Source organism: Oncorhynchus nerka, linkage group LG28 (assembly GCF_034236695.1).
Source record: "Oncorhynchus nerka isolate Pitt River linkage group LG28, Oner_Uvic_2.0, whole genome shotgun sequence".
Classification (NCBI taxonomy): domain Eukaryota; kingdom Metazoa; phylum Chordata; class Actinopteri; order Salmoniformes; family Salmonidae; genus Oncorhynchus; species Oncorhynchus nerka.
Genome location: NC_088423.1, coordinates 222,206 through 365,325, shown reverse-complemented (window position 1 = coordinate 365,325; position 143,120 = coordinate 222,206). Strand labels below are relative to the sequence as shown.

Genomic DNA, 143,120 nt, shown 5'->3' with positions numbered 1-143,120 from the left:
TGGCTACCTCTATCCTGTTTCCTAAATGTTTTCCTTTCCTCTTCAACCATGTTAGTCTGTCAGATGGTCATTTCAGATGCCAGAGATAACAGGTGTTTCAGCCTTGGAAACAATGGCACCAAGGAAGCAAGGAAGTGTGTGACTGATCTTGTGTGTGTGTGTGTGGGTGTGTGTGTGTGGGTGATGGATGAATCAATGTTGGGCCAGACAGATACAAAAAGGCTGTTAAACGCAACTCTCCCTTGAGCAATCCGGCACGGATGGATGAGGGACATTGAGAGATTTAGACTTTTGTTCCATTCAGACACACACAGATACACACACACACAAACACACACACACACACACACACACACACACACACACACACACACACACACACACACACACACACACACACACACAAACTAACAGCTGGAGAACAGACAATGGTATAATTGCATTGTTAAGTTTCAGATGAAGAAACAGGACTGTCATGTGTTATCTCCATGTATTTGAATTCTCGTAGCTCATATAGAAAATATAGAAAATATCATTGAGGCGATGACTTGAAAAAGACTTGAATCAAAATGTGAATCATGGAGGATTTACAAACTCAATTTATATGCAAGAATAATTTTTAGAACTTCGTGATGATATAGTCAATATAATCTAAGTTACCGTAAAAAGTATTAGTCAAGTGATTTCCAGCTCAGTAACTGGACTGGCTCCATTTTAACATTGTGAATATTGAAATGTACAATGAAGAGTTCTAAAAGAAACTGTAAGTAGATTGTTTCAGACATTCATGCAAGTGTTGAGTTGAGAGAGAGAGTCATATCGTATTCATATCTTAGAAAGTAAGTAAGAAGCCTTGTACCAGCCAGAACAGCTCACATTTGCAGGAGCCTATAACCTGTTTCTGTAGTGTGAGGCAGCTTGATATACAAGTACAATCCCTGGCCAGGATGTTAGTCTATTGCAGGACCTGAGAAAGTACACTCCAAATCAACATAAAAGTCCACAATGAGACAAGAGACTCTTTTTAGTTCACATGAAACCTCCTTTAGTTGGACGTGCACAGTGAAGGAGCAAGGAAAACCACAAAATCAAATCAAATCAAATCAAATCCAATTTGATTTGTCACATACACATGGTTAGCAGATGTTAATGCGAGTGTAGCGAAATGCTTGTGCTTCTAGTTCCGACAATGCAGTGATAACCAACAAGTAATCTAACTAACAATTCCAAAACTACTGTCTTATACACAGTGTAAGGGGATAAGGAATATGTACATAAGGATATATGAATGAGTGATGGTACAGAGCAGCATACAGTAGATGGTATCGAGTACAGTATATACATATGAGATGAGTATGTAGACAAAGTAAACAAAGTGGCATAGTTAAAGTGGCTAGTGACATAAGAATGCAGTCGATGATCTAGAGTACAGTATATACATATGCATATGAGATGAATAATGTAGGGTAAGTAACATTATATAAGGTAGCATTGTTTAAAGTGGCTAGTGATATATTTACATCATTTCCCATCAATTCCCATTATTAAAGTGGCTGGAGTTGGGTCAGTGTCAATGACAGTGTGTTGGCAGCAGCCACTCAATGTTAGTGATTGCTGTTTAACAGTCTGATGGCCTTGAGATAGAAGCTGTTTTTCAGTCTCTCGGTCCCAGCTTTGATGCACCTGTACTGACCTCGCCTTCTGGATGATAGCGGGGTGAACAGGCAGTGGTTCGGGTGGTTGATGTCCTTGATGATCTTTATGGCCTTCCTGTAACATCGGGTGGTGTAGGTGTCCTGGAGGGCAGGTAGTTTGCCCCCGGTGATGCGTTGTGCAGACCTCACTACCCTCTGGAGAGCCTTACGGTTGAGGGCGGAGCAGTTGCCGTACCAGGCGGTGATACAGCCCGCCAGGATGCTCTCGATTGTGCATCTGTAGAAGTTTGTGAGTGCTTTTGGTGACAAGCCGAATTTCTTCAGCCTCCTGAGGTTGAAGAGGCGCTGCTGCGCCTTCTTCACGACGCTGTCAGTGTGAGTGGACCAATTCAGTTTGTCTGTGATGTGTATGCCGAGGAACTTAAAACTTGCTACCCTCTCCACTACTGATCCATCGATGTGGATAGGGGGTGTTCCCTCTGCTGTTTCCTGAAGTCCACAATCATCTCCTTAGTTTTGTTGACGTTGAGTGTGAGGTTATTTTCCTGACACCACACTCCGAGGGCCCTCACCTCCTCCCTGTAGGCCGTCTCGTCGTTGTTGGTAATCAAGCCTACCACTGTTGTGTCGTCCGCAAACTTGATGATTGAGTTGGAGGCGTGCATGGCCACGCAGTCGTGGGTGAACAGGGAGTACAGGAGAGGGCTCAGAACGCACCCTTGTGGGGCCCTCGTGTTGAGGATCAGGGGGGAGGAGATGTTGTTGCCTACCCTCACCACCTGTGGGCGGCCCGTCAGGAAGTCCAGTACCCAGTTGCACAGGGCGGGGTCGAGACCCAGGGTCTCGAGCTTGATGACGAGCTTGGAGGGTACTATGGTATTGAATGCCGAGCTGTAGTCGATGAACAGCATTCTCACATAGGTATTCCTCTTGTCCAGGTGGGTTAGGGCAGTGTGCAGTGTGGTTGAGATTGCATCGTCTGTGGACCTATTTGGGCGGTAAGCAAATTGGAGTGGGTCTAGGGTGTCAGGTAGGGTGGAGGTGATATGGTCCTTGACTAGTCTCTCAAAGCACTTCATGATGACGGAAGTGAGTGCTACGGGGCGGTAGTCGTTTAGCTCAGTTACCTTAGCTTTCTTGGGAACAGGAACAATGGTGGCCCTCTTGAAGCATGTGGGAACAGCAGACTGGTATAGGGATTGATTGAATATGTCCGTAAACACACCGGCCAGCTGGTCTGCGCATGCTCTGAGGGCGCGGCTGGGGATGCCGTCTGGGCCTGCAGCCTTGCGAGGGTTAACACGTTTAAATGTCTTACTCACCTCGGCTGCAGTGAAGGAGAGACCGCATGTTTTCGTTGCAGGCCGTGTCAGTGGCACTGTATTGTCCTCAAAGCGGGCAAAAAGTGATTTAGTCTGCCTGGGAGCAAGACATCCTGGTCCGTGACTGGGCTGGGTTTCTTCTTGTAGTCCGTGATTGACTGTAGACCCTGCCACATGCCTCTTGTATCTGAGCCATTGAATTGAGATTCCACTTTGTCTCTGTACTGACGCTTAGCTTGTTTAATAGCCTGGAGGGAATAGCTGCATTGTTTATATTCGGACATATTACCAGACACCTTGCCCTGATTAAAAGCAGTGGTTCGCGCTTTCAGTTTCACGCGAATGCTGCCATCAATCCACGGTTTCTGGTTTGGGAATATTTTTATCGTTGCTATGGGAACGACATCTTGACGCACGTTCTAATGAACTCGCACACCGAATCAGCGTATTGTTCAATATTTCCATCTGACGTTACTGAAACATGTCCCAGTCCACGTGATGGAAGCAGTCTTGGAGTGTGGAGTCAGCTTGGTCTGACCAGCGTTGGACAGACCTCAGCGTGGGAGCCTCTTGTTTTAGTTTCTGCCTGTAGGCAGGGATCAGCAAAATGGAGTCGTGGTCAGCTTTTCCGAAGGGGGCGGGGCAGGGCCTTATATGCGTCTGCGGAAGTTAGAGTAACAATGATCCAAGGTTTTACCACCCCTGGTTGCTGCAATCGATATGCTGATAAAATTTAGGGAGTCTTGTTTTCAGATTAGCTTTGTTAAAATCCCCAGCTACAATGAATGCAGCCTCCGGATAAATGGTTTCCAGTTTGCAAAGAGTTAAATAAAGTTCGTTCAGAGCCATCGATGTGTCTGCTTGGGGGGGGATATATACGGCTGTGATTATAATCGAGGAGAATTCTCTTGGAAGATAATGCGGTCTACATTTGATTGTGAGGAATTCTAAATCAGGTGAACAGAAAGATTTGAGTTCCTGTATGTTTCCTTCATCACACCATGTCTCGTTAGTCATGACGAGACATACGCCCCACAAACAGTGCATGCACCAGACGTGTGTATGTGAGTGTAGTGTCCTAATTGGATTCAGCTGTGGCTCTGAAAATGCTCCCACCAATATCGTGTGTAAGTCCAGACACTTGGAACCCAGGCCTGGAAGAATAAAAACACTGACACAGAAGTCAGCAGGAGGACTAATTTATGCATGCTGAAGTAACACTAGACTATTCCTCCCCACTGATTAAATAGCTTCTAGTCCACTTCTGATTTATTCATATAGTATACAGTATATTCTACTGGACCTCCACTGATTTATTCATATAGTATACAGTATATTCTACTGAACCTCCACTGGTAGTGAACCTGATATTGGTTAATAGCTATATGTGAGGCCATGGTGGAAGACTCTAGGAGAGGACCACACTTCCAGAATCCAGGACCACACTTCCAGAACCCAGGATCACACTTTCTTCTAGAACCCAGGACCACACTTTCTAGAACCCAGGACCACACTTCCAGAACCCAGGACCTTCCAGAACCCAGGACCACACTTCTAGAAACCAAGACCACACTTCCTTCCAGACCACAGGACTTTCTAAAACCCAGGACAACACATCCAAAACCCAGGACCATACTTCCAGAATCCAGGACCACACTTCCTTCCAGACCACAGGACTTTCTAAAACCCAGGACCACACTTCCATCCCTTGTCCCCCTCTTCTCCCCCCTCCATTCCACTGGCATGGTCTTACAAGCTTTCCACTGCCTGTGACAGTTACTGGTATATAGAAACCTATCCTCTCCTTCCCTCTGCCTGTGACAGTTACTGGTATATAGAAACCTATCCTCTTGTTCCCTCTGCCTGTGACAGTTACTGGTATATAGAAACCTATCCTCTCCTTCCCTCTGCCTGTGACAGTTACTGGTATATAGAAACCTATCCTCTTGTTCCCTCTGCCTGTGACAGTTACTGGTATATAGAAACCTATCCTCTCCTTCCCTCTGCCTGTGACAGTTACTGGTATATAGAAACCTATCCTCTCCTTCCCTCTGCCTGTGACAGTTACTGGTATATAGAAACCTATCCTCTTGTTCCCTCTGCCTGTGACAGTTACTGGTATATAGAAACCTATCCTCTCCTTCCCTCTGCCTGTGACAGTTACTGGTATATAGAAACCTATCCTCTCCTTCCCTCTGCCTGTGACAGTTACTGGTATATAGAAACCTATCCTCTCCTTCCCTCTGCCTGTGACAGTTACTGGTATATAGAAACCTATCCTCTCCTTCCCTCTGCCTGTGACAGTTACTGGTATATAGAAACCTATCCTCTCCTTCCCTCTGCCTGTGACAGTTACTGGTATATAGAAACCTATCCTCTCCTTCCCTCTGCCTGTGACAGTTACTGGTATATAGAAACCTATCCTCTCCTTCCCTCTGCCTGTGACAGTTACTGGTATATAGAAACCTATCCTCTCCTTCCCTCTGCCTGTGACAGTTACTGGTATATAGAAACCTATCCTCTCCTTCCCTCTGCCTGTGACAGTTACTGGTATATAGAAACCTATCCTCTCCTTCAGACTGCCTGTGACAGTTACTGGTATATAGAAACCTATCCTCTCCTTCCCTCTGCCTGTGACAGTTACTGGTATATAGAAACCTATCCTCTCCTTCCCTCTGCCTGTGACAGTTACTGGTATATAGAAACCTATCCTCTCCTTCCCTCTGCCTGTGACAGTTGCTGGTATATAGAAACCTATCCTCTCCTTCAGACTGCCTGTGACAGTTACTGGTATATAGAAACCTATCCTCTCCTTCCCTCTGCCTGTGACAGTTACTGGTATATAGAAACCTATCCTCTCCTTCCCTCTGCCTGTGACAGTTACTGGTATATAGAAACCTATCCTCTCCTTCCCTCTGCCTGTGACAGTTACTGGTATATAGAAACCTATCCTCTCCTTCCCTCTGCCTGTGACAGTTACTGGTATATAGAAACCTATCCTCTCCTTCCCTCTGCCTGTGACAGTTACTGGTATATAGAAACCTATCCTCTCCTTCCCTCTGCCTGTGACAGTTACTGGTATATAGAAACCTATCCTCTCCTTCAGACTGCCTGTGACAGTTACTGGTATATAGAAACCTATCCTCTCCTTCCCTCTGCCTGTGACAGTTACTGGTATATAGAAACCTATCCTCTTGTTCCCTCTGCCTGTGACAGTTACTGGTATATAGAAACCTATCCTCTCCTTCCCTCTGCCTGTGACAGTTACTGGTATATAGAAACCTATCCTCTCCTTCCCTCTGCCTGTGACAGTTACTGGTATATAGAAACCTATCCTCTTGTTCCCTCTGCCTGTGACAGTTACTGGTATATAGAAACATATCCTCTCCTTCCCTCTGCCTGTGACAGTTACTGGTATATAGAAACCTATCCTCTCCTTCAGACTGCCTGTGACAGTTACTGGTATATAGAAACCTATCCTCTCCTTCCCTCTGCCTGTGACAGTTACTGGTATATAGAAACCTATCCTCTCCTTCCCTCTGCCTGTGACAGTTGCTGGTATATAGAAACCTATCCTCTCCTTCCCTCTGCCTGTGACAGTTACTGGTATATAGAAACCTATCCTCTCCTTCCCTCTGCCTGTGACAGTTACTGGTATATAGAAACCTATCCTCTCCCTTCCCTCTGCCTGTGACAGTTACTGGTATATAGAAACCTATCCTCTCCTTCCTCTGCCTGTGACAGTTACTGGTATATAGAAACCTATCCTCTCCTTCCCTCTGCCTGTGACAGTTACTGGTATATAGAAACCTATCCTCTTGTTCCCTCTGCCTGTGACAGTTACTGGTATATAGAAACCTATCCTCTCCTTCCCTCTGCCTGTGACAGTTGCTGGTATATAGAAACCTATCCTCTCCTTCAGACTGCCTGTGACAGTTACTGGTATATAGAAACCTATCCTCTCCTTCAGACTGCCTGTGACAGTTACTGGTATATAGAAACCTATCCTCTCCTTCCCTCTGCCTGTGACAGTTACTGGTATATAGAAACCTATCCTCTCCTTCCCTCTGCCTGTGACAGTTACTGGTATATAGAAACCTATCCTCTCCTTCCCTCTGCCTGTGACAGTTACTGGTATATAGAAACCTATCCTCTCCTTCCCTCTGCCTGTGACAGTTGCTGGTATATAGAAACCTATCCTCTCCTTCCCTCTGCCTGTGACAGTTACTGGTATATAGAAACCTATCCTCTTGTTCCCTCTGCCTGTGACAGTTACTGGTATATAGAAACCTATCCTCTCCTTCCCTCTGCCTGTGACAGTTACTGGTATATAGAAACCTATCCTCTCCTTCCCTCTGCCTGTGACAGTTGCTGGTATATAGAAACCTATCCTCTCCTTCAGACTGCCTGTGACAGTTACTGGTATATAGAAACCTATCCTCTCCTTCCCTCTGCCTGTGACAGTTACTGGTATATAGAAACCTATCCTCTCCTTCCCTCTGCCTGTGACAGTTACTGGTATATAGAAACCTATCCTCTCCTTCAGACTGCCTGTGACAGTTACTGGTATATAGAAACCTATCCTCTCCTTCAGACTGCCTGTGACAGTTACTGGTATATAGAAACCTATCCTCTCCTTCCCTCTGCCTGTGACAGTTACTGGTATATAGAAACCTATCCTCTCCTTCCCTCTGCCTGTGACAGTTACTGGTATATAGAAACCTATCCTCTTGTTCCCTCTGCCTGTGACAGTTACTGGTATATAGAAACCTATCCTCTCCTTCCCTCTGCCTGTGACAGTTGCTGGTATATAGAAACCTATCCTCTCCTTCCCTCTGCCTGTGACAGTTACTGGTATATAGAAACCTATCCTCTCCTTCAGACTCTGCCTGTGACAGTTACTGGTATATAGAAACCTATCCTCTCCTTCCCTCTGCCTGTGACAGTTACTGGTATATAGAAACCTATCCTCTCCTTCCCTCTGCCTGTGACAGTTGCTGGTATATAGAAACCTATCCTCTCCTTCCCTCTGCCTGTGACAGTTACTGGTATATAGAAACCTATCCTCTCCTTCCCTCTGCCTGTGACAGTTACTGGTATATAGAAACCTATCCTCTTGTTCCCTCTGCCTGTGACAGTTACTGGTATATAGAAACCTATCCTCTCCTTCCCTCTGCCTGTGACAGTTGCTGGTATATAGAAACCTATCCTCTCCTTCCCTCTGCCTGTGACAGTTACTGGTATATAGAAACCTATCCTCTCCTTCAGACTGCCTGTGACAGTTACTGGTATATAGAAACCTATCCTCTCCTTCCCTCTGCCTGTGACAGTTACTGGTATATAGAAACCTATCCTCTCCTTCCCTCTGCCTGTGACAGTTACTGGTATATAGAAACCTATCCTCTCCTTCCCTCTGCCTGTGACAGTTACTGGTATATAGAAACCTATCCTCTCCTTCCCTCTGCCTGTGACAGTTACTGGTATATAGAAACCTATCCTCTCCTTCAGACTGCCTGTGACAGTTACTGGTATATAGAAACCTATCCTCTCCTTCCCACTGCCTGTGACAGTTACTGGTATATAGAAACCTATCCTCTCCTTCCCTCTGCCTGTGACAGTTACTGGTATATAGAAACCTATCCTCTCCTTCCCTCTGCCTGTGACAGTTACTGGTATATAGAAACCTATCCTCTCCTTCCCTCTGCCTGTGACAGTTACTGGTATATAGAAACCTATCCTCTCCTTCCCTCTGCCTGTGACAGTTACTGGTATATAGAAACCTATCCTCTCCTTCCCTCTGCCTGTGACAGTTACTGGTATATAGAAACCTATCCTCTCCTTCCCTCTGCCTGTGACAGTTACTGGTATATAGAAACCTATCCTCTCCTTCCCTCTGCCTGTGACAGTTACTGGTATATAGAAACCTATCCTCTCCTACCCTCTGCCTGTGACAGTTACTGGTATATAGAAACCTATCCTCTTGTTCCCTCTGCCTGTGACAGTTACTGGTATATAGAAACCTATCCTCTCCTTCCCTCTGCCTGTGACAGTTACTGGTATATAGAAACCTATCCTCTCCTTCAGACTGCCTGTGACAGTTACTGGTATATAGAAACCTATCCTCTCCTTCCCTCTGCCTGTGACAGTTACTGGTATATAGAAACCTATCCTCTCCTTCCCTCTGCCTGTGACAGTTACTGGTATATAGAAACCTATCCTCTCCTTCAGACTGCCTGTGACAGTTACTGGTATATAGAAACCTATCCTCTTGTTCCCTCTGCCTGTGACAGTTACTGGTATATAGAAACCTATCCTCTCCTTCCCTCTGCCTGTGACAGTTACTGGTATATAGAAACCTATCCTCTTGTTCCCTCTGCCTGTGACAGTTACTGGTATATAGAAACCTATCCTCTCCTTCCCTCTGCCTGTGACAGTTACTGGTATATAGAAACCTATCCTCTCCTTCCCTCTGCCTGTGACAGTTACTGGTATATAGAAACCTATCCTCTCCTTCCCTCTGCCTGTGACAGTTACTGGTATATAGAAACCTATCCTCTTGTTCCCTCTGCCTGTGACAGTTACTGGTATATAGAAACCTATCCTCTCCTTCCCTCTGCCTGTGACAGTTACTGGTATATAGAAACCTATCCTCTCCTTCCCTCTGCCTGTGACAGTTACTGGTATATAGAAACCTATCCTCTCCTTCCCTCTGCCTGTGACAGTTGCTGGTATATAGAAACCTATCCTCTCCTTCCCTCTGCCTGTGACAGTTACTGGTATATAGAAACCTATCCTCTCCTTCAGACTGCCTGTGACAGTTACTGGTATATAGAAACCTATCCTCTCCTTCCCTCTGCCTGTGACAGTTACTGGTATATAGAAACCTATCCTCTCCTTCCCTCTGCCTGTGACAGTTACTGGTATATAGAAACCTATCCTCTCCTTCCCTCTGCCTGTGACAGTTACTGGTATATAGAAACCTATCCTCTCCTTCCCTCTGCCTGTGACAGTTACTGGTATATAGAAACCTATCCTCTCCTTCCCTCTGCCTGTGACAGTTACTGGTATATAGAAACCTATCCTCTCCTTCCCTCTGCCTGTGACAGTTACTGGTATATAGAAACCTATCCTCTCCTTCCCTCTGCCTGTGACAGTTACTGGTATATAGAAACCTATCCTCTCCTTCAGACTGCCTGTGACAGTTACTGGTATATAGAAACCTATCCTCTCCTTCCCTCTGCCTGTGACAGTTACTGGTATATAGAAACCTATCCTCTTGTTCCCTCTGCCTGTGACAGTTACTGGTATATAGAAACCTATCCTCTCCTTCCCTCTGCCTGTGACAGTTACTGGTATATAGAAACCTATCCTCTCCTTCCCTCTGCCTGTGACAGTTACTGGTATATAGAAACCTATCCTCTCCTTCCCTCTGCCTGTGACAGTTACTGGTATATAGAAACCTATCCTCTCCTTCCCTCTGCCTGTGACAGTTGCTGGTATATAGAAACCTATCCTCTCCTTCCCTCTGCCTGTGACAGTTACTGGTATATAGAAACCTATCCTCTCCTTCCCTCTGCCTGTGACAGTTACTGGTATATAGAAACCTATCCTCTCCTTCCCTCTGCCTGTGACAGTTACTGGTATATAGAAACCTATCCTCTTGTTCCCTCTGCCTGTGACAGTTACTGGTATATAGAAACCTATCCTCTCCTTCCCTCTGCCTGTGACAGTTACTGGTATATAGAAACCTATCCTCTCCTTCCCTCTGCCTGTGACAGTTACTGGTATATAGAAACCTATCCTCTCCTTCCCTCTGCCTGTGACAGTTACTGGTATATAGAAACCTATCCTCTTGTTCCCTCTGCCTGTGACAGTTACTGGTATATAGAAACCTATCCTCTCCTTCCCTCTGCCTGTGACAGTTACTGGTATATAGAAACCTATCCTCTCCTTCCTCTGCCTGTGACAGTTACTGGTATATAGAAACCTATCCTCTCCTTCCCTCTGCCTGTGACAGTTACTGGTATATAGAAACCTATCCTCTCCTTCCCTCTGCCTGTGACAGTTACTGGTATATAGAAACCTATCCTCTTGTTCCCTCTGCCTGTGACAGTTACTGGTATATAGAAACCTATCCTCTCCTTCAGACTGCCTGTGACAGTTACTGGTATATAGAAACCTATCCTCTCCTTCCCTCTGCCTGTGACAGTTACTGGTATATAGAAACCTATCCTCTCCTTCCCTCTGCCTGTGACAGTTACTGGTATATAGAAACCTATCCTCTCCTTCCCTCTGCCTGTGACAGTTACTGGTATATAGAAACCTATCCTCTCCTTCAGACTGCCTGTGACAGTTACTGGTATATAGAAACCTATCCTCTCCTTCCCTCTGCCTGTGACAGTTACTGGTATATAGAAACCTATCCTCTCCTTCCCTCTGCCTGTGACAGTTACTGGTATATAGAAACCTATCCTCTCCTTCAGACTGCCTGTGACAGTTACTGGTATATAGAAACCTATCCTCTCCTTCAGACTGCCTGTGACAGTTACTGGTATATAGAAACCTATCCTCTCCTTCAGACTGCCTGTGACAGTTACTGGTATATAGAAACCTATCCTCTCCTTCCCTCTGCCTGTGACAGTTACTGGTATAAAGAAACCTATCCTCTCCTTCCCTCTGCCTGTGACAGTTACTGGTATATAGAAACCTATCCTCTCCTTCCCTCTGCCTGTGACAGTTACTGGTATATAGAAACCTATCCTCTCCTTCCCTCTGCCTGTGACAGTTACTGGTATATAGAAACCTATCCTCTCCTTCAGACTGCCTGTGACAGTTACTGGTATATAGAAACCTATCCTCTCCTTCAGACTGCCTGTGACAGTTACTGGTATATAGAAACCTATCCTCTCCTTCAGACTGCCTGTGACAGTTACTGGTATATAGAAACCTATCCTCTCCTTCCCTCTGCCTGTGACAGTTACTGGTATATAGAAACCTATCCTCTCCTTCCCTCTGCCTGTGACAGTTACTGGTATATAGAAACCTATCCTCTCCTTCAGACTGCCTGTGACAGTTACTGGTATATAGAAACCTATCCTCTCCTTCAGACTGCCTGTGACAGTTACTGGTATATAGAAACCTATCCTCTCCTTCCCAGACTGCCTGTGACAGTTACTGGTATATAGAAACCTATCCTCTCCTTCAGACTGCCTGTGACAGTTACTGGTATATAGAAACCTATCCTCTCCTTCAGACTGCCTGTGACAGTTACTGGTATATAGAAACCTATCCTCTCCTTCCCTCTGCCTGTGACAGTTACTGGTATATAGAAACCTATCCTCTCCTTCCCTCTGCCTGTGACAGTTACTGGTATATAGAAACCTATCCTCTCCTTCAGACTGCCTGTGACAGTTACTGGTATATAGAAACCTATCCTCTCCTTCCCTCTGCCTGTGACAGTTACTGGTATATAGAAACCTATCCTCTTGTTCCCTCTGCCTGTGACAGTTACTGGTATATAGAAACCTATCCTCTCCTTCCCTCTGCCTGTGACAGTTACTGGTATATAGAAACCTATCCTCTCCTTCCCTCTGCCTGTGACAGTTACTGGTATATAGAAACCTATCCTCTCCTTCCCTCTGCCTGTGACAGTTACTGGTATATAGAAACCTATCCTCTCCTTCCCTCTGCCTGTGACAGTTGCTGGTATATAGAAACCTATCCTCTCCTTCCCTCTGCCTGTGACAGTTACTGGTATATAGAAACCTATCCTCTCCTTCCCTCTGCCTGTGACAGTTACTGGTATATAGAAACCTATCCTCTCCTTCCCTCTGCCTGTGACAGTTACTGGTATATAGAAACCTATCCTCTTGTTCCCTCTGCCTGTGACAGTTACTGGTATATAGAAACCTATCCTCTCCTTCCCTCTGCCTGTGACAGTTACTGGTATATAGAAACCTATCCTCTCCTTCCCTCTGCCTGTGACAGTTACTGGTATATAGAAACCTATCCTCTCCTTCCCTCTGCCTGTGACAGTTACTGGTATATAGAAACCTATCCTCTTGTTCCCTCTGCCTGTGACAGTTACTGGTATATAGAAACCTATCCTCTCCTTCCCTCTGCCTGTGACAGTTACTGGTATATAGAAACCTATCCTCTCCTTCCCTCTGCCTGTGACAGTTACTGGTATATAGAAACCTATCCTCTCCTTCCCTCTGCCTGTGACAGTTACTGGTATATAGAAACCTATCCTCTCCTTCCCTCTGCCTGTGACAGTTACTGGTATATAGAAACCTATCCTCTCCTTCCCTCTGCCTGTGACAGTTACTGGTATATAGAAACCTATCCTCTCCTTCAGACTGCCTGTGACAGTTACTGGTATATAGAAACCTATCCTCTCCTTCCCTCTGCCTGTGACAGTTACTGGTATATAGAAACCTATCCTCTCCTTCCCTCTGCCTGTGACAGTTACTGGTATATAGAAACCTATCCTCTCCTTCCCTCTGCCTGTGACAGTTACTGGTATATAGAAACCTATCCTCTCCTTCCCTCTGCCTGTGACAGTTACTGGTATATAGAAACCTATCCCTCTCCTTCAGACTGCTGCCTGTGACAGTTACTGGTATATAGAAACCTATCCTCTCCTTCCCACTGCCTGTGACAGTTACTGGTATATAGAAACCTATCCTCTCCTTCCCTCTGCCTGTGACAGTTACTGGTATATAGAAACCTATCCTCTCCTTCCCTCTGCCTGTGACAGTTACTGGTATATAGAAACCTATCCTCTCCTTCCCTCTGCCTGTGACAGTTACTGGTATATAGAAACCTATCCTCTCCTTCAGACTGCCTGTGACAGTTACTGGTATATAGAAACCTATCCTCTCCTTCCCTCTGCCTGTGACAGTTACTGGTATATAGAAACCTATCCTCTCCTTCCCTCTGCCTGTGACAGTTACTGGTATATAGAAACCTATCCTCTCCTTCAGACTGCCTGTGACAGTTACTGGTATATAGAAACCTATCCTCTTGTTCCCTCTGCCTGTGACAGTTGCTGGTATATAGAAACCTATCCTCTCCTTCCCTCTGCCTGTGACAGTTACTGGTATATAGAAACCTATCCTCTCCTTCCCTCTGCCTGTGACAGTTACTGGTATATAGAAACCTATCCTCTCCTTCCCTCTGCCTGTGACAGTTACTGGTATATAGAAACCTATCCTCTCCTTCCCTCTGCCTGTGACAGTTACTGGTATATAGAAACCTATCCTCTCCTTCCCTCTGCCTGTGACAGTTGCTGGTATATAGAAACCTATCCTCTCCTTCCCTCTGCCTGTGACAGTTACTGGTATATAGAAACCTATCCTCTCCTTCAGACTGCCTGTGACAGTTACTGGTATATAGAAACCTATCCTCTTGTTCCCTCTGCCTGTGACAGTTGCTGGTATATAGAAACCTATCCTCTCCTTCCCTCTGCCTGTGACAGTTACTGGTATATAGAAACCTATCCTCTCCTTCCCTCTGCCTGTGACAGTTACTGGTATATAGAAACCTATCCTCTCCTTCCCTCTGCCTGTGACAGTTACTGGTATATAGAAACCTATCCTCTCCTTCCCTCTGCCTGTGACAGTTACTGGTATATAGAAACCTATCCTCTTGTTCCCTCTGCCTGTGACAGTTACTGGTATATAGAAACCTATCCTCTCCTTCCCTCTGCCTGTGACAGTTACTGGTATATAGAAACCTATCCTCTTGTTCCCTCTGCCTGTGACAGTTACTGGTATATAGAAACCTATCCTCTCCTTCCCTCTGCCTGTGACAGTTACTGGTATATAGAAACCTATCCTCTCCTTCCCTCTGCCTGTGACAGTTACTGGTATATAGAAACCTATCCTCTCCTTCCCTCTGCCTGTGACAGTTACTGGTATATAGAAACCTATCCTCTCCTTCAGACTGCCTGTATCACTGTCTGTCTGTGCGTCTCACAGGAGCCCAAGCCAAGACAACAAGATATTTATCACAACAAACTGACACTTGACAAACACAGTGCAATGTAAAGTCCTGATGCTGGCTGCTCTGCTCTACTACCCAACAAGAAGGACGGATCTACTAACGTTGTGAGGAGGATCGTGTCCTCGATTAAATTATGTTTCTGATTAGTTTTTGATTAGAGACTGTTGGTAATCATGCATAATTATTACAATGTTTGTCTGGTGAGAAAGAATCATATGGTTATATTCGATTTTCATTTGTCATGGTTTCAAAACAAATGATTGAATTGATTAATTAAAAAACTTCTTCAGGCTAGGGTCCTTTTTTCTCAATTTCAGCCTGACTGACGTGCCCAAAGTAAACTGCTTGTTGCTCAGGCCCTGAAGTCAAGATATGCTTATAATTGGTACCATTGGAAAGAAGACACTTTGAAGTTTGTAGAAATGTTAAAATAATGTAGGAGACTATAACACAATAGATATGGTAGGAGAAAATCCAAAGAAAAACCAACTGGAATATATTTTATCTAGCTCCCAGTATACAATTCCTATGGCTTCCACTGGGTGTCAGTCGTCTTTGTTCAAGGTTCCAGGGTTGTTTCTTCCAAAACTAGTACGAATTATGTTTTAGTTCAAGGACACCTGCTTGGAAATTTGTGTGTGCACACGCCATGAAGACAAAACGCACCTGCTAAAATCAGATTCCTATTGAACATACTTCTTTCCATATGAAATATTATAGTTTGATTAAGTTTGAGGATTACACAGAAACATATTTTGACTTGTTGAAACAAAGTTTAGGGGTAGATTTTCGGATTCCTATCTTGGCATGTTGAATGAGTGGATTACTCAAATCAATGGCGCCAACTAAACAGACTTTTTGGGATATAAAGAAGGATTTTATCTAACAAAACAACCATGCATGTTGTAGCTGGAACCCTTTGGATGACAAATCAGAGGAAGATTTTCAAAAAGTAAGTGAATATTTAATCGCTATTTGTGAATGTATGAAACCTGTGCCGGTGGAAAACTATTTTGATGTGGGGCGCCGTCCTCAAACAATCACATTTCATGCATTCGCTGGAAAGTCTACTGTAAATCGGACAGTGCAGTTAGATTAACAATCATTTAAACTTTCAACCGATATGTACCTAAATGTTTAATATTCATAATTTTTATGATTATTTATTTGAATTGCTGCCCTCCAGTTTTACCGGAAGTTGTCCCGCTATCCAGAGAGGTTTTAATCATAATCTCATCCTCTGACTCAAGAGTCTGCTGCTATTCACTAAGGAACGTAAACATACTTACAATATCAGAGAGGAGAAGAAGAAGAAGAAGACAGGATCCATGAAAACAGAAGCAATTATATATTTTTTTCACACAAAGAAAGAGGATAGTCACAAGTTTTCAGACATGACTGTGTCTATCTAGGGACCATGCCATTCTGGTCCAGATGGTTTTTTTGTACAAAATGAAAAAGACCAGGAGTCTTATAATGGTTTCCATACTGTTTGAATTGAGATGTTGCAGGTGAGTTCAGAACAGCCCAGAACCAGAACCAGAACCATGGGCCTAGACTACTGCTCACTGACTGACATCAACAAACTACCATCCTCTCTGTAAACATTAATGCACACAAATGAATGCCGATTTTAGACTCCTTCTTCTATTCCAGTATAAACTGAAACCTCCAATCATGTAACCATGGGAATAAATGGACAACAAGAAACCGGACAGGATCAATCAAGCACAGATAAAGTATTTGAAAGACAACACATACAATTTGGACCCAGGACTGGCAGAAACAGTAGGACTGCTCTGTTTCAAGCTTCATGGAAGCAGAAGTATTTACCGAACAGAAAACAGAGGACCGTTTCCAGTCAACCACGCCACTGCTTCGCAATTCATTATTCATATTGGCAACAATCTGTTCTCTCACTGGGCAAGTTTAGGTATTAGACCTTAGTGAAACCTCCCCATTTCACTTTGTTTAAAAACATTTTATCTCTACTGAACCAAACCCTGGTAGCAATTCTGAGATAGGGGGATAGGGTTGATTGGGTTCCTCTGTTTGACTCACTGTGGAGAAGTTGGTTTGTGGAGTTCAAATGAGGTCGCTGGATGGGAAGGGAAGGGAAGGGTGTTTCACAGTAAATACACTGTGGGGGCGCGTCACTGCAGGAACTAGCCCCGCTCCTGTTAATGTCAGGTTTCATAAATTAGTTATATGTTTGGATGAACACAGCCCTGCCAAACCAGACCAGAGGACTCAAATGTAATAACGTCAGCTGACATGCTACTCTGACTTGTGAGAACATTGGCCATCTGAAATGCCACGGCCCTATACTGCTCCCTTCTTATCCTTATCCCAAATCTCTCACCCTGTTGTCAGTGGGGAATGATTAGTGATGTAGGTCACTGATGGTTGTTCCCATTACATTACCGGTATGTTATTGAGGGGGGTAAAACAGTGGCTGATGTTTCTGGGTCAGGATTCAATTCAGTTGGTAAAGAATGCAGTGCAAAAGCATGTTTGGGCCCAAAAACCCTTCAATCATGAAAGAAGTTGGGACTGTTGATCTGGTAACACATAGATGATTTGGATGACAACACTATAAATAACATACATTGGATTAATAAGTGTATTAGAGAGAATAATAGACCTGTCTTCTTCAACAGACCATGACCGACTTCCACTCCTCAGTCACCCCAATTAGATCTTATTCAACACACGCATACACTTAAAGTCGGAAGTTTACACACAGTCATTAAAACTCACATGACACAAGTCATTTTTCCAACAATTGCTTACAGACAGATTATTTCACTTATAATTCACTGTATGGCCTCCCGGGTGGCACAGTGGTTAAGGGCGCTGTACTGCAGTGCTAGCTGTGCCACCAGAGACTCTGGGTTCGTGCCCAGGCTCTGTCGCAACCGGCCGCGACCGGGAGGTCCATGGGGCGACGCACAATTGGCCTAGCGTCGTCCGGGTTAGGGAGGGTTTGGCCGGTAGGTATATCCTTGTCTCATCGCGCACCAGCGACTCCTGTGGCGGGCCAGGCGCAGTGCACGCTAACCAAGGTCGCCAGGTGCACTTAAATGTAATGTAAATGTGCACAGTGTTTCCCCCGACACATTGGTGCGGCTGGCTTCCTCGTTGGATGCGCGCTGTGTTAAGAAGCAGTACGGCTTGGTTGGGTTGTGTTTCGGAGGACACATGACTTTCGACCTTCGTCTCTCCCGAGCCTGTACGGGAGTTGTAGAGATGAGACAAGATAGTAGCTACTAACAATTGAATACCACGAAATTGGCGAGAAAAAGGGGGTAAAAAATAATAATAATATTAAAAAATATATATAATTCACTGTATCACAATTCCAGTGGGTCAGAAGATTACATACACTAAATTGACTGTGCCTTTAATCAGCTTGGAAAATTCCAGAAAATGATGTCATGGCTTTAGAAGCTTCTTATAGGCTAATCATTTGAGTCAATTGGAGGTGTACCTGTGGATGTATTTCAAGGCCTACCTTCAAACTCAGTGCCTCTTTGCTTAACATCATGGGAAAATCAAAAGAAATCAGCCAAGACCTCAGAAAACAATTGTAGACCTCCACAAATCTGGTTCATCATTGGGAGCAATTTCCAAACACCTGAAGGTACCACGTTCATCTGTACAAACGATAGTACGCAAGTATAAACACCATGGGACCACGCCGCCATCATACCGCTAAGGAAGGAGACACGGTCTGTCTCTTAGAGATTAACGTACTTTGGTGCGAAAAGGGGCAAGTCAATCCCAGAACAACAGCAAAGGATCTTGTGAAGATTCTGGAAGAAACAGGTACAAAAGTATCTATATCCACAGTAAAACAAGTCCTACATCGACATAGCCTGAAAGGCCGTTCAGCAAGGAAGAAGCCACTGCTCCAAAACCGTCATTAAAAAAAACAGACTACGGTTTGCAACTGCACATGGGGACAAAGATTGTACTTTTTGGAGAAATGTCCTCTTGTCTGATGAAACAAAAATAGAACTGTTTGGCCATAATGATCATCGTTATGTTTGGAGTAAAATGGGGCAGGCTTGCAAGCAGAAGAAGACCATCCCCATGACGCACGGGGGTGGAATGTATCATGTTGTGGGGGTGATTTTCTGTAGGAGGGACTGGTGCACTTCACAAAATAGATGGCATGATTAGGAAGAAAAATTAGATGGATATATTGAACATCTCAAGACATCAGTCAGGAAGTTAAAGCTTCGTCGCAAATGGGTCTTCCAAATGGACAATGACCCCAAGCATACTTCCAAAGTTGTGACAAAATGGCTTCAGGGCAACAAAGTCAAGTTATTGGAGTGGCCATCATAAAGCCGTAACCTCAATCCTATAGAACATTTGTGGGCAGAACTGAAAAAGCGTGCGCGAGCAAGGAGGCCTACAAACCTGACTCAGTTACACCAGCTCTGTCAGGAGGAATGGGCCAAAATTCACCCAACTTATTGTGGGAAACTTGTGGAAGGCTACCCGAAACGATTGACCGAAGTTAAACAATTTAAAGGCAATGCTACCAAATACTAATTGAGTGTATGTAAACTTCTGACCCACTGGGAATGTGATGAAAGAAATACAAGCTGAAATAAATAATTCTCTCTACTATTATTCTGACATTTCACATTCTTAAAATAAACTGGTGATCCTAACTGATCTAAGACAGGACATTTTTACTGGGATTAAATGTCAGGAATTGTGAAAAACTGAGTTTAAATGTATGTAAACTTCCGACTTCAACTGTATATAGCGTTGTTGTTAGTATTTTATTGTTTTACAAATATTTCCTTTATTATTTAGCATATATTTGTCTTATCTTTTTAACTTTTTAAAGTTGGGAATGAGTTTGTAAGTAAGCATTTCACAGTAAAGTCTACACCTGTTGTATTCTGCACATGTGACCAATACAATTTAATTTGTTTATTTTTTATATTTTTTATTTGATGCCTGTACATGACCACATGGAAGGGCTGGCGTGGTAAGACAGCATGTGAATCTGTCTCTGTGACTCCATCATGTGCCTCGTAACCCACCCTGAGACAGGGGCCCACTGACACATATAGTCTGCAGTACAACAGTGGAAGCCACTATTCCAGGGGATATCCCAGAGTGATATACTACGAAGCAAGCTAGAGTTACTCAAGGTTTTCTAAAGCCAGCTTCAGGTAGCTTCACATTGCAGCTCAGACTTCATCACTACAGCCGTACTGGATATTGCTCGTCCACCTGCCACTAATGCTAGCAGACTAGTAGCTGCGTGTACATGTCACACAAGGCTAGTCGAATGCCGAACTCTGCATTGAGACAATGCTGAAACATCAATCCATGGGCGAGTCAGAACTCTGCATTGAGACAATGCTGAAACATCTATCCATGGGCGAGTCAGAACTCTGCATTGAAACAAGGCTGAAACATCTATCCATGTGTGAGTCAGAACTCTGCATTGAGACAAGGCTGAAACATCTATCCATGGACGAGTCAGAACTCTGCATTGAGACAATGCTGAAACATCAATCCATGGGCGAGTCAGAACTCTGCATTGAGACAAGGCTGAAACATCTATCCATGGGCGAGTCAGAACTCTGCATTGAGACAATGCTGAAACATCTATCCATGTGTGAGTCAGAACTCTGCATTGAGACAAGGCTGAAACATCTATCCATGTGCGAGTCAGAACTCTGCATTGAGACAAGGCTGAAACATCTATCCATGTGCGAGTCAGAACTCTTCATTGAGACAATGCTGAAACATCTATCCATGGGCGAGTCAGAACTCTGCATTGAGACAATGCTGAAACATCTATCCATGTGTGAGTCAGAACTCTGCATTGAGACAATGCTGAAACATCAATCCATGTGTCAGTAAGAACTCTGCATTGAGACAATGCTGAAACATCTATCCATGGAACTCTGCATTGAGACAATGCTGAAACATCTATCCAGAACTCTGCATTGAGACAATGCTGAAACATCAATCCATGGGCGAGTCAGAACTCTGCATTGAGACAATGCTGAAACATCAATCCATGTGTCAGTAAGAACTCTGCATTGAGACAAGGCTGAAACATCTATCCATGGGCATTGAGACACTGCTGTCAGAACTCTGCATTGAGACACTGCTGAAACATCTATCCATGGGCGAGTCAGAACTCTGCATTGAGACAATGCTGAAACATCTATCCATGTGTCAGTAAGAACTCTGCATTGAGACAATGCTGAAGCATCTATCCATGGGCGAGTCAGAACTCTGCATTGAGACAATGCTGAAACATCTATCCATGTGTCAGTAAGACCTCTGCATTGAGACAATGCTGAAACATCTATCCATGGGCGAGTCAGAACTCTGCATTGAGACAATGCTGAAACATCAATCCATGTGTCAGTAAGAACTCTGCATTGAGACAATGCCGAAACATCTATCCATGGGCAAGTCAGAACTCTGCATTGAGACAATGCTGAAACATCTATCCATGTGTCAGTAAGAACTCTGCATTGAGACAATGCTGAAACATCTATCCATGGGCGAGTCAGAACTCTGCATTGAGACAATGCTGAAACATCTATCCATGGGCGAGTCAGAACTCTGCATTGAGACAATGCTGAAACATCTCCATCCATGAACTCTGCATTGAGTCAGAACTCTGCATTGAGACAAGGCTGAAACATCAATCCATGTGTGAGTCAGAACTCTGCATTGAGAGCTGAAACAATGCTGAAACATCTATCCATCCATGCGTGAGTCAGAACTCTGCATTGAGACAAGGCTGAAACATCAATCCATGTGTGAGTCAGAACTCTGCATTGAGACAAGGCTGAAACATCTATCCATGGGCGAGTCAGAACTCTGCATTGAGACAATGCTGAAACATCTATCCATGTGTCAGTAAGAACTCTGCATTGAGACAATGCTGAAGCATCTATCCATGGGCGAGTCAGAACTCTGCATTGAGACAATGCTGAAACATCTATCCATGTGTCAGTAAGAACTCTGCATTGAGACAATGCTGAAACATCTATCCATGGGCGAGTCAGAACTCTGCATTGAGACAATGCTGAAACATCAATCCATGTGTCAGTAAGAACTCTGCATTGAGACAAGGCTGAAACATCTATCCATGGGCGAGTCAGAACTCTGCATTGAGACACTGCTGAAACATCTATCCATGGGCGAGTCAGAACTCTGCATTGAGACAATGCTGAAACATCTATCCATGTGTCAGTAAGAACTCTGCATTGAGACAATGCCGAAACATCTATCCATGGGCAAGTCAGAACTCTGCATTGAGACAATGCTGAAACATCTATCCATGGGCGAGTCAGAACTCTGCATTGAGACAATGCTGAAACATCTATCCATGTGTCAGTAAGAACTCTGCATTGAGACAATGCTGAAACATCTATCCATGGGCAGAACTCTGTCAGAACTCTGCATTGAGACAATGCTGAAACATCTATCCATGCGAGTCAGAACTCTGCATTGAGACAGAACTCTGCATTGAGACAATGCTGAAACATCTATCCATGGGAACTCTGCATTGAGACACTGCTGAGTCAGAACTCTGCATTGAGACAAGGCTGAAACATCAATCCATGTGTGAGTCAGAACTCTGCATTGAGACAATGCTGAAACATCTATCCATGTGCGAGTCAGAACTCTGCATTGAGACAAGGCTGAAACATCAATCCATGTGTGAGTCAGAACTCTGCATTGAGACAAGGCTGAAACATCTATCCATGGGCGAGTCAGAACTCTGCATTGAGACAATGCTGAAACATCCATCCATGGGCAAGTCAGAACTCTGCATTGATACAATGCTGAAACATCTATCCATGTGTGAGTCAGAACTCTGCATTGAGACAAGGCTGAAACATCTATCCATGTGCGAGTCAGAACTCTGCATTGAGACAATGCTGAAACATCAATCCATGGGCGAGTCAGAACTCTGCATTGAGACAAGGCTGAAACATCTATCCATGGGCGAGTCAGAACTCTGCATTGAGACACTGCTGAAACATCTATCCATGGGCGAGTCAGAACTCTGCATTGAGACAATGCTGATACATCTATCCATGTGTCAGTAAGAACTCTGCATTGAGACAATGCCGAAACATCTATCCATGGGCTGAAACATCTATCCATGGGCTTGAGTCAGAACTCTGCATTGAGACAAGAAACTCTGCATTGAGACAATGCTGAAACATCTATCCATGGGCGAGTCAGAACTCTGCATTGAGACAATGCTGAAACATCTATCCATGTGTCAGTAAGAACTCTGCATTGAGACAATGCTGAAACATCTATCCATGGGCGAGTCAGAACTCTGCATTGAGACAATGCTGAAACATCTATCCATGGGCGAGTCAGAACTCTGCATTGAGACAATGCTGAAACATCTATCCATGGGCGAGTCAGAACTCTGCATTGAGACAAGGCTGAAACATCAATCCATGTGTGAGTCAGAACTCTGCATTGAGACAATGCTGAAACATCTATCCATGTGCGAGTCAGAACTCTGCATTGAGACAAGGCTGAAACATCAATCCATGTGTGAGTCAGAACTCTGCATTGAGACAAGGCTGAAACATCTATCCATGGGCGAGTCAGAACTCTGCATTGAGACAATGCTGAAACATCCATCCATGGAACTCTGCATTGAGACAATGCTGAAGCATCTATCCAAGTCAGAACTCTGCATTGAGACAATGCTGAAACATCTATCCATGTGTGAGTCAGAACTCTGCATTGAGACAAGGCTGAAACATCTATCCATGACAATGCTGAAGCATCTATCCATGGGCGAGTCAGAACTCTGCATTGAGACAATGCTGAAACATCAATCCATGTGTCAGTCAGAACTCTGCATTGAGACAATGCTGAAACATCAATCCATGGTCAGAACTCTGAGTCAGAACTCTGCATTGAGACAAGGCTGAAACATCTATCCATGGGCGAGTCAGAACTCTGCATTGAGACACTGCTGAAACATCTATTCATGGGCGAGTCAGAACTCTGCATTGAGACAATGCTGAAACATCTATCCATGTGTCAGTAAGAACTCTGCATTGAGACAAGAAACAACATCTCAGAACTCCATTGAGACAATGCTGAAACATCAATCCATGTGTCAGTAAGAACTCTGCATTGAGACAATGCTGAAACATCTATCCATGGGACACTGCTGAAACATCTAGTCAGAACTCTGCATTGAGACAATGCTGAAACATCTATCCATGTGTCAGTAAGAACTCTGCATTGAGACAATGCTGAATCATCTATCCATGGGCGAAACATCTATCCAGTCAGAACTCTGCATTGAGACAATGCTGAAACATCTATCCATGGGCGAGTCAGAACTCTGCATTGAGACAATGCTGAAACATCTATCCATGGGCGAGTCAGAACTCTGCATTGAGACAAGGCTGAAACATCAATCCATGTGTGAGTCAGAACTCTGCATTGAGACAATGCTGAAACATCTATCCATGTGCGAGTCAGAACTCTGCATTGAGACAAGGCTGAAACATCAATCCATGTGTGAGTCAGAACTCTGCATTGAGACAAGGCTGAAACATCTATCCATGGGCGAGTCAGAACTCTGCATTGAGACAATGCTGAAACATCCATCCATGGGCAAGTCAGAACTCTGCATTGATACAATGCTGAAACATCTATCCATGTGTGAGTCAGAACTCTGCATTGAGACAAGGCTGAAACATCTATCCATGTGCGAGTCAGAACTCTGCATTGAGACAAGGCTGAAACATCTATCCATGGGCGAGTCAGAACTCTGCATTGAGACAATGCTGAAACATCTATCCATGTGTCAGTAAGAACTCTGCATTGAGACAATGCTGAAGCATCTATCCATGGGCGAGTCAGAACTCTGCATTGAGACAATGCTGAAACATCTATCCATGTGTCAGTAAGAACTCTGCATTGAGACAATGCTGAAACATCTATCCATGGGCGATTCAGAACTCTGCATTGAGACAATGCTGAAACATCAATCCATGTGTCAGTAAGAACTCTGCATTGAGACAAGGCTGAAACATCTATCCATGGGCGAGTCAGAACTCTGCATTGAGACACTGCTGAAACATCTATCCATGGGCAGTAAGCATTGAGACAATCAGAACTCTGCATTGAGACAATGCTGAAACATCTATCCATGGGCGAGTCAGAACTCTGCATTGAGACAATGCTGAAACATCAATCCATGTGTCATGTGTCAGTAAGAACTCTGCATTGAGACAATGCTGAAACATCAATCCATGGGCGAGTCAGAACTCTGCATTGAGACAATGCTGAAACATCAATCCATGTGTCAGTAAGAACTCTGCATTGAGACAAGGCTGAAACATCTATCCATGGGCGAGTCAGAACTCTGCATTGAGACACTGCTGAAACATCTATTCATGGGCGAGTCAGAACTCTGCATTGAGACAATGCTGAAACATCTATCCATGTGTCAGTAAGAACTCTGCATTGAGACAATGCTGAAGCATCTATCCATGGGCGAGTCAGAACTCTGCATTGAGACAATGCTGAAACATCTATCCATGTGTCAGTAAGAACTCTGCATTGAGACAATGCTGAAACATCTATCCATGGGCGAGTCAGAACTCTGCATTGAGACAATGCTGAAACATCTATCCATGGGCGAGTCAGAACTCTGCATTGAGACAATGCTGAAACATCAATCCATGTGTCAGTAAGAACTCTGCATTGAGACAAGGCTGAAACATTTATCCATGGGCGGGTCAGAACTCTGCATTGATACAATGCTGAAACATCTATCCATGTGTGAGTCAGAACTCTGCATTGAGACAAGGCTGAAACATCTATCCATGTGCGAGTCAGAACTCTGCATTGAGACAAGGCTGAAACATCTATCCATGGGCGAGTCAGAACTCTGCATTGAGACAATGCTGAAACATCTATCCATGTGTCAGTAAGAACTCTGCATTGAGACAATGCTGAAGCATCTATCCATGGGCGAGTCAGAACTCTGCATTGAGACAATGCTGAAACATCTATCCATGTGTCAGTAAGAACTCTGCATTGAGACAATGCTGAAACATCTATCCATGGGCGATTCAGAACTCTGCATTGAGACAATGCTGAAACATCAATCCATGTGTCAGTAAGAACTCTGCATTGAGACAAGGCTGAAACATCTATCCATGGGCGAGTCAGAACTCTGCATTGAGACACTGCTGAAACATCTATCCATGGGCGCGTCAGAACTCTGCATTGAGACAATGCTGAAACATCTATCCATGGGCGAGTCAGAACTCTGCATTGAGACAATGCTGAAACATCAATCCATGTGTCAGTAAGAACTCTGCATTGAGACAATGCTGAAACATCAATCCATGGGCGAGTCAGAACTCTGCATTGAGACAATGCTGAAACATCAATCCATGTGTCAGTAAGAACTCTGCATTGAGACAAGGCTGAAACATCTATCCATGGGCGAGTCAGAACTCTGCATTGAGACACTGCTGAAACATCTATTCATGGGCGAGTCAGAACTCTGCATTGAGACAATGCTGAAACATCTATCCATGTGTCAGTAAGAACTCTGCATTGAGACAATGCTGAAGCATCTATCCATGGGCGAGTCAGAACTCTGCATTGAGACAATGCTGAAACATCTATCCATGTGTCAGTAAGAACTCTGCATTGAGACAATGCTGAAACATCTATCCATGGGCGAGTCAGAACTCTGCATTGAGACAATGCTGAAACATCTATCCATGGGCGAGTCAGAACTCTGCATTGAGACAATGCTGAAACATCAATCCATGTGTCAGTAAGAACTCTGCATTGAGACAAGGCTGAAACATTTATCCATGGGCGAGTCAGAATTCTGCATTGAGACACTGCTGAAACATCTATCCATGGGCGAGTCAAAACTCTGCATTGAGACAATGCTGAAACATCTATCCATGTGTCAGTAAGAACTCTGCATTGAGACAATGCTGAAACATCTATCCATGGGCGAGTCAGAACTCTGCATTGAGACAATGCTGAAACATCTATCCATGGGCGAGTCAGAACTCTGCATTGAGACAATGCTGAAACATCTATCCATGGGCGAGTCAGAACTCTGCATTGAGACAAGGCTGAAACATTTATCCATGGGCGAGTCAGAACTCTGCATTGAGACAATGCTGAAACATCAATCCATGTGTGAGTCAGAACTCTGCATTGAGACAAGGCTGAAACATCTATCCATGGGCGAGTCAGAACTCTGCATTGAGACACTGCTGAAACATCTATTCATGGGCGAGTCAGAACTCTGCATTGAGACAATGCTGAAACATCTATCCATGTGTCAGTAAGAACTCTGCATTGAGACAATGCTGAAGCATCTATCCATGGGCGAGTCAGAACTCTGCATTGAGACAATGCTGAAACATCTATCCATGTGTCAGTAAGAACTCTGCATTGAGACAATGCTGAAACATCTATCCATGGGCGAGTCAGAACTCTGCATTGAGACAATGCTGAAACATCTATCCATGGGCGAGTCAGAACTCTGCATTGAGACAATGCTGAAACATCTATCCATGGGCGAGTCAGAACTCTGCATTGAGACAAGGCTGAAACATTTATCCATGGGCGAGTCAGAACTCTGCATTGAGACAAGGCTGAAACATTTATCCATGGGCGAGTCAGAACTCTGCATTGAGACAAGGCTGAAACATTTATCCATGGGCGAGTCAGAACTCTGCATTGAGACAATGCTGAAACATCTATCCATGTGTGAGTCAGAACTCTGCATTGAGACAAGGCTGAAACATCTATCCATGGGCGAGTCAGTGCCACATATTTATTTGTGGCAAAATTAAAATGAAGTAAAAGTTATCTTGCAAATTCAGAAGGCTGTGGTGTGAAACAAGCTTTTAGAAGTGACGTTTTTATTTGATTGCATATCGATAATTACATCTTAGGTGTGCTTATCAATACACAAGCATCTTTTTACAGAGCGTGAAGTTTCAAAAGCAATCGGACATTACTAAATGTGTAATGTAATAGGTATTTTAACTTTACTATTTTTCTTACAAGCAATAAAACCTTTGATTAATAAAAATATTTACTCAGTTGTCTTCCTCAAATGGATGATGATGCAATCTTTGTGAGAGGGAGAGAATCTGATTTCCTTGGTCCTCAACCTGGGGTGGCAGGTAGCCTAGTAGTTAGAGTGTTTGGCCTGTGACTGAAAGGTTGCTGGATCAAATCTCTGAACTGGGAAGGTAAAAATGGGTTGTTCTGAACAAGGCAGTTAACTTATTGTTCATTGTAAATAAGAATTTGCTTTTTGCCTGGTAAAATACATTAAAAAACACAGTTTGGACACAAAGTTAGCCCTTTGGTAGCCTGCCCTGGAGCAGGTGAGTTCTGAAGGATTCATTGCCTTTGCCTAATTACCTGGCTAAAAGTTGAGCCACTTGACCAGTTATCTCAAGTTGAACTCAGAGTTGACCAAAGTTACCTCGCTAACTTCTGAAACCTCATTGGTAGGATACCCTTCTGGTACTGTATCCAGTGCTACAACAACATAGTTAACTTATTGAGTCGAAAGGTGCCGAACAACAACCCAGTCCAGAGGGAGATTAACAACCAGACACACACACATCCAAAGGTTATCTATATACTATACGTGGTTTCATGCTTTAACGTTGTGGCCCTCACAACATCTATTCAACATTCTACTAACAACATTTCTAGCATGCCAACTTTGTTCACATATTTCTAGAAATATGTGAAATCTCAAAGTGGGTGCCTTGACAATCTACAAAGATAGGCAGACAGAGCATTTCAAAGCCTTTTCAACATTCAGGAAGCGTTTTGGTGCATGGCACATGTAGCTGTCAGTATGGTGGTGACATGAAGGTTACAAAGACACACGCACATTAGGTAGCACGTGTAGCTGTGGGAGGTGCAGGGGGCATGGAAGGTAATCTCTACCACATGGTAAATATCTGCTCTTTAAAGGAGGAGTGTGCCAATTGGATGAGCAGAGCCAACTACATTTGGACTCACTGACTGACTGGATACAACATATAGCTTTGTTTTGAAATGACAGAATCCACCATGAAACAAAAACATGGACTAGATTTAGCTCCAACAAAAGCCAGTGAACCTTCAAACTGATCCAAGGTGTCTGTAGACTGTAGACTGTAGACTGTCTGTAGATGTTATGTTATTATATTTCACAAAGTCACACTTCTTGATATCAATCAATTTATCAATTAAGTATTTTTTAAAAACTTTTCACACCAGCAAGATGTCACAAAGTGCTTTACAGATACCCAGCCTAAAACCCTAAAGAGCAAGCAATGAGGTAGTGTGGTGTCAAATGAGATGGCTGCCAGTTTTACGATCCCATAACCAATTGTGATATTGTGTATGTTTTTTGGCGGTTTTTGTAAGTTATGTTGTACATAATATTTCTGCCACTGTGTCTTATGACCAAAAATAGCTTCTAGTGTAGATATCAGGACAGCGATTACTCACCCCGTACTGGAGGTATTCTTCTTCAACGAGTCGAATGGGAAGGATTTACTTCAGACGCCCGACAAGGCCCTCATCCCCGTCATTCGCAGGAGAAAGAGACATCGGGGATGAAGGTTCGGGTACCTTGTAAGGATCCGACGCCGAGAGGGTAATCTACCTTAACCATCGGTCCTATTAGCCAACATCCAATCGATCGATAATAAAATAGACAAACTATGATCACGTATATCCTACCAACGGGACATTAAAAACTGTAATATCTTATGTTTCACCGAGTCTTGGCTGAACAATGAAATGATTAACACACCGCTGACAGGCTTTAAGCTTGTTCGGCAGGATAGAACAGCAGCCTCTGGTAAGACAAGGGGTGGCGGTCTATATATATTTGTAAAAAACAGCTGTATTTTTCATCGGTATTTTTCGTAGCTGTCTATATACCACCACAAAGCGATGCTGGCACTAAAACCGCACTCAATGAGCTGTATACGGCCATAAGCAAACAGGAAAATGCTCATCCAGAGGTGGCGCTCCTAGTGGCCAGAGACTTTAATGCAGGGAATCTCAAATCCGTTTTATCTCATTTTACCTCAAATCCGTTAAACCAGCATGTTAAATGTGCAACCAGAGGGAAAAAAACTCTAGACCACCTTTACCCCACACACAGAGACACATACAAAGCTCTCCCTCACCCTCCACTTTGCAAATCTGACCATAATTATATCCTTCTGATTCCTGCTTATAAGCTAAAACTAAAGCAGAAAGCCCCAGTGACTAAATCAATAAAAAAGTGGTCAGATGAAGCAGATGCTAAGCTACATGACTGGTTTGCTAGCACAGACTGGAACATGTTCCGGGATTCTTCCGATGGCACTGAGGAGTACACCACATCTGTCACTGGCTTTATCAATAAGTGCATGGATGACGTCATCCCCACGGTGATCATACATACAAACCCCAACCAGAAGCCATGGATTACAGGCAACATCTGCACTGAGCTCAAGAGTAGAGCTGCCGCTTTCAAGGCGCTGGACTCTAACATTACGCCATCCGACAAACCATCAAGCAGGCAAAGCATCAATATAGGAATAAGATTGAATTGTACTACACCTGCTCTGATGCTCGTCGGACGTGGCAGGACTTGCAAACTATTACAGACTACAAAGGGAAGCACAGCCGCGAGCTGCCCAGTGACACAAGCCTACCGGATGAGCTAAATTACTTCTATGCTCGCTTTGAGGCAAGTAACCCTGAAGCGGTAGGCCTGATCACCAACAACGATGAGAGGAGGAGGGAGGAGACAGAGACCTGGCGTGTGGTGCCAGGACAACAACCTATCCCTCAACGTGCTCAAGACAAAGGAGATAATTGTGGACTACAGGAAAAGGAGGACCGAGCACGCCCCCATTCTCATCGATGGGGCTGTAGTGGAGCAGGTTGAGAGAGGGCACGACAAAGCCTATTCCCCCTCTCTCTCCCTCTCCTTCCTCTCCCTTCCTCTCTCTTTCTCCCTCTTTCTCCCTCTTTCTCCCTCCCTCTACCTCCCTGTCTATCTCTCTCTCCCTCTCTCTCATTATATCTATCTATCTATCTATCTATCTATCTATCTATCTATCTATCTATCTATCTATCTAGCTCCCTCTCTCTGTTTCTTTCTCCCTCTCCCTCTCCATCTTCCTTCCTGTATCTCTCTCTCCCTCTACTCCTCCCCCTCTCTCCCCTCTTTCTCTAGCTCTCTCTCTCTCTGTCTCTCTCTCTCTCCCTCCCTCCCTCTCTCTTCCCCCTCCACCTTTCTCTCTCTCTCGCTCTTCTTCCCTCCCCCCTCGCCAGCTCTCACTCTTTCTCTCTCCCTCTCTTCCTCTCTCTCTCTCCCACTCTGTCTCCCTCTCCCCCTCTTCCCTCCTTCTCTCCTTCTCCCACTCTCTTTCTCTCTCCCTCTCCTTGTATCTCTCTCCTCACACTACCAGAGACACAGACTATCCTGTAATCATTCATCACCACCCACCCAGCGCCAGCCACTCTTAACCCACTCTTGTTTCAGGTGCAGGTTCTGTGCAACATGTGGTGCCTGTCTGGACTATGTTGAGGGTGTTTATGTGAGCCAAAAGCTTCCCTCTCTCCCATATCCTACCTCTCACACACACCTGCTAGGTGCTAGGAGTAAGTTTCCATACTACAGTATCTATTTCTATAGAGGTCCAGCAGCTTCATTCAGGTATTTAAGGGCTACCTCTATAGAGGTCCATCAGCTTCATTCAGGTATTTAAGGGCTACCTCTATAGAGGTCCATCAGCTTCATTCAGGTATTTAAGGGCTACCTCTATAGAGGTCCATCAGCTTCATTCAGGTATTTAAGGGCTACCTCTATAGAGGTCCATCAGCTTCATTCAGGTATTTAAGGGCTACCTCTATAGAGGTCTTCATTCAGGTATTTAAGGGCTTCATTCATTCAGGTATTTAAGGGTTCCTTCAGCTTCATTCAGGTATTTAAGGGCTACCTCTATAGAGGTCCATCAGCTTCATTCAGGTATTTAAGGGCTACCTCTATAGAGGTCCATCAGCTTCATTCAGGTATTTAAGGGCTACCTCTATAGAGGTCCATCAGCTTCATTCAGGTATTTAAGGGTTACTTCTATAGAGGTCCATCAGCTTCATTCAGGTATTTAAGGGCTACCTCTATAGAGGTCCATCAGCTTCATTCAGGTATTTATAGAGGTCCTTCAGCTTCATTCAGGTAGAGGGTCCTATAGAGGTCCATCAGCTTCATTCAGGTATTTAAGGGCTACCTCTATAGAGGTCCATCAGCTTCATTCAGGTATTTAAGGGCTACCTCTATAGAGGTCCATCAGCTTCATTCAGGTATTTAAGGGCTACCTCTATAGAGGTCCATCAGCTTCATTCAGGTATTTAAGGGCTACCTCTATAGAGGTCCATCAGCTTCATTCAGGTATTTAAGGGCTACCTCTATAGAGGTCCATCAGCTTCATTCAGGTATTTAAGGGTTACTTCTATAGAGGTCCATCAGCTTCATTCAGGTATTTAAGGGTTACTTCTATAGAGGTCCATCAGCTTCATTCAGGTATTTTTATAGAGGTCCATCAGCTCATTCAGGTATTTAAGGGCTCTATAGAGGTCCATCAGCTTCATTCAGGTATTTAAGGGCTACCTCTATAGAGGTCCATCAGCTTCATTCAGGTATTTAAGGGCTACCTCTATAGAGGTCCATCAGCTTCATTCAGGTATTTAAGGGGTCAGCTTCATTAGGGCTTTATAGATCCATCAGCTTCATTCAGGGCTACCTCTATAGAGGTCCTTCAGCTTCATTCAGGAGGGTCTATAGAGGTCCATCAGCTTCATTCAGGTATTTAAGGGCTACCTCTATAGAGGTCCATCAGCTTCATTCAGGTATTTAAGGGCTACCTCTATAGAGGTCCATCAGCTTCATTCAGGTATTTAAGGGCTACATTCTATTTAGACCGCTATAGTCCATCAGCTTCATTCAGGTATTTAAGGGCTACCTCTATAGAGGTCCTTCAGCTTCATTCAGGTATTTAAGGGCTACCTCTATAGAGGTCCATCAGCTTCATTCAGGTATTTAAGGGCTACCTCTATAGAGGTCCATCAGCTTCATTCAGGTATTTATTTAAGGGTTCAGCTTCATTCAGGTATTTAAGGGCTACTCTATAGAGGTCCATCAGCTTCATTCAGGTATTTTCAGGTATTTCAGGTATTTAAGGGCTACCTCTATAGAGGTCCATCAGCCATTCAGCTTCTATAGAGGTCCATCAGCTTCATTCAGGTATTTAAGGGTTACCTCTATAGAGGTCCATTCAGCTTCATTCAGGTATTTAAGGGCATTCAGGTATTTAAGGGCTACCTCTATAGAGGTCCATCAGCTTCATTCAGGTATTTAAGGGCTATCTCTATAGAGGTCCATCAGCTTCATTCAGGTATTTAAGGGCTACCTCTATAGAGGTCCTTCAGCTTCATTCATTCAGGTCCTTCAGCTTCATTTATTTAAGGGCTACCTCTATAGAGGTCCATCAGCTTCATTCAGGTATTTAAGGGCTACCTCTATAGAGGTCATTCAGCTTCATTCAGGTATTTAAGGGCTACCTCTATAGAGGTCCATCAGCTTAATTCAGGTATTTAAGGGTTACTTCTTAGAGGTCCATCAGCTTCATTCAGGTATTTAGGGCTACCTATAGAGGTCCATCAGCTTCATTCAGGTATTTCAGCTTCATTCAGGGGTTACTTCTCTATTTAGGGGTCCATCAGCTTCATTCAGGTATTTAAGGGCTACCTCTATAGAGGTCCATCAGCTTCATTCAGGTATTTAAGGGTTACTTCTATAGAGGTCCATCAGCTTCATTCAGGTATTTAAGGGCTACCTCTATAGAGGTCCATCAGCTTCATTCAGGTATTTATTTATAGAGGTCCATCAGCTTCATTCAGGTATTTAAGGGTTACTTCTATAGAGGTCCATCAGCTTCATTCAGGTATTTAAGGGCTACTTCTATAGAGGTCCATCAGCTTCATTCAGGTATTTAAGGGCTACCTCTATAGAGGTCCATCAGCTTCATTCAGGTATTTAAGGGTTACTTCTATAGGGACTTCTATAGAGGTCCATCAGCTTCATTCAGGTATTTAAGGGCTACCTCTATAGAGGTCCATCAGCTTCATTCAGGTATTTAAGGGTTACTTCTATAGAGGTCCATCAGCTTCATTCAGGTATTTAAGGGTTACTTCTATAGAGGTCCATCAGCTTCATTCAGGTATTTAAGGGCTACCTCTATAGAGGTCCATCAGCTTCATTCAGGTATTTAAGGGTTACCTCTATAGAGGTCCATCAGCTTCATTCAGGTATTTAAGGGCTACCTCTATAGAGGTCCTAGCTTCATTCAGGAGGTCTACCTTTATAGATCCATCAGCTTCATTCAGGTATTTAAGGGCTACCTCTATAGAGGTCCATCAGCTTCATTCAGGTATTTAAGGGTTACTTCTATAGAGGTCCATCAGCTTCATTCAGGTATTTAAGGGCTACCTCTATAGAGGTCCATCAGCTTCATTCAGGTATTTAAGGGCTACCTCTATAGAGGTCCATCAGCTTCATTCAGGTATTGAAGGGTTACTTCTATAGAGGTCCATCAGCTTCATTCAGGTATTTAAGGGTTACTTCTATAGAGGTCCATCAGCTTCATTCAGGTATTTAAGGGCTACCTCTATAGAGGTCCATCAGCTTCATTCAGGTATTTAAGGGCTACCTCTATAGAGGTCCATCAGCTTCATTCAGGTATTTAAGGGTTACCTCTATAGAGGTCCATCAGCTTCATTCAGGTATTTAAGGGCTACCTCTATAGAGGTCCATCAGCTTCATTCAGGTATTTAAGGGTTACCTCTATAGATCCATCAGCTTCATTCAGGTATTTAAGGGCTACCTCTATAGAGGTCCATCAGCTTCATTCAGGTATTTAAGGGCTACCTCTATAGAGGTCCTTCAGCTTCATTCAGGTATTTAAGGGCTACCTCTATAGAGGTCCATCAGCTTCATTCAGGTATTTAAGGGTTACCTCTATAGATCCATCAGCTTCAATGAGGGCTTGGGGGGCTGCCTTTTAAATTGGCCTGAGTCAAAATAACACACATACGCATGCCCAGTCTCACACACACACACACGCACACACCTATACACACACACACGCATGCACCTACACACACACACGCATGCACCTACACACACACACACACACACACACACACACACACACACACACACACACACACACACACACACACACACACACACACACACACACACACACACACACACACACACACACAGGCATCAAGATGCATCAAGATGAAACAGTCACCAGACTCCTTGATTTCAAGAAGCATATTTTGGTCCACACCCATACAGTGTTTTAGAATAGGAATCTAGGATCAGGTTATTCATTATGATTCAAAAGGCAAAACTGATCCTAGAATACAGGCCTTAGTCTCCTAGGCGACGGTGAAACAAAAACACCCCAATAACTCCTGAAGTTGACAGATTCCTCAGCACAACATGTATTTTCTGGAAAGGGGCCCCGTTCAAATATCATGTGTATCCTTGCTTCCTTCCTTCATTGAAGTGATCATGATTGGAAAGGTGAAGTAAAGGAAGAAGGAGGGATGCACTTTTAAAGAAATAGAAAGGGGCTGAGGATACCTCTAGGAACCTCTGTGAACTGGGGCTGAGGATACCTCTAGGAACCTCTGTGAACTGGGGCTGGGGAGACCTCTAGGAACCTCTGTGAACTGGGGCTGAGGAGACCTCTAGGGATCTCTGTGAACTGGGGCTGAGGAGACCTCTAGGAACCTCTGTGAACTGGGGCTGAGGATACCTCTAGGAATCTCTGTGAACTGGGGCTGAAGATACCTCTAGGAACCTCTGTGAACTGGGGCTGAGGATACCTCTAGGAATCTCTGTGAACTGGGGCTGAAGATACCTCTAGGAACCTCTGTGAACTGGGGCTGAGGATACCTCTAGGAACCTCTGTGAACTGGGGCTGAGGATACCTCTAGGAACCTCTGTGAACTGGGGCTGAGGATTCCTCTAGGAACCTCTGTGAACTGGGGCTGAGGAGACCTCTAGGAACCTCTGTGAACTGGGGCTGAGGAGACCTCTAGGAACCTCTGTAAACTGGGGCTGAGGATACCTCCAGGAACCTCTGTGAACTGGGGCTGAGGATACCTCTAGGAATCTCTGTGAACTGGGGCTGAAGATACCTCCAGGAACCTCTGTGAACTGGGGCTGAGGATACCTCTAGGAACCTCTGTGAACTGGGGCTGAGGATACCTCTAGGAATCTCTGTGAACTGGGGCTGAAGATACCTCTAGGAACCTCTGTGAACTGGGGCTGAGGATACCTCTAGGAACCTCTGTGAACTGGGGCTGGGGAGACCTCTAGGAACCTCTGTGAACTGGGGCTGAGGAGACCTCTAGGGATCTCTGTGAACTGGGGCTGAGGAGACCTCTAGGAACCTCTGTGAACTGGGGCTGAGGATACCTCTAGGAATCTCTGTGAACTGGGGCTGAAGATACCTCTAGGAACCTCTGTGAACTGGGGCTGAGGATACCTCTAGGAATCTCTGTGAACTGGGGCTGAAGATACCTCTAGGAACCTCTGTGAACTGGGGCTGAGGATACCTCTAGGAACCTCTGTGAACTGGGGCTGAGGATACCTCTAGGAACCTCTGTGAACTGGGGCTGAGGATTCCTCTAGGAACCTCTGTGAACTGGGGCTGAGGAGACCTCTAGGAACCTCTGTGAACTGGGGCTGAGGAGACCTCTAGGAACCTCTGTAAACTGGGGCTGAGGATACCTCCAGGAACCTCTGTGAACTGGGGCTGAGGATACCTCTAGGAATCTCTGTGAACTGGGGCTGAAGATACCTCCAGGAACCTCTGTGAACTGGGGCTGAGGATACCTCTAGGAACCTCTGTGAACTGGGGCTGAGGATACCTCTAGGAATCTCTGTGAACTGGGGCTGAAGATACCTCTAGGAACCTCTGTGAACTGGGGCTGAGGGTACCTCTAGGAACCTCTGTGAACTGGGGCTGAGGATACCTCTAGGAACCTCTGTGAACTGGGGCTGAGGATACCTCCAGGAACCTCTGTGAACTGGGGCTGAGGAGACCTCTAGGAACCTCTGTAAACTGGGGCTGAGGATACCTCCAGGAACCTCTGTGAACTGGGGCTGAGGATACCTCTAGGAACCTCTGTGAACTGGGGCTGAGGAGACCTCTAGGAACCTCTGTAAACTGGGGCTGAGGATACCTCTAGGAACCTCTGTAAACTGGGACTGAGGATACCTCCAGGAACCTCTGTGAACTGGGGCAGAGGATACCTCTAGGAACCTCTGTGAACTGGGGCTGAGGAGACCTCTAGGAACCTCTGTAAACTGGGGCTGAGGATACCTCTAGGAATTTCTGTGAACTGGGGCTGAGGATACCTCTAGGAACCTCTGTGAACTGGGGCAGAGGATACCTCTAGGAACCTCTGTGAACTGGGGCTGAGGATACCTCTAGGAATTTCTGTTTAATAAATATCTAGTACCCTCTACTGGCTCTCATGAGGATGTTTTTTGATTCCAAGGCCATGGCATCGAGCCTTCTCTCTTCACGCTCTCTCTCAGATTCCACTATTAGATGCCTTGTATGAGACCGTTGCTTCTACTTTTGGAACAATGAGAGAGAAATAACCTAGGTTCACTAAATGTAGATATCTTCATTCAAGGAAATAACTATGGAGGGAGAGGCTGTAGGCATACCATCACTCTGCTGTCAGCCACTGTTCTAGAAGATTTTCTAAATAAGTCCAACAGTAATATAACATGTGAATGCTACATAGAGAAGCAGTCAACTAACACACTATTACTAAATATCATAGGCTGATCAAATACTGTAGAAGCCTAGCCCTAGTACACACAGCTCTGTAGGAAACGCTTCATTAATGCAATACACTTAATCAGCCAGTAGATGGAGCTACAGGCCGAATAATGAAATAGAAAGTTGAGACAGAAAGTTCAGCAGTGGCGCTACATTGTTTGGGTTGTCATTATCTGGGCAAGTGGCAAAGTTATATAAACCCCGCCTATTGTTTCCGCACGAGAAGTTTCTACTTTCTACACTTTTTACACACAGCAGCGAGCACATGCAAGAGGGATTTCCTCACATCAGCTGTAATAAACACGTAGGGTAGGCGAACCCAATGCAACCCCCCCGAATGACGAGAATCATTTTGAATTTTCTCGATTACTCGCGTCCTCTCCTCCGTCCTCTCCTCGCCTCCTTTTGAAACGGGAGAGGGTGAACTTTGACCAATTGAGAAAATGCCAAAATTAAAGTGGCGTGTTGTCAGGTGGGTGTTCTGGCGGCGGGTGTTCCTATAATTAGATTGAAGGAGTTAGTTTGGGGACATAAGGACATCTCTCAATGCTTATTCTGATCAACCCTACAGACAGGCAGTTTGGAGACAACATTTCCGTCAGTGTCTGGACAGCTTTATCGCTGACAGAAAGGAACCAAAGCCAGGGACAACGGACAAGGTAGGTAAACAAACTTTTATTATGGTTCTCAAAATGTGTTTTTTCCCCCACTCTGTCATATTAGGCTACTCCTGTATTGTTATTATAATACAACTAGACTACTTGGAAGAGTCCTTGGTAAGATTATTGTTACACCCATAACAATTATTGATTACAATTAAATCCATAGTCTGGAAGATTTCAATCATTGAAATATACTTTGACTTTGAAGTATATGATTTACGAGATTAATGTTATCACCACCAAAATAACCTGCTGAGGAGATAAATAATTTGGGCTCTAGTTTGAAATCAATGTATTTTATTTTTTAAAGTAATTTTGCTCTAATTAAATGTCATTGCCCTGCAGATACAAACCAATTCAATTTGTCAGGGCATGGGCTCTACAAGGGCTCTACAAGGTTTCAAGTGTTCCACAGGGATGCTGGCCCATGTTGACTCCAATGCTTCCCACATCCATTTCTCAAGGTTTAAAAATCCTTCTTTAACCCGTTTCCTCCCCTTCATCTACACTGATTGAAATGGATTTAACAAGTGACATCAATAAGGGATCATAGCTTTTACCTGGATTCACCTGGTCAGTCTATGACATGGAAAGAGCAGGTGTTCTTCATGTTTTGTACACTCAGTGTCTAACTCTATGAGACTGAATTGTATACATGTATTGCTTATAAGCATGCAAAACTATTTCTCTCCCTTCCTGATACTTCCTAAAAGCATAGGTGAGATTTGCAGTGGTGATTTTAGCATGTAAATCTTGGTGGGCAAAAAAAACATGTGGGATGCATGCCAGCAAAGCCACAATACATGAATTGCACTATAACGGTGACAAACTGTGACCACAAACTGTTAGGGCCTACATAAAGCTGTCCCAACAGCAGTCTCAACATCTTACCACTGCTACACCTGGCTATCAGTGGAGCCTTATCTGACAGCGAAACAGTTCATTCGGCCTCGTTTACTGCCTTTCGAAAAACAGCTGACATGGCTGACTTGCTTAAACAAATGTGGTTTCTACTGACAATTGAGATGTACAAACTATGGCATAAGGGGACGACAAGCGGATAAGAGGCAATCCGTAATTTAGATTAAGACATTATTAATGAGGGAGCTAGGACAGATGTAGTCAATATAATTATTTGTTCAGCACTTTTGAAATTTACAGCGACAGAAATCAGAACATTGGTCGTTCTTACAGTGTTCTCCCTGTACACCAAGTCAGAACCGTAGAAAAATAAAGGGGGCATATAAGCAGACAATAAGCTCTTACAATATTTGCTAATTACATTTATCAAAAACAGGTTAAAGGCTACATGTGCACTAGTAAGTCGGAACAGTAGGTGGAATTTAAGAGATGGAAATATGGGCTCCCAAGTGGCGCAGCGGTCTAAGGCACTGCATCCGTGCTAGAGGCATCACTACACTAGAACTGCCAAAGGGGGCGGAGTTAGCCTGCAGAATTCTGTCTTACTATCCAGGTCTGTGCCCAAACAATTTAAGCTTCTATTTTTAAAAATCCACCTTTCCAGAAACAAGTCCGTTACTTTTGCCGCTTGCTATAGACCACCTTCTGCCCCAAGCTGTGCCCTGGACACCATATGTGAATTGATTGCCCCCCATCTATCTTCAGCGCTCGTGCTGTTTGGTGACCTAAACTGGGACATGCTTAACACCCCGGCCATCCTACAATCTAAGCTTGATGCCCTCAATCTCACACAAATTATCAATGAACCTACCCGGTACAACCCCAAATCCGTAAACACGGGCACCCTCATAGATATCATCCTAACCAACCTGCCCTCCAAATACACCTCTGCTGTCTTCAACCAGGATCTCGGCAATCACTGCCTCATTGCCTGCATCGGTAATGGGTCTGCGGTGAAACGACCACCACTCAACACTGTCAAACGCTCCCTAAAACACTTCAGTGAGCAGGCCTTTCTAATCAACCTAATCGATCGGATAATTATCTCATTCCGTCAGTAGAGGATGCCTGTTTATTCTTTAAAAGTGCTTTCCTCACAATCTTCAATAAGCATGCCCCATTCAAAAATGTAGAACCAGGAACAGATATAGCCCTTGGTTCACTCCAGACCTGACTGCCCTTGACCAGCACAAAAACATCCTGTGGTGTAATGCATTAGCATTGAATAGCCCCCCGCGATATGCAACTTTTCAGGGAAGTTAGGAACCAATATACACAGGCAGTTAGGAAAGCAAAGGCTATCTTTTTCAAACAGAAAATTGCGTCCTGTAGCATAAACTCCAAGAAGTTCTGGGACACTGTAAAGTCCATGGAGAATAAGAGAACCTCCTCCCAGCTGCCCACTGCACTAAGGCTAGGAAACACTCTCACCACCGATAAATCCATGATAAATAAGCATTCTTCTACGGCTGGCCATGCTTTCCACCTGGCTACCCCTACCCCGGTGCTTTCGTTGGCTGGCCCTCGGTTCATATTGGTCGCCAAACCCACTGGCTCCAGGTCATCTACAAGTCTTTGCTAGGTAAAGCCCCACCTTATCTCAGCTCACCATAGCAGCACCCACCCATAGCACACGCTCCAGCAGGTATATTTCACTGGTCACCCCCAAAGCAAATTCCTCATTCGGCCACCTTTCCTTCCAGTTCTCTGCTGCCAATGACTGGAACAAACTGCAAAAATCAATTAAGCTGGAGACTCATATCTACCTCACTAGCTTTAAGCATCTGCTGTCAGAGCAGCTCACAGATCACTGCACCTGTACATAGTGTTCGAGTTGTGTAAATTCGAATCTGGTATCAGGATAAATATAACAATGAGTCACCGATTGTATACTATGTATTTTTTATTAGCTAAGTAATAAATGGCAAATGCAACTTTCGTATATACAGGCTCACTGTAATACCACACAGGGCAGAACAGGGAACTGACAGGATGTATGTAAACCGTTGTTCTTATACTGTGATGGACATAGTTCCAACCCGTCTGTTGGCCTATCACAGTAGAGGCTGGGCGTGGTTTAGACTTGCTCAGCCTATTGCAGGCGTTCAGGCGGGTCCCCGCCTCTTGGCGCTTCTTGGTGTCCTCCCTCCGTCGATGTATAGATTCTTACTGTTCTGGTATCGCAGCCTAGTTATAACAGTTGCTCAGTTCCTGCTATTGTGGTGTTCAGTATTTTTCCATCTCAGTTAAATCTCATGATGACCACCCCTCCCTATCACAACTTTGTAAGATACAGCAAGTCACACCATGTGCTCAATATTGTTACATACAAACACAAGGACAAAGCATCTACAGTTTTGCAACATGCAGGTCACACCATGTTACTCAGTTCTTGTCACACACACAAACAGGCAAGCAGTTGTTTAATCTCATGATGATGCTCAAGTGCACAAATGCAGATACTTCACACAGCCAACATCAGATAATATTTAAATATATATATATATATGAGTAATGGCTATAATGTAAAATACAGAATCCCACAATACCCATTTGTAAATAGCCCATCCAACTACCTCATCCCCATACTGTTATTTATCTTGCTCCTTTGCACCCCAGTATCTCTACTTGCACACTAATCTTCTGCACATCAATCTCTCCAGTGTTTAATTGCTATATTGTAATTATTTCGCCACTATGGCCTATTTATTGCCTTGCCTCCCTTATCCTACCTCATTTGTTCACACTGTATATAGACTTTTTGTATTGTATGTTTGTTTATTCCATGTGTAACTCTGTTTGTCGCTTTGCTTTATCTTGGCCAGGTCGCAGTTGTAAATTAGAACTTGGTCTCAAATAGCTTACCTGGTTAAATAAAGGTGAAATAAATAAAAGATTGACTTGATTCATGATGACTGCTAGTGAAGATTTTGAAAGTATGATATTGACATCAGTCCAATCAAAGCTACTGTTGACCTAGTGGTTAGTATTGGACTAGTAACCAAAAGGTTGCAAGATCGAATCCCCGAGCTGACAAGGTAAAAATCTGTCATTCTGCCCCTGAACAAGGCAGTTAACCCACTGTTCCTAGGCTGTCATTGAAAATAAGAATTTGTTCTTAACTGACTTGCCTTGTTAAATATAGGTAAAAAATATATATTTCTAATTACCTTGAGCGTTCTTGGATAGGGACTTCTAATGTAACTCTATGGCAGCACCCAAGGGGCTTGACTTTTCTAGCTCTACCCTTCGACTTGGTGGTGACAGTGTCCCCATGAGTGACAGAACACTGAGCCAAACACGGCGCAACGCTCTGTATTTTCTGCTGGCTTGCCCTACCATCACAGAAAGCACTGAGCTGAAACGCCTGCATTTTGAAGCTGCCTTACAAACATGGTCCCTTTTGTTTTCTTGAGTATGTGGCTTTATTAACTCAATATATTTTTTACATTATTTGCAAACTGATGTGACACGTATTAATGCCAAAATAACATGCAAAACAGGCAAGCCCCCACCAAAAAACAACATTTTATATGCATGTGAATGCTAAAAATGTGGGGCTCTGCCCTGAATGACAGGTCGCCACTGGAGGTTTGATATGCTACTGTACACAGCCACTCCCCTGAGGTAAATTCCTCCATAGATTGTATTGTGGTGCAGTAGTGCCAGTCTGCTATTGGTATATACTGTAGTAGTTCCCAGAGTGTAACCTAGCAGGGTGTGTCATCAAATAAAATGTTATTTTTCACATGCTGAGTACAACTTTACAGTGAAATGCTTGCTTCAAATCAAATCAAATTGTATTTGTCACATGGTTAGCAGATGTTAATGCGAGTGTAGCGAAATTCTTGTGCTTCTAGTTCCGACAATGCAGTAATAACCAAGTAATCTAGCTAACAATTCCAAAACTACTACCTTATAGACACAAGTGTAAGGGGATAAAGAATATGTACATAAAGATATATGAATGAGTGATGGTACAGAGCGGCATAGGCAAGATACAGTAGATGGTATTGAGTGCAGTATATACATATGAGATGAGTATTTAAACAAAGTGGCATAGTTAAAGTGGCTAGTGATACATGTATTACATAAAGATGCAGTAGATGATATAGAGTACAGTATATACATATGAGATGAATAATGTAGGGTATGTAAACATTATATTAGGTAGCATTGTTTAAAGTGGCTAGTGATATATTTCCCATCAATTCCCATTATTAAAGTGGCTGGAGTTGAGTCAGTGTGTTGGCAGCAGCCACTCAATGTTAGTGGTGGCTGTTTAACAGTCTGATGGCCTTGAGATAGAAGCTGTTTTTCAGTCTCTCTGTCCCAGCTTTGATGCACCTGTACTGACCTCGCCTTCTGGATGATAGCGGGGTGAACAGGCAGTGGCTCGGGTGGTTGTTGTCCTTGATGATCTTTATGGCCTTCCTGTAACATCGGGTGGTGTAGGTGTCCTGGAGGGCAGGTAGTTTGCCCCCGGTGATGCGTTGTGCAGACCTCACTACCCTCTGGAGAGCCTTACGGTTGTGGGCGGAGCAGTTGCCGTACCAGGCGGTGATACAGCCCGACAGGATGCTCTCGATTGTGCATCTGTAGAAGTTTGTGAGTGCTTTTGGTGACAAGCCGAATTTCTTCAGGCTCCTAAGGTTGAAGAGGCGCTGCTGCGCCGCCTTCACGATGCTGTCTGTGTGGGTGGACCAATTCAGTTTGTCTGTGATGTGTATGCCGAGGAACTTAACTTACTACCCTCTCCACTACTGTTCCATCGATGTGGATAGGGGGGTGTTCCCTCTGCTGTTTCCTGAAGTCCACAATCATCTCCTTAGTTTTGTTGACGTTGAGTGTGAGGTTATTTTCCTGACACCACACTCCGAGGGCCCTCACCTCCTCCCTGTAGGCCGTCTCGTCGTTGTTGGTAATCAAGCCTACCACTGTTGTGTCGTCCGCAAACTTGATGATTGAGTTGGAGGCGTGCGTGGCCACGCAGTCGTGGGTGAACAGGGAGTACAGGAGAGGGCTCAGAACGCACCCTTGTGGGGCCCCAGTGTTGAGGCTCAGCGGGGTGGAAATGTTGTTGCCTACCCTCACCACCTGGGGGCGGCCCATCAGGAAGTCCAGTACCCAGTTGCACAGGGCGGGGTCGAGACCCAGGGTCTCGAGCTTGATGACGAGCTTGGAGGGCACTATGGTGTTAAATGCCGAGCTGTAGTCGATGAACAGCATTCTCACATAGGTATTCCTCTTGTCCAGATGGGTTAGGGCAGTGTGGTTGAGATTGCATCGTCTGTGGACCTATTTGGGCGGTAAGCAAATTGGAGTGGGTCTAGGGTGTCAGGTAGGGTGGAGGTGATATGGTCCTTGACTAGTCTCTCAAAGCACTTCATGATGACTGAAGTGAGTGCTACGGGGCGGTAGTCGTTTAGCTCAGTTACCTTAGCTTTCTTGGGAACAGGAACAATGGTGGCCCTCTTGAAGCATGTGGGAACAACAGACTGGGATAGGGATTGATTTAATATGTCCGTAAACACACCAGCCAGCTGGTCTGCGCATGCTCTGAGGGCGCGGCTGGGGATGCCGTCTGGGCCTGCAGCCTTGCGAGGGTTGACACGTTTAAATGTTTTCCTCACGTCGGCTGCAGTGAAGGAGAGACCGCATGTTTTAGTTGCGGGCCGTGTCAGTGGCACTGTATTGTCCTCAAAGCGGGCAAAAAAGTTATTTAGTCTGCCTGGGAGCAAGACATCCTGGTCTGTGACTGGGCTGTTTTTTTTTTTTTTTTTTGTAATCCGTGATTGACTGTAGACCCTGCCACATCTTGTGTCTGAGCCGTTGAATTGAGATTCTACTTTGTCTCTATACTGACGCTTAGCTTGTTTGATTGCCTTGCGGAGGGAATAGTTACACTGTTTGTATTCGGTCATGTTTCCGGTCACCTTGCCCTGATTAAAAGCAGTGGTTCGGGCTTTCAGTTTCACGCGAATGCTGCCATCAATCCACGGTTTCTGGTTTGGGAATGTTTTAATCGTTGCTATGAGAACGACATCTTCAACGCACGTTCTAATGAACTCGCTCACCGAATCAGCGTATTCGTCAATGTTGTTGTCTGACGCAATACGAAACATATCCCAGTCCACGTGATGGAAGCAGTCTTGGAGTGTGGAATCAGATTGGTCGGACCAGCGTTGAACAGACCTCAGCGCGGGAGCTTCTTGTTTTAGTTTCTGTCTGTAGGCAGGGATCAACAAAATGGAGTCGTGGTCAGCTTTTCCAAAAGGAGGGCGGGGCAGGACCTTATATGCGTCGCGGAAGTTAGAATAGCAGTGATCCAAGGTTTTTCCAGCCCTGGTTGCGCAATCGATATGCTGATAAAATTTAGGGAGTCTTGTTTTCAGATTAGCCTTGTTAAAATCCCCAGCTACAATGAATGCAGCCTCCGGATAAATGGATTCCAGTTTGCAAAGAGTCAAATAAAGTTCGTTCAGAGCCATCGATGTGTCTGCTTGGGGGGGAATATATACGGCTGTGATTTATAATCGAAGAGAATTCCCTTGGTAGATAATGCGGTCGACATTTGATTGTGAGGAATTCTAAATCGCGTGAACAGAAGGACTTGAGTACCTGTATGTTGTTATGATCACACCACGTCACGTTAACCATGAAGCATACGCCCCCGCCCCTCTTCTTACCAGAAAGACATTTGTTTCTGTCTGCGCGGTGCGTGGAGAAACCAGCTGGCTGCACCGACTCCGATAGAGTCTCTCCAGTGAGCCATGTTTCCGTGAAGCAAAGAACGTTAGTGTCTGATGTCCCTCTGGAATGCTACCCTTGCTCGGATTTCATCAACCTTGTTGTCAAGAGACTGGACATTGGCGAGAAGAATGCTAGGGAGTGGTGCACGATGTGCCCGTCTCCGGAGTCTGACCAGAAGACCGCTCCGTTTCCCCCTTTTACGAAGTTGTTTTTTTGGGTCGCCGGCTGGGATCCATTACGTTGTCCTGGGTGAAAGGCAGAACACAGGATCCGCTTCGCGAAAGTCATCTTCTTGGTCGTACTGATGGTGAGTTGACGCTGCTCTTATGTTCAGTAGTTCTTCTCGACTGTATGTAATGAAACGTAAGATGACCTGGGGTACCAATGTAAGAAATAACACGTAAAAAAAATAAAAAACTGCATAGTTTCCTAGGAACAGCCAGCAAAGTTAGAGCAGCATAACATTAGTGAAGCTTACAAGCCCTTAACCAACAATGCAGTTTTAAGAAAAAATATGTGTTAAGTAATAAAAAAAAACAGTAACAAAGTTAGAGCAGCATAACATTAGTGAGGCTAAAGACTGGGGGGGGGGGGGGTACAGAGTCAATGTGGGGGCACCAGTTGAGGTAATATGTACACAACTCTGTATAGTCAGACTGCTATCTCATGACCATGTGTACGTGCAAAAACACGTGCCTTGTTGAGCAGCTAGGAGGTGAAACCGAGTGAGTTCTGCGGACTATCAACTATTTCCAATGCTACCACACATTATACAGGGAATTGTTACCTTTTCTATAGGAAGATTCCTATTCACAGTTCTTATGTAGTGAACATGTTTGACACCGTGATCATTCTACATGAACAAGAAGTTCCTATCAAACAAGACTGTTTCTGTCCTGATTCTTGTATGAGTATGTTGTCAACTGTTATGGATCGTAGTGGGAGGCCTACACGATCCTTTTAGTCTTTACTTAGTTAACCTCAATGACTTCTATACAGCCGGAACGGCAGGAGAGCGAGAGAAGAAAAAGTGTAATTGAAGAGTGGCTGAATTTCTTCTTGAACAGCCAGCTCTTTGGAGTGCAGAGAGCGCTTCACTTTGTCAGCCTCGGTCAGGAGAGCGAGAGATGAGTCATAAGGGTAGTTCCCACTGTTCTGGAGCAAGGGTGGGGTGAACTTTGCCCGATTGTGTTTTTTTAAAATTAGCTTTCGCAATTCACGTCTAATATATATTGCAGTTCAACTATTTGGAAATGTCCATTTCAGGACTAATCCAAGACAGAATGTTGAATAAAATAATATTTTAACTTACTCCACCACAGGGATCATCAACTAGATTCAGCCGTGTGTTGATTTATATATCTGTGTGTGTGTGTGTATATATATTCTTGAGCGGATGGTTGTGGGGCCGGAACATAATTACAAATCATTTGTAGACTGCATATCGGTCTGTGGCGGCGGTCTGTGGCGGCGGTTAAGAGTGTTGAGTCAATAACCAAAAGGTCACTGGTTTAAATCCCAGCGCCAACTAGGTGAAATCTGTCTGTGCTTAATCCTAATTGGTCCTGTAAATCGCTCTGGATAAGAGCATCTGCTAAATGACTAAAATGTCTGGCGCTGTCTCAAAGATCTGTCCTCTGATCTGAAAGAACTGGCCAGCTGAATGATGAGCTGATTTTCACCAAGTCATTTTCCAATCAGCGCAGAAGAAGGTGTGGTCAGATTTCTGTTTTCATACCAACAGGGTCTAGCTTCCAATGGAAAGATGGGTCTGGTGCAGTGGTTCCTATGTCACCTGCTGTGCATCAACTATATCTTTATTATGCCTAATAAACATCTCATTTCCTCCCCTGTAGATGGGTCTGGTACAGTGGTTCCTATGTCACCTGCTGTGCATCAACTATATCTTTATTATGCCTAATAAACATCTCATTTCCTCCCCTGTAGATGGGTCTGGTACAGTGGTTCCTATGTCACCTGCTGTGCATCAACTATATCTTTATTATGCCTAATAAACATCTCATTTCCTCCCCTGTAGATGGGTCTGGTACAGTGGTTCCTATGTCACCTGCTGTGCATCAACTATATCTTTATTATGCCTAATAAACATCTCATTTCCTCCCCTGTAGATGGGTCTGGTACAGTGGTTGAAGGGCCAGTTTTTGTGTCACCTGATCATCTGCTATGGGTTCTTGGTCAGCGGTCTCCTGGTCAACCTATTACAGATCTGCACTCTGCCCCTCTGGCCAATCAACAAGCAGCTGGCCCGGCGGATCAACTGTAAACTGGGATATTCCCTCACCAGCCGTGCGTAGGATATCGCTCTCTTTCACTATTGTTTCACTTAACTGATGCTGCAGGGGCTATACTCTAACTTTTGTGCAATAACTGAAATATAAAGTTACTGTAGCTGCTGACACAGTGGTCTCTTATTTACGCTCTGCTAGGCTAGGTTGTGCTGTGTTATGTTAATATCATGTTGTGTGTGTTCCCCAGAGTCTGTGGCTCTCCTAGAGTGGTGGTCTGGCACTGAAGTAACTTTCTACACAGACCCAGCGGACTACCAATTCTACGGCAAAGAGAACGCCATCGTCGTCCTTAACCACAACTTTGAAATAGACTTTCTGTGTGGCTGGACCTTATGTGACAGATTCGGGGTCCTTGGGGTAAGAGAACAGGGATTTTTCTCAATTCATCGGTCTTAGATTCCTAGTATCCTCTCTCTCATTATCTCCTTCTCAAAATGCATTGGAGAAGAACGTTCAATGGCAGAGACCTTGGAAATTGTCCTCCAACACCGTCGAAGGTGGGAAGCAAGGAATTGTATAAAGACTGAGAAGAGACTAAGATTTTCAGACGTTGTTTGATGCCCTTTGTGTTAATGTGTTTGAATAATCTTTCCCTTTCCAGGCCTCCAAATGTTTAGCCAAGAAAGAGTTGTCGTACCTGCCTGTGATTGGCTGGATGTGGTACTTCCTGGAAATGGTGTTTATTAAGAGGAAGTGGGAGGAGGATAAGAGGAGCTTTGTCCAGAGTCTTCAGAACCTACGGGATTACCCCGAGAACTTCTGGGTGAGCCATGAACACAATCAATAATGACACTTAATAGTCAAAAGTTGACTGGGCATTTTATAGTTCAAGAGGATATAACAGGTCTTATCAAACTCCTTATTCCAAACTTTCTTTGCAACTATGTAAACATGCATATGCAGTATGGTTGTTCAGTTATAAGATTGTGTTGATCGACACAATCAATATTGTCACAAGTCTAGGAAGGATAACGTGAGAATATAATGATACTCACCTTGTAAACCTGAGTATGCAGGTTGGTTGGTCAGTCAAAACACAGCGGTGACACTACAGTGACTCTCTGTGTGCCAGTTCCTGCTCCACTGTGAGGGAACACGCTTCACAGAGGAGAAGCATCAGATCAGTATGGAGGTGGCAGAGAAGAAAGGCCTGCCTAAACTCAAACACCACCTCCTGCCCAGGACCAAGGGCTTCTGGGTAGCCGTCCAGAACCTCCGAGGGACAGGTACAGAACCCCTGGGAGCCCCAGAATGACCAAATGCTACACATGTCATGACTCATGATTGTATATCCCCATTATTTTGGATAAAGACTGATGCCAATGATCTTTTGACAACTTAATGTTTTTGTGTCTGTTACCCCTTCAGTTGCTGCGGTCTACTGTTGTACACTAAATTTCAGAAACAACGAAACACCAACCTTGCTGGGAGTTATCAACGGGAAAAAATATCATCCAGATTTATACATAAGGTATATAATAATTAATTTCAGCCTGCATCTTCTATCGCAAGCTTGGCTGAGTGGAACCTGGGATGGTCATTAGTTAGAGGCTAAACTCACTGATCTCAAGCCCCTTATATTGGTTTATTGGACTAATACTGAACAAAAATATAAACATAACATTCAACAATTTCAAAGATTTTGCTGACTTGAAGTTTATATGAGGAAATCAGTCAGTCAATAAATTCATTAGGCCCTAATCTGGATTTCATGACTGGGAACACGGATATGAAACTGTTGGTCACAGATACCTTAAAGGTGGGGGCATGGTTCAGAAACCCAGTCAGTATCTGGTGTGCCCACCATTTGCCTCATGCAGCCAGACACATCTCCTTTGCATAGAGTTGATCTGGCTGTTGATTGTGGAATGTTGTTCCATTCTTGTTCAATGGCTGTGCGAAGTTGCTGCATATTGGCGGGAACTGGAATATGATGTCATACATGTAGATCCAGAGCATCCCAAACATGCTCAATATGTGACATGTTTGGTGAGTATGCAGGCCATGGAAGAATTGGGACATTTTCAGTTTCCAGGAATTGTGTACAGATACTTACGCATGAACCCGTGCTTTGGGGCGGCAGGTAGCCTAGTTGCTAGATCGAATCTCCGAGCTGACAAGGTAAAAAAATCTATCGTTCTACCCTTGAACAAGGCATTTAACCCACTGTTCCTAGGCTGTCATTATAAATAAGAATTTGGTCTTAACTGATTGCCTAGTTAAATAAAGGTAATACATTTTTTTTTAAAGTATCCTGCTGAAACATGAGGGGATGGTGGCAGAGGAATGGCACGACAATGGGCCTCAGGATCTCATCACGGTAGCTTATGCCTGCCCATGCCATAACCCCACCGTCACCATGGGGCACTCCGTTCACAACGTTGACATCAGCAAACCGCTTGCCCACACAACACCATACATGTGGTCTGGGGTTGTGAGGCCGGTTGGACGTACTGCCAAATTATCTAAAATGACATTGCAGTCGGCTTATGGTAGAGAAATAAACATTACATTCTCTGGCAACAGCTTTGGTGGACATAACCGCAGCAATCATGCCAATTGCACTCTCCATCTTCAGATCTGTTGAATTGTGTGTACGTGCACATTTTAGTGGACTTTTATTGTCCCCGGTACAAGGTGCAACTGTGTAATAATGATGCTGTTAATCAGCTTCTTGATATGCAACACCTGTCAAGTGGATGGATTATCTTGGCAAAGGAGAAATGGTCACTAACAGGGATGTAAACAAATGTGTTCAACATTTTAGAGAAACTAGCTTTTTGAGCGTATGGAACATTTCTGGGATCTTTTATTTCAGCTCATGAAACATGGGAACAACACTTGTTATTTTTTCAGTGTATTTTAATGGACCCTAAAGTTCTATAGAATTGAATTGGACAGCTGATATCCTGAAAGCCTCCCTGTCTCTTCTGCTCTCTTCTGCCTCCCCCGTCTCTCTCTCTTCTGCCTCCCCGTCTCTCTCTTCTGCCTCCCCCGTCTCTCTCTTCTGCCTCCCCCGTCTCTAGGAGAATCCCTCTGGAGTCCGTACCAGAAGATGAGGCTGAATGTTCTTCCTGGCTTCACAAACTCTACCAGGAGAAGGTAGTGTTATAATTGAGGAGAGAGCTCACACTATGGACCAGATTTACCAACTAAGCATTTGCACAAGGTGCAGAGTTTGCATCTATTTGTTCACTATTAAACGAATAAAAACAAGGACAAAGCTAAAACTCTCCATTTAAATTAGTTTAATGTCAATACCTACTCTTCACATTATAACTTTGTTCTGTCCCCAATGTTTAATTCACAAACATTGCACCAAACTCTTTCTGATAAACTGGCCCCTGTTAGTTTGATTCATTTTATTCTTATAGTGTCATGCATCTGGATTAGATTAGATAGAGCTTTATTTTTTGAACAGCCAGCTCTTTGGAGCGCAGTAAACACCAAGGACTAAGCTCAAACTCTTAATTTACACTTTTTTATATGATGTAAATTGCCAGGTCATTCTACAAGTCCCTTTGATATTTTAAGTGGAAATTGTGCACGAGTATTGGATTTTAAAAGCATGTTTTATTAAATTAAGTTCCCTTTTAATATAGACCACATGGCGAATTCAGTAAATATGATTTTTTTATATGAATAAAGGCTTGCTAAAGTGCCAAAATTCAGCATTTATGTCTGTCCTTCATTTTCTGGTCAACCCTGTTAAGTGACCTAAACTCTCGCTTTAATATGGTGAAACTATTCCTTAAAAAAAATGTTTTCCATTGAATAGTGAGATCATAGTGTAAAAGCTGATTCTACTCTTTTTGGCCATTTTTTGGTGTGAAACTGAGCCAGTTGAGTATAACACGTTAACCCTGTTACCCATAGATAGACAGGCTAGAAATGTTTTAGCTTCACAAAATGGTTTTAATTGTTTTCATTCAATTGCCACTCCGTTGCACAGAAGTTTCCATTCCCCGTCCCAGGGGGATTTATGGCTGATTTGAACCCTGTTACTTTATTTGGCACTTTGGCACACCATATAAAACATTTTATTTAACCTCCTGAGATGGGAACTTGTTTTTTTTAATCAATTTGAGCATGTGCTCTTGGAGACAATGTTAAAATGGTCCATTTAAAAAATAAACTATTTAACCAAGTTACGACCCACCAAACACTTTAAACAATGTATTATTATTATATTTAACTAGGCAAGTCCGTTAAGAACACATTCTTATTTACAATGACGGCCTGGCAAAAGGCCTCCTGCGGGGACGGGGGCCTGGGATTAAAAAAAATAATAAATAGAATATAAATGTAGGACAAAACCCTCCTCACAACAACACTACATAAAGAGAGACCTAAAAACCACAACATAGCAAGGCAGCAACACAACATGGGAGCAGCACATGCACAATCTGGAACATGTACCTTTGGCCCATTTAGATTAGTACTAAATTGCACTGCATTAAAGAGATTCACAAAAAGACATGATATTGACATACTATATCAGACATACAAAAAGACAGCTTTAAGGACTTTGAACCCCTCCCTTCCCACTTCCTTGTGGTTATGGCAGTGAAGCCAATGGACTATGCTCCTGTTTGTTAGGTTAGGTTATGATGTGCTCATGTATTGTGCTTCTAGGACCAGTTCCAGGAGGACTACAGCCACACCGGATGTTTCCCTGGCCCTGTAGTCACCCCTCTGCGTGGACCCTGGGCCCTGATCAACTGGATAGGCTGGACCTGCCTTCTCCTATACCCCCTCTACCTCCTCCTGGTCCAGCTGGTCCTCTCTGGGTCTATTCTCACCATACTGGCCACTGTGGCCTTCTGCTCTGCAGGTTGGTCTTATGGGTATATATTTCAGAGGTCATCAACTAGTGGCCCCCGAGCCAAATCTGTCCCTTGAGACCAAAATTATTCAAGTTCACTATAGAGGGCTTGCAGTTGCGTCACAAATCACCTAGCAACCACACCAAGCGCCATGTTGGAATTCCTTCAGTCGTCCACACGGCTAGCTGCGTTTTGCTACCACCAAAAACTTCGGGAAGATTGCCCATTATTTAGTTTTTCTAAGGACCCAGAAAATGGAGGCAGTGGGAGAACTTATTCAAGTAAGTAAATATATTTTGAAAATGATCAAAAACTGTGTTATTAGCTAGCTAGTTTGCTACAGAAACTTAGTGTGCAGGCTAACATAATGTTAGCTACACAGTATGTAATGCTAGCTATCTACGTGAATTAAACCAGTTTGCTAGCTAACAGCCATAGAGTGTGAAAGGATTAGCTAGCTGTTCCAGCTGTCAGAGAAGGGAGAGTAGGCTACTCTGGATAGGGCAAGGACCTTTGTGGGAAGACCTCATGAAACTATTCTCCAGTTCGAGTCCCTAGCAAGAAACTGAGGACAGAGATATTTCAGCATAATATTCAGTGCTGTCTAATTCGAGTACAATGAAGCCTGTTTCTTTGATGTTTTCTGTCCTCAGCTACAGAGCGCTATGGATCCGTCTGCAGATGAATGTCCCAAGAGAGTACCGGTACATCCTTGTATGCCATGGATTATGTATACCTACAGTATGTTAGCAAAAATAGTTTAAAAGTGACACATGTATAAACATTTTACAACTGGAGCAGGGCAACCCTGCTGGGGGTGCAGGCTTCTGTTCCAGTACTAACACCTGCTTCAATGTGTCAAACCTAAGTAGTTAATAATCAAGTGTGCTCCCCACTGTAGATCAGGGAGCAAGTGGAGGGGAGAACCGCTCATAATAATGCCTGGAACTAAGCGAATGGAATGGCATCAAACACATGGAAACCATGTACTTGATACCATTCCACTCCAGCTGTTACCATGAGCCTGTTCTCCCCATTTAAAGTGCCACCAACCTCCATTGCAGTGGAGATGGACATTTATTTTTTAAATTGTAAAGAAATAAAATAGTTGGCTATAAGAAATACTTTTATTCAATGGTGCTCATCTCTGCAGAGATGAGACTATTAATTTCACCCAGACAACAATATCAACAAGTCTTTTACATGTTGCACATTACATTTGATATATTCATATGGTTTAAGGGGGCACTTTTGTCATGACGGCGAGGTGAAGATGCTCTACTCAAATGGCACAACAGAATCATTCAGGTTAACCACAGCATATGACAACCATCTCGTATAATTGAGGGTTGTCTCCTTTTCATATCTGGAAAGTGACCAAGTAGTAGAAACTGATGCTGCAGCATTTCATCTTCAGTGGGAATCCCATCCACATGGGTGTCTTGAGGTCAGCTGGTGAACCTACAGTACATAAACTATTTAGTCATTGTTAGCCACTGCTAACTGTTTCTAACCTGGATAACACTCGCCAGTCCAGCTTCCCTGCCCCATCCACCGCTGCCCCCCTGGACACTGATCACTTGGCTACTTGGCTGATGCATGCTAGACTGTCCATTAATCACGGTACTCCATTCTGCTGGATGCAGTTTATCACAGTGCCATCCGTTTTGTCACTAAAGCACCTTATACCACCCACCACTGCGACTTGTACGCTCTAGTCGGCTGGCCCTCGCTACATATTCGTCGCCAGACCCACTGGATCCAGGTCATCTACAAGTCCATGCTAGGTAAAGCTCCGCCTTATCTCAGTTCACTGGTCACGATGGCAACACCCATCCGTAGCACGCGCTCCAGCAGGTGTATCTCACTGATCATCCCTAAAGCCAACACCTCATTTGGCCGCCTAACTTTCCAGTTCTCTGCTGCCTGTGACTGGAACGAATTGCAAAAATCGCTGAAGTTGGAGACTTATCTCCCTCACCAACTTCAAACATCTGCTAACCGATCGCTGCAGCTGTACATAGTCTCGGCAAATAGCCCACCCATTTTTACCTACCTCATCCCCATACTGTTTTTATTTATTTACTTTTCTGCTCTTTTGCACACCAATATCTCTACCTGTACATGACCATCTGATCATTTATCACTCCAGTGTTAATCTTCAAAATTGTAATTATTCGCCTGCCTTTTGCACACAATGTATATATATACTCCCCTTTTTTTTCTTCTTCCTATTGTGTTATTGACTTGTTAACAGTTACACATGGAGTAAACAATTGTCTGCTCACACTGCTATGCTTTATCTTGGCCAGGTCGCAGTTGCAAATGATAACTTGTTCTCAACTAGCCTACCTGGTTAAATAAAGGTGAAATAAAAAACAAATGAAAAGCACACCTGATTTTTAAGACTAATTCATTCAGGTGTTTGTCATAAAGATTCAATTTATTGTTGGACTGGAACAAATAGTCAGTCACACAGCAGGTTATCTTGGCACATTGAGGTCTTTGCCCTGTAATGTCCATACATTTTCCTTCATGAATAATCATGATAATCACTGGAGGATTTTTATTTTATTGTTTTGGACAACAATGATCTTCATATGTAGGTCATATTGTACAATTTGCGTCTACCCTTTTCATGGTCATGGCTAGAAGGAATCCAGCTATTGTCACATTAACGGCATGACATTTCGTAGATTAGAATTTAGGCAGAAGGTTATCTATAAATGCAAAAAAAAAATACTTTTGACAAGCTGGTTGCATTCAAGACAAGGTCGTTTTTATTCATCTGTTGTCAGTGTTTAGTAGAGTAGGTCTAGGCTACCATCGTATTAAAAACACAATTCTGCTCATTTATCCACCCTTACAAAAAAAGCTATCCGTTTCTGCCCTTTTCTTTTCTCCTCGTCTGGGTAATCATGTGTAGTCCAATTGTTTATCAAAGGACACTTTACCTCCTTACTCCATTTGCACACACTGTATACAGATGTTTCTATTGTATTATTGACTGTACGTTTTGTTTATTCCATGTTTAACTCTGTTTTCGTCGCACTGCTTTACTTTATCTTGACCAGGTCGCAGTTGTAAACGAGAACTTGTTCTCAACTGGCCTACCTGGTGAAATAAAAACCCGTACAAAGGAAACGTCTCTGATATGGCCTATAAACCTATGCGTTTTATTAGCCTAAATTCTCTATCCAATCTACATCAGGAATAGTAGGCTTACATTAGTCTGCAAATGCGATGGAGGCATGCAATCCTTTATAACAAAGGTGCCTTTATGGTGATAAATGGCTTCTCCAAAATGTTAAACTCACGTGACACTTGCTAACCGCTAGCTTGCAGTCTAATTGTTTATCTTAGTGTTGTTAGCATAACAGCTAAACTAAACTCGAAAATCTGACTTGATTTACCAGTGATGAATTGATCGTACAGTAGCAAGCCTGTTACTGACAGCTGTCTGGATTGAGGGCTTGACGGTCAGATGGTTTCCTAACTTTTCTGACAGTTCTTCAGACTTCTCACCAACGGTGTTTCATGATTGCGGCGAATCTGTAAACATTTCCCCCCCGTCGTCTTTGCTGCCTTGTTACTCTACAGAAAGGACTGTGGTGATGAATCAACTAGTTTTAGGCAGTCACTCGGCTGTAGTCAGAATAATTCATGCGGTGGTCTTCCAACATGGCCGCCAGGTGGCGTCGTACATCAACTGCAAGCCCTTTTTCCTTTTTCGTGACAACTCGCCTACAACCAAGGCCGCTTTGTGACAGATGTGACTAACTCTTGCTAAAAGGTATTTTTGTTAGTACATTCTCAATCTTATCCATTGTTTACCAAATATTTTGAAACTGATCAACAGCGAGAACCGATTGTTCCTTCCTCTTGGAAAGTACTGAATAATATCGCATGAGCATGCCCGTAATGCCATTGGTTGGTATCGCTTACACGATAGTGTTGGCACAAATCATACCGTTGAAAAAGTTGGTCAAACATTTCCACTGGATACTGTAACCACAGACTTCATAATATTCGCCTCAGCATACAGTATGTTCATCACATTCCTCTATTCCATTCTCAGTGTCGGTTGGTGTGCGCTGGATGATTGGACAGACTGAGATTAAGAGAAGCTCCAGCTATGGGGTCCCACTTAACTGAGGAGATGGCCTTGCAAGATCCTTCCCAGCTCCCAGGGACCACGCACATTACCAATCTCATCCCTACAGCACAGTTCACCTCCAGCAGATAATGAATTCCAAAGAAAGAATGTTGGTTAGAGATGGCATTGCATTCAACTCAAGTACGACAAGAAGGGTGGAAGGTGCTTCAGCTGTCTTCCTCTTGCCAGTACATGAATATACTGCACCAAAGTATTTAGACCCCATGACCTTTTCCAGATTACGTTACAGCCTTATTCTAAAATGGATTAAATAGTCATCGGGTTCTTGGTCACCTCCCTGACCAATGCCCTTCTCCCCCGATTGGTCAGTTTGGCTGGGCGGCCAGCTCTAGAAAGAGTCTTGGTGGTTCCAAACTTCCATTTTAAGAACGGAGGCCAATGTGTTCTTGGGGATCTTCAATGCTGCAGAAATGTTTTGGTACCCTTCCCCAGATTTGTGCCTCGACACAATCCTGTCTCGGAGCTCCACGGACAATTTCTTCGACTTCATGACTTGGTTTTTGCACTGTCAACTGTGGGACTTTATATAGACGGGTGTGCCTTTCCAAATCCTGTCCAACAAATTTACCACAGGTGGACTCCAAGTTGTAGAAATAGCTCAAGGATGATCAATGGAAACAGGATGCACCTGAGCTCAATTGAGTCTCATGGCAAAAGTTCTGAATCCTTATGTGAATACGGTATGTTTTCACTTTAATTATGGGCAATTGAGTGTATTTTATTTCATCCAGTTTAGAATAAGGTAACGTAACAATGTGGAAAAAGTCAAGGGGTGTGACTGCACTGTAGGTTCAGGGCATGCATCCATGTCTTTGTCCTTGCCATACATCAACATGTATGACTAAAGTATGTTGTGATGTGTTAAATGCACTCGATTCAAAATGTATGACTTTTTTGCACATATGAGATTCTTAAGTACCATATAAGCCCACTTCACAGTTTGATGCTGGCTTTAGTTTCAGCAGTGTGTACGTACAAACGCAGGCAGTCCCTTCTATTAAGCTCCTGTGTTAACATTACGTTTGATGAATCTAGGACATGATAAACTAATCTCACACAGCATTTCTTAACGATTTAATATTGTTTGTACATGGCAAACACTAGGAGCAGCAGAGGACCACAAAGTGTGTGTGCATTCAGCAGCAGGGAGTGAGATAGGACCTTTGTCTCGCTCCTCGGTTGGATATGCTTCAGTTCCGTGGCTCTCCAATCGGAACACACCTGTCTGTCAACCAATTAGTGCTGCCCATATCCTCTACATCCCAAATGGCACCCTCTTCCATATAGTGCACTATATTAGGGTTCCAGTTGGGACATAAGTTTAATCTCCAACTGTAAAAATGGGATCCTCAAAGGTGAAATAAAAACGATTTTAAAACAAATCCACCAAAAATATAAAACTCTTTCCTTCCTAGACTCTTCCCCACAGCCTTTGATTGTTAATTTAATGTATGTGTGGAAATAGTTTCTTGTACAGTGTCCTCCGTAATTAGTGAATCATTGTTTCTTATGGACTCAAAATCAAACAATGACCGAGGTTAAAGTGCAGACGGTCAGCTTTAATTTAAAGGTATTTTCATCCATATCTATCAGGTGAACCATTTTAGAAATACAGCACTTTTTGTACATTTTGGGGAACCAAAAAGTATTGGGACAAATTCACTTGTTTATTAAAGTAGTCAGTATTTGGTCCAATATTTATAGCACACAAGGACTATAACAAGCTGGTGTAATTTTATAATGTGTCTTTGGAGTCACTTATTGTAAAAAATACAATATGTTTGTACACACTTTCGGATAATGATGAGTGAGGTCACCGCACAAGCAAACTTCTCACCATTACAATAATGAGAGGTTAGCATGTCTTGGGGGTATGAGATTTGTGTGGTGAACTTTCACTCATTATCCAATAAGTTTAGTCACAAGCTTGATGTAGTGCTATGAATATGGGACCAAAAACATTCTTTACTATACATAAGAGAATTTGTCCCAATACTTTGGCACTCTAGCCCCCCCCACAAAAAGTGCTGTAATTTGTAAACCGTTCACCTGATATGGATGATAACACCCTCAGTCATTGTTGGATTTAAAATGTAAAAAATGTTTTGGCACTAAGTACAGCATCCCCTGCTTCTGTGCAATGACACTCACCTCATCAAAGGACTGAAGGCAAGACTTCAGACTGCCTCGACCAAACCTGGGGCACGTTCAGAAGGGCACAATATTGTGTAACATTCAGATGTTATGGAAAACAAACATTTCTAGCTGCAATGTTCCACAACGTTTGCCTACTGAACGAGGCCCAAATGTCTGCAGTGAACTTAGATCTCCCCTGCGCTCAACTGTCCCTAATACACTCACTGAAAGGAGGAAAAAAACGTATTTAAAGTGCCATAGCTTTTGTTTATCAATATCTTCCTCATTTTGCCTTGTTCCATCTCATCTTCACCAGTGAGAGAACAACAAGATGTGGCTATACTTATTACCTAAGCTTTACAATATTGTTTATACAAGGAAGGATCCAATCCTATTATTACAGTATGTACAATACATTGCCCTCCCCAGGACATAAGTCGACTACTACAGGGTCATGTTCATTAGGGCACACTGTAGCAAAACGTTTTAACAGATACAGGTAGTGTCTCTCCCTGTTGCAGTCAGTTTTCTTCTGCTTGGTTTGTAAGGAACACGATCCAATTGATCCAGTTTAGTCGTCCATCGGAAATGATGTCTTACAGTTCCTCAGTTTAGCTCCATATGCCTGCAGTCATAATTTCCTGTGTTCACAAGACCCTCGTCTTTCGGTCTCTGGCCAACATGAACAGTAGTGCTATAGTTTGTAAACGTGGGAGCAGTGGTGTCAGTTCCCCCTCACTCTTCATCCGTGCAAACCTGGGATTGAAAGACAGGAGAGAGGAGCTCTCGATTAGACTTGTGATCTTCACATTGAATCTAGTTAGACCACAATGTGACTGCCAGCATAAAGTCTACCCTTGTAGTGAACTGTATGCATTTTTCAAAGTAGGAAAGTGTTTGACCTTGACGAAGGGGTGGTCTAGCAGGGTACTGGCGGTCCAGCGTCGTTTGGGCTCGCTCTCTAGACAGTGACCCAGGAAATCCTTCCCCTCAGTGGACAGCTTCTCTGGGATGGGGGGCTTGTGGCCCATACCCACCTTGTACATGATCTGGAAGTTGTGCTCATACTCGTGCCATGGCCTCTGCGTGGTGGGAGAGGGGAGAAAGACCTTTCTAAACACGAACTTCAGACGTGAACAGGGTTTAGATTACATTTGATTACAACACTTCCTCAATCAGCCTACAAACAAAACAGACCGAGGATTGTCGAGGGAGTAGACTCAAATCAGGCTAAAATTTTAAACAACCTTGAATACATAGTACAAACTAATTCTACTACTGAAGCATTCACAGTAGTGAATAGTAGTAATAGCTAGTGTTAGGTGGTAGATGGGAATAATAGTAGCAGTCGTAGGTGGTGAAAGTAGCAAATACTAGTAGTCGTAGGTGGTGATAAGTGAATAACAATAGTCGTAGGTGGTGAAAGTAGTGAATAATACTAGTGAAGAGGTTGACAGATTATGATTTTAACGCCGATACCGATTAATCTTTAAAAAAAAGTTATTTGTAATAATGACAATTACAACTATACTGAATGAACACTAACTTAATATAATACATCAATAAAATCAATTTTGTTTAAATAATGCAAAAACAAAGTGTTGGAGAAGAAAGTAAAAGTGCAATTGTGCTATGTAAGAAAGCTAATGTTTAGGTTGAAAGCTGGTGGTTCCTGTTAACATGAGTCTTCAATATTCCCAGGTAAGTTTTAGGTTGTAGTTATTATAAGACTATTTCCCTCTATACCATTTGTATTTCATTAACCTTTGGATGTTCTCATAAGCACTTTAGTATTGCCAGTGTAACAGTATAGCCTCCTCGCCCCTACCTGGGCTCGAACCAGGAACACAACGACAACAGCCACCCTTCGAAGCAGCGTTACCCATGCAGAGCAAGGGGAACAACCACCCCAAGGCTCAGAGCAAGTGAAGTTTGAAACGCTATTAGCGCACGCTAACTAGCTAGCCATTTCACATCGGTTACACCAGCCTCATCTCGGGAGTTGATAGGCTTGAAGTCATAAACGGCGCAATACTTGATGCACAACGAAGAGCTGCTGGCAAAACGCCCCGAAAGTGCTGTTTGAATTCATGTTTACGAGCCTGCTTCTGCCTACCACCGCTCAGTCAGATACTTAGATGCTCAGTCAGATTATATGCAACGCAGGACACGCTAGATAATATCTAGTAATATCGTCAACCATGTGTAGTTAACTAGTGATTATGATTGATTGTTTTTTATAAGATAAGTTTAATGCTAGCTAGCAACTTACCTTGGCTCACTGCATTTGCGTAACAGGCAGTCTCCTTGTGGAGTGCAACGAGAGAGGGGCAGGTCGTTATTGTGTTGGACACATTTAACTGTAAGGTTGCAAGATTATATCCCCCAAGCTGACAAGGTGAAAATCTGTCATTCTGCCCCTGAACAGGCAGTTAACCCACTGTTCCCAGGCAGTCATTGAAAATAAGAATGTGTTCTTAACTGACTAGTAAAAAAAATTTTTTTTTAAAGGCAAAATCGGTGTTCAAAAATAAATTTCCGATTGTTATGAAAACATTAAATCGGTCGACCTCTACAAGTGAATAATGAATAGTCGTAGGTGATGAAAGTAGTGAATAATAACTAGTAGAAAATAAGTCTTAGGTGGTGAATAATAGTAATAAATAATTAGCAGTGGTTAATGGTAGTAGTAGGTGATGAAAGTAGTGAGTAGTAGGTGGTGAAAGTAGTAGTGAGTAGTCGTAGGTGGTGAATAATAGGTAGTAGTAGCTGGTGGTAGTAGTAGTAGGTGGTGAAAGTAGTAGTAGTAGTAGGTGGTGAAAGTAGTAGTGAGTAGTCATAGGTGGTGAAAGGAGTAGTCGTAGGTGGTGAATAATAGGTAGTAGTAGCTGGTGGTAGTAGTAGGTGGTGAAAGTAGTAGTGAGTAGTCGTAGGTGGTGAATAATAGGTAGTAGTAGCTGGTGGTAGTAGTAGTAGTAGTAGGTGGTGAATAATAGGTAGTAGTAGCTGGTGGTAGTAGTAGTAGTAGTAGTAGTAGTAGGTGGTGAAAGTAGTAGTGAGTAGTCGTAGGTGGTGAGTAATAGGTAGTAGTGATTAATGTAGTAGTGAGTAGTCGTAGGTGGTGAATAATAGGTAGTAGTAGCTGGTGGTGGTAGTAGTAGTAGTAGGTGGTGAGAGTAGTAGTGAGTAGTAGTAGGTGGTGAAAGTAGTAGTGAGTAGTCGTAGGTGGTGAGTAATAGGCAGTAGTAGCTGGTGGTAGTAGTAGTAGGTGGTGAAAGTAGTAGTGAGTAGTCGTAGGTGGTGAATAATAGGTAGTAGTAGCTGGTAGTAGTAGTAGTAGAAGCAGTAGTAGTAGCTGCAGTAGTAGTAGTAGCAGCGAATATACTAGTAGTCGTAGGTGGTGAATAATAGGTAGTAGTAGCTGGTGGTGGTAGTAGTAGCGAATATACTAGTCGTAGGTGGTGAAAGTAGTGAATAGTAGTAGGTGGTGAATAAGTGGTAGTGAATAATACTGGTGAAAGTAATGGAAAATAAGTCTGGTGAATAATAGTAATAAATAAGTAGTAGTCGTGAATAGTAGGTGGTGAATAGTAGGTGGTGAGTGAATAGTAGTAGTGTAGTCGTAGGTGGTGAAAGTAGTGAATAATAACTAGTGGTGAATAATAAGTAGTGAAGTGGTAGTAGTGAATAATAAGTAGTGAAGTGGTAGTAGTGAATAATAAGTAGTGAATAATAAGTGGTGAATAGTGGTAGTGAAGTGGTGAATAGTGGTAGTGAATAATAAGTGGTGAAGTGGTAGTAGTGAATAATAAGTGGTAGTAGTGAATAATAAGTGGTAGTAGTGAATAATAAGTGGTAGTAGTGAATAATAAGTAGGTGGTGAAAGTTAGTAGTAGTAGTAGTAGTAGTGAATAATAAGTAGCTAGTGTTAGGTGGTGGTAGTAGTAGTGAATAGTAGTCGTAGGTGGTAAATAATAGTAGTAGTCGTAGGTGATGAAAGTAGTGAATAATAACTAGTAGAAAATAAGTCTTAGGTGATGAATAATAGTAATAAATAATAATAGTAGTGAGTAGTAGTCGTAGGTGATGAAAGTAGTGAATAATAACTAGTAGAAAATAAGTCTTAGGTGATTAATAATAGTAGTGAGTAGTAGTTGTAGGTGGTGAAAGTAGTGAATAATAGTAGTAGCGAATAAGTAGCTAGTGTTATGTGGTGGTAATACTAGTGAATAGGTGGTGAAAGTAGTGAATAATAATACTAGTAGAAAAGTCGTAGGTGGTGAATAATAGTAGTAATGAATAATAGGTACGTAGGTTGTTAGATGGTGGTAGCAGCAGCAGTAGAAATGCTAGAAACAGATGAATTGTTTGAGGACCATTTTGGTTAAATGTCTGTTCAACCCTCCCCTTGAGTGAATTCTTACCTTCCCAGTCACCATCTCGATGAGGACACATCCCAAACTCCAGATGTCAGCTGCTCGCCCGTGACCTTCGCCCTTTGCCCTCGTAATGACCTCAGGTGCCATATATGCTGATGAATAGAGTAGGGAAAGAACAGGTTAACTGAACAAGCAATAATCTGTAACATAAATATCTCTCTTCTTAGATCTTGATAAGTGTATGAATTGTGATAGCAGGGAGATTGATTATATTTGTTTTATTAATTCGGGTCGACAGCTAGTCTTACTGGGGTCCGATACATAACCAAAAAGACATTACATTTAAACAGATGTGCCAATGCAAGTTTCACTGACAATTAATTACCCAGGCTTTTGTAAACTCACATTTCGCCTCGTGAGTCCTTTTACCAGAAGAGAAGGGGTGACGACATTAATAACTAAAGTCCTATTAGATTAGAATACAATTTCCCCCCCAGGAGGAAATAATATTTTGGAATTGTTCAAAAATAAACCTACGTAGTTGTACACAGCAGACATACAGGTTCTATACTAGGCCTTCAAAGTATTCACACCCCTAGACTTTGTCCACATTTTGTTGTTACAACCATAATTTAAAAATGATTTTGTGTCACTGGCCTACACACAATACCCGATAATATCTAAAAGTTTAATGCTGAAATGTCTTGAGTCAAGCCTAAATAAGTTCAGGAGTAAAAATGTGCTTTACAAGTCCCATAATAAAATGCACGGACTCACTGTGAGCAATAGTGTAACCTCGAAGCCAGGGGGCACTATTTTTATGTTTGGATAAATAACGTTCCCAAAGTAAATGGCCTATTTCTCAGGACCAGATGCTAGAATATGCATATAATTGACAGATTAGGATAGAAAACACTCAAGTTTCCAAAACTGTCAAAATATTGTCTGTGTATAACATAACTGATATTGCAGGCGAAACCCTGAGGAAAATCCAATCAGGAAGTGCCTCTTATTTTGAAACCCTTCTGTTCCTATGCATGCCTATCCTCCATTTAAAGGGATATCAACCAGAGTCCCTTTTCTATGGCTTCCCCAAGGTGTCAAGTCTTTAGACAGTTTCAGGCTTTTATTTTGAAAAATGAGCGTGAACGATCACATTGCGTAAGTGGATAGGTGGGGGCTCTGAGTGAGTTTTTGCGCTACAGAGTAGAGCAGCCATTGTTCCTCCCGCTGTTATTGAAAAACCTACACACTCGGTTGATATATTATAAACTACCTGAGGAATGATTATAAAAAACATTTGACATGTTTCTGTGGACATTATGGAGACTATGCGTTGTCGTGACCGCTCTTTCCTGTGGATTTCTGAACATAACGCGACAAACAAACGGAGGTATTTTGGGTATAAAAATAATCTTTATGGAACAAAAGGAACATTTGTTGTGTAACTGGGAGTCTCGTGAGTGAAAACATCAAAGGTAAACGGTTAATTTGATTGCTTTTCTGATTTGTGACCAAGCTTCCTGATGCTAAGTGTACATAATGCTATGCTAGGCTATCGATAAACTTACATAAACGCTTGGATTGCTTTCGCTGTAAAGCATCATTTCTAAATCTGAGACGACAGGTGGATTAACAAAAAGCTGAGCTGTGTTTTGCAATATTGCACTTGTGATTTCATGAATATATTATTTGACTGTTGCGCTATGCTATTCAGCGGTTGCTGACAAATGATCCCGCGATAGGGATGGGTAGCGTCAAGAAGTTGACATGAGTTTTGATTGAATACCTCATCTCTGTACCCCACACATACACATATTATCTGTAAGATCCCTCAGTCCAGCAGTGAATTTCAAACACAGATTCAACAAAGACCAGGGAGGTTTTCCAATGCCTTGCAAAGGGCACCTATTGGTAGATGGGTACAAAAAAAAAAAAAGAGCAGACATCGAATATCCTTTTGATCATGATGAAGTTATTAATTACACTTTGGATGGTGTATCAATACACCCAGTCACTAAAAAGATACAGGTGTCCTTTCTAACTCAGTTTCATCATGATAACTAATTACCCAGCCTTTTGTAAACTCACAATTTTTCCCTAGAGGAAAACTTGGTTCAGTCTGCTTTCCACCAGACACTGATAAATGATTTCACCTTTCAGCAGGACAATAACCTAAAACACAATGCCAAATCTACACTCGACAATGAGTGGCTGAGTTAAAGTTTTGACTTCTATTGGCTTAAATCTATGGCAAGACCTGAAAATGGTTGTCTAGAAATTATCAACAATGCTTGAAGAATTTGAAAAATAATAATTGGGCAAATGTTGCACTATCCAACTGTGGAAAGCTCTTAGAAACATACAGCTGTAATCATTGCCAAAGGTGCTTCTATAAAGTATTGACTCAGGGGTGTGAATACTTATGTAAATTAGATATTTAATTATCAATACATTTGCAAAAATGTCTAAACATGCGTTCACATCATCATCTTTGTCATTATGGGGTAGTGTGTGTAGATGGGTGAGAAACATTTCACTTTGTCATTATGGGGTAGTGTGTGATGGGTGAGAAACATTTCACTTTGTCATTATGGGGTAGTGTGTGATGGGTGAGAAACATTTCACTTTGTCATTATGGGGTAGTGTGTGTAGATGGGTGAGAAACATTTCACTTTGTCATTATGGGGTAGTGTGTGATGGGTGAGAAACATTTCACTTTGTCATTATGGGGTAGTGTGTGATGGGTGAGGGGGAATTAATCCTTTCTGAAGGGAGTGTATAACAAGGCTTAATGCGTCTCATTCACCTGCCGTTCCCATGGTGCTGTTGACCTCTCCAGGCATGGTCTGGGCATTGTTCAGCTTCACAGAACAGCCAAAGTCCCCCAGCTTGATCAAGCCTGACGACGTCAGGAAGATGTTGGCTCCTATGGTAGAGAGAGAGGTGGAACAGTGAGAGGGAGACACTGGGCTCAGAGACATCCATACAGTAAGAACTCCTCCTGCTGGGTCAATGACACTGGAGCCACAGGAAGGGTTGATGGCATAAACTGATTCAGAACACTGCTACAAGGTGCCTGCATAACCCTGAGACCAACAGTAGGCCAGAGAGAAAGACATCTCCCCAGTGAGAGGTGTTAACTGACCCTTGATGTCTCGGTGCACGATGCCATGTTCGTGGAGCACGTTGATGGCCGTGGTGGTCTGTTTGCTGTACAGCCTGATGACGTGTTCCTGTAGGCCAAGCCTGGACACCTCCTCCAGGGTCCCCTCATCACAGTACTCCATGAAGATGTACATCTCCTCCTGGTGGGGAGAGGGAGGGACACAGACAGTTAATGCATACATCCAATCTGATGTTATAGCCCATTCATACATAGTGTCATCTCATTCACATACAGACTGAGTTTGACCTGACTTTTCAGACATTCCAATTGGAGGATTCCCTCTTGATTAAGGGAACCTCCAACTAGAATATCTGAAAAGCCAGGGAAACTTTCTAGAACTTTGGAACCCATGCATGCATGCTCTTACCCGATGCAGCTCAACACCAAAGTAGCGGACCAGGTTGGGGTGTTTGATGCCCTCAAAGATCTTCAGCTCATCTGCTGTCTCCTTTATTGTCTTATGGTCGTTCGGCTGGAACCGGATCTGATCAGGAAAGTCAACTTTTATTGGACAAACATTTTTTTTGAAACGCATGGGAAAATAGTACTGTTGATAGGAATGGATGTTAACTGGCAGTGAATTAAAATGACCATAAACATCTTTTTCAAATCAGGGCAACATTCTGCTCCCGCGCTACATTGTTGTAGCAACACTTTGGCTACAAAATCCTATCAGGCCATGGCTACCTACCTCCTTCATAGCCATGAGTTCTCCAGTGTCCACGTTGATGCAGGTGTACACCTTGCCATACTGTCCCTCACCTGTAGCGGGAGACAGATGAAACACCATGGGCATGATAAATGAGACAACAATCCTAAAGGACAAACTCCAGGGAAAATCTAAAACGGTAACCTATTCCCTTTACTGTGTACAACTGTTGGCCAGGGTCTCGTGGGCTCTGGAGGAAAGCCCTGTATATAGAGGATAGGGTATCATTTAGGGGGGACACAAGTTCAGTCGAGGCTCTGACCAAAAGTAGTGCACTATAAAGGGAATAGGGTGTACAGTACATACCTATCTTGTTGCCCCTCTGCCACTTGAAGGTGACCTTGCGGAGGCCAACGTGCATGACGTTGTCGTAGGATTTGGGGGTGTCGCACACCTGGCCAATGATGTTCCTTTGCTTCATGACTGCGTAGCGTTGGTCCTCGAAGGAGCATATGGAGCGACGTACAGCTTCCATGGGGCTCTGTCTGGCTGCAGTGTCTGAGGAGAAAGAGGTGTAGAGGACAGACTCGCAGGAATGATGAGGAATAGAAAACAGACCTGGGTACTTTCTCAGTTGTGTAAAGGTGAGAAATGGAAAGCCCCCCCCGTTATTCTCACCTTTTGATTGGCTGATGAAGGTGCGGAGCTCCCAGCTTCTCCTAGCTGTGCTGCTGGGTTCTCCTCCCTTAGGATAGGAGGGTTCTGATGAGAGAGAGAACAGACAGGCAGTAAGATGGGAGCTATGTTAAGGTAGAAAAACACACAGGTCAAGTGACTACTCCTAATTTGTATTTTATTTCATTCTTGTTCAAAGTCAAAAAGACATAATTAAGCAGAATGCATAGTTCCATTAAGACAATATCGAACATCTCAACAGGACAATGCAAACAATTAAAAGTGTCTAATACCTTCCCTGTTCTCAGTGGGACTGGAGTGTCGGCTCAGAGACCTGAAATGCATCTCAGCCGCTACAGACCACAGCCTGTCGTTCTCCTGGAGGTTGGTCCCTCTGCACAGGGAGAGGCAGGTATCATACAATCAACTACAATCTACCCAAGTAGTCAGCCATCAGAGGGGTATACTACAAAGCAGGATCAATGAGTTAGCCAGACAACTTTGATAAGCAACCAAAAAAAAGCTAAACTTAGACAATGTGTTTGTACATTTAAAAAAATAAGAATATTGATCCTGCATTGTATTGTACAGCTCAGGTCCCAGACTAGCCCGGGTCCAGATCTGTTGCCAACTCCTATGGCTATTGTGATGCCATAACAATGACTGTAGGAGACAGCACAAACATATCTGGGACCTATAGTCAACCAATATCAGTCAAGAGGCTTGATTGTGGAGATGGCGGAACATAACAAATACGTGATACAATAACTCTATAACTCTCAACCCTACACCACGCCCATCCATAGAAATAGAATCATTCTATGCCCATCCCACAAGTTCAAAGGTCAAAGAGACAGCTCAGCACATGCTTTCATTTTAGAAGGACAGACACCAAACAAGCCAAAGATTAAGAAGAGCTCCCCATCAGATGCTTAGAATAAAAGCAAGGCCACACTAATATGGATTAAAAGCAGAGTAACTCTGGAATTGTGTATTCCTGCAGCATGATGAGGCAACATGTCGTGTTTACATTTCACACCATGCACAACCATGTGTTGGAGAATGTGTGTTGTGGGACATTGGCCAGGTGGACAAAACGAAAGCTTGGATTAAAGTCTCTCCATATCCATAGATGGCATTCAGTGTAAGGTAACACATTTGAGTGAACTCCTCCTTTAAAAAGACGGTCCTTATAAAACTGTAGTTTTGATAGTGCTATAAAGTGGTCTTTTTAAATGCACATTTCTGTTAGCGGCAACACATACAAAACGATTAGAGCTCTGGGCCAGTAACCGAAAGATCGCTGGTTCGAATACCCGAGCTGACAAGCTGAAAAATATGTCTGTGCCCTTGAGCAAGACACTTAACCCTAATATATGCCATACTACTATGGCTGACCTTGTAAAACACATTTCACTGCACGTGACAATACATATATGTTTTACATCTGGATCAGCATGCAGAACATGCTTCTCTCTGGGTCCACTCCAAACTGTGAGATAGTATGGCCGGGTAAACCACCATGTCAACTCACCTGGTCAAATAAATAAATATAGAAATTAAACCTGAACCACTAGTTGACGAGTTCAGATGGGAGGGGTGAGATATCAGCCTGTGGCTGGGGTTCTCTGGGTTGACAGTGCAACCCTGGTAGGTACTGGAACTGGGGGGGGCTACCTGACGTCATTTGGGGTGGATCCAGGTGCTTTGGTTGGACCGTGTTCCCCGGGGGCGGGGCCCTGGGGGGCAGGGACCGTGCGGGGGCCTGTAGGTAGACACTGCTGAGTCCGTAGGTCGCAAGGGAGACTCCTAGAGCTGGTGACAGAAACACACTGAGGAACTCTGGAGAGCCTTGGAGATGAGGTGTGTGTATGTGTCCCAAGCACCCAAACAGTAACATCCTTTCAAAGGTGCCACCAGTTACACATGAGAGCATACACCCACACTCCATGTTAACTCATACAGAGTCACAAAAGCATTAATACAAGTTCAACCACCCAATTTAAAACCCATGAATTACTGCACAAGACCAGAGAACATGAGGAATATGAGAACATGCAGGAAAACATACAGTATTCTAACAGGCCGCAAATGGTTCTTAGTGGCTCATGACCTTTGACCTACCTGAAGCCCTCTGCATTGGGGATGAACAGCTGGGGGTTGGGGGGGTCACTATGGCAACGAGGGACCTTGACCGGTCGAGGACTGTTCCTCGAGGCTGAGTAGAGAAGAGAGGAAGGGCCATCCTCAACAAGACCAAGATATAGGACTCCAGCCCTCCTATTTCTACACACTAGTTTCCTTAGGGCTAACAAGATGTTTTTTTTATCCAATGAGTGCATACATGTTCATCATGCGCATGTGATCTCTGAGGGACTTGAACCCATGACCTTGGCATTGCTGCTAGTACCATGGTCTTGCCAACTGAGCCACACAGGCCCACATATTTGTGCAGATGAGGCGGGGTCTTACCTATGTACAGGCCACTGACTGGGCTGTGAGGCTTCCCGATCACATGACCAATGCACTCGTTCATTAGAGCTTGCAAATTCTGCAAAGGGAAGGATTTATGTAATCACAATACCATCCTGCAAAATACCCAATCAATTAATCAATAACGTAGTCATTTAATAAATCAGTCAATGAAGTAGTATGTTTTTACTAGGAAGTCGTCCTCTGGTAAAGCAGAGATGAAGGCAGGTTCGATGGCTTGGAGGAAATCAAAGCCTTGAGTGGCCCAGCGGGGTCTGGTACCCCGGCCACTTTCACACTTAGTGAGGACATAGTTCATCCACTTCCTGGCGAAAGAGATGTAGCGCTCCCCGATCCGCTGACGGAACTCCCCCGACATCAGACGCACCACCTCCTTGTGGTACTACGGAGAACAAAAGGTACATTTTGAAGGTGCTCTTCACTGGAACAGTATAACCCCTACATCACAAGCAGAACCACAGCACTCTTCCTTGTGCTGCTACTGTGAGGAACTTAATGCTGCCTCCACACAGGCAGCCTCAGATCATGTCTGTGTAAACGCAGCCAATAGGAGTGTCAGGTGTACTCGTTTCTGTCTAACCAGTCTGACCCCTAAACCAAAGGAGGACCAAGCCAATCTTGCTATTATTGAAATGTCTTTATTTCTGTGGCATGTTCAACAGAACCTATTGTTAAAAACAATGCCGTGTTTCCGTGTCAGCCTTCCTCAGAAAGAGAACAATTGTCCAACCAGACCCAAATAGATGTTGACAATTACCTTCCGCTAACAGCTCATCACTGTATTAACACAACCCTCCAATTACCTCCAGCTTACATCTCTACAGTTCATCACTGTACTAACACAACCCTCCAATTACCTCCAGCTTACATCTCTACAGTTCATCACTGTACTAACACAACCCTCCAATTACCTCCAGCTTACATCTCTACAGTTCATCACTGTACTAACGCAACCCTCCAATTACCTCCAGCTTACATCTCTACAGTTCATCACTGTACTAACACAACCCTCCAATTACCTCCAGCTTACATCTCTACAGTTCATCACTGTACTAACGCAACCCTCCAAGGCAATGAGCAGAACATGTTACGGTCCACACTAGGGGTACTGAGGAAATACTCAGGAAGTAAAGACTGACCTAAAGTAACCCACCCTCATGTTGCCGCTAGCAGCCCCTGGCTGCATCATAACTCAAATCGGCAGTTAGCCCACTGCTACCCTCCACCACCCGAAGCCAAAGTTGTATCCCTGGCTTCTCTGTAGTACTGAGGCAGTGTTCCAACTATAACACTGATCATTGGCCCTGCCCTGAGTACTGGGTTAGTGTTCCAACTATAACACTGATCATTGGCCCTGCCCTGAGTACTGGGTTAGTGTTCCAACTATAACACTGATCATTGGCCCTGCCCTCAGTACTGGGTTAGTGTTCCAACTATAACACTGATCATTAGTCCACCCTGCCCCCCATACCATGCAGCCAAATGACCCGACTCCAGCAGTGACCCTTGGCCTCTAACCTCAAAAGCAAAGTTGAGCCAGAGCACCCTCTGTACTAGTTAGCATCAATATCATCAGTGTTGTGTTCGAGATCACCTGTAGCGAGCGATTCAAGACCAAGACCGGAATGTGGAAGGGGGGGGTGATGATACAGAGTCAAGACCGGGAGGGGGACAAGGGGTCCGAGACCAGAAGAATGTGAGTCCATTTCAAGACCATGACTGCAATTTTGCCAAATCACCACCATGAGAGATCAAAATGTCCAGTATATCTGTATTAATATTTCAGATTCTTTACACATTCAAAATAGTGAACACATGCATGCTGAGGTAAAATAGAGCCACTCTACACACTATTACTAACCCAAACACAGTGATGATCAATGGGCCTTTGACACAATCAGAGAAGGGCTAAGGATTTATAAAATAATGATTAGAATATCCTAATAATGATTATTATTATTTTCAATGACGTTCTGATTTAATCTCTTCAGTTTTTGTTGGAAAGAAAAGGTCAACACTAAAGACAAAAAAATATCCAATCAGCTGGTATCTGGGAAGATAAATATATCTAGCCATTGGCTAAGCCATCAGAAGCTAGATAAAGGCACCAGCCATTCAGCTGTATTAGGGCAAATGTTTGGAGTGACAGCGGAATCAACCAATCACATTTTGACGTAATGGGTGGGACAATTTTTCTAAAACTTATGGAAACTTCTGCCATCTTGAAGGCCAACAGGTCACTGCACAATAGCGAGCAGTAGTTTTTGCATGGTTAGTTTGCAGCTGCTGCAGCAGTGTTATCAAAGAGGACGTTGTTGCTAATTTGTATTAGCAATTTCTACCTTTTCAAGAATAACTTTCAACAAGAAGTTACGTTTCAAATTATCATAATCAGGTGAGTGGAACAATGTTTTTTAATTGCAGCGCACTTGCTGTTGTCAACAATGCCTTCAGAAAGTATTTATACCCCTAACTTATTCCACTTTGTTGTTACTGCCTGAATTTATTTTTTTTCTCAACCATCTTACACACAATACCCTGTAATGAGAAAGTGAAAGCATGTTTTTAGAATTTTTCCTAATGTATTGAAAATGAAATACAGATATCTCATTTACATAAGCATTCACAATACTTTGTAGATGCATCTATTGCAGTGATTACAGCTGTGAGTCTTTCTGGGTAATTTTCTAAGAGCTTTCTACACCTGAATTGTGCAACATTTGCCATTATTCTTTAAAAATATTATTCAAATCACTGTCAAATTGGTTGTTGATCATTGCTATACAAACATTGTCAGGTCTTGCCATACATTTCAAGCCAATTTAACTCAAAACTAACTCAGCCACTCAGGAACATTCACTGATCTCTTGGTAAGCTACTCCAGTGTAGATTTAGCCTTGCGTTTCAGGTTATTGTCCTGCTGAAAGGTGAATTCATCTCCCAGTGTCTAGTGGAAAGCAGACAACCAGGTTTCCTCTAGGATTTTGCCAGTGCTTAGCTCCATTCTGTTTCTTTTTTTATCCTGAAAAACTCACCAGTCCTTAAAGATTACAAGCATACTCATAACATGAAGCAGCCACCACTATAGAATGGTGCCAGAGGAGATAGCTGCCGATTTACAGGCTCCTAACCAATTGTGCTATTTTGTGTGTTTTTTCTCATTGTTTAACTTATTTGTACATGTGGAAAAGAGCTTCTGGATATCAGAACAGCGATTACTGACCTCGAACTGGACGAAGATTTGATTATGCTTGAAATTATGGAGAGTTGTACTCAGTGATGTGGCGGATTTGCCCCAAAGATAACACTTTGTATTCAGGACAAATTTGAATTTCTTTGCCACATTTTTTGTCGAATTACTTAGGTGCCTTGTTGCAAACAGGATGCATGTTTTGGAATATTTTTATTCTGTACAGGCTTCCTTCTTTTCACTCTGTCATTTAAGTTGGTATTGTGGAGTAACTACAATGTTGTTGATCCATCCTCAGTTCTCATATCACAACCATTAACTTCTTGCGTCGAGCAATCCCGTATCCGGGAGCGTAATCATAGCCTCAAGCTCATTACCATAACGCAACGTTAACTATTCATGAAAATCGCAAATGAAATGAAATAAATATATTGGCTCACAAGCTTAGCCTTTTGTTAACACTGTCATCTCAGATTTTCAAAATATGCTTTTCAACCACACAAGCATTTGTGTAAGAGTATTGATAGCTAGCATAGCATAGCATTAAGCCTAGCATTCAGCAGGCAACATTTTCACAAAAACAAGAAAAGCATTCAAATAAAATCATTTACCTTTGAAGAACTTCGGATGTTTTCAATGAGGAGACTCTCAGTTAGATAGCAAATGTTCAGTTTTTCCAAAAATATTATTTGTGTAGGAGAAATCGCTCCGTTTTGTTCATCACGTTTGGCTAAGAAAACCCCCCGAAAATTCAGTCATTACAACGCCAAACTTTTTTCCAAATTAACTCCATAATATCGACAGAAACATGGCAAACGTTGTTTAGAATCAATCCTCAAGGTGTTTTTCACATATCTATTTGATGGTAAGTCATTCGTGGCAGTTGGGTTTCTCCTCTGAAGCAAATGGAAAAATACACGCAGCTGGAGATTACGCAATAATTGCAACGGAGGACACCAAGCGAGCACCTGGTAAATGTAGTCTCTTATGGTCAATCTTCCGATGATATGCCTACAAATACGTCACAATGCTGCAGACACCTTGGGGAAACGACAGAAAGTGTAGGCTCATTCCTTGCGCATTCACAGTCATATAAGGAGACATTGGAACACAGCGCCTTCAAAATCTGGGGCATTTCCTGTATGAAATTTCATCTTGGTTTCGCCTGTAGCATCAGTTCTGTGGCACTCACAGATAATATCTTTGCAGTTTTGGAAACGTCAGAGTGTTTTCTTTCCAAAGCTGTCAATTATATGCATAGTCGAGCATCATTTCGTGACAAAATATCTTGTTTAAAACGGGAACGTTTTTTTTATCCAAAAATTAAAAGAGCGCCCCCTATATCGAAGAAGTTAAACTAACGGTTTTAACTTCTTGGTGACTGGGGGGCAGTATTAAGTAGCTTGGATGAATAAGGTGCCCAGAGTAAACTGCCTGCTACTCTGTCCCAGATGCTAATATATGCATATTATTAGTAGTATTGGATAGAAAACACTGACATTTCTAAAACTGTTTGAATTATGTCTGAGTATAACAGAACTCCTATGGCAGGCAAAAACCTGAGAAAAAACCCGACCAGGAAGTGGGAAATCTGAGGCTTGTAGTTTAACTCAGCCCCTACTGAAGATACAGTGGGATATTGGTCATCTTGCACTTCCTAAGGCTTCCACTAAATGTCAACAGTCTTTAGAATGTTGTTTCAGGCTTCTACTGTGAAGGGGGGCTGAATGAGAGGGGAATGAGTCAGAGGTCTGGCAGAGTGCCACGGGCTCGTGACGCGCAGTCATGAGAGTTAGCTCGCGTTCCATTGTATTTCTACAGACAAAGGAATTCTCCGGTTGGAATATTATTGAAGATTTATGTTAAAAACATCCTAAAGATGGATTATATACATCGTTTGACATGTTTCTACGGACTGTAACGGAACCTTTTGACATTGTCTGCTCCTAGTGAACGCACTTCGTGACATTGGATTTGTTTACAAAACGCGCTAACAAAAGTAGCTATTTGGACATAATTGGACATTATCGAACAAATCATTTATTGTGGAACTGGGATTCCTGGGAGTGCATTCTGATGAAGATCAAAGGTAAGTGAATATTTAATGCTATTTCTGACTAATGTTGACTACACAACATGGCGGATATTTCTTTGGGCTCTGAGCGCCATACTCAGATTATTGCATGGTGTGCTTTTTCCGTAAAGTTTAAAAAAAAATCTGACACAGCGGTTGCATTAAGGAGAAGTGTAACTAAAGTTCCATGTATAATAGTTGTATCTTTTATCAATGTTTATTATGAGTATTTCTGTGAATTGATGTGGCTCTCTGCAAAATCGCCGCATGTTTTGGAACTACTGAACATAACACGCCAATGTAAAATGAGATTTTGGGATATAAATATGCACTTTATCGAACAAAACATATTGTGTAACATGAAGTCCTATGAGTATCATCTGATGAAGATCATCAAAGGTTAGTGATTAATTGTATCTATATTTCTGCTTTTTGTGACTCCACTCTTTGGCTGGAAAAATGGCTGTGTTTTTCTGTGACTTGGTGGTGACCTAACAATTGTTTGAGGTGCTTTCGCTATAAAGCCTTTTTGAAATCAGACACTGTGGCTGGATTAACGAGAATTTTAAAATTGTGTAAAATACTTGTATGCTTGAGGAATTTTAATTATGAGATTTTTGTTTTGAATTTGGCGCCCTGCACTTTCACTGGCTGTTGGCGGGGTGGGACGCTACCGTCCCCGACTATCCCAGAGACGTTAAAGTCACCATTAAAATACCGGAGTAGTTTCGTTCCTCTCCGGCAACTGAGTTAGAAAGGATACGCCTGTATCTTTGTAGTGACTGGGTGTATTGATACACCATCCAAAGTGTAATGAATAACTTCACCATGTTCAAAGGGATATTCAATGTCAGCTCTTTTTTTTCTCCCCATCTACCAATCGGTGCCCTTCTTTGCGAGGCATTGAAAAACCTCCCTGGTCTTTGTTGTTGAATCTGTGTTTGAAATTCCATGCTCGACGGAGGTACCTTACAATTATCTGTATGTGCTGGGTACAGAGATGAGGTAGTCATTAAAATATGTTAAATATTATTGCACACAGTGAGTGTGGTTGGTTTTCAACTGACTTGCAATTTATTATGGGACTTGTAAAGCAAATATTTACTCCTGAACTTATTTAGGCTTGACATAAAGGGGGTTGAATACTATTTGACAAGACATTTCAGCTTTTCATAAATGTGTATACATTTCTAAAAACATAATTCCACATTGACATTATGGGGTATTGGGGGTATGGTGTGTAGGCCAGTGACAACAAAAAAATCTAAATTTAATCCATTTTAAATTCAGGCTGTAACACAAAATGTGGAAAAAGTGTGAATACATTCTGAAGGCACTGTATGTGGGTGGCGCAATTGTCCCAGCGTCGTCCGGGTTGGGTTTGGCCGGGGGGCTTTACAAGTTGGTCGTCATTGTAAATAAGAATTGGTTTTCAACTGACTTGCCAAGTTAAATAAAGGTTAAATAAAATAAATGCATTTAAAGTGGAAAAAACTGCATTTTAGTAACACAAAATATTATTAAATCGGTTCATATACACCCGCAGGAAGAATGACACTTTCAAACATTTTCTGACAAGTGACCCCTTAATGATTATTTTCATAGATTCTTAGTATACGTAATTCCAAAACATTCTAAGGCATTTGTGAAATTTTAATAGCAATATAGAGGGAAAGCGGCCGTTGCGTATGGAAAATTAAGGAAATAAAACATCTGTCGAGTCCAGGACCAGAGTCTACACAGACCGGTGCTCTATAGCCAATCAGAGATACAGTCGGCCTTCATACAAACAAGCCATTTGCCACACAGGCCTGCCATCATTCACTTTGAACTGGTCTGTGTGTTTACAGGCAGTTGGTTCTGCCATCATTCACTTTGAACTGGTCTGTGTGTTTACAGGCAGTTGGTTCTGCCATCATTCACTTTGAACTGGTCTGTGTGTTTACAGGCAGTTGGTTCTGCCATCATTCACTTTGAACTGGTCTGTGTTTTTACAGGCAGTTGGTTCTGCCATCATTCACTTTGAACTGGTCTGTGTTTTTACAGGCAGTTGGTTCTGCCATCATTCACTTTGAACTGGTCTGTGTTTTTACAGGCAGTTGGTTCTGCCATCATTCACTTTGAACTGGTCTGTGTTTTTACAGGCAGTTGCAACAGCGCAACTTAAGATCATTAGAACACATTCGCCAAAAGCCACAATATCCACCTGAATGGATTTCTGAAAATATATAAACACCAAGGGAGTCTCTTACATTTGATCCTATTGATCAAACAACCATGAAAAGGTAGGTTCTCTCTCCCTCAGTTATACACAACAACAAGAGCAACAACTCCCGAGTGGCGCAGTGGTCTAAAGCACTACATCTCAGTGCTAGAGGCGTCACTACAGACCCTGGTTTGATTCCAGGTTGTATCACAACCGGCCGTGATTGGGAGTCCCATAGGGCGGTGCACAATTGGCCCAGCGTCATCCGGGTTAGGGTTTGGCCGGGGTAGGCCTTTATTGTAAATAATTTGTTCTTAACCGACTTACCTAGTTAAATAAAGGTTACATTTAAGAAATCTCTAATTCTAGCCAGAGCAAGATGAGCTAAAATCTAACGAAGGAACATTAGATAAACTCTCAAACTTTTTCAGCTAGTTGGCCGTCAAAATTGCATTGATAAACAATGGGGAATTGTAGCCTCCTTGTCATTCTGCAGCTTGCCTGCCAATGCATGCTTGTTCCAACCAAGCACCCAAGCTAACTGGCTAAAGTTTGCTAGCTTGCTACTTCCAGACAAATAAGAGAACACCTCACTGCCAATTTTACTCACCCTAGCAGAGCTGGTTAGTAGAGTGAATTTGCAAAGGCAAGAGATATGCTAGCTAGATAAAAGTTGTTCTTGCTAGCTAACCAAATGACACCTGCACCTCTAGCTGTGTATATTCACTGAAAAACAATGAGGGGGGAAAGTCAGTTCCCCACCCACTCCTCCAATGTCATGACATCCTCCTAGTAGTTGGCTAGCTAGCTAACTTTAGGCTCCGTCTTTTCAGGTTGCTACATAAATAGATACGCTAGCCTATAAGCCACGTTATGACTGACTTGTGATCATTGCCCTTCCTAGTTTGATTGTATTGACATTCCCAGCCTTCGTTACATTCGTCCATTTCTGTCCAGAATACTGAGTCATTGAAACTGAAACAGTGCATCCCGAAAGGAGGCAGCAAACAATGTACCAGGCCAGCTGGGATTTACATTTATTGGTAGTCCACAAAATATTGGTATCGGTGAATTATATTAATCACGCATTGAACTGCATCCATCTATTCTACCAACAATGCCTCCGTGTACGTCATGTAACACAGAGTCAAATAGAACCTATTTTAAAGTTGGTTTTGTAGCATAAACTGGGAATTTGATATTTTTAACTGATATGATGATTGCAGATATGAAACCTACAGCCAAAGTAGTTAAATGCTATCAGTTGCACTTTTAACTTTAGGTCACTGGTTACTTTGTGTGCTAAACATGACATATTTTTTGCAATGGGAAGTAGTTGTACATTGAGATTGGGAAATGCTTAATGGTTGTGTTTTTGTATTCTTATGATTGGGACCTACTGGCTCATTATGTCTGAGTTTATGGACTACTTATCCTTTAACATCATGCTGTGTGTGACTGCTGTCTTTCCATCGTCCCTATGCAGTGGTGCTGGAGAAGTGGGTATACTTTAATTTTGCCAAAAGGTTCTCAAATGGCCCGTCCAGCAAAGGAAAGGCACCCTGTGTGAAAAATCATACGGGTTCCTATTTTTTTCTTCTGAGTTCTCCTATACATTTTTCTGATTTCACAAAAAAATGTGATGGTATAAGACCACAACAATGCTTAAACCACATCAATCTGATTGGGTGGGCCTGACAGGGCCTGGCTCCCCAGTGGGTGGGCCTCAGTCCACCCATGTCTACGCCCCTAATGCAAACAGTGCATGATGACAATTGCGCATAACAAATAGCCTACTAACCAACACTTCAGACTAAACCTTTTCAATACCTGGTTTGCATACCCATTGTTGCATTTACTGTTCCATATCATACATTTAAATGCCTACCGGCTACCGATGCCAATATTCTGTGAGCTGCTCCATGCCAAAACCAGTGGACAGCTGCATACTCTAGCTGTCTGCAGATGATTTCCTGCTGAAACTAGGCTGTGTGCATATTAATATATTTCACGTGCTTTGCAATTGTGTAGACTACTTTGTGCATAATTTCTCTATTGTACTATATCATTAATAAGTCATATACCTCCGCTACACTACTTTGATACACATCAGTAGGGATTAAGAAGTGGGTATAGGCAATGCCCACTGAAATAAGGTATATGGCTTATACCTGACCTGCGTATACCCTCTACTACGCCACTGGCCTGCATATACCCCCCCACTACACCACTGGCCTGCGTATACCCCCCCACTACACCACTGGCCTGCGTATACCCCCCCACTACACCACTGGCCTGTGTATACCCTCTACTACGCCACTGGCCTGCATATACCCCCCACTACACCACTGGCCTGCGTATACCCCCCACTACACCACTGGCCTGCGTATACCCCCCACTACACCACTGGCCTGCGTATACCCTCTACTACGCCACTGGCCTGCATATACCCCCCACTACACCACTGGCCTGCGTATACCCCCCACTACACCACTGGCCTGCGTATACCCTCCACTACACCACTGGCCTGCGTATACCCTCCACTACACCACTGGCCTGCATATACCCCCCACTACACCACTGGCCTGCGTATACCCTCCACTACACCACTGGCCTGCGTATACCCTCCACTACACCACTGGCCTGCGTATACCCCCCACTACACCACTGGCCTGCATATACCCCCCACTACACCACTGGCCTGCGTATACCCTCCACTACACCACTGGCCTGCGTATACCCTCCACTACACCACTGGCCTGCGTATACCCTCCACTACACCACTGGCCTGCGTATACCCTCCACTACACCACTGGCCTGCGTATACCTCCCACTACACCACTGGCCTGCGTATACCCCCCACTACACCACACCACTGGCCTGGCGAAGCGGTTATGTGCTGACTGAATGGAAGCTGATAATTGAGTTTTTTACTGCGCTGGTCTCCGGAAAAAATGATGAGTCCTCACTGTCCCGAGAGAGTACAAATGTATTTGACACAGAGACAAGACCGAGACACTATGTGTCTGGAGACTGGACTGCTACAACACTGCTTATCATAAACCCACCCTCATCAACCCAACCGTTCTAATATTCTGTATTATTATCTAACCTCGAAGGCAAAGTTGTATCCCTGTATCATGGCTTCTCTGTAGTACTGCTGTAGTGTGGCCGACTCAGACTCCTCCACCTCCACCTCAAACTCTGACGTGAACATGTACTCCACCCGGTCGATGGCTGTGCTGATCTTTATACACAGCTGTAAGGCTTCGTTCTGTGGGAGAAGAGAGAGATGGAAAGAAAAAGAGAAATAATGAGTTAGAGAGGGAGTCAAAAACACTAACTAAAAGGAAAAATACATAATTTTATGAGGGCTGCTTCAACCAGACACACCACACAGGAAAAGTCTAATCGAGGAGAGAGAAAGCTAACAGATTTTGAACACAATGATGTAGAATAAGACAACAGTTATGTGCATGACTGTTTTTCACAGCTCTCACTGCAGTATAAACATGACATCTGTGCAAAGTCATTTGTGAACTTACCCAATAGCAGCTCAATAAACTTGGGCTTAATAGTGAATATTTATTTACAACAGGGAAATGAAAAGCAGTACATGATCAATGTAATTAAATACAGTGGATGGTACCTTGAGTTGCTCCAGGGAGCGGGCGATGAGGGGCTGGCTGGAAGTTTGTTCCCTGTGGAGGGTGAGCAGATCATCCATGCTCTGCTGGAAGGCCTTACGCTGGGCCACCAGGTGGGCTGACTGCATCACTATCAGGAGCAAGTTCTCCACCTGATCAATATATTAAGAAAACAATCAATCCCTTTGGGCCACCAGGTGGGCCGGCTGCATCACTGTAGGCAAGTCGGTGTCAATCTCAAGTCTTTGAGGATGAGTGTGTAGTCTCAAGTCTAACAGAGTCAGAGTCAAGTCTCAATTCCTTGAGGACGAGTCATAGTACAGCCAAGTCTAACAGCTGAGTTTGAGTCAAGTCATCAGTCTCTCTTCTCTATCATCTGTCAGTACAATGTTAGTGCAAAGCAGCTACATATGTTATACATAGGTTCCCATTGCAATCAGGCTTAATAATCTACTTCAGAATGGGAGATGGATCACACACACCTTGTCATGGCACACTGCAAATTGGTTTAATAAACCCTGTTCCCAGAATTCCCACCTTCATGGCCCGTAGCGTGTCCACAGTCTCCATCTGAGGCACCAGTTTGACCAGCTCCCCGTCCCACTGCCACTGCACCGCAGCCTGGCCTGCCTCGCCAGGCGAGTCCCCTGCTCCGTGCTTGCTCATCAGCAGGTAGGCCTCGTCCTCTGCCATCATCTCATCAGGCTCTTTACTGCAGTCCTTACCAGCTGCAGCGTTAAGAAGTTGCAGGATGAGGGCCCGCTGGTTCATCAGGGAACAGGGGACAAACACCTCCAGCTCCTCCAGCCCTGGGATCTGGACCTGCAGACAATCAGACAGACAAGTTAGCATTTTCATCCTTCAGAAAGGGAAGGGACATTCAGGAAGTACATCGAAATGTCATTTTCATTCAAAAAGCAATGATGAATATTGGAATTTCAGTTTAGTTCTGGAATGGAAACTTCATGAAATGGATTGACCCAGGCCCGCTGTAGAACAGAGTGAATAGCACAGAGGGTGGAAAGGAACAAAAGGGGTCATTTGAGGCACCTTGACATAGTTTCTCTCCATGAGGGCCTCCAGGAGGCATGGTACCCCGCTGGTAATGCTGAAGTCTGCAGCAATCTCCAGGTCCTGTAGTGGAGAGAGGGAGTCAGAACACTCAAAATACACAATTATTTTATGTTCATACTTCCTAGATTTAACCTGGGAAGTCACATTGAGATAGCTATCCTTTTCCCCCCTCTTTTTTACAAGTGAGCCATAACCAAAAACACAGCATACATTTACTTACATACACAATACATCTGTACATTTGCCAAGTAAAAATAAGCAGGAAGAAAATGGGGGAAAACAAAAACTACTGTCTCTCTCACCTTACGGAGCATTTTGGCAAAGCCCAGAGCTTTGGACGCCCTCTCTCTAGCCTCATGGAACAGTTCCTTGAGTGACCGGCTCGTCTCAATTACCGACCGCCTAGTAGGACAACAAACCAGCTCAACATTAGCCTCTTAGAAAGTCAAGTTCACTTTATTATCCTAACAGTGAGGAATTCACTTGGTCATATCTAATAGTGACGGGGGGTAATCCATTGTTGCATATCGCAATATTATAGCGATGCTTGGACCACAAGTATCAATTTGTAAAAAATTACAAAAATGTACAATATATTCACACACATTCTTATTGGCTGGGCCTGGTTGCAAAGTGGGTGGGCCTATGCCCACCAAGGCCCACCCATGGCTGCACCCCTGCCCAGTCACGTGAAATCCATAGAGTAGGGCCTGATTCAATTGATTTAAACTGACTCATTTCCTCATATGAACTATAACCCAGTTAAATCTTTGAAATTGTTGCATTTATATTTTTGTTCAGTACATATTTAAGTGATAATGCCTGAGAAGCCAGTGTTTGAAGGATTTAATAGCACAGGTGCTAGGCTCGAGACAAAGTCGAGGAAAACCGTGCCAATATATCCTCCAAACACTGTCTTCCAGGGAATTATCTCTATTATAAAACGGGTTACCAACATATTTAAATAATGATCGACATATTTTCATTAAAAACTTTATTTTGCTGACTTTATTCATACTATTTCATCCTTCCACAAGATACAGTCCTGACACAAATCTAGGGTTGCTACCCAAGCCGGCTGGTCGTTTGTTCTATAGATTCGGTTGAACGACACAGTCGTTCAGACTTTTTGTTCTGTATCTATGGACGCAAGCGACCCAGTTGTTCATTCTAAATGTTCCATTGCCATACTGGCTGGCAACGTTCTTATCCTTTGCTTGCTAACTAGTCAACTATGGCTAACTTACAGTTAGGTTAAACAGTGCAGCCAGAATAACAAATGTAACTGCATTTGAACTGTTTTCTAGTGACATTTATTTGGATACATCCTTAACAATGAGCTAACGATTTCACCTGGCATAGAAAATGTGCTCTCTTGTCAAGACACTGTTGTTCAGAGGAGCTAACCAACAGCACAGCTAACAATCACTTCAAGCTGGAGCTGGAAATATTGCAAACTTGCTGCACTTAGTTTCGTTTGATCTGCTTTCTATTGATAGTTCTTTGTATATATATCCATAAAAACTATCCTGATACGTGATTTTGACTGTCTGAGAAAAGCTGCCTGCCTGTCTGTAGAGAGCAAAGTTTATAGAAATCTCTGTTGTTGAAAACTAAATGTTAGTCTAAAAGAAATGTGAGATAATGTCTGGATGCTTTTTATTGTGGAGATCAAGTTCATAAATTGCCTGGCTGGGCTTATGAGAACGTGGATTGTGCAGTCAGATGGAACAGAGTAAATAGGCATTTTAACATCATAGATTTAGCCCGTGGTAACTTGTGGAATAGACACCGGCTGGAATGCGAATTTAGCATTCATTTAGCATTCAGGATTAGACCCACCTGTTGTATAAATCTATATATACACTGATATATACACGGAGTATACCAAACATTAGGAACACCTTCCTAATGGGGCTCCTGAGTGGTGCAGCGGTCTAGGGAACTGCATCTCAGTGCTAGAGGCATCACTACAGACCCCGGTTCGATTCCAGGCTGTATCACAACCGGCCCATGATTGGGAGTCCCATAAGGCTGTGCACAATTGGCCCAGGTTTGGCCGGGGTAGGCCGTCATTGTAAATAAGAATTTGTTCTTATTAACAGACTTGCCTAGTTAAAAAAGGTTAAATAGATTTTTTAAAATTACATTATAATATTGATTTGCACCCTAACCCCTTTTGCCCTCAGAACAGCCTCAATTCGTTGGGGCATGGACTCTACAAGGTGTTGAAAGGTTTCCACAGGAATGCTGGCCCATATTGACTCCAATGCTGAATTTCCTTTGGGTGGTGACCATTCTTAATGCACACAGGAAACTGTTGAGCGAGAAAAACCCAGCAGCGTTGCAGTTCAAACCGGCGCGCCTGGCACCTACTACAATGCCCTGTTCAAAGGCACTTCAATCTTTTGTCTTTCCCATTCACCCTCTGAATGGCACACATACACAATCCATGTCTCAGTTGTCTCAAGACTTAAAAATCCTTCTTTAACCTGTCTCCTCCCCTTCATCTACACTGATTGAAGTGGATTTAACAAGTGACATCAATAAGGGATCATAGCTTTCACCTGGATTCACCTGGTCATGGAAAGGGCAGATGTTAACGTTTTGTATACTCTGTGTATATACTTTTTGCAAAGTTGCGTTAGCTGGCGCTAGTCGGCTGTACCACAAATGCAGGTATTTTTCATCATATAGCTTGTTCTTCATCTTCTTTTGAAATAGTGAGCCAAAGAGGTTTTTCAGCACTTTTTTCCCCATTTTCTCATGCACACTCATCTCTCTGCAGCAGACCTATACAATGAGCAATACGTTTGGAACATAAAATGTAATTATTGCAATACATACTGTTTTGGCACCTAAGTATGGTGATAATATCATATCATGAGGTCCCTGGCAGTTCCTACCAACTAAAACAAGACATACCTGATCTCGTCTGAGACTGTACTGTCATCGGCACTTTCCCAGAATTCATCACCACTCCTCTGCAGGCCCGCGTCCAGGAAGTCCCCAGTGGACTTGAGCAGCATCCCAGCAATATCACTGCGAGCGAGAAGAGACAGGGGATCTTTGCCAAGCGGAGCTAACTAAACACAATGTTAAAGAGGGAGCAAGTTGGATGCTTCCAAGGAGTATAGACACTCAACATGAGATACAATAGAACAAAGAAACAAACTCAGTCAAACACTAACCAGAAGAGTTTCCCAGACTGAGCCTCCCCTCCTCTGATGTAAGGGGTGATGACCTTGGTAAAGTCCCACTCCTCCTCTAGAAGGTTCTTCAGGCTGTGGGAGGCCTGGGGAAGCTGCTGCAGCATCTGGATCCAGCTGTGCATGTAGTCAAAGTACACCTTCAGACAGAGGGATGAATGTGTGGTGATTATCAGGTAAGTGGATATTTTTGCCTACATGCATGAAGGTGTATTTCCAATGTTATTCATTTAAATAAAAGGTGCATGCATCAGTTAGTTTGGTCTCAAGTTTGAGACATTTGATAATCAAATCTAGTTCCTAAATGTATGTTTTAACAACATGGTTTCTCCACCGTATGATTGTCCACTGTTTATGCCAGTCAAGTCAAGTCTGATGGAAACAGGAAGTATCGTTACAATTTAATAAATGTCGACAGACAATTTCTTCGTTTGACATGGTGGGATATTTTTGTGTTGGTAAAATTGTATTATGCAACAAATTGCAGTGGAAACAATTTATTGTGCAATTGTTGATAGAATAACCATGGAGGTAAATTTGTAGTCCCGCGATGCTATGTTGTGTGGTCCTCCCATTGCTACTTGGAAAAGCATGTAGTTTAGGCTACAGGATGGTGAAAGTGCAGTGATGAGACTGATGCTCCTTTCCAATAAAATTAAGGGTCTTCATTTGTATGCTAGTGACATGAAGATTGATGCTTAGCTGCCAAGTAACAACTATTTTGTTTTTATCAATCTCATCATATACCCTAATCTGTCCAGTGTCCACTTTATCAGCCAACTGCCCAGAGAACATGCATATGAGAAAACCAGAATGGGCAAGTTTGTAACAAAACTAAAATTGCTAGAGTGGGCCTCCCGGGTGGCGCAGTGGTCTCTGTGCCACCAGAGACTCTGGGTTCGAGCCCAGGCTCTGTCGCAGCCGGCCGCGACCGGGGGGGTCGATGCACAATGGCCTAGCGTCGTCCGGGTTAGGGAGGGTTTGGCTGGTAGGGATATCCTTGTCTCATTGCGCACTAGCGACTCCTGTGGTGGGCCCGGGGCAGTGCACGCTGATCAGGTCGCTAGGTGTACGGTGTTTCCTCCGACACATTGGTGCGGCTGGCTTCCTGGTTGGATGCGCGCTGTGTTAAGAAGCAGTGCGGCTTGGTTGGGCCCCACTCCATGCCCTGCAGGCCCCACTCCATGCCCTGCAGGCCCCACTCCATGCCCTGCAGGCACCACTCCATGCCCTGCAGGCACCACTCCATGCTCTGCAGGGCAGGGTTGTAATATCCCTAAAGGAAAGCGTTGAGTGCTAGCAGCAGGCAGTAGACTAGACTAAACTTTTTCCCTAAGAGTTCTGTTGTTCTGAGCCTTCTTGGAATTCAGGAACATAGTGTTTTATCAGGCTTTTATCAGACTACCGGCCGGCCGTCTGTTCAGAGAAAAAGACCGACAGCGAGGAAAGAAAACTCTGCCGCCTAAATTCCTGAGAAGTAATCAGTGATTGACTAAAACCAATTCCTGCCACACCCCTACCTACCATGTGCTGTTTCAGCTTTGCAGTGGTTGGTTAAAACACACTCACACCAGAAATCAGCACACAGTGTTCTCAAGCAGATTTACCAGGAACTATACCTTTGAGCCTCAGTCCTGGGTACTGGCCAGCTATCCAGAGACAGCCTCTCATACAGTACACCTCTAATCTGAATGAGTCCCAAACAGCACCCTATTCCCTAGGGGCGATAAAGTCCTAGACCACTGTTATTCTACCAACAAGCAAGCATGTAAGGCCCTCCCTCATCCGCCAAATCAGATCATGTACTCCTACTTCCTGTTTACAACCAGAAACTCAAAAACAGGAAGTACCTGTGACTCGCTCCGTTGAAAAATTGTCACCAGAATCAGAAATTATGCTACAGGTCTGCCTTGCTAGCGCTGATTGGAATATGTTTTGAGACTCCGCCGACGAGCTATCCACCGGAGTCACCGGTTGCATTACAAAATGCATCGGCAACATTGTCCCCCAATCAAAAGCCCAAGATTAACACAGGTTGGCGCTAAACTAAAGAGCAGGGCTACCGCGCACAGAGCTATCGTAGACAACCCTGATGCTATGGCTGAGGACAGGAACAAGTACAAGAAGTCCCACTATGACCTCCGTAGCGTCATCAAAATTACAATATAGGAGTAAAGTGGAATCATACCACACCGCATGTGGAGGGGCTACAGTCCATTACGCATTACAAAGGAAGACCCAACCGTGATCTGCCCAATGATGTCGCTCTACCAGACCTGGGACAACCTCTCCTTGTCACAGGCTGCTATCCACATGTTTTAAGACGACCATCATTCCTGTCCTCAAGAACTCTTAAGGCTTCATGCCACAATGACTACCACCCTGTAAAGCTCATTCCTGTAATCAGGAAGCACTTTGAAAGGCTGATTATAGCAGATTAACTCCACCATCCCAGACACAATCAATTTGCATACCGCCCCAACAGATCACGCAATCTCAACTGCTCTCCACACTGCCCTCACCCACCTAGATAAGAGGAATACCTATGTGAGAACGCTGTTAATTGACTACAGCTCAATACTATTGTCCCCTCCAAGCTCTACACCAAGATTAAGACTCTGGGTCTGAAAACCTCCTTTGAACTTCCTGACAGGCCGACCCAAGGTATTGAGGGTAGGCAACGTCACCTCCGCCACGCTGAATCCTCAAAACGTTCTACAGCTGTACCATTGAGAGCAACACACACGTTAGTGGTTTAGGGCCCTATTTTCCCAGACGCAGATTTAACTTAATCCAGGACTAAAAAGCACTTTCAGTGGAGATTCAATGCATCTTCTACAGTTTAGTACTTAGTAAGACGTCTGCGTTATCACCAGCATCTTGTGGAGGTCGTTCTTGATCTTGTCGATGTTATGGTGCAGTTATAATGCATTATAAAACTTGACATAAGCATGCATGACCCCTTCATAATGCCTCATTATAATTTCATGACGATCCTAACTACTAGGTTGCAAAAAATCCACAATTCTCTGGTTTCCCAGAAATCCTGGTTGGAGGATTCCCGGATATACTGCTTATTCCCTCTTCCATCAAGGATTTCTGGAAACCCTAATCCTGACTCAGTAGGTCTGTTTTACCACTAGCATCTTGTGGAGGTCGTCCTCAAACTCGTCTATGTTGGCGTTGGTCTGGAGTCCCTGGGGGTCTGTGACCACCCGCCTCAGCATGTACTGGTAATACTGCTTCATCAGGAGACCACCTTTCAACACCTCCTTACATTCACGCACCAACTACAGGACAGATGGAGACACCGGTTAGCATGGGCATCAACATATAGCCTAACCATTTCATCTTACTGAGCCAAACAGAGCAGGCCAAGCTGTACTAGGCTGGCCTGGTTACACATCCACCATAGATAATAGAACTGTGCTTGACAACATCTGAGGTTCTGGTCAGCCCAATAGCGTTAATCAGTCAATAAAGAAAACAGTGTGCCTGCTGACCTGTTTGATGCTGAGCAGTGAAGGCTCCCCTGCAGGTCTCTGTTCTAGTCTCAGTTTAAGGCACTCATGTATCACGTTCAGCAGGACCCGGCACAGGACCAAGAAGGCAGGTCGGAACGAGGGGAGGTCCATGTCCAACAGCTCCTCCCAAGAGACCTGGTCTGCCTCCAGCTCCGGGCCACAGGGGGCGCTACAGGAGGACAGGTGGCGGGACAGTTCTGGTAGGTAGTCACTGTACAGCATGGGGTCTGGGAAGTCTGTGAACTAGGGGTAGACACACACATAGAAACATGCACAATACAGACAGGTTAGCATATTGACAAACTACAGAGAAGTAGAGGATGAGGTAAGGACCGTGGAATGCAGTTTCCAAACCTCTTAAGTATTCAACTTGTCAACTCAACTGGACAACTGAGAATATTTTTTATATTTTTTATTTTAAATAGCCCTAACAAGAGCAGTGTACATTCCTGGCTAAATCTCTTGCTGTTTACAAGTTGAGTATGTGGCAAACTTTTTTTTTTTCAACCAGCACACTGTTGCTTCCACAGATAATTTACCACCTCGTAGAGAGAAGAGGAGACCAAGCCTTCCCTCCTAGGGCCCCAGGGAAGGTGACTTAGTCATCCCGAATAGAGGTCGACCGATTATGATTTTTCAACACCGATACCGATTATTGGAGGGCCAAAAAAGCCGATACCGATTAATCTGAAGATTTATTTATATTTTTTTATGTGTAATAATGACAATTACAACAATACTGAATTAACTTATTTTAACTTAATATAAAACATCAATAAAATCAATTTAGCGTCAAATAAATAATGAAACATGTTCAATTTGGTTTAAAGAATGCAAAAACAAAGTGTTGGAGAAGAAAGTAATATGTGCCATGTAAAAAAGCTCATGTTTGAGTTCCTTGCTCAGAACATGAGAACATATGAAAGCTGGTGGTTCATTTTAACATGAGACTTCAATATTCCAAGGTAAGAGGTTTTCGGTTGTAGTTAATATAGTATTTATAGAACTATTTCTCTATACCATTTGTATTTCATATACATTTGACTATTGGATGTTCTTATAGGCACTATAGTATTGCCAGTGTAACAGTATAGCTTCCGTCCCCCTCCTCGCCCCTCCCCTGGGCTCGAACCAGGAACACATCGACAACAGCCACACTCGAAGCATCGTTACCCATCTCTCCACAAAAGCCGTGGCCCTTGCAGCGCAAGGGGAACAACTACTCCAAATCTAAAAGCGAGTGAAGTTTGAAACAGTATTAGCGCACACCCAGCTAACTAGCTAGCCATTTCACATTGGTTACACCAGCCATTAGGCTGATAGGCTTGAAGTCATAAACAGCGCTGTGCTTGCAAAGAGCTGCTGGCAAAACGCACAAAAGTGCTGTTTGAATGAATGATTATGGGCCTGCTGCTGCTGCTCAGTCAGACTGCTCTATCAAATCAGACTTAATTATAACATAATAGCACACAGAAATACAAGCCATTAATATGATCGAATCCGGAAACTATAATTTCGAAAACAAAACGTTTATTATTTCAGTGAAATACGGAACTGTTCGGTATTTTATCTAACGGGTGGCTTCCCTAAGTCTAAATATTCTTGTTACATTGCACAACCTTCAATGTATGTCATAATTACGTAAAATTGCGTCAAATTAGTTCGCAATGAGCCAGGTATGCCAAACTGTTGCATATACCCTGACTCCGCGTGCAATGAACACAAGAGAAATGACACAATTGCCTGCTATAAACTGGATTAGTAGTTATAACTAGTGATTATGATTGATTGTTTTCTATAAGTTAAGTTTAATGCTAGCTAGCAATTTACCTTGGCTTCTACTGCATTCGTGTAACAGGCAGGCTACTCGTGGAGTGCAATGGTTAGAGCGTTGGACTAGTTAACTGTGCGGTTGCAAGATTGAAACCCCTGAGCTGACAAGGTGAAAATCTGTCGTTCTGCCCCTGAACAAGGCAGTTAACCCACAGTTCCTAGGCAGTCATTGAAAATTAGAATGTGTTCTTAACTGACTTGCATAGTTAAATAAAAAGGTATAAAAAAAATAATATTTTTTAAATGTTTTAAATCGGGGTCCAAAAATACAGATTTCCGATTGTTATGAAAACTTAAAAATCGGCTCTAATTAAAAATCGGCCATTCCGATTAATCGGTCGACCTCTAATCCTGAATGTTTATGGATAGCTTTTTGTGCAAACTGTTTCTGCACATGTCCAGTCACAGCTGAGAGAGCACTTTGCTAGGATAACACATGGACCAGTCACAGCTGAGAGAGCACTTTGCTAGGATAACACACGGACCAGTCACAGCTGAGAGAGCACTTTGCTAGGATAACACACGGACCAGTCACAGCTGAGAGAGCACTTTGCTAGGATAACACACGGACCAGTCACAGCTGAGAGAGCACTTTGCTAGGATAACACACGGACCAGTCACAGCTGAGAGAGCACTTTGCTAGGATAACACACGGACCAGTCACAGCTGAGAGAGCACTTTGCTAGGATAACACACGGACCAGTCACAGCTGAGAGAGCACTTTGCTAGGATAACACACGGACCAGTCACAGTTGAGAGAGCACTTTGCTAGGATAACACACGGACCAGTCACAGCTGAGAGAGCACTTTGCTAGGATAACACACGGACCAGTCACAGCTGAGAGAGCACTTTGCTAGGATAACACATGGACCAGTCACAGTTGAGAGAGTGCAGTGACAGCTTTGTTGGAAATCAATTTAACTGTAATTATGTATAAATGAGGGTCATTTGTGATTGTGCAAAAAAAAATAAACATTGCATGATTGGCATTCATATTTGCTTTCCAAATTCTGACTAGCTTCAAGATTTCCCTTCACTGGAACTAAGGGGCCTAATTCGAACCATGAAAAACAGCCCCAAAACGTTATTTCTCAGTTGGCACCCTGCATTCGGGCAGGATGCGTTTTCCTAGCATCCGCCAAAGCCAGATTTGTCCGTCAGACTGCCAGACAGTGCAGAGTGATTCATCACTCCAGAGAAGGCGTTTCCACTGCTCCAGAGTCCAATGGCGGCGAGCTGCTTCCAGAGGCAGTTTGGAACTCAGTAGTGAGCATTGCAACCGAGGACAGACGATTTGTACGGCCTACCTATTTCAGCACTTGGCGGTCCCGTTCTGTGAGCTTGTGTAGCGATGTCCCCAGGATCCTTGGGACATCGCTACCCTAAATCCTAACGCCTTGATCACACTGACAGAATCATAGCACCAGATGGGGGGGTCGTCCCAAGGTTCCCGGATATCAAGGACCATCCACTAGTTTTTTTTCAATACCGTCATTTAATACATTTCAATATGTCTATCTACTTTCTAATAAATACCTGAAGTCAACTTGTTCAACGTGTTAGGAGATAAAAGACGATTGCATTCCACATTCCACCGGTCACAATGTTTAATTATGAAACTTCCGGGTCACGTGGTGTTTGTTTACAAGCACACAATGACAAGAGGCTGGAGCCTTGTGAGTCACTCACTGTTGTTCAGCTGTTAGGTGCTGTTAAAGTATGGAACTCACAACTATACTGAATAAAAATAAACGCAACATGTAAAGTATTGGTCCCACGTTTCATGAGCTGTAATGAAAGATCCTGGACATTTTCCATATGCACAAAAATCTAATTTCTCTCAAATGATGTGCACATGTGCCATGCTGACTGCAAGAATGTCCACCAGAGCTGCTGCCAGAGAATTGAATGTTCACCCTGCCTCACAACCGCAAACCACGTGTAAACACGCCAGCCCAAGACCTCCACATCCGGCTTCTTCACCTGCGGGATTGTCTGAGACCAGCCACCCGGACAGCTGATGAAACTGAGGAGTATATGTCTGTAATGAAGCCCTTTTGTGGGGAAAAACTCATTCTGATTGGCTGGGCCTGGCTCCCCAGTGGGTGGGCCTGGCTCCCCACCCATGCCTGCGCCCCTTCCCAGTCATATGAAAATCCACAGATTATGGCCTAATGAATTTATTTCAATTGGCTGATTTCCTTATATGAACTGTAACTCAGTAAAATCTTTGAAATTGTTGCATGTTGCGTTTATATTTTTGTTCAGTATAAATGTTTGCCAGATATCTTAATTATTAAGTTAACTATCTGTCTAAAAATGTACTGTGTGTAATATGTATATAGGTGCAGAACTTTTGTGAAATAGCACAGTTAAAAAATATATGGCAAATAGAAATCAAACTGGATGGACATCAGAAATATATGGGAGAGGTGAAGGTTAGCGCAAGGCCAGGACTAACACCAAACAAAATAAAACTATTGTAAAATGTATATAGTGTGTATAAGCTGGAAGTAGAAGCCTAAGTGTTGTCCATTAGGATTGCTAATATAGTCGCTAGTTAGCTAAGTGGTCAGCTTCTTCCAAAATCAAGCTTCGCTTAGTAAGAGCAGAGAATCCCCTCACGAATCAAGAGCTTAGCTGTGTAATATTTGTTTTGTGTGCGCATTTTTGAGTTACTTGTATGAGCTGAGATGTCTGTCCTGCAAATACTTTAGAAAATGTACTCAATGGGCTTGTTAGCATTCTCTATGTGATTTTACATGTACTTGTTAGCATTGCGAACCTTCGGATAACAGAAGATCAGTTAGGTTTGAAAAAAGCGCCTCGTGTTCAGTGCCAGCCAGTATTACCAAATATCCCGGTTTGGCACAAGGTCAGTATGAAGGTATGACAATCTGGATCCCATCAAAGCCTACTCGTATGTAACCTTTTCTTGTATAAAACCACATTAAAACAATATGGCAGCTCTCGCTCTCTTACCTCCTGTGCAGGCATGTGGCTGAGCAGGGCTGCCCGGGACCTCTGGAGGGAGGGGTCCATCAGCTTGTGTAGCCTCAGGATCAGTTTCCTCAGACCCATCTGTTTCAAGGCCTTATCTACAAAGGGTCTGTAGATGGCTGTGGGACAGTATATCCCCCCATCCTCGTCTTCGTCGTCATTGCCGCGGGAACAGCGTGGTGAGGGGATCTCGAAGACAGGCCAGCCGATACGGGAGAGGTCCCGGAGGCCGAGGACGGTGGCCATGACACGCAGCTTCTGGTTGAGATCCTAATATAATAACAGATATATGCCACTTACCGGACGCTTTTATACAAACATTTTTCACACCTATTGGTTACATTTTGAAGTAATGGTCAAACCCATGATCCTGGTGTTGCAAGCACCCTGCTTTATCAACTGAGCCACAGAAGAGAGAAAAAAGGGATTGCTTTGCCATTAAGAGGACAATCCCGTTCCCATTTTCCAGCTCTGGTATTACTTTGAATGTGCATACAGTAAAACCCTCCTCCATCCCCCACCGTACCTGTGTGATGTTGAGCCAGAGACAGAGTGCCTGCACCCTGCCCTGGAAGTCCCTGGCCGCGTACTTCTCATAGTCCTTCTGGAGGGTCTGCAGGGACGGGTACAAAGCCTCTACTGACTCCAGCAGCTCCATCACGCGTTTGACCTGCTCGAAGGCCAGCCGCTGGCGCTGGAGGTGCTCCCTGTACCCCGCCCCGGAACCCAGGGGGGCCGCTGCATCTACCGCCGAGGAGGGGTTGGCGCTGAAGCCCCATGGGTCAACTGAAACAGCGTGGTTAGTCTCTGGAGCTCCACCAGCAGCAGGCTGGTTAGAGTCCCTTTCCTCCCCAGAAACCGTCTCTGAGCCCTGGGTTGGAGACCTCTGCTTGGGCACCTGGCCTGAACCTCCACAGCCTGACTCTGTGAACACTAGAGTCCTCTGGGCCCCATGGTCTGGAGATGCCCCTGGTACTCCCACTCCTACGGTGGAGTGGGAGTACCCACTCCTAGGTTGCCCAAGGCCTACGGTACTGGGGCTTAGGCTGTGGTAGTTAACCTTGAAGTGGAGGACCTCGTGGATGATGTCTGGGATGGCCTGACGAGCTGTGAACAGGAACAGGTCCTGGTCGTTGACGGAGCGTCTCGCGTGCCACGCCTGGAGCTCCAGCCACACCACCTGGGTGTTGGAGAGAGAGCAAGATAAAAACACACTAGTATTCATAAATAAGTGAATAAACAAATATGTAAATAAGTCAGTGAATAAATACGTCATTGTTCTGGGCCATGAAGGCGGTGTTCTCCAGGCCGCGCTGCTCCTTCTCCTTCTTCTTGGACGACATGGATGTCAGCTTCAATAACAACCTCAGCGTCTCAAAGAACTTGAGTCTATCAGCGGGGCAGTCTGTACGGGAAGTCTGGCGGTGGGTGCGATGGGCCATGGGGTGGGGCATAGTGACCAGGAGCTTGCCGCTGCCACAGCCCAGTGACAGGTAGGGTTTCCTGGGGTCCATGTTGAGGGCTGAGCCTCCACCGAAGGGGCTAGAGGTCTTGGAGAGCGGGTCCAGCATGAAGGAACCGTGGAAGGTCTTCTTGTGGTCTCTCTCGCTGGAGCGCAGGGTGGCACGTTGTTTTTGACCCTGTTTGTAGCTGTATTGTTGATCCTCGCTTTGTTTCTTTTCTTGTTTGTTTATTTGGATCCCCTCAGAAGGGTCGGTCTGTTTCTTGCCCAACTTGTAGTTATGTTGCTCGGGCTCCGGGGACTGGAGGTGGGGGCCTTTGTCTCGGTCTCGCTCGGCCCCTTCTCTTAGCCTGTTGGGGTTGGGCTGGGATGGGCTGGAGGGGGACGTCTGCTTGTCTGCTGAGATCCAGAGAGAGAGAATCAATACTAATTATAGAACCTTTACCCGTCAAGAAAATCTACATGTTATGGTTCCTTTATTCACTGCTACGGGTTCATTCCAAATGCAGGCCACTATGTTTGTTGCAGTTACCCTAACAGGTAGAGTGGGTTTATCTAATGTTAATTTCTCTCTTACCCTTGTTATGAGAGCATCCAGATGACTTGCCCTGGCTGTTCCTCGGGCGTTTGCCTGATGTGTTTACCACACTACTCCCCTGTCCTCTCTACGTCTGACTACATCTTACCCCCCTAACTTACCCTTGTTATGAGAGCGTCCAGATGACTTGCCCTGGCTGTTCCTCGGGCGTTTGCCTGATGTGTTTACCACACTACTCCCCTGTCCTCTCTACATCTTACCCCCCTAACTTACCCTTGTTAGGAGAGCGTCTAGCCGACCTTCCCTGACCTTGGCGGTTCTTCTGGTGTTTCCCCGACATGCGTTTCATCTGCCGGGGGGTGCAGGGGGGAGACGTGCTGTGCAGAGCTTCCTCTTCCTTGCTGCGCTTGTCCCACAACTCTTCCACCTCGCAGTTCTGATGCACCAAACCATATTTTGAGGGATTGGCCTGCCTGCGGGACAAGAGTAGAGTTGTTTGGTAGGGATTCTATGGAAACAAATCTAGTGTCTTCAACAGAAAACGTCCTGAGGGGTGTGGTCAGAGAGAAAAAAATCTGAAAGTTGATGATTTCCTATTTATCCAATCCAGGTGTAGGCCTATCCATGGCAGGCAGCCAGCCAATCTATTCTCATGTAGTGGGTTTGCTCGCCACTTAAAGGGATAGTGCAAAATTTTGGCAATTAGTATCATGCTAGCTGCTCCCATAGACTTCCAGTCATTTTGCTAATGCTAGCTAGCAATGGCTCACGAAACTACCTTAAAACTGCACACAGAGACATACAAATGGTATCCATGAGATCATCTGACTCTGGGTAGTAGACAAATGGCAAACTATGGCCACCCGGGTGGCGCAGTAGTCTAGGGCACTGCATCGCAGTGAGTTGTAGCGATGAGACAAGATAGTAACTACTAACAATTGGATACCACGAAATTGGGGAGAAAAAGGGGGTTAAAAAAAAAAAGTCTAACTATTAGTTGCAAATTGGGATGCAACTAATCATCCACATTAAGAGGGTCTCAGCTTCCTGTAGGTATAATGTTTATTTCTTAACGATCATTACTGTGCCCAAAGCATACTTTTTTACAGTCAAGATGGGCCTAATTCAAATTGGTGCTAATTCACCACCTGAGGAAGTGGAAACTCAAAACACATTAGCTAGATCGCTAACTCTAATTATAAACCAGGTGTTTCAAGCCCTGAATGCTGAAAGACGTGGTATATAAAGACAATATGGGTCTGATGCAAAACTAATAGTTTGCTGTTCTAATTACTTTGGTAACCAATTTATAATAGCAATAAGGCACCTCAGGTTTTATGGAATATGGCCCAGGCATTCCACGTTTCACCTTAGAACAACTCTTAGCCATAGTATATTGGCCATATACCCCTCTGGGCCTTGATTAAATGTAATGTCCTAAAAAAAAATTTAAAAATTAAATGTACAATGGAGACCAAGTACACTTGCAATGGCCGATGCACAATTTCGCTCGCTCAGTATTTAAAAGCCTTATTAGTGCACATAAAGAAAAATGTATCTACATTGAACAAAAAAAAACCTATTTTGACAGTAAAATAACAAAAGAAAAATGCCTATTTGTCCAAAATTCATGACAATCACTGGATTAGGATGCATATCAAAATGATTTGAATAATGCATTCCTGCTTGGACATGTTAGATGGTATTCAATAAATGTGTTACATCCTAGTAATCTATTACACATTTTAATAAAGCATAGTGAATTACATTAGAAGATACCTCAAATGTATTATAATTGTCTGACCCTGAGCAAATGTTAGTCTGGAGCCCTGAATAAGTTATGGGGATTCACATTCCACTACTAGGTAAACCTCATGCTGGTTCTCAGCCTGAAGAGAGCAAATAGTACCCTTCTGCTTCCACACTTTGAATGGATTTAACAATTGGGAAATATAACAATCATTGACAAAATTAACTCCCTCCAGCCGATTCTTAGAATCCTATGCTGTTAAATCCGTGAAGGAGAGTGAAGTGAACAAGTGCACATTTCAGAAGAAAGGACATTACCACTTAGGCCTTTCACTTGTTACCACAGCCAAAAAGTTCAATTTAGCTATATTTTATTTAAGGTTTATTTGGTTACGGTTAGGTTTACAACCAGATTTTAAGAATATACATTGTAGAAATAGGCAGTGTTTATGGCTGTTCTAACTCGTGAAGTATATCTGCTTGGTGGTGGGCAGCCATACAGCACTAAGTCATAGTTCAAAAGGTTAACCTAAAGGTCACAAAGCCACCCCAGCTCACTTGCCCTCTGGTGTGTAAAAAAGAAAAAGAGCAGTGACCTGAAAATGTTAAGAATACAAAGAACTAAAACACTAGGCCTATAAACTGTGTTGTATGCCTGGAGTAAATCAGAGCTGAAAAAAATATAATTTCAGGCAATTCTTTTAAAAACAACTAGAGCGCACAGCCAGGAACTAAACTCAGCAACAAAAAAAAAACATCGCTTTTCAGGACCCTGTCTTTCAAAAAATAAATAATAAATAAATAACTTCATAGAACTTCATTGTAAAGGGTTTAAACACCGTTTCCCATGCTTGTTCAATGAACCATAAACAATTAATGAACATGCACCTGTGGAACGGACGTTAAGACACTAACAGCTTACAGATGGTAGGCAATTAAGGTCACAGTTATGAAAACTTAGGACACTAAAGAGGCCTTTCTACGGACTCTGAAAAACACCAAAAGAAAGATGCCCAGGGTCCGTGCACATCTGTGTGAACATGCCTTAGGACTGCAGATGTGAGGACTGCAGATGTGGCCAGGGCAATAAATTGCCATGTCTGTACTGTGTGATGCCTAAGACAGCGCTACAGGGAGACAGGATGGACCGCTGATCGTCCTCGCAGTGGTAGATCAAGTGGAACAACACCTGCACAGGATCGGTACATCCGAAAATCACACCTGCGGGACAGGTACAGGATGGCAACAACGACTGCCCGAATTACACCAGAAACGCACAATCCCTCCATCAGTGCTCAGACTGTCCGCAATAGACTGAGAGAGGCAGGACTGAGGGCTTGTAGGCCTGTTGTCTTGTGAGGACCTGCCTTACATCACCAGCAACAATGTCGCCTATGGGCGCAAACTAGAAGTCGACCGATTATGATTTATCAACGCCAATAGCGATTATTGGAGAAAGAAAAAAAAGCCGATACCGATTAAAATCAGCCGATTATTTATATATATATAAAATAATAAATACAACAATACAGAATGAACACTTACTTTAACTTAATAGAACACACAAATAAAATCAATTTAGTCTCAAAAAAATGAAACATCTTGGTTTAAATTATTCAAAAAGTGTTAGAGTAGAAAGTAAAAGTGCAATATGTGCCATGTAAAAAAGCTAACGTTTAAGTTCCTTGCTCAGAACATGAGAACATATGAAAGCTGGTGGTTCTTTTAACACAAGTCTTCAATATTCCCAGTTAAGAGGTTTTAGGTTGTAGTTATTATAGTACTATTTCTCTCTATACCATTTGTATTTCATAGACATTTGACTATTGGATGTTCATATAGGCACTTTATATTGCCAGCCTAATCTCGGGAGTTGATAGGCTTGAAGTCATAAACAGCGCTGTGCTTCAAGCATTGCGTAGAGCTGCCGGCAAACGCTGTATAGTGCTGTTTGAATGAATGCTTACGAGCCTGCTGCTGCCTACCCCCGCTCAGTCAGACTGCTCTATCAAATCATAGACTTAATTATAATAAACACAGAAATACAAGCCTCAGGTCATTAATATGGTCAAATCTGGAAACAATCATTTCGAAAACAAAACGTTTATTCTTTCAGTGAAATACGGAACCATTTATAAAATAATTCCCTCAACATTTATTTCTATGGTCGTATTTTGGCGAGGCTACTTTGAAACAAGGTATGCTGAATAAAATTACAAAAAAATGTCCTGATTTTAAACAATTACAGATGCATTATGCAGAAATTTCTCCGCCACTTCCTGTTTGCTAAAATTAGAATAGTTCACCTAATTTCAGTTTGTGACAAAACCGCTATTAAATCTCTTTTCAATGACCAAAAATTTTGCAGTTTCAGATGGTGTACAAAACCGAAAGTAAAACTAAAACTTAAGCACGGGAAGCATAGAAATAGCACACATAGAACAGATCTACCACTTCTTAGACTTGCTTTCAACAAGAATGACAGATTTATAAATCATGTTTCTATGTGAATTTGGTCAGTTCGCCCAAAATAAGTTATATATCGCAGCGTTAAAAAGTTGTTTTAAAATGTTGACCACCTCCGTCTCAGATTCAAGGTGGGTGATGTGCGGTTAGCAACAGGCACTGTCCTTCACTCTCAGGTCTTGTGACCATTTGATCTAAACAAACCATACGTTAATGTTCATTATATTTGTCAAACATGACTGGCCTTTAGCCTCCATTTAAAGTTTGCCTACATTTTCTGGCACCTCCATGTCAGCATGGGTTTGGCATGCATATTACCCACACTTTGACCTGTAGGCTTTTTAATTTATGTAGGCCTACATGAAAACTAGATTTGAATATTATTCCATTGTTGGCCTCTCTTATCAAGAGTACTTGTTGGATATTGTGATTTGTGTGTAAATTATTTTGTCCATTTGGACAAGAGGAATATAGATTTAAATTGTCCACCTATTTGTTATACTTTTCCCAGACAAAAGGACAAGCATTAATGTTGAGCCCGGTAGAGTAAGAGTAATATTACTGAATCCATTAGCACAGAGAATAAACACTAACCAAGCTCTCAAAGCACTTCCTTTTAAGTGGAAGAAACAAAGAAACAATTAAAACACGCCGTCCCAGATCACCCTGGCTGGATGCGGGGAGGGGGCACGCCGTCCCAGATCACCCTGGCTGGATGCGGGGAGGGGGCACGCCGTCCCAGATCACCCTGGCTGGATGCGGGGAGGGGGCACGCCGTCCCAGATCACCCTGGCTGGATGCGGGAGGGGGCACACCATCCCAGATCACCCTGGCTGGATGCGGGAGGGGGCACACCGTCCCAGATCACCCTGGCTGGATGCGGGAGGGGGCACGCCGTCCCAGATCACCCTGGCTGGATGCGGGAGGGGGCACGCCGTCCCAGATTACCCTGGCTGGATGAGGGGAGGGGGCACGCCGTCCCAGATCACCCTGGCTGGATGCGGGGAGGGGGCACGCCGTCCCAGATCACCCTGGCTGGATGCGGGGAGGGGGCACGCCGTCCCAGATCACCCTGGCTGGATGCGGGGAGGGGGCACGCCGTCCCAGATTACCCTGGCTGGATGAGGGGAGGGGGCACGCCGTCCCAGATTACCCTGGCTGGCGCAGCTTTGTCCCTCTAAAGCTTTTCAGAGGGGATTTTAATAGGATTAGAGCGGGGGGGGTTGACCCCGAGAACTAAAGCCAAGAGAGTCTTTCCATCCATCAACTGATTCAAAGACATTCCCCCACACGTGTGTGTGTGTGTGTGTGTGTGTGTGTGTGTGTGTGTGTTGAATGGGTGGAGGGGCATTGGTGGATCGCTTTCACTAATAGGAGAAATACTGGCCAAAGCCTTTCAGTGACAGAGAAAGAGCCACATGGAGAGCACAGGCACCTTACTGCCCATCTGGCTCAATGCAGAGACCATAGAAAGTGGCCACCCCTGTATACACCCCCCACTCTTCCATTCCCACTGACTCCTCTATACACACACACACACACACACACACTTAACTCTGTCCCCAGGGAGCAACCAAGGACTTCCAGACAAGACACCTGCTGCAAGACGTTGGGCTTCCAACATGCCAGAGCAGTGTGTGTGTACGCGGCTGTGCCAAACAGGAGTCCAGATGCACCCAGTGTTTGCATATGGGTTAAATAATAGGAGGGCTGGGAGAGTAGATTCATCTGGGCTTACCATCGATGCACATTCCTGGAATTAGAGTCATTTAAAACTTTAACAGAACAAGGACAGTCATAGGATTACATATCAGATCTTAGTAATCGGACCGCTGTGGCCATAAGTGTCATTTTCCTTAGTCCTACTCCAGTCTCCTTTCCACCTCATTTAACACCAATTTACTTACTTAAGGCACATCTCGGGGGGGGGGGGGGGGGTGAAAATCAAAAGTAAGGGTCAGTATCTGGTGGACTGCACCAGATTTGCCAGTTCTTGCTATGAGATGTTACCCCACTCTTCCACCAAGGCACCTGCAAGTTCCCAGACATTTCTGGGGGGAGGGATGGCCCTAGCCCTCACCCTCCGATCCAACAGGTCCCATGGGATTGAGATCCGGGCTCTTAGCTGGCCATGGCAGAACACTGACATTCCTGTCTTGCAGGAAGTCACACACAGAATGAGCAGAATGGCTGGTGGCATTGTCACGCTGGAGGGTCATGTCAGGATGAGCCTGCAGGAAGGGTACCACATGAGGGAGCAGGATGTCGTCCCTGAAAACGCACAACAACAAGCTCAGTCCGATGGTGCTATGACACACCGCACCAGACCATGACGGACCCTCCACATCCAAATCGATCCCGCTCCAGAGTATAGGCCTCGTTGTATCGCTCATTCCTTCGACGATAAACGCAAATCCGACCATCACCCCTGGTGAGACAAAACCGCGACTCGTCAGTAAAGAGCACTTTTTGCCAGTCCTGTCTGGTCCAGCGACGGTGGGTTTGTGCCCATAGGCGACATTGTTGCCGGGGATGTCTGGTGAGGACCTGCCTTACAACAGGCCTACAAGCCCTCAGTCCAGCCTCTCTCAGCCTATTGCGGACAGTCTGAGCACTGATGGAGGGATTGTGCGTTCCTGATGTAACTCGGGCAGTCGTTGTTGCCAGCCTGTACCTGTCCCGCAGGTGTGATGTTCGGATGTACCGATCCTGTGCAGGTGTTGTTACACGTGATCTACCACTGCGAAGACGATCAGCGGTCCATCCTGTCGCACTGTAGCGCTGTCTTAGGCATCTCACAGTACGGACATTGCAATTTATTGCCCTGGACAAATTGGCAGTCCTCACATCTGCAGTCCTAAGGCACGTTTACGCAGATGAGCGGGGACCCTGGGCATCTTTCTTTTGGTGTTTTTCTGAGTCCGTAGAAAGGCCTCTTTAGTGTCCTAAGTTTTCATAACTGTGACCTTAATTGCCTACCATCTGTAAGCTGTTAGTGTCTTAATGACCATTCCACAGGTGCATGTTCATTAATAATTTTTAAAAAGTATCTTTGAAAGACAGGGTCCTGAAAAAGGGGTTTATGTATATACTATATAATCACTGCACTACCACTGCTCATCCATATCATTTTATATTCCCATCCAATTCCTTTTGTGGGGCGGAATGTAGCCTAGTGGTTAGAGCGTTGTGCCAGTAACCAAAAGGTTGCATGATCAAATCCCTGAGCTGACAAGGTAAAAATCTGTCGTTCTGTCCCTGAACAAGGCAGTTAAACCAACCCACTGGTAGACAGTCATTGTAAATAAGAATTTGTTCTTAACTGACTTGCCTAGTAAAATACATTTTTTTAAATGTACTTGATTGAGTGTATTAGGTTTTGTGGAATTGTTAGATATTACCTGTTAGATACTGCTACACTGGCAGATCTAGAAGCATAAGCATTTCACTACACTCACAGTGACATCTGCTAACCATGTGTATGTGACCAATAAAATTAGATTTTTGATTTTGAGTAAGACCAAGGATCTGATTGTGGACTACAGGAAACGGGGAGGCGAGAATGCACCCATCCATATCGACGGGGCAACTGTGGAGCAGGTCGAGAGCTTCAAGTTCCTCGGTGTCCAAATCACTAAAGACTTAAAATGTTGAGGTTGAAAAAGTTTGTCATGGGCCCTCAAATCCTCAAAAAGCTCTGCAGCTGTACCATTGAGAGCATTTTGACTGGCTGCATCACTGCTTGGTATTGCAATAGCACCGCTCTCGATCGCATGGCGCTACAGAGGGTGGTGCGGACTAGAGGTCGACCGATTATGATTTTTCAACACTGATACCGATTATTGGAGGACCAAAAAAGCCGATACCAATGAATCGTCCGATTATTTATTTATTTATTTGTAATAATGACAATTACAACAATACTGAATGAACACTTTCCCCCCCCTTTTTTATGTTTACCCCTTTTTCTCCCCAATTTCATGGTATCCAATTGTTGTAGTAGCTACTATCTTGTCTCATCGCTACAACTCCCGTACGGGCTCGGGAGAGACGAAGGTTGAAAGTCATGCGTCCTCCAATACCAAGCCGCACTGCCTCTTAACACAGCGCGCATCCAACCCGGAAGCCGTCCGCACCAATGTGTCGGAGGAAACACCGTGCACCTGGCAACCTTGGTTAGCGTGCACTGCGCCCGGCCCGCCACAGGAGTCGCTGGTGCGCGATGAGACAAGGACATCCCTACCGGCCAACCCCTCCCTAACCCGAGCGACGCTAGGCCAATTGTGCGTCGCCCCACGGACCTCCCTGTCGCGGCCGGTTACGACAGAGCCCGAATCCAGTCTCTGATGGCACAGCTGGCGCTGCAGTACAGCGCCCTTAACCACTGGGCCACCCGGGAGGCCCAATGAACACTAACTTAATATAATTCATCAAAATCAATTTAGCCTCAAGTAAATAATGAAACATGTTCAATTTGGTTTAAATAATGCAAAAACAAAAGTGTTGGAGAAGAAAGTAAGTGCAATATGTGCCATATAAGAAAGCTAACGTTTCAGTTCCTTGCTCAGAACATATGAAAACTGGTGGTTCCTTTTAACATCTTCAATATTCCCAGGTAAGAAGTTTTAGGTTGTAGTTATTATAGGACTATTTCCCCTCTATACCATTTTGTATTTCATTAACCTTTGACTATTGGATGTTCTTATAGGCACTATAGTATTGCCAGTGTAACAGTATAGCTTCCGTCCCCCTCCTCGCCCCTACCTGGGCTCGAACCAGGAACACATCGACAACAGCCACACTCGAAGCATCGTTACCCATCGCTCCACAAAAGCCGTGGCCCTTGCAGCGCAAGGGGAACAACTACTCCAAATCTAAAAGCGAGTGAAGTTTGAAACAGTATTAGCGCACACCCAGCTAACTAGCTAGCCATTTCACATTGGTTACACCAGCCATTAGGCTGATAGGCTTGAAGTCATAAACAGCGCTGTGCTTGCAAAGAGCTGCTGGCAAAACGCACGAAAGTGCTGTTTGAATGAATGATTATGGGCCTGCTGCTGCTCAGTCAGACTGCTCTATCAAATCAGACTTAATTATAACATAATAACACACAGAAATACGAGCCTTTGGTCATTAATATGATCGAATCCGGAAACTATCATTTCGAACCAAAGGGGGAAAAAAACACTTAGGCGGCCAGCCCAAGGATTTCCAAAATCCCTCACTATGTTAGCCAGCTATGTTACTTTGGGATATTTTGCTGTCCTAGTCTACAACAACTCCATTCAGATGAAACAGCCTACTTACTCCTTCTCATTTAACTAACTTCATTCCATCATTTTAATTCCATTTTGCATTGATGAGAGATCTCCCACGTTGCTTGCTACACATTCAGCTAGTGGCCAATCTGCAAAAAGTGCTTTCATTTGAGATACCTCTTCCGGAGATACAACCATGTTGTTTTTCCCATATCTTTAAGGTCTCCTAAATATGAAATGGATGGTTGTAGAAAAATATGTTACTGCAAAAGTGGGTAAATAGATGTGACAACCCCTTAAACAGTGCAGAATAATACTTGGCAGGAGGGGTAGTGGCATAAACTCAAGCTCTGATACTGTAAAAATGACATATCCTAATCATTGTTGTTTGTGTATCTTGAAGCATTTTGGAAATAGAGACCTGTAAACACAGATACAATAGTCAGAAACAAATTTGCCCCTACTGGTGGTATAACCTGTGCTCTTAAGTCACCTCTTATCATTTAGAATTGAGCTTGGATTCATTGCTAGTCCGTCTGCCTGAATCCTACTGGCTCACTGCATTTGGAGTTGCCAAATTACTTTCTGCCCTGGAGTTGCTGTATACATTTATGACAAACAAGAGGCACCATAGAATAATACAACTTGCTGTATGTGATGGTTTATGGTGGATGGGGATTGACTGTGACATAGTGGTCTTTGTGCACCATCCTTGATCTGCTCCACCTCCTCTGCAACCCTTTTACTGTTCATCCAAGCCCAGGGATCATCTTCAAATGTGTGTGGAGCTGTGTCCCTCACAACCAAAACAGCTTAGTGTAACTAGGTCATAGGCTATGATGACGAACTAACCTGAGGTTAGCCGCACAAGTTCTGTCATGCCCCATATCTCCTTCTGGGCGTGTCCCCCCAATACCAACCAACCACAGTTAATATCGGTAAAATTATCCTACCGGACTTCCAAAAAGAATAAAGAAACAATTAGGACTTTTTCCTTCGCCAATCAATGAAGAAATAAAGAAACTCCACTCATAAGCCAATTAGGTGACAGCCCTTTCACAGACTCTCCACAACCAGACAACCAACCATTCCACTACTGGAGTATCCCCAGTAGGCTAACCCCATTTAGTTGACTGGTCGATTGTTTGGTCAACATGCTGTTGGTTGACAGAGATCTCTTTAAATCAAGCTGTCGCAAATTGATTTTCATGGAGTATGAGACACCCGCCTGATTCACGCCTGTTTCCGTGGACTAACCCATTGCAGAGGCCGCAGATTGCACCGTTTGCAGTAGCACACTTGATTCAGCTGTGCACCTGGTAGTCAAAATGTTCGATCCAGCCATCTCATGTGTCAGAAGTTACACTCTGCCTACCAGGCAGGTCCAGAGAGTAAATCAAGTGCACCTATAGGCCTACCGCTGGCCAGAGCTTGTGTCAGCAGCTTTCACAACTTGATAGGTTACTGAAGGACATTTCTAAACAATGACGAGAGAGCGACTGTCAACAAATAGAGGAAAGGGCTATTCTATTCAGAACAGTTCAGCACTTTATTCAGCAAGTTTACAAACCATAAAACGCCCTCTCCAGCCCAGCCTATCCCCTCACGCTACAAAGTGAATAGATAGGCCTGCGTGTTTTTATTGGTGGCTTTAGTCTTTTTAATATCAAGGAATATTTTGTGCGACTCGATTTCCGCCATTTGCTGGAAGACTGTGTCCCCGTCATTCTCAGAGGGCGAGAGAGCGGATAGATGGTGAGGCAGCCTCTTCCCTCCCTCCCGCCAGACTGACCATCAGATGCAGATCTTATGGAAAAATACACCAATGGATTAGTTGAAAGAACAGACTACTCTCGGTCGTCAGATATTTTGTTGTTGTTGGGGCCAACCCTAATCTCCAGCATCATTCAGGCTGGGATAATGTTCCAGTTAGTCAATTGGTCTCTTTGGTATGGAAGTTACATCTGCTGACTGCATCTGCTAGACATGGAAATGGATCACTCCATAGCCCCAATTCCCCTCCAGTCATACAGGAAGGATCCTGCCCTTGTCACTGCAGCTTCCCCAGAATGACCAGTTAGCTGTGCAAGCTGGTCAGGCCCCAGATCCACAACCACCACCACTGGCTGCTGGTCAGGCCCCAGATCCACCACCACCACCACTGGCTGCTGGTCAGGCCCCAGATCCACCACCACCACCACCACTGGCTGCTGGTCAGGCCCCAGATCCACCACCACCACCACTGGCTGCTGGTCAGGCCCCAGATCCACCACCACCACCACCACTGGCTGCTGGTCAGGCCCCAGATCCATCCACCACCACCACCACCACTGGCTGCTGGTCAGGCCCCAGACTGGCTGCTGGTCCACCACCACCACCACCACCACTGGCTGCTGGTCAGGCCCCAGATCCACCACCACCACCACCACTGGCTGCTGGTCAGGCCCCAGATCCACCACCACCACCACCACTGGCTGCTGGTCAGGCCCCAGATCCACCACCACTGGCTGCTGGTCAGGCCCCAGATCCACCACCACTGGCTGCTGGTCAGGCCCCAGATCCACCACCACTGGCTGCTGGTCAGGCCCCAGATCCACCACCACTGGCTGCTGGTCAGGCCCCAGATCCACCACCACTGGCTGCTGGTCAGGCCCCAGATCCACCACCACCACCACCACTGGCTGCTGGTCAGGCCCCAGATCCACCACCACCACCACCACCACCACTGGCTGCTGGTCAGGCCCCAGATCCACCACCACCACCACCACCACCACTGGCTGCTGGTCAGGCCCCAGATCCACCACCACCACCACCACTGGCTGCTGGTCAGGCCCCAGATCCACCACCACTGGCTGCTGGTCACCATCCCACCACCACTGGCTGCTGGTCAGGCCCCAGATCCACCACCACTGGCTGCTGGTCAGGCCCCAGATCCACCACCACCACCACCACTGGCTGCTGGTCAGGCCCCAGATCCACCACCACTGGCTGCTGGTCAGGCCCCAGATCCACCACCACTGGCTGCTGGTCAGGCCCCAGATCCACCACCACCACCACCACTGGCTGCTGGTCAGGCCCCAGATCCACCACCACCACCACCACCACTGGCTGCTGGTCAGGCCCCAGATCCACCACCACCACCACCACTGGCTGCTGGTCAGGCCCCAGATCCACCACCACCACCACTGGCTGCTGGTCAGGCCCCAGATCCACCACCACCACCACTGGCTGCTGGTCAGGCCCCAGATCCTGCTGGTCAGGCCCCAGAACCACCACCACTGGCTGCTGGTCAGGCCCCAGAACTACCACCACCACTGGCTGCTGGTCAGGCCCCAGAACTCCACCACCACTGGCTGCTGGTCAGGCCACCACCACCACTGGCTGCTGGTCAGGCCCCAGAACTACCACCACCACCACTGGCTGCTGGTCAGGCCCCAGAACTACCACCACCACCACTGGCTGCTGGTCAGGCCCCAGAACTCCCACCACCACTGGCTGCTGGTCAGGCCCCAGAACTCCCACCACCACTGGCTGCTGGTCAGGCCCCAGAACTACCACCACCACTGGCTGCTGGTCAGGCCCCAGAACTACCACCACCACTGGCTGCTGGTCAGGACCCAGAACTACCACCACCACTGGCTGCTGGTCAGGCCCCAGAACTACCACCACCATCACCACCACTGGCTGCTGGTCAGGCCCCAGATCCACCACCACCACTGGCTGCTGGTCAGGCCCCAGATCCACCACCACCACCACCACTGGCTGCTGGTCAGGCCCCAGATCCACCACCACTGGCTGCTGGGGCCCAGATCCACCACCACTGGTCACTGCTGGTCAGGCCCCAGATCCACCACCACCACCACCACTGGCTGCTGGTCAGGCCCCAGATCCTCCACCACCACCACTGGCTGCCACCACTGGCTGCTGGTCAGGCCCCAGATCCACCACCACCACCATCCCACCACTGGCTGCTGGTCAGGCCCCAGATCCACCACCACCACCACTGGCTGCTGGTCAGGCCCCAGATCCACCACCACCACCACTGGCTGCTGGTCAGGCCCCAGATCCACCACCACCACCACCACCACCACCACTGGCTGCTGGTCAGGCCCCCACCACCACTGGCTGCTGGTCAGGCCCCAGATCCACCACCACCACCACCACCACTGGCTGCTGGTCAGGCCCCAGATCCACCACCACCACCACTGGCTGCTGGTCAGGCCCCAGATCCACCACCACCACCACTGGCTGCTGGTCAGGCCCCAGATCCACCACCACCACCACTGGCTGCTGGTCAGGCCCCAGAACCACCACCACTGGCTGCTGGTCAGGCCCCAGAACTACCACCACCACTGGCTGCTGGTCAGGCCCCAGAACTACCACCACCACCACTGGCTGCTGGTCAGGCCCCAGAACTACCACCACCACCACTGGCTGCTGGTCAGGCCCCAGAACTACCACCACCACCACTGGCTGCTGGTCAGGCCCCAGAACTACCACCACTGGCTGCTGGTCAGGCCCCAGAACTACCACCACCACCACTGGCTGCTGGTCAGGCCCCAGAACTACCACCACCACTGGCTGCTGGTCAGGCCCCAGAACTACCACCACCACTGGCTGCTGGTCAGGCCCCAGAACTACCACCACCACTGGCTGCTGGTCAGGACCCAGAACTACCACCACCACTGGCTGCTGGTCAGGCCCCAGAACTACCACCACCACCACCACTGGCTTGCTGGTCAGGCCCCAGAACTACCACCACCACCACCACTGGCTGCTGGTCAGGCCCCAGATCCACCACCACCACCACCACCACTGGCTTGCTGGTCAGGCCCCAGAACTACCACCACCACCACTGGCTGCTGGTCAGGCCCCAGAACTACCACCACCACCACTGGCTGCTGGTCAGGCCCCAGAACTACCACCACTGGCTACTGGTCAGGCCCCAGAACTACCACCACCATCACCATCACTGGCTTGCTGGTCAGGCCCCAGAACTACCACCACCATCACCATCACTGGCTTGCTGGTCAGGCCCCAGAACTACCACCACCACCACCACTGGCTTGCTGGTCAGGCCCCAGAACTACCACCACCACCACTGGCTGCTGGTCAGGCCCCAGAACTACCACCACCACCACTGGCTGCTGGTCAGGCCCCAGAACTACCACCACTGGCTACTGGTCAGGCCCCAGAACTACCACCACCACTGGCTGCTGGTCAGGCTGCACATATACACTAATAAAGTAGCTGACTGTTATATTACAGTTGGTATCCTGTAACTTGGTTATGCTACTGTGTGCATGTGAAAGGCTGGTTGTTACAGTGCATTTGGAAAGTATTCAGACCCCTTGACTTTTTCCAAATTTTGTTTCGTTATAGCCTTATTCCAAGATGTATTCGTTTTTTCCCCCTCATCAATCAACACACAATACCTCAATGATAAAGCAAAAACAGATTTTTTGAAATTTTGCAAATGTATTAAACATTTAAAAAATGAAATATCACATTCACGTAAGTATTCAGACCCTTAACTGAGTACTTTGTTGAAGCACCTTTGGCAGCGATTACAGCCTCCAGTCTTCTTGGGTATGACACCACAAACTTGGCACACCTGCATTTGGGGAAAGAAGTAGAGGTTGACCTATTATGATTTTTCAACGCCGATACCGATTATTGGAGGACCAAAAAAAAGCCAATAACGATTGAAATCGTTCGATTTTATATAATGTTGTTGTAATTGTCATTATTACAAATATATTTACAAAAGTAGATTTTTATTATATATAAAATAAAAATCTACTTTAAATATATTTGTAACAATGACAATTACAACGATACTGAATGAACAATGAACACTTATTTTAACTTGATTTAATACATAGACTATTTATTTAGTCTCAAATAAATAAACATGCTCAATTTGGTTTAAATAATGCAAAAACAGTATTGGAGAAGTAAAAGTGCAATATGTGCCATGTAAAAAAGCTAACGTTTAAGTTCCTTGCTCAGAACATATGAAACATATTCCCAGTTAAGAAGTTTTAGGTTGTAGTTATTATAGGAATTATGACGCGTCGACTATTTCTCTCTATGCCATTTGTATTTCATATACCTTTGACTATTGGATATTCTAATAGGCACTTTAGTATTGCCAGCCTAATCTCAGGAGTTAATAGGCTTGAAGTCATAAACAGTGCTGTGATTCAAGCATTGCTAAGAGCTGCTGGCAAACGCAGTAAAGTTTGAATGAATGCTTACGAGCCTGCTGCTGCCTACCACCGCTCAATCAAATCATAGACTTAATTATAATATAATAAACACAGAAATACAAGCCTTTGGTCATTAATTAAAGGTCAAATCTGGAAACTATCATTTCGAAAACAAAACTTTTATTCTTTCAGTGAAATATGGAACCGTTCCGTATTTTATCGAACGGGTGGCAACGTTAGTCCGATTATGATTTTTCAATGCTGATACCGATTATTGGAGGACCAAAAAAAGTAGATACCGATTAATCGGCAGATGTATGTATGTGTGTGTACACACACACAAACAAATCGGAAGTTTACATACACTTAGGTTGGAGTCATTAAAACTAGTTTTTCAACCACTCCACAAATTTCTTGTCACAAACTATGGTATTGGCAAGTCGGTTAGGACATATTTTTTGTGCATGACAAGTAATTTTTCAAAAAATTCTTTACAGACAGATTATTTCACAATTCCAGTGGGTCAGACGTTTACCTACACTAAATTGACTGTGCCTTTAAACAGCTTGGAAAATTCCATCATGGATATAGAAGCTTCTGGTAGGCTAATTGACGTCATTGGAGTCCATTGGAGGTGTACCCGTGAATGTATTTCAAGGTCTACCTTCCAAAATCAGTGCCTCTTCGCTTGACATCTTAGGAAAATCAAAAGAAATCAGCCAAGACCTCTGGTTCATCCTTGGGAGCCATTTCCAAACGCCTGAAGGTACCACATTCATCTGTACAAACAATAGTATGCAAGTATAAACACCATGGGACCACGCAGCCGTCATACCGCTCAGGAAGGAGACGTGTTCCGTCTCCTAGAGAACGTACTTCGGTGCGAAAAGAGCCAATCAATCCCAGAACAACAGCAAAGGACCTTGTGAAGATGCTGGAGGAAACAGGTACAAATTATCTATATCCACAGTAAAACAATTCCTACATAGACATCGCCTGAGAGGCCACTCAGCAAGGAAGAAGCTACTCCTCCAAAATGGCCATAAAAAACCCAGACTACGGTTTGCAACTGCACATGGGGACAAAGACAGTATTTTTTGGTCCTCTTCTTCACTAGTCCCTTCTGCTGTGGCTCTGAGATTTGGTTTCCTTAGTAGGTCAGATTCCTCCTTCAGCCACTCTTTTGCTTTCTCTAGTGCTGTCCCTGAGGTGAATGCATAGCTCTTGTAACATGGATCCCGGACATTTTTATTTATTTTACTTTTATTTAACTTAGGTGAGTCAGTTAAGAACATATTCTTATTTACAATGACAGCCTAGGAACAGTGGGTTAACTGCCTTGTTCAGGGGCAGAACGACAGATTTTTACCTTGTCAGCTATGGGATTCGATCTAGCGACCTGTTTGGTTACTGGCCCAATGCAGTTGCCAGCACCAGGCACTTTGTCTACTTGGCCTTGAAGAACCGCCTTGTCAGACTGTCCAACATGGTCTTCCCTTTTGATGCCTTGAGTAGAAGAACCCTCCTGCTGCAGCATCAGCACCGACACACTGGGGATGATGCATGCTGCTGTAGAGTTGGAGTGGCTCATCTCCACGGTCACCTGCTCCATAGGTACCAGAGTCTCAATTAGGTTAGAGAATGTCCCACTGTGCAGCAGACAAACTGCTGATGTGTCCGTAATTCACCTGCATACACATTCAGTGGTTCAAAGGTTCAAACATCCTCCGCAACATGTTGAGTTGAGTTCCAGTGAGTTTGAACTACTGATGGATGATGCTGTGTTTGGGAAGGCCAAGCTCTTCCTGAATGGCCCTCAGCCTCTGTTGGCCAGTACAGAGTGGTCAAAGTGAGATGCACAGCTCTTCAACAGGACAATAATGTCTAGCACAGTTCTCTGACTGGATAGTCCATCATTGATTACAAGCTGTATGTTGTGTGCACTGCAGCTGAAGTCTGGAAGCTCTGCCTGGTTGTCAGTGGAAATCTCAATAATTGCTTCATCCATCTTCTTGGCCCTTGGGTTTTTGTCCTGACATTCTGCCTTTTTATTAAAAAGTTGTAAAATTGATACAGACATCGCAGGCTACACCTTTTCCTTGTGAATAATTATTTTTTCATCATTGCTTCCTTATGGGCTTTTGGATGGGTGTTCTTAAGGAGAGGTATATCTCTAATTCCATGTATAACAGTTGTATTTTCATCAACATTTATAATGAGTATTTCTGTAAATAGATGTGGCTCTCTGCACAATCACCGTATCTTTTAGAACTACTGAACGTAACGCGCCAATGTAAAATTAGATTTTTTGATATAAATATACACTTTTAGCGAACAAAACATACATGTATTGTGTAACATGAAGTCCTATGAGTGTCATCTGATGAAGATCAAAGCAGCTAACCGATTGCTGCAGCTGTACATAGTCTATCGGTAAATAGCCCACCCAATTTACCTACCTCATCCCCATACTGTTTATATTTATTTACTTTTCTGCTCTTTTGCACACCAGTATCTCTACCTGTACATGACCATCTGATCATTTATCACTCCAGTGTTAATCTGCAAATTTGTAATTATTCGCCTACCTCCTCATGCCTTTTGCACACAATGTATATAGACTTTTTATTGTTTACTCCATGTGTAACTCTGTTGTCTGTTCACACTGATATGCTTGATCTTGGCCAGGTCGCAGTTGTAAATGAGAACTTGTTCTCAACTAGCCTACCTGGTTAAATAAAGGTGAAATAAAACATTTAAAAATAAAAGGTTAGAGATTAATTTTACCTCTATTTGTGCTTTTTGTGACTCCTCTCTTTGGCTGGAAAAATGGCTGTGTTCTTCTGTGAGTTGGTGGTGACCTAACAATCGTTTGTGGTGCTTTCGCTGTAAAGCATTTTTGAAATCAGACACTGTGGCTGGATTAACGAGAATTTTATCTTTAAAATGGTGTAAAATACTTGTATGCTTGAGGAATTTTAATTGAGATTGTTGTTTTGAAATTTGGCGCCCTGCACTTTCACTGGCTGTTGGCGGGGTGGGACGCTACCGTCCCACATGTCCCAGAGAGGTTAAGCCTGCACGAAACAGACCTTATTTGAAGTAGATCAAGACATTCTCTATGGAAGACAAACGGTAAAATAAAGGAACCCCTTTCAAGTTCAGCCGCAAGTTATAGGAATTATGACACGTCAACTATTTCTCTCTATACCATTTCTATTTCACATACCTTTGACTATTGGATGTTCATATAGGCACTTTAGTATTGCCAGCCTAATCTCGGGAGTTGATATGCTTGAAGTCATAAACAGCGCTGTGCCTTAAACATTGCGAAGAGCTGCTGGCAAACTCAGTAAAGTACTGTTTGAATGAATGCTTACGAGCCTGCTGCTGCCTACAACCGCTCAGTCAGACTGCTCTATCAAATATCAAATCAGACTTAATTATACTAAACACAGAAATATGAGCCTTAGGTCATTAATATGGTCAAATCCGGAAACTGTAATTTCGAAAACGTCTATTCTTTCAGAGAAATACAAAACCATTCCGTACCCTAAGTCTAAATATTGTTGTTACATTGCACAACCTTCAATGTCATAATTATGAAAAATTCTAGCAAATGAATTACGTTCTATGCTGACTCTGCGCGAGCACATACCCGGACTCTGCGTGCGCTGAACACAAGAGAAGTCACAATTTCCCTAGTTAATATTGCCTGCTAACATGAATTTCATTTAACTAAATATGCAGGTTAAAAAATATATATACTTGTGTATTGATTTTAAGAAAGTTATTGATGTTTATGGTTAGGTACATTGGTGCAACGATTGTGCTTTATTCACGAATGCGCATATGGTTAAATCATCACCCGTTTGGCAAAGTTGAAGTAGGCTGTGATTCGATGATAAATTAACAGGCACCGCCTTGATTATATGCAATGCAGGACAAGATAGTTAACTAGTAATATCAACCATGTGTAGTTAACTAGTGATTACGTTAAGATTGCAATGTAAACGGCCATAAATGCAGACCGTTATGACAACTTAAAAATCGGTCAACCTCTAGTAGGCATGTTGTGTAAATCAAAAGATACAAACCCCCAAAAAATCCATTTTAATTCCAGGTTGTTTGGTAACAAAATAGGAAAAATGCCAAGGGTGGTGAATACTTTTGCAAGACACTGTAGGCCCATTTAAATTGTGTCTGGCCTGCCGTTCCAAATAAAATAGAATCTTTTTTGCTCGTGTAATTTTTATAAAGTTGCAAGGTGTAGGCAAGGCCATTAGCAAATATGTATAAAGTTGATTAGAGTAAAACACATAGGGTGTGTCTATAGGTTTAAAAAAAAAATGCTATTGGTCAAAAGAACATCTTGGTCGACCAAGATTTTATTTAGTCGGGGACAGCCCTACACTCGTGTCCTGTCGCATGCTCTTTCTGCTCCAAGCTACTTCTAGAAGAAAAATCCACTGTGCCCTTTTGTTGCCTAATGGCCTCAGAGTAGCACCCATCTGACACCAGTGAATTACTGCTGCACTGTTTGTGTGTACGTGCGTGTGTGAGTATGCACGTGCTTGCATTCTGTATGCGTGCCCTCAGAAGTGCACATCTGACAGCAGTTGCGTTACTGCTACAGTGCAGATGGTGTCAAGTGTCTGAATGTAATAAAGACTGGTGGAATGTTACAGCCTCTGGGCAGGGACACAGCGTGCATGACAAACTGTTAGGAGGAGCCAAAGTGTCTGTGGTGGGGGGTGTCTTGACTCGAAGCATAAAGGCACTGCAGCAGGAGCCAGAATGCAAGAGGTGATTTAGTGACCTTTGACCCCCCCCATAGCACCAGGACTATTGTAACAGGCAGGAGGACTCCATTGTGTGGGGTGACACGTGGCCTGGAAGGCCCATACAGCTAAATAGCCTGGACACAGCTGGCTGGGGAGGCAGAGCAGCACACTTGGGACACGTCCCAAATGGCACACCATTCCCTTAATAGTGCATAACTTATGGGCCCTGGTCAAAAGTAGTGCCTTACATAGGGAATGGGGTGCCATTTGGAACGCTCCCTTGCTCACAATGCCTATTGCCCTCAACAACCAAATAGGATTGAATGATTGTTCAGCTAGGAGGGGGCCGGGAGGGATTGGCTGGATTTTTTTTTGCAGGAGCATCAAGCTCTCAGCAAAAATGTGTCATTCTTGTACAATTGAAAAGGAGGATTTTTTATTTTTAGTGAGGACAACTTGAGTCACTTTTACAAGAAAGCATGTGCCTGTTGCCCACTTTTCACTGTAGTGAGGAATAATGACAGAATAGCTCCATCACATGCATTGGCTCACTATGGTTCACACAACCACACCTGAAAATGATAATGCCACACTCCGCAAAAACTCAGTGGTTTCAGATAAGATCCATTACCATGTCAGAACATAGGCTCCAGCTTTGGAAAGACTGATCCATTACTGTGTCAGAACATAGGCTCCAGCTTTGGAAAGACTGATCCATTACTGTGTCAGAACATAGGCTCCAGCTTTGGAAAGACTGATCCATTACTGTGTCAGAACATAGGCTCCAGCTTTGGAAAGACTGATCCATTACTGTGTCAGAACATAGGCTCCAGCTTTGGAAAGACTGATCCATTACTGTGTCAGAACATAGGCTCCAGCTTTGGAAAGACTGATCCATTACTGTGTCAGAACATAGGCTCCAGCTTTGGAAAGACTGATCCATTACTGTGTCAGAACATAGGCTCCAGCTTTGGAAAGACTGATCCATTACTGTGTCAGAACATAGGATCCAGCTTTGGAAAGACTGATCCATTACTGTGTCAGAACATAGGCTCCAGCTTTGGAAAGACTGATCCATTACTGTGTCAGAACATAGGATCCAGCTTTGGAAAGACTGATCCATTACTGTGTCAGAACATAGGATCCAGCTTTGGAAAGACTGAAAGGTGCAACGGAGTTCCTTTTTTAATTATATGCAAGTGTTACGCAATTACCATTCTTGTGTCGAATGCATCGGTGTCTCTAGCTCCTCAACAACATTCTCTGTAACACCAGTAGGATGACAGCAGAATATCTGCCACTAAACCAGCCAGAAGAAAAATAAAAGAACAAAACAGGCCAAACCGGACCCCACCCTGCTCAGAAAACAGTGTGAATGTGTGACTGACGCCACCCAGATAGCAACACTGGACTAGGGCTGGGCGGTATACCGTATTTTACTATATACACCAGTATTGATGCAGGGACCAGTTTGGGTTGTTACTTTACCTTCTATAACTTTATTTGAATGTTTGGTTTGTTAAATATGATACACTGTGTGTAACACCCATTTGTATAGTTGACTCCGCTACTTTAGTCATCACTCTCTCCCACCCTCTCCCCCACTCAAGGATCGCATTTGTTGTTGCTTGACCAAGAGACGCTTGCGTTCAGTCTGCTTGGTCAATGCAGCACATGTAACAATGTTGATGACAACAATGTTGTTTCCACTTTGATCTTAATATAAGCGTTCTAGAATTACAATATCAGTTTGGGTTTCTTACATCTGCAAACCGCTAGTTTGTATTTTCTTAGCAAGTTAAGCTAAATTGTGTTAGCCACTAATGCTAATGCCTAGTTAGCTGGCTAGCTAATAAAAAGTACTGAGTCAGAGCAAACGTAGCTAGCTAATACTGCCTGATACCAGTACTGATGGAGGCCTAAATCAGCATGTCGTTTGTGCAACAGTATCTTCTAAATCAAAGAGGAATAGGCAAAGCATGAATATGTTGGCTACATGAATAAAGATTTAATGTAGCCAAAGATATAGGGTTCCCTAGGAAAAACTGAACATCACTTTGGTTCCTACCCTGTCACAATAACTCATCCATGGCATTTTCATTTGTTGTCATGTCCAAAGAGCCCACTGTTATTTATATTCTAACTATATATTTATAATAAACATTCTATTTACATGATTCCAAAAGTTCACCCAAGTGTTTTGATCTAAATCGCAATTGCAACATTTGGTTAAAAATAAGGCCTAGTAGTTGGGAAATGATATCAAACGAGTGCAGGAAATGCAGAAATTGCTGGAAATTATTTTAGGTTGAAGTTGAATTGAACAGTATAAACCAATCAGAATGGAGAAAGACCCATTGAAATAATTTAGAATATACGTGTTGCCACCCTATGGTCACGCACTAGTAATAAAGCAAATGTATCAAAAACATAAAATACTGTCAAATAAGGTATTTTTCAAATGTATTATATTTTGTCCATATCGCCCAGCCCTACATCGGACAGCACCACACACGTGCACAGCCATGCCCACACAGCCATGCCCACACAGCCATGGCCACACAGCCATGGCCACACACAGCTTTGATTGCATGAAGAATGTGCTTGAACCCTGATCAAAATCATTTTGCAAAAAAGGGAAAGTCATCATTTTTGTGCTGCTTGCGGCACAGTACTTACAACAACAAAACATGACATTGCATCCCAAGAGACCAGCTGGTGGCATTTAAAACTGAAATCTAGAACTGTAATGCCTGGATTGGAATGCCCTGCCAATATTTCAGATCCATGGGAGTACAGAGGGTCTAACCCCGAGAATCATGTCTAACCCCGAGAATCATGTCTAACCCCGAGAATCATGTCTAACCCCGAGAATCATGTCTAACCCCGAGAATCCTCTGATTGCCACATAGAACACAGAAAAGGCAGTCAAACTTACAGCTATCAAGATCCTGCAACCACAGCCTTGGCTGACGATATGATTTAGGATTTTATTAGGATCCCCATTAGCTGTTGCAAAAGCAGCAGCTACTCTTCCTGGGGTCCAACACAACACATGACATAATACAGAACAGTGAAAGACAACAAGGACAAGGACTCCCTGCTAAAGCCAGCCAGTACTAGCTAGGGTGCAGTGTTTCCACTGCAGTCATTTAGATTTGGCACTGTGCCATGACAAAAGTCATTGCAACAACACCAATTTGGAGATGCTAGAAGAGTCCACATTTACTTTCTCTGCAAACGAAACGAGTAATGACTAGAACAACCAGACAATCCCACAGTGGAATAGTTTATCTAGTCGGCGTGTTGTCGTGTGTTCTATGTGAGAGAAATATTCCTCTCAAGGCGCATTGCAGTTACGTGTGCCATAGGAGTGCCATAGAGAAGGGAACATGCATTCAATGCACAACAATTCTTGCAATCACAATTTTCCTAGTGCATAGGGGAGAGTGGGGCTAAATGTAACACAATTCTAGGGTTACTTGGAGTAAAACGCCACCCTACCTCAACATCTTTTGGGAGGAAGTAACTTAAGTTGTGATGAGACAGATTATTATTTATTTTTTTAGCAATAGTGGCAAACAGGAAAAGTATTGGGAGGAAAATTGTGACATGAAGTTACTTCAGTGAGAACTACAGACAGGGAATGTGTTACTCAAAGTTACTAGAACTGTGTTTATGCACATTTTTTGGGACATCAAATTCATTAATAGGATGGTAACTAGTTAAAGGATCACATTTGAGATATTGCTATAGGGTAAATGCAGGGTAGGGTAAATGCAGGGTAGGCTGAAGCATGGTGTTGCCTACCTTTTTTTTTTTTATAGCCACTATACTGCATCAGTTGGGCTACAGGTGACAATGCTTAATGCTAATAGCATACCTGATAATATGGACCATATATAGGATATATGCATGGTCTAATATGTTAAATACTTTGACCAATATGTTATTGGGCTCATTTATGGAGGTGGAAATAATATTTTAAATGGCGTCAGCATAAATCTATTTTCAGTCATTTTGGAGTAGAATGTCCTTTTAAAAAGACACCAGTCCTTCAACAAAAATTCTACAACCTTTACAGAGGAAACACTGCTAAGGCGTAATGTAAACAGACAATCATGTAATGATTATGGCCTGAATAACCTTAGGACACTTCCTTCCTGAATCACATGGTGTGGCATGATGCGCACCAGTCTTTTCCAAGCGTGCAAAGGCAAGTGCAGCAGCTGTTTATTAGAGACAGAGAGAGAGAAAAACAAAAACACCAAGTGTCAGATGTCTTTAAGAGTGCTATGATGAGAGCTTTGTAGCCTTGTATCCCTGAAGCAGTGATGGAGCATGAAGGGCAGTGATGGTCTGTAGGCTGGGAATGCTTGGGGGGGAGGGGTGTGGGGCTGAGTGTTCCATCCACAGTGTTGCATTAACGAGTTCCAGCCAAGGGCTCCTCCTGCTCTGGGCCATGAGATGATTATCATCTTCTCTACACAGCACTATCCTGAAATCCATGGAATGCTTGTGGGAGAATGCCTGAATGCTACTGGGCCAGCCAGAATCCCAAACAGCATTGACAAAACATTTCCATCCTGTCCTTCCCTGCAATGGTTGGCAGCAGCAATGAATAGTTAGTAAGTGAATTGTGTATGCATTTTTAACCAGGCTTGCAAATGATGTGGTCTTGCACAGTCCGGGACAGGGATGTTGGGATAATGGGATGTTCCATTAGCCGTTACAGGTTAGGTAATGTTTAGCGTAGCACAGAGAATTTGACATACCTTAACTTGGTGATACTTCCTCAATTCCTGACTTGGAAGACAAACATTTTTTTCCAAAATGTTTACTTTAAAAAAAAAAATGGAACCTTTATTTATTTAACTAGGCAAGTCAGTTAAGAACAAATTATTATTTACAATGACAGCCTACCGGGGCAGTGGGTTAACTGCCTTGTTAAGGGGCAGAACAGATTTTTATCTTGTCAGCTAGGGATTTGATACCGCAACCTTTCGGTTACTGGCCCCAACGCTCTAACCACTAGGCTACCTGCCGACCCAAATGTCAAAGTCTAGCTGCAGGAAGTTCGTTTGAATTTTGAAAAATGCTCTTATTAAATTAAACCAATTTTATGCTCATGAAATAATCCAGCAATGTGTTCGCCGCCATCTTCTCTCATTGAGACATGTGGGTGTCCAGTCCACCCCAATGTGTTCGGCGCCATCTTCTCTCATTGAGACATGTGGGTGTCCAGTCCACCCCAATGTGTTCGGCGCCATCTTCTCTCATTGAGACATGTGGGTGTCCAGTCCACCCCAATGTGTTCGCCGCCATCTTCTCTCATTGAGACATGTGGGTGTCCAGTCCACCCCAATGTGCTGCATGTCATGATGACACTCAGCTGTCTCGATCAATGAGAAAATACTTTCAAAATGGACGGTGATGGCAGTGTACACATTGTTGGGGAAGTATGGACAGGGTTGGTCTAAAATTCTCTGATACGCCAAACAGTAGCCATCTAATACCATCCATCAGCCAGCTGGATCAGAATAATGGTCTGACTAGGCAATTTTTTTAATAGTTAGGGACAGGGGTGACCTTACCTCCAGCTGACAGACAGTGGTCCAACCATGTGCCTTGTTTGTCTCTGTTCAGCATAGGGGCTTGTATCCAACATGGCATCCTATATAGTGCACTACTTTTGGCCAGGGCCCATAGGAAATAGGGTGCCATTTCCTCATTAGGGACACAGATTTGTTGGAACATGTAACTAAGATTGACAGCATGACATCATCGCTCAAATCACAAGCCCACTGCAATCCCAGTTCCAGCCCTATGGGTTCTGGTCAGGGGTAGTGTACTAAGGGAGAGAAGGGTGCTGTGTAGGACACAGCCTACGAGTTAGGACACAAATAAAATGAACAGTGCACAAACTGATTCCTGGGAGAGAGGAACTTCAAGCTCCCCAGTCCCCACTCATATGCTGCATAACTATGGTTAAGTCCCAAATAACACCCTAACCCCTACATAATGCACTATTTTTTAACTTCACCAGGTCAAAAGTATTGCACTACATAAAGAGCCATTTGGGACGCACACTATATGCAATGATTTCAACAGTCTGTGCCATCCCGCCAGCTACTTAAACTAATGGTCATGCCATTTTCAGCTTGACGAGAGAAATGGAGTTGGAAAGAGTGCAAACAAATGTGGAACGAGGCTAGTCTGACACAGCAGCAGTACAGTGACTCGACATCAAGACAAGTCTGTGTGCTTGCAAAGAAGACTTGGATTGAAAAACAGCCACCCGGAATGAGCAAAGTGATGACACAGACCATAATCAAGAACCCCAATTGAAAGCATTGAACACGATTCAATTCAGTAGGCCATGCAGTGTAGGCCAGGCACTGTTGCATGCTTGTAGGCCGCCATTGTAGATAATTGTTTGTTCTTAACTGACTTGCCTAGTTAAATAAAGGTTCAATAAAAATGACATTTAAAATTCTTGGAGGGGGGGAGGATTCAATAAAAATGACATTAAAAATGCTTCAAGGGAGGGAGGAGGGGAGAGAGACATAACATTGGATTCCAGAGAATCTGTCACCGGGAGCAAACAAGCGCTATGACGTCGTGTGGGGTCAGAAAGGACGTACATAGAAGGAAAAACATTAAACAGCATGCATTCCACTGGCATGAAAAACCGCTAGAAACAAATCGGCAGTGAATTACATATCACTAGTAGTGTGATGCTGCCGCAATCTAAACTAATACACAATCATTGACAATAAAATCAAATGAAAAAAACTGTTCCGTGAGCCTTCATTATAAAGTTGCTTTATATAATCTAGAAATATATGATTTAGCAGATTCTAGAACCATTATAATTTAACTCAGAGGGCATTTCCCAATGGATTCCAGAGCATACACAGAGTGTACATATAGTCCCTGACTAATAACAAATGGCATGTGAAAAGCTTCAAAGATGCTCTAGTAGAAAACACGTGAACATTCTCTACCCGAACAAAGAGCAGGCATCATTGGATATACTGCAATACTAGTCCCATTCGCTCAAGCTGGGAACCAATATTTTCCCCCTGATGCTTGCACTGTGTACATGATGAATGATCACAGACAACAGCGTGCACGAAATTCCTGGCTGGGTAAACAAATAATAAGGCGGGAGGGGGGTATGGCCAATGTAGCACTGTTCCCTAGCACGACACAACGCAGAGTGCCTGGACATAGCAGTTAGTCGTGGTATTATTGGCCAAATATCACAAGCCCCCCCCCGTGCCTTATTGCTATTATAAAACAGGTTACCAAGGTAATTACAGCAGTAAAAATAAATGTTTTGTCATACCCGTGGAATATGGTCTGATATACCACGGCTGTCAGCCAATCAGCATCCAGGGCTCAAACCACCAAGTATATCATTTAGCATATAATACACATTTGCAATCAATCTAAGCAATGAGTGGGCTATTTTAGCTAGTAATCTGTTTCACAAAAAGGTGTTGTAACTTGCAACAAACATTTGCATTTTTGTAATTTAACAGAAGATATGAGCCGTACTTCTTCGTACTGGTCCCCGGTGGGAATCGAACCCACAACCCTGGCGTTGCAAGCCCCATGCTCTACCAACTGAGCCACACCGCACAGCTACGTGCTTTTCTTTCTGAGAACAGTTTCCATTTCTAGGAAAACTAAATCAGACATTTCAAAACATGAGTTGTTTCCCCATCAACTTCCTCTGTCTAAGAAGTCATAGAAAGACAGCATATCAGCCCAGCCACTGAATACTTGAACCGGTCACCAGCTAAGTTAGCTAACTAGTTCTGACGTACAGCCTAGGTAACTGCCTCGCTAACAGGCTAAAGTTAGCTAGCTAACGTTGGTTAACAAATCAAGAAAATGAGTGCAACATTTCAACTCGTGTTTCAAATACAGTTCTATTGAGATGTTGTGCATACATCTAGAAAGTGCTACCACAATCCTGATGAAAACCGATACCAAACTTTGCAAGGATGAAGTAATTTGCCACTTCGACAAAACTGTGAACAATAAACAACGAAGCGCTAAAGCAACGTTAGCCACATAGCTAGTTGACTAGCCTAGCAAACTAGCTAGCTGCCTTTTGATGTTGCAAATCCAATGTGAAGTGAAAATAGTTACCACTTTCAAAAGGCAAGCATTTCCTCCATCCTCCAGGAATTCCACAACAAAATATAAACACTGTGCAAAGTGATACTTCAGAGAATAGATTTATCTCCTAAAAACTTTGCAACTTCAAAGCTGCAAAAATGTTGCAAGTGTACGCGGCTCACTTTGTGACAGTAGGTGGTTTCCTATAGATGCGCAAGCGCGCCAATTGACCCGCTTGGGTTGTCACGTTCAGCTCACAATGTGGCAGCTAGCTAAAACCCCGGCTGTGTAGTTTCTTTATTTTCACGAAATCGCACTGATTATTCGCCTACCTGCTAGGTTCGCTATTATCCGGAGGCTCCATAGTAGGTCGAGAAATCCTCGGTTCTAGTGGTGCATGGGACCATCCATGACAATAACAGTTTAAATGCACGTTTTCTTTTTGCAAGAGCTGGTCGAAAAGACGTCTTTCTGCGAAGTTTTTTTTATCCCCCTGCAGAGTTGCAGCTCCCGGGGTTGTGCGCTGTCGCCATCTTTCCAGCAGTCATTGAGGAGAGCTACGGCCAATGACTGTATATATGGCTACGGCAACTCGTACAGTTCATCCGTTCAGCAGCCTAGTAATTGGTGTGACAAGTATGATGTGGTTATAATGCATTATAAATGCATTATAAAACTTGCCATAAGCATGTATCGAATTCTGTCCCCTTACAATATAATTATAAAGGATAATGCATGCTTATAACGAGCATCAACGAATTATTTGTTGGCTTTCTCGACTAAAGTGTTACCAGGGCCAGACTACCTAATTTTCTATCTGGTTATAAAGTCAATTTTATATCACACAAAAGACAATCGTTTCAACTGTCAGAATTACATTGTTTAAAATACTTACTTGTCCTAGATACAATTGTAGCTTACAAAAAGTGACTCATAGGAATGTTCCCTGCTCTGTGTTCTCTAAATGCGCATAAGATTCACTCTTTATACGGAATTGTCTTTAATTTATTGCAACTATTTTACATCTATTTCATTGCATTCTAGAGATTGTTGGCCTCTCCGTCGCCTAAAGCACTAGAGTAATGAAGGTTATATTTGATCAAATAGAACCATAAGAAGGAAGAGTGAAGAAGACAAAGTGAAGCGTTGGTAAATACTCAATACATTTCTGGGAGTTTATATATGGAGCAACATTTCTTCTTCATACAGTGAACAACAAATGTCCCCTTCAAAAGGATGTGGTCTGTTGGGGGTGGCTAGTCATTTTTGTTGAGCACAGAAAGGACTGTATAGTTTATATATGGAGCTCATTCATGTGGACATTTTGTCTGTTTGACAGAAAATTGCATAGTTACATAGAATAACTAGAGTACCCTTACACGGTGTGCGTGTGTGTGTGTAAATTTGCTTCAAACCTACCATCTAGTTCAATAACAGGGTAGGCTACATTTCCTTCAACCACAGGTAAGTGTCTCAATGACAAACACGTTATCAATAAACGTATTTTAACACTTATATAAATCAATACACACACAATAATAAACGTAAGCAAAATGGACTTCTACAATGAGATCAAATCAATCAATAACAGTGTGCACCTCTGGCCAAGGGCACCCTTTGACCAAACGGGGGGAAACAGCTGATTGAACCAGGAAGTATACTATGAGTCTGAGATATTAGTTTGTCACAGAAACAGATGGGCTAAACCTTAAAGAATCTCTGGTTGAACAATGAAGTACTTTTAATTAACTTACAATCAGTTCCCAATAATTATTTGTATGTAGGCCTCCTTACCAAGATTTAATGGCGTGCCAGATTTATAAAACAACAGGGAAATATGCGTACTGCCTGAACAAACTGTATGTGTGTGTGTCTGCGCACTTGGCTACTGTATGTTTGACTGTGTATATTCAATGGTAATGTCTGTCATCGATACAATGGGCCCGTGCATTCAAGCAGATAATCATCATTGGTCACCGCCTTTCAAAGTGTGTTGCATTATGGGAATACAAAATGTCCAACTTGCGCCTACATGTCAACTGCATTAACTTTACAACAACCATGTGATCAAGTTCATGAAGTTTCGACTGAAGTCGACTTATACTTTCTAATTCTACTACAGTAGGCTGTATTTAGACAGACAGACCATTTTTTTTAACCCTTATTTCACCAGGTAAATTGACTGAAAACACATTCTCATTTACAGCAACATCCTGGGGAATAGTTACAGGGATGAATGAGCCAATTGTAAACTGGGGATGATTAGGTGGCTATGATGGTATGAAGGCCAGATTGGGAATTTAGCCAGGACACCAGGGTTAACACCCCTACTCTTACGATAAGTGCCACTGGATCTTTAGTGACAGAGAGTCAGGACACCCATTTATGTCCCATCTGAAAGACGGCACCCTACACAGGGAAATGTCCCCAATCACTGCCCTGGGGTATTGAGATATTTTATTTATTTTTTGACCAGAGGAAAGGGTGCCTCCTACTGGCCCTCCAACACCACATCCAGCAGCATCTGGTCTGCAGCATCTTGCCAGCAGCATCTGCTTCAGAGGCAACCAGCAGTGGGATACAGGGTGGTATGTTGCTGGCAATTTTTCCACTAATTGGTCCTGATTGGACCAATCACATTATATCTTTTCACATCAGATCTTTTTCGGAACTGATCTGATTATTCAAAAGAGCAATTAAGTGAAAAAAATATCAGAATTGTCGTTAATTTCCTGCAGTTTCCTGACTTGCAGTTCTACTTGCAACCACAAGATGGCAGGACAATATTACTATCCAAAGATAGTTTGCAGTTAGAGAGAGAAATTCAAAAGCAGGTGAATAACACCACAAACTACTGAAAATGTCCATGGGTGCTTCTCAATAATATCTATTTTTTTCTGAAGCATGCCCTACTTCTCACAAATCTAAAAGCAACTGATTACTGGGGCCATGGGCTAGAGGGAGGTTCCATAATTTCCCTTCAACCAGTGAAGGGAAGTAAAGAAGTCCACACACAGGCAATGAAAAGCTTATTGAAGTTTGCTGGACTGTGAGCAATATAATTGTGTAACCTGCAAAGTAGATGCATCTGGTATAAAGGGTTAATAGAATATGGAGTTAGTAGATTAGCATTTGTTGCTATCACCTTTAAAACCCATGCCACACCTCAGTTCTTTCACACTGTTACAATCTCAGTCAATATTTCTCACTCACGTCAATCTATCCTCTCTTATTTGAAACTTTCATCACTTTCTTTTCCCAATCTCTATGCAGAAATGTTTACGTAAGTACACACACACACACACACACACACACACACACACACACACACCCTTCAGAGCTGTAAAACAGGGAAATAAAGTTGATGAAAATACATGGCCTCTCACTTACAGAGTTATCTATGGCCCTTGGGCATGAGAGTTCCTGGTGTGCAGTGTCGCTCGTAGTCTAGTTCTGGTCCAGGGATTTAGTTTGTTTCCCGTGATTAACCAGGAAGTCAATCAATGGTTGTACAGTTTATGGAAGGGAAGGCCTATCAGATGAAGCGTGAGGAAGTGAAAATAAGCCATTTACAGTTTCCTTATGGGAACTACACAGGCATTCAACACTCTTGTTCCTTTCATCTTCTTTATCGTTTATTTAACACCTGGATTTAGTGTGAATATTACAGTTCTATACCAATGGCACGATAAGTCATCCTAAAAGCCTTTCTATCTGAAAACATATTGTGAATATTACAGTTCTATACCAATGGCACGATAAGTCGTCATAAAAGCCTTTCTATCTGAAAACATATTGTGAATATTACAGTTCTATACCAATGGCACGATAAGTCATCTTAAAAGCCTTTCTATCTGAAAACATAGTGTGAATATTACAGTTCTATACCAATGGCACGATAAGTCATCTAAAATCTATCTGAAAAAAGCAGTTCTTTCATAGTGTGAATATTACAGTTCTATCTGCCTTTCTAAAACATAGTGTGAATATTACAGTTCTATATCAATGGCACGATAAGTCATCCTCTAAACACATATTTCAGCCTTTCAGATGTAGCCTGGTCCCAGATCTGTTTGTGCCGTGTAGCTAACTCCTACTGTATGGTCGTTGCCATGCAGGCTCTTTGGGTCAGTGAACATAATGGTGCTCAAGGAATAATGGAATGACCTCATTATTGTGGAGTGCTATTATCAGTTGAATAGAACCCTGTAATAATAGATGTTATGCTTTGCATGATGCTAGAGGCATGAATACTGTACACACTTAGGGCCCCAGCACAAGTGTCATCAAACAGTCCAACCAGGGACAGACTGGGTCCTGGACCAGAAATCAACCCTGTCATTTCCAACACACTGGCCCATTTCCAACCGGTGGTTAGTACTCTGGCGACATCGTATGCCGGAGGGGTAGCAGGAGCAGACGTGACATTTGAGGCCCTCACACTGGTCCACTTATTTCCATGAGGACCCCACAATGGTCCACTTATTTCCATGAGGCCCCCACAATGGTCCACTTATTTCCATGAGGACCCCACAATGGTCCACTTATTTCCATGAGGCCCCCACAATGGTCCACTTATTTCCATGAAGCCCCCACACTGGTCCACTTATTTCCATGAGGACCCCACAATGGTCTACTTATTTCCATGAAGCCCCACACTGGTCCACTTATTTCCATGAGGACCCCACAATGGTCTACTTATTTCCATGAAGCCCCCACACTGGTCCACTTATTTCCATGAGGACCCCACACTAGTCCACTTATTTCCATGAGGACCCCACACTAGTCCACTTATTTCCATGAGGACCCCACACTGGTCCACTTATTTCCATGAGGACCCCACAATGGTCCACTTATTTCCATGAAGCCCCCACACTGGTCCACTTATTTCCATGAGGACCCCACGCTAGTCCACTTATTTCCATGAGGCCCCCACAATGGTCCACTTATTTCCATGAGGCCCCCACACTGGTCCACTTATTTCCATGAGGACCCCACACTGGTCCACTTATTTCCATGAGGCCCCCACACTGGTCCACTTATTTCCATGAGGACCCCACACTGGTCCACTTATTTCCATGAGGCCCCCACACTGGTCCACTTATTTCCATGAGGACCCCACAATGGTCCACTTATTTCCATGAGGCCCCCACACTGGTCCACTTATTTCCATGAGGACCCCACACTAGTCCACTTATTTCCATGAGGCCCCCATTATTAGCCAAATAACGATTATTATGCGCAAAAAAACTAAAATAAGCCATTCCCACTGGGTTAAAAATTTACCAGCCATTCTGGCATCTGACTGAACTGTCCTATAGCCAGTCTGTCCCTGAGTACAACACAGGGGATGGTACCAAAATTGCAGTATATAACTGATTATTCAAATTCTAGCTTCCAGGTTCTTTGTCTGTTTGTCCCTCCAACGTCTTTCACATAAAAGGTAATTCCATTAGTTTCCATTTGAAACATGGTTAGTCCAGGGTTTATGAGATCTTAGTCTCTGTTGGCTTTTTAAATTGGATCAAAACTGCACAACCCCAGTGTGTTGTAATGAAAAATAAAATTTGTGGCCCAGTAACAACATTTACCTCATAATTACCACACAATTCAACTTGAATGGGCTTGAAGGGATCTGGGCTAATTATGAACAGGAAACGTGTATGTTATGAAGAAGACAGTCAGCACTCGCAATTAAACTTTCACTTTGATTTGTTGTCAATCAGCAGTCACATTGACACGTTTCAGCCAATAAGTCTTCATCAGCCATACACAGCATGGTTCTTTTGTTTTCAATCAGCAGTCACATTGACACGTTTCAGCCAATAAGTCTTCATCAGCCATACACAGCATGGTTCTTTTGTTTTCAATCAGCAGTCACATTGACACGTTTCAGCCAATAAGTCGCTCTGGATAAGAGCGTCTGCTAAATGACTTAAATGTATGTAATGTAAATAAGTCTTCATCAGCCATACACAGCATGGTTCTTTTGTTTTCTGTGTATTTAACCGTTTACAATCTATATGGGTCATAGTCATGGCCGCTTTTCGGCACACATTCTGTTCTACTGTGTTGTTCTTTTAGAACCCTGTTAAATTTTTATAGAATTTGTGGTTCTGTTGTAATCATGCAATGTGGATTCTTCTTCTCTAAACTATGACAACAGAGATATCATTTGACCATCTTGCTAAAAAGAAAAAGGACTTTATTTTTCAATGTCCAGAAATGTCCAATGCACATTTCTTTTTCATTTCAACCCCGCCGAAAATATATACCCACACAGAGGTTGGAGGTTGAAGCAGAGGGTCAACCATAGAATGATGCCCCTGGATCAGGTTAGTTGTAAAGAGTCTTGCTCAAGGACACAACAGCAGTCCGTAGCACATGAGATTCTGATACTAGCCAGCAACAGGGAGTCAAACTTATGTTATAAACTCAATAACTAGCTTTCTGATGTCTTAGGCCAGCTACATGGTCTGTAACCTGACTCATTATGTCTAGGGGTCTTCGGCCCAGCTACATGGAACCTGACTCATTATGTCTAGGGGTCTTCGGCCCAGCTACATGGAACCTGACTCATTATGTCTAGGGATCTTCGGCCCAGCTACATGGTCTGTAACCTGACTCATTATGTCTAGGGGTCTTCGGCCCAGCTACATGGTCTGTAACCTGACTCATTATGTCTAGGGGTCTTCGGCCCAGCTACATGGTCTGTAACCTGACTCATTATGTCTAGGGGTCTTAGGCCCAGCTACATGGTCTGTAACCTGACTCATTATGTCTAGGGGTCTTCGGTCCAGCTACATGGAACCTGACTCATTATGTCTAGGGGTCTTCGGCCCAACTACATGGTCTGTAACCTGACTCATTATGTCTAGGGGTCTTCGGCCCAGCTACATGGAACCTGACTCATTATGTCTAGGGGTCTTAGGCCCAGCTACATGGAACCTGACTCATTATGTCTAGGGGTCTTAGGCCCAGCTACATGGTCTGTAACCTGACTCATTATGTCTAGGGGTCTTAGGCCCAGCTACATGGTCTGTAACCTGACTCATTATGTCTAGGGGTCTTCGGCCCAGCTACATGGTCTGTAACCTGACTCATTATGTCTAGGGGTCTTCGGCCCAGCTACATGGTCTGTAACCTGACTCATTATGTCTAGGGGTCTTAGGTAACCTGACTCATTATGTCCAGCTGTAACCATGGTCTGTAACCTGACTCATTATGTCTAGGGGTCTTCTAGGGGGCCCAGCTACATGGAACCTGACTCATTATGTCTAGGGGTCTTAGGCCCAGCTACATGGAACCTGACTCATTATGTCTAGGGGTCTTAGGCCCAACTACATGGTCTGTAACCTGACTCATTATGTCTAGGGGTCTTCGGCCCAACTACATGGTCTGTAACCTGACTCATTATGTCTAGGGGTCTTCGGCATTATGTCTAGGGGTCTTAGGCAGCCATGGTCTGTAACTACATGGTCTGTAACCTGACTCATTATGTCTAGGGGTCTTAGGCCCAGCTACATGTAACCTGACTCATTATGTCTAGGGGTCTTCGGCCCAGCTACATGGTCTGTAACCTGACTCATTATGTCTAGGGGTCTTCGGCCCAGCTACATGGTCTGTAACCTGACTCATTATGTCTAGGGGTCTTAGGCCCAGCTACATGTAACCTGACTCATTATGTCTAGGGGTCTTCGGCCCAGCTACATGGTCTGTAACCTGACTCATTATGTCTAGGGGTCTTAGGCCCAACTACATGGTCTGTAGCCTGACTCATTATGTCTAGGGGTCTTCGGCCCAGCTACATGGAACCTGACTCATTATGTCTAGGGGTCTTAGGCCCAGCTACATGGAACCTGACTCATTATGTCTAGGGGTCTTAGGCCCAGCTGGTCATGGAACCTGACTCATTATGTCTAGGGGTCTTCGGCCCAGCTACATGGTCTGTAACCTGACTCATTATGTCTAGGGGTCTTCGGCCCAACTACATGGTCTGTAACCTGACTCATTATGTCTAGGGGTCTTAGGCCCAGCTACATGGTCTGTAACCTGACTCATTATGTCTAGGGGTCTTCGGCCCAGCTACATGGAACCTGACTCATTATGTCTAGGGGTCTTAGGCCCAGCTACATGGAACCTGACTCATTATGTCTAGGGGTCTTAGGCCCAGCTACATGGAACCTGACTCATTATGTCTAGGGGTCTTAGGCCCAACTACATGGTCTGTAACCTGACTCATTATGTCTAGGGGTCTTCGGCCCAACTACATGGTCTGTAACCTGACTCATTATGTCTAGGGGGTCTTCTTAGGCCCAGCTACAACCTGACTCAGGGGTCTGTAACCTGACTCATTATGTCTAGGGGTCTTAGGCCCAATGTCTAGGGGTCTATGGTCATGGAACCTGACTCATTATGTCTAGGGGTCTTAGGCCCAGCTACATGGAACCTGACTCATTATGTCTAGGGGTCTTAGGCCCAGCTACATGGAACCTGTCTGTAACCTGAACCTGACTCATTATGTCTAGGGGGGTCTTAGGCCCATGCTACATATGTCTAGGGTCTTCGGCCCAGCTACATGGTCTGTCTAGGGTCTTAGGCCCAGCTACATGGTCTGTAACCTGACTCATTATGTCTAGGGGTCTTCGGCCCAACTACATGGTCTGGAACCTGACTCATTATGTCTAGGGGTCTTAGGCCCAGCTACATGGAACCTGACTCATTATGTCTAGGGGTCTTAGGCCCAGCTACATGGTCTGCAACCTGATTTGATGTGTACATAAATGTAAGAAATCAGCGTATGTTGTATTTACATGTGTGCCCAGGAGACAGCGAACTTACAGAGTTCAGGGTCAGCTCCATCTTGACCTCTTGGTTGGCCCGGGCAAGCAAATTATTCATATGTTCATGGGAACAAAATAAATATGCACAATAAACTAACTACAAAATGGCATGCCCAAATAAAGAGGTTAACTAACTAACAGAAACAAACAAATGCCGGCCGAGAGGCTTCTGGCCTCCTCTCTCTTTCCCGGACTGGCTTCTGAACTCTCTCTTTCCCAGACTGACAATCATCTAAGGAATTACCAAGGCTTTCTGTCAGAACACAGCCATGACCCGGTTCGTGTTGCCACCTGGGGAATGGAGTGTGAAAGTGTATCACGGTAGTGTGTAGCCTAACTGTGTACAAACACTACACTACCCCCCATATCATACTACTTAGTATACAACCTTGGATTGACTTCTGATTACTTCATGCTCTGCTAGGAATCTCAAATTCCCAATACCGGGGCCTTGAAATAACAGCACACCGCAGAACACAGTCTATTTTGGGCCACTGCTCTAACTGGCACTGAACCAACACACAGAGATCGGAAAAAGTCGTGTTCATTCAAGGACTAGCTTGTCGAAATTGTAGCTTGCCTAAGCACAACACAACACTGTTCTTTTTTTAAAGAGCACTCAATGGTCAGTAGTGGATTCAAAACATACTTGTAATTGCTATAGCCGGAATAAATATGATAACATATTTTCAAGCGTTGTAGCCTATAGAAATATTATAATTCCAGTCATACTATTTTATCATTATGAAAATCTTGCCTCAATATTAAAATTATGCATGGAAATGAGAAGTGCCAGTGATTTTCTTTCTACAAATATAGGGAAGACTTGATGTGGCTTAGTGTGACCATCCACCACCACTCAACTAGAACTGACGTCCTTGTAGCTAAAGTCATAGTCCAAAGGTGAACCGATTTGATTTTAGACATCGATGATCTTTTACTCACAAAGACCTTTTTCTTTTTAGGTTATACTTCATGTCTGTATAGGTTATACTTCATGTCTGTATAGGTTATACTTCATGTCTGTATAGGTTATACTTCATGTCTGTATAGGTTATACTTCATGTCTGTATAGGTTATACTTCATGTCTGTATAGGTTATACTTCATGTCTGTATAGGTTGTACTTCATGTCTGTATAGGTTATACTTCATGTCTGTATAGGTTATACTTCATGTCTGTATAGGTTATACTTCATGTCTGTATAGGTTATACTTCATGTCTGTATAGGTTATACTTCATGTCTGTATAGGTTATACTTCATGTCTGTATAGGTTATACTTCATGTCTGTATAGGTTATACTTCATGTCTGTATAGGTTATACTTCATGTCTACCTTGTATCCAGTGCAGAAAAAAGTGCTGAAACAATGAATTAGGTAATATTACAGATGCAGGAGAACTTTGCTCCTCCCCTTCAACTCACCATTATTTTGGAAAATGATCTTGGTCATACATCATATAGTTACAGGAAGTAATTCACTCTAGTCAACTCTTTGTTTCTAGTTACTTCCTCAAACAACAGCCCAACATAAACTACTGTATCTTGGTCATACTAGACAACCATTTACAGAAAATGGTTGACTCTTTGTTTTCAAGTACTTCCTCATAATGAAACCTTGTCATAACCTGCAATGGTTGAGTAAATGTTACATAGCTGACAAAAATATCCAACCACTCTCTGCCTCCCAAATGGCACCTTGTTCTCTATATACATATATATGGACCCTGGTCAAAAGTAGTGTACTAGTGAATAGGATTCCATTTTAGACTTAGAGACCGTCTCACAAACTGGTTCCTCTTGTTGCTGTGAGAAAACACTGATGATGACTTATAGGCGTGTATTGTTTAAACTGTGATGGATAAGAATGTGCAAGATATAGCCTGAAGAGAAGCAGTTCAGGTTTATCTACATTGTTAGAATAAATGGTGCTATAGAGAACCAGGAAATGGAAAACCAGTACTCACTGAAACAATTTTCCACAATAAAAAAATACTTTTCATTGTGAAGTATTGAGTCTTGCAAGCCAATTATTTGTGCTTTATAGAACCGAAAAAGGGTTTAATGGCTTGCATTTTATGAGATCCTAAAAAGCAGAGGCGTCATTTTAAAATTTAACCAGGCAATGGGGGCGCTATGTCATTATTGGATAAAAAAACGTGCTCGTTTTAAGCGCAATATTTTGTCACGAAAAGATGCTCGACTATGCATATAATTGGCAGCTTTGGAAGGAAAACACTCGTTTTCAAAATTGCAAAGATATTATCTGTGAGTGCCACAGAACTCATGCTACAGGCAAAACCAAGATGAAACCTCAAACAGGAAATGAGCAGAATTTTTGAGGCTCTGTTTCGCATCGTCTCCTTATATGGTTGTGAATGTGCCATGAATGAGCCTAAGCTCTCTGCCGTTCGTCCAAGATGTCTGCAGCATTGTGACGTATTTGTAGGCATATCATTGGAAGATTGGCCATAAGAGACTACATTTGCCAGGGGTCCGCCCGGTGTCCTTTGTCTAAATTGTTGCGTAAATCTTCAGCTGCATGCATTTTGCCATGGGATTCAGAGGGGAAAGCACACTTCCACGAACCATATATCATCAAAGAGATATGTGAAAAACACCTTGAGGATTGGTTCAAAACAACGTTTGCCATGTTTCAGTCGATATTATGGAGTTAATTTGGAAAAAAAAGTTCAGCGTTTTAATAACTGAATTTTCGGGTTTTTTGGTAGCCAAACGTGACGCACCAAACGGACCGATTTCTCCTGCACAAATAATCTTTCAGGAAAAACTGAACATTTGCTATCTAACTGAGATTCTCCTCATTGAAAACATCCGAAGTTCTTCAAAGGTAAATGATTTATTTGAATGTTTTTCTGTTTTTTGTGAAAATGTTGCCTGCTGATGCTAACGCTAAATGCTACGCTAGCTATCAATACTGTTACACAAATGCTAGTTTTGCTATGGTTGAGAAGCATATTTTTGAAAATCTGAGATGACAGTGTTGTTAACAAAAGGCTAAGCTTGAGAGCTAGCATATTAATTTCATTTCATTTGCGATTTTCATGAATAGTTGACGTTGCGTTATGGTAATGAGCTTGAGGCTGTATTCACGATCCCGGATCCGGGATGGCCAGTATCAAGAGTTAAGAACAAATTCTAATTTACAATGACAGCCTACCGGGGAACAGTGAGTTAACTGCCTTGTTCAGGAGCAGAACGACAGATTTTTCCCTTGTCAGCTCAGGGATTCAGATCCAACAACCTTTCGGTTATTTGTCCAACACTCTAACCACTAGGCGACCTGCCACCCCTCATGCCAAGGGGGCACAAAAGACACGTGACCCCTCAGATAAAATAAATAAAAATAATTCAGATGTTGAATTACTCAACTTAATTTTTAAGCCTAGCGGTATTTTGCGGAGGGGGCACACTGACTGGACCAGGGAAAGAGAGTACCCCCTCCTCCCTATTCTCCCTGGTAAGTGGTTCCATCAAAGGTGCACCACAGATCAAATATATGCTAGGCAGGACACTAGATACTCTAGTGCATGCAGACAGTATTGTGTCACGCTCTGACCTTAGATATCTCTGTTTTTCTATATATTTTGGTTAGGTCACGGTGTGACTAGGGTGGGTACTCTAGTTTTTGTATGTCTAGAGGTTTTTGTATGTCTATGTTGGCCTGATATGGTTCCCAATCAGAGACAGCTGTTTATAGTTGTCTCTGATTGGGGATCATATTTAGGAAGCTATTTTCCTCATTTGTGTTGTGGGTCATTGTCTATGTATAGTTGCCTTAGTGCACATCAGTATCGGCACGTTTAGTTTTGTTGTTTTGGTCAGTGAGTTTCGATTTATTAAAATTATGTGGAACTCTACTCACGCTACGCCTTGGTCCGATCCTTACAACGAACGTGACATATTGTCAGTGGAGGAGGAGAGTGTTGACAGACACACACATTGTTTGATTTGATTTATTTCTGCTGCCAGTGATGGGCAGGACTTACAGGAGATATGTTGATAAATCTTGTTAAGATGGGGCCGGAAAAGAAGGTTGACATTTTACGTGTTCCTATCCAATTGTGTTTTTTGTTTGTTTCCTTGCATTGTTTGTAACTTATTTTTGAACTCATTTTGTATATAATGTTGCTGCTACCATCTCTTATGACCGAAAATAACTTATGGATATCAGAACTGCGATTACTCACCACGAACTGGCAGAATCCTTTTTTTCTTTTAACAAGTCCGATGAGCCCGACGTGAATGACATACTGCTTTCTCTGGAACAGGCCCAGATCCCCATCATTTGCATGTAGTGAAGACGGAGAAAAAGTGGCCGGAGGGCGGACTGCCTTCTGAGAATTTGTAGACGATTGAATAAACCTCCACTGCCTTTCATTCTGCTAGCAAACATACAGTCTTTGGAAAATAAAATTGTTGAATTTAGTGGAAGATCAAACTGCCAACGGGACATTCAAAACTGTAATATCTTATGCTTCAAGGAGTCGTGGCTGAACGACGACATTATCAACATACAGCTGGCTGGTTATACGCTGTACCGGCAGGATAGAACAGAGGTGTCTGGTAAGACAAGGGGCATCGGGTTATGTAGTTTTGTAAATAACAGCTGGGGCACGATATCTCAGGAAGTCTTGAGGTTTTGCTCGCCTGAGGTAGAGTATCTCATAATAAGCTGTAGACCACACTATTTACCTAGAGAGTTTTCATATGTATTTTTCGTAGCTGTCTACATACCACCACAGACTGAGGATGGCACTAAGACAGGCAAAGCGTCAATACAGACTACAAAGGGAAGCACAGCCGAGAGCTGCCCAGTGACACGAGCTTACCAGATGAGCTAAACTACTTTTATGCTCACCTCGAGGCAAATAATACTGAAACATGCATGAGAGCACCAGCTGTTCCGGAAGACTATGTGATCACACTTTCTGCAGCCGATGCGAGTAAGACCTTTGAACAGGTCAACATTCACAAGGCCGCAGGGCCAGACGGATTACCAGGATGTGTACTGCAGGCATGCGCTGACCAACTTGCAAATGTCTTCACTGACATTTTCAACCTCTCCCTGTCTGAGTCTGTAATACCAACATGTTTTAAGAAGACCACAATAGTCATTATGCCCAAGAACACTAAGGTCTGTAGCCATGAAATGATTTGAAAGGCTGGTCATGGCTCACATCAACACCATTATCCCACTTCAATTTGCATACCGCCTCAACAGATGATGCAATCTCTATTGCACGCCACACTGCCCTTTCCCAGCTGGACAAAAGGAACACCTATGTGAGAATGATTTTCTTTGACTACAGCTCAGAGTTCAACACCATAGTACCCTCAAAGCTCATCAGTAAGCTAAGGACCCTGGGACTAAACACTTCCCTCTGCAACTGGATCCTGGACTTCTTGACGGGCCACCCCCAGGTGGTAAGGGTAGGTACCAACACTTCCGCCACGCTGATCCTCAACACAGGGCCCTTCAGGGCTGTGTGCTCAGTCCCCTCCTGTACTCCCTGATCACTCATGACTGCATGGCCAGGCATGACTCCAACACCATCATTAAGTTTGCCGATGACACAACAGTGGTAGGCCTGATCACTGACAACAATGAGAAGAACATATCAAGACTGTTTCAAGGACAGCTTTTTTCCATCTACGTAACATTGCAAAAATCTGAAACGTTTTGTCCAAAAATGATGCAGAAAAATTAATCCATGCTTTTGTTACTTCTAGGTTAATGCTCTGCTTTCCGGCTACCCGGATAAAGCACTAACTAAACTTCAGTTAGTGCTAAATACGGCTGCTAGAATCCTGACTAGAACCAAAGAATTTGATCATATTACTCCAGTGCTAGCCTCCCTACACAGGCTTCATGTCAAGGCAAGGGCTGATTTCAAGGTTTTACTGCTAACCTACAAAGCATTACATGGACTTGCTCCTACCTATCTCTCTGATTTGGTCGTACACGTACGCTACAGTCACAAGACGCAGGCCTCCTAATTGTCCCTAGAATGTCTTCTTTTTTTTACCCCTTTTTCTCCCCAATTTCATGGTATCCAATTGTTTTAGTAGCTACTATCTTGTCTCATCGCTACAACTCCCGTACGGGCTCGGGAGAGACGAAGGTTGAAAGTCATGCGTCCTCCGATACACAACCCAACCAAGCCGCACTGCTTCTTAACACAGCGCGCATCCAACCCGGGAAGCCAGCCGCACCAATGTGTCGGAGTAAACACCACGCACCTGGCAACCTTGGTTAGCACGCACTGCACCCGGCCCGCCACAAGAGTCGCTGGTGCGCGATGAGACAAGGACATCCCTACCGGCCAAGCCCTCCCTAACCCGGACGACGCTAGGCCAATTGTGCGTCGCCCCACAGACCTACCAGTCGCGGCCGGTTACAACAGAGCCTGGGCGCGAACCCAGAGTCTCTGATGGCAAGGCTGGCGCTGCAGTACAGCACCCTTAACCACTGTGCCACCCTTGAGGCCCCAGTCCCTAGAATTTCTAAGCAAACAGCTGGAGGCAGGGCTTTCTCCTATAGAGCTCAATTTTTATGGAATGGTCTGCCTACCCATGTGAGAAACGCAAACTCGGTCTCAACCTTTAAGTCTTTACTGAAGACTCATCTCTTCAGTGGGTCATATGATTGAGTGTAGCCTGGCCCAGGAGTGTGAAGGTGAACGGAAAGGCTCTGGAGCAACGAACCGCCCTTGCTGTCTCTGCCTGGCCGGTTCCCCTCTTTCCACTGGGATTCTCTGCCTCTAACCCTATTACAGGGGCTGAGTCACTGGCTTACTGGGGATCTTTCATACTGTCCCTGGGAGGGGTGCCTCACTTGAGTGGGTTGAGTCACTGATGTGATCTTCCTGTCTGGGTTGGCACCCCCCTTGGGTTGTGCCGTGGCGGAGATCTTTGTGGGCTATACTCGGCCTTGTCTCAGGATGGTAAGTTGGTGGTTGGTATCCCTCTAGTGGTGTGGGGGCTGTGCTTTGGCAAAGTGGGTGGGGCTATATCCTTCCGGTTTGGTATCATCGGATGGGGCCACAGTGTCTCCTGACCCCTCCTGTCTCAGCCTCCAGTATTCATGCTATTTTTATATAACTTTTTTGGGGGGGTTTTAGGCTGGGTTTCTGTACAGCACTTTGAGATATCAGCTGATGTACGAAGGGCTATATAAATCAATTTGATTTGAAAGCCTATAGGTAGGTCAGAGACATCGCCGTGTGATGCCAGGACAAGAACCTCGCTCTCAATGTGATCAATGCAAAGGAGATGATTGTGGACAACAGGAAAAGGAGGACAGAGCATGCCCCCATTCTCATCGACGGGGCTGTAGTGGAGCAGGTTGAGAGCTTCAAGTTATTTGGTGTCCACTTCACCAACAAACTAACATGGTACTAGCACACCAAGACAGTCATGAAGAGGGCACAACAAAACCTATTCCCCCTCAGGATGACTGAAAAGATTTGACACGGGTCCTCAGATCCTCAAAAGGTTCTACAGCTGCACCATCACTGCCTGGTATTGCAACTGCTCGGCCTCCGACCGCAAGGCACTACAGAGGGTAGTGCGTACGGCCCAGTACATCACTGGGGCAAAGCTTCCTGCCATCCAGGACCTCTATACCAGGCGGTAACAGAGGAAGACCCTAAAAATTGTCAAAGACTCCAGCCACCCCAGTCATAGACTGTTCTCTCTGCTACTGCACGGCAAGCGGGACCGGAGCGCCAAGTCTAGGTCAAAGAGGATTCTAAACAGCTTCTACTCCCAAGCCATAAGACTCCTGAACACCTAATCAAATGTCTACCCAGACTATTTGTATGCCCCCCCTCTTTTACACCACTGCTACTCTCTGTTGTTATCATCTATACATAGTCACTTTAATAACTCTACCTACATGTACATATTACCTCAATTACCTCGACTGACCAGTGCCCCTGCACATTGACTCTGTACCGGTACCCCCCTGCATATAGTCTCGCTATTGTTATTTTACTGCTGCTCTTTAATTACTTCTTACTTTTATTTGTTATTATCTTTTGCATTTCTTCTTATTTTTTCTTTAAACTGCATTGTTGGTACCTGTTGTATTCGGCGCATGTGACTAATAAAATGTGATTTGATTTGAAATGAATGTGGTCAAGCAATGTAACCGATTGATTCCTTCTTGATGAATAAATAAAACAAAAATGTTTCTCTGTAATACTAGCCACCTAGCAATTGTATAAAGTTATCTTTAGCTAGCCAGCTAGATAGGTCCCCAATCTCTCAACCTCCTAACTAGTTGTTCATGTCCCTGCCTCTACATACTGTAGCTAAACTACACTATTGATGAGACGTTTCTCATGAGAAGCTGTTAACATAAATCTAATCACACACACACACATGTACACACACACACACACTTACACACAAACATACACACACAGCAGAGTGGAGTGCTGCAGTCAGGGAGATGTGGTCAGTCAGTACACAACATCTGGTGCCAGTCTAGGAACTCTGTAAAGGTTGTTTCCATAGAGACACTTTGCCAGCTTGCGTTGAAATGAGAAAGGTGTTGAGGGGATAGTGGAAGAAAAGAGAAGAAGTGGAGGAAAGGCGGATGAGAGAAAGAGAAGTGCTGGTGGATTTGAGCTTATCATAAGAAAGTAACAATGTTAGTAGGGTAGTGTACATAGCCTACAGATAGAACATTACATTGTGAGCCTGGTCAAATAGATTCCATATGAAGGCCTATCCATTTATCTTAAAAGAGCAAAAGACTATTAAGTCTC

At 43.9% G+C, this 143,120-nt stretch overlaps 2 protein-coding genes and 1 non-coding gene across 8 annotated transcripts; 1 reads left to right on the top strand and 2 right to left on the bottom strand.

Moving 5' to 3' along the window:
- Positions 1–38,431: 38,431 nt before the first annotated feature.
- LOC115118838 (1-acyl-sn-glycerol-3-phosphate acyltransferase delta-like) lies at positions 38,432–59,033 on the top strand. 2 transcript variants are annotated; one of them, XM_029647570.2, is made up of 9 exons: positions 38,432–38,634; positions 48,437–48,614; positions 48,804–48,973; positions 49,218–49,379; positions 49,689–49,842; positions 49,985–50,087; positions 51,643–51,718; positions 53,252–53,450; positions 57,521–59,033. In XM_029647570.2, exons 2-9 carry the CDS (start codon positions 48,437–48,439, stop codon positions 57,595–57,597), a joined length of 1,119 nt encoding a protein of 372 aa, XP_029503430.1. In that variant the 5' UTR covers positions 38,432–38,634; the 3' UTR covers positions 57,598–59,033. The 2 variants fall into 2 exon arrangements, with proteins under 2 accessions (XP_029503430.1, XP_029503428.1); XM_029647568.2 differs by having other exon boundaries at positions 38,433–38,630.
- A 968-nt stretch (positions 59,034–60,001) lies between these two features.
- On the bottom strand, positions 60,002–126,007 carry LOC115118837 (mitogen-activated protein kinase kinase kinase 4-like). Of its 5 annotated transcripts, none has more exons than XM_029647564.2 (28): positions 125,813–126,007; positions 97,152–97,351; positions 96,150–96,739; positions 95,405–96,058; positions 94,861–95,148; positions 90,024–90,287; positions 89,658–89,810; positions 86,503–86,660; positions 86,237–86,353; positions 83,614–83,713; positions 83,288–83,371; positions 82,775–83,059; positions 82,240–82,389; positions 81,703–81,864; positions 71,290–71,502; positions 71,100–71,178; positions 70,752–70,845; positions 70,305–70,442; positions 68,921–69,021; positions 68,631–68,714; positions 68,319–68,510; positions 67,995–68,065; positions 67,671–67,787; positions 67,283–67,442; positions 66,944–67,063; positions 64,180–64,286; positions 60,658–60,837; positions 60,002–60,511 (listed from the first exon to the last, which is right to left on the bottom strand). In XM_029647564.2, exons 1-28 carry the CDS (start codon positions 125,842–125,844, stop codon positions 60,491–60,493), a joined length of 4,914 nt encoding a protein of 1,637 aa, XP_029503424.2. In that variant the 5' UTR covers positions 125,845–126,007; the 3' UTR covers positions 60,002–60,490. The 5 variants fall into 5 exon arrangements, with proteins under 5 accessions (XP_029503424.2, XP_029503425.2, XP_029503427.2 ...); XM_029647565.2 differs by having other exon boundaries at positions 96,150–96,736; XM_029647567.2 differs by lacking the exon at positions 125,813–126,007 and adding an exon at positions 125,511–125,685.
- trnaa-ugc (transfer RNA alanine (anticodon UGC)) lies at positions 124,921–124,990 on the bottom strand. The gene has a single exon. It is a non-coding gene; the product is annotated as a tRNA-Ala (tRNA).
- Positions 126,008–143,120: the final 17,113 nt, after the last annotated feature.

What these genes read in the sequence shown, in the direction of transcription:
- LOC115118838 (XM_029647570.2), top strand. Translation starts at nt 48,437, where the DNA reads ATGGGTCTGGTACAGTGGTTGAAGGGCCAGTTTTTGTGTCACCTGATC. An exon ending in ACAGATTCGGGGTCCTTGGG is followed by an intron (nt 48,974 to 49,217) that starts GTAAGAGAACAG and finishes TTCCCTTTCCAG; the next exon opens with GCCTCCAAATGTTTAGCCAA. An exon ending in ACAAACTCTACCAGGAGAAG is followed by an intron (nt 51,719 to 53,251) that starts GTAGTGTTATAA and finishes TTGTGCTTCTAG; the next exon opens with GACCAGTTCCAGGAGGACTA.
- LOC115118837 (XM_029647564.2), bottom strand. Translation starts at nt 125,844, where the DNA reads ATGGAGCCTCCGGATAATAGCGAACCTAGCAG. An exon ending in ACAGTCTCAGACGAGATCAG is followed by an intron (nt 83,714 to 86,236) that starts GTATGTCTTGTT and finishes TTGTCCTACTAG; the next exon opens with GCGGTCGGTAATTGAGACGA. An exon ending in TAGACCACCCCTTCGTCAAG is followed by an intron (nt 60,512 to 60,657) that starts GTCAAACACTTT and finishes TTTCAATCCCAG; the next exon opens with GTTTGCACGGATGAAGAGTG.